This window comes from Anarhichas minor, unplaced genomic scaffold (assembly GCF_050575085.1).
Source record: "Anarhichas minor isolate MPS153535 unplaced genomic scaffold, ASM5057508v1 ptg000063l, whole genome shotgun sequence".
In the NCBI taxonomy this organism is placed as follows: Eukaryota; Metazoa; Chordata; class Actinopteri; order Perciformes; family Anarhichadidae; genus Anarhichas; species Anarhichas minor.
Genome location: NW_027466509.1, coordinates 82,501 through 185,000, shown reverse-complemented (window position 1 = coordinate 185,000; position 102,500 = coordinate 82,501). Strand labels below are relative to the sequence as shown.

Here is a 102,500-nt window from a genome sequence, read left to right as displayed (position 1 = left end):
TGGCGGTACTTGTGGATAAATCCACATAACTCATGATAACCATGTCTACCTTAACCAAACACAACTCCAACACCAGGCAACTAACTGAGCACGAAGCAAAAACATGCTAACTGTGCATGCGCACATAGTGGTGCTAGCAAATATTGCTACCTGCACAAACGTCACTATGAAAGCTGAGACTCCAACAGTAGAAGCCGTGTCACTGAACTAGCAGCCGAAGATCAGAAAAAAAAGAAACCTTTACTTTACTTTACATGATCATAACCATAGATGACGTCTTACCTTTGCTGTTTTCTGACCAAAAGTTGTGTCCAAGGGCGAATCGACGCTGCTGACGACTCGTCCAGTGCCTCTGGATCATTTTTGGGTTAATTCGCAGGGCATGGAGGAGTGTTTTGCACACGGCCTTCTTCCGGCATTGAGCTTCCTATCCTCAGCCTTGCATGTGGAAACGTGGTGTATGTCTCCATCTAGTGGATGAATAGTGGTACTACATACATTCACTGTCCACATAGGGTTATGGTTTAAAAAATATATAAGAACACGAATAGAGGTCTGATTGGCTTTGGCTTTGTTTTGAAAAATCCATCAGTTTATTATTTAGATGGAATTAATACCTATAGTGACACGTAAGTGAAATTAAATGACATTTACAGTTGCTGAAGAACAGTTCTAATGGCACAGATGATGGTACCCAAATGGATCTTAAAACACCTCCACTACAACTTTTCCAACTTCACTTTATTCGCATCATTCCAGATGTCAGATATGGTTTGCCAGAGGTTTTGGGCTGCAACTGCATCCTTCCGAAGGGATATTTGCTGTAAAAGTGTACAGTTCTGTTCGGCCAAAATGACATCTTTCATTTTCGTTGTGTTCTATCTTCACTCACATATACCCAGTTGTATTATTCAACTAGACCTTGCAGTTTGCAGAGATATTGTCTGTTCATATCCCTTTCGAGCAGGGGGCTGATACAATAACACAATATGTAATCTGATCGAGTGTACCGTGACTCTCCCACCTCCACGCAGGTCTCGCCTCGTACCACGGAGTGCCGCTGGAGGCGGGACGAGTGCGACCTGGCGGAGTACTGTGACGGGGAGAGCGCCACCTGTCCCGCGGACGTCTTCGCCGTGAACGGCCTCCGGTGCGGCGGAGACCGGGGATACTGCTACAAAGGCCAGTGTCCACAGAGGGCAGACCAGTGTGTCAAAATGTATGGACCAGGTGAGTGTCCTGTTCGTTAGTGTTGTTGTGTCCCTTTATACAACCCTACTTTGTGAAGGAAAAGAGATCATATTTGAATGGGTTAACTATTTAGAACGATCATACCTAAAGACGTGCATGGTATCCTCTCCTGTCCTCAGCTGCCATAGAGGCCCGTCCATTCTGCTATAAACAGAACACCAGAGCAACCTACTACGCCTTCTGCAGGCGTCCCGCAAACGACAAGTACATCCCCTGCCAGCAAGAGTGAGTTTTTAGTAAAACATTCGGCGGGATGCTCCCCCTGCAATGGGCCCAGACTCATCTGTGGTGGGCTAAATGTTTACTTTGACGTTTCCTTTGTTTTGCAGAGTTAAGTCAGATTTGGCCCGAAGTGAATGGGAGAGCATATTTTTGACCCTCTCTTCCATTGCAGAGACGTGTTTTGCGGGAAGCTCTTCTGCCACGGCGGTAATGACAGCCCCAACTACGGCCGCATGGTGAGGGTCTCCGACTGCAAGGCAGCTTTCTTTGCGGACTACACCAAAGACTACGGCCAGGTGGACACCGGGACGTATTGTGGGGATGGAAAGGTAATGTTGTATTGTTTAAAAAAAAGATTTCATTCATTCTGTGAATGTGTTCACGATCGCGCCACGATCAACCGAGAGAAATCCCCTTAACACGTCCACACTTTTCAACGTTGCAGCACCAAATCTACAACGTTTGTCAAAGTAACGACGTCTTTGACGATGACTTTTATCTTTTTTTCAAGGTGTGCAGCCAGAACGAGTGTGTGGAGCTTGAGACAGCGTACAGAAATGTAAACTGTTCAGCCAAATGCCCAGGCCATGCTGTAAGTACATGCCGACACTGGTCTGAATTATTTATGTTATTTAGGTATCAAAAATAATACTTAAAAAAATGAAAAGTGTTAAAAACCCAAAAGGTCTTAAACAAAACAAAAAAAAGATGAACCCTAAAATTATAAAACATCAGCACGAAGAGAAATAGAAAATTGGAAAAAAATAAGATACAGCTGTTTTGTGTGCTGACAAAAAAATTAAAATCAGGCATCGTGTACAACTGCTGAAGTAGATCAAAGGTGTGAAAGGTCTTGTTCGTCTCACCCAATGAGCTTCAAGCCTTGATTTAAATATGTGAATCCTGTAGGAAGGTGCACATTGTGCTGGATTACTGAATTTAACTGAAAAAATAAATGTTACAGGAATCAAATCAGGCACACACTTGCAGATGTAAAATAAAATAAAATATATATGGTAAATATATATTTATGGTACTGGGTGTTATATGTCTTGTGTTTGTAATAATTGTACATAAAAAAATGAAAGAATAAAAAAAGATAGATAAATAAGGTTGGGTATGGGTAAAGTCAAATTTGAAAAAAGAGTTAATAAACATTGGAGATGAGCCAGACTGCTGGTTAGTTTGGTGCCATGCAATAACAGGGCTGCTGCTGCTGCTGCATGGTGCCATGAAACATGTGATAACGGCGGGATTTCCTTTGTGTTCATTCAGGTGTGCAATCACAGAAGTGAGTGTCAGTGTGAGCCCGGTTGGGTGCCTCCTCACTGCGATTCCAAGGACGGAGATTTTGGATCTCTTTCACCTGGTAAGACCCAGCTGCAGTTGTTCAAAATGCATACAGTGTAGAAAGTGTTCTTCACAACGAACCCAAACAAAACTGATTTCTATTCCAGGAGCAACCGCCGCCATCGTGGTGACGGTTATACTAGTGGCTTTAGGTATCATTGCTGGTGTGGTAGGAATCATCTGGAAAAGGCGGCAAAGTCCCGTGTTGCCAACGTAAGTAATTCCCACCATATTATAGTTCCACGTCACTGTAAACTCACCTCTGCAAAGCACATTAAATCTGTCATTCTAAACTAGAGCACACACCCAGAGGAAGCAGCCAGCAGTGGACAGCTCCGCTCACCGCCTCAACAAAGGGCCATTCCCTAGTCAGCCCGTGCCAGTGCAGGTAATGTGTTGGTGTTGAGCTTGGATACATTGTATTACTGTGAAATCCATTCACTAACGCTACTTGAAATTTTAGGCTGGAAGGCTGAAACCCAAAGGAGCTCCACCTCCACCGCCTCCAGCAGGGAACAGACCGAAACCCCCGGGCCAGAACTACACGGCTGCACGCCAGGTAACCGGTCGAACAAACTCCTTCACTGGTCCTTCCTACAATGGTTTCAATCCGCTACAAAACAATGCCTTTCCAATTGGCGCCCACTGGGATGCCATATGTTCCTTCATGTGTTAGCAGCTTCTATTAGAGCCACAGAAGAAGAGCACTGGCTAGATCAGAAGTTTTAGGTTTCTCCTCTCGTCAAAATCTGATTGAATGACTAATGTCCAATGAACACATGAGTGGTCAGAAGGGACACACCGATCCAACTTTTTCAGTCCCGATACCAAAACCTGGGCTTTGAGTATCGGCCGATACCGAGCACCGATCCGACACCAGTGTTGAATTAATAAGCTGTAAGTCTCGCTGTGTGGAAGAGACATTGGATCCATATCTGCCATCGGTGCATCTCTCGTAATTAGGCAGTGAGATCCTCCATTTTTCAATCACAAACCGCTTGTTAGCTAGCTAACTGGCTAACCTAGCTCAAGACACGTAAACAGCCGGCTCTTTCCAAAGGTAACAAAATCCACCCACCAGCAGCCTATGATGCTCGCTACTGAAAATGATGTCTCGCTTGTTTCATCTGCAGCTGACACCTGCAAAGAAGTAGTCCAGTACATGATCCCCCGTAAAACCACAAACTCACATTTCTATACTAAACAAACAAGATGTGTTAATTAGTGAGGTGTCGTTAGGCAGATTGTGTTACCTTCAGACACAGCAAGGATTGCCGTTTCCCCCTACTTCCAGTCTTTATGCTAAGCTAAGCTAAGCTAACTGGCTGAAGCTTCTTATTCAGCGTACAAACATGTCAGTGGTGTCGATCTTCTCACCCAACTCTCGGCAGGAAAGAGAATGAAAGGTGTTTCAACAGAAAATGTCAACCATCCCTCACAGTTTAGTCAATTAAGGCATTTCTTTGTGGTTTGTCCTCTATAGGCTCTGAGGCCGGTACCTCCACCAAAGGTCTGATGTCCGACACAGTGCCACCTACTAGTAAACCAGAGGAGACGCAGCTCTGTCCATTAACCCCCAACAAGAGGCTGCTGGTAATCCAGACAAGTTTTTATCAAAGGCGTCCTGTCACGGCCGTTCCCTCTGCAGGAGTGTGCAGGAGGGACAGACTGGACTTTAAATTGTTACTTGCATGATATGCACTGAGGTCTCATTACAGGGATGTACTTAAGACACTTTTTTTTATACTATAGGGTTTTGATTCGTGCAACTAGAAACAGCTCCGGCCCTGAATGTGAGCCATATCGTTTTATACATGGTGTGTTATTTTGTCACAATAATGGCAAAGAATACCGACTGGATTTGTTTGTTGAACAGTATTCTGTAGTGGTCTGTTAATATTTTATCTCCAAAATATCCTGATGGTCTAACATTTCTGGCGCTCAGGTGCATTATCGTGCAATCGGATAGAAATACTCACTCAAACAGTGATTGTGAGGACTGCATTTATCCTGCTGTTCTGTAATGTGCTTTCTTTTATTAAAATACTATAAAATAGTAAAAGGCAAAACAGGAACCAATAAATGTTGGAAGATACAGTTTCCAATTAAATCACATGTTTTAACCACTTTTATGATCTACTTTTAGGACATTTACAATCGGCACACTGCTTGAGATTTAACCAAAACCTTTAACAGTGTAGGTTGCACTTTATCATCCTCGCTAATCTGGTTCAGACTTTTGCTACGCACACTTGTGTCTAGTGATATGTAATAGTGCTGCTGCTGGCCTCAAGTGAGTTCACTGTGTGAACAGGTACGTAAAGGGTTAAAGATCTTGTGAGCTTAATATCTACATTTCAAATTCAGTACTGAAGGTGATGGTTTTTTGTTGTAATTTTTTAAACCTTCCATGGCTCAAAAGCGCTGCCTAAATATTTCATACAAACCAAATCCTTGTAACTAGTTAACGGTTAGATTTGAGTTACCATGAGGATTACTGTATACATGTGAAAACACAAAGCACCGTGTTCCTGTGCTGTGTGAAAGAATGCCGTAAGGCCTTTGACTGAATATCACTCCTCTCTGCTTTAACAGCTCTCGAGCAAGGCATTAACCCCCGACTACCCTCGGGGTTGCACTGGGCATCTCCAAGCAAGAATGTCTGATAAAACTAAAATGCTTCATGTAAATTAACGATGGAAAATAAACCAGATTTTGTACAAATTCATTGTGTGCAAAAAAACGAAATGTTAAAGCTTTTTTTTGAGAAAACATTTGTCTTAAAGCTGCATTGATTGTTTTCTGTTCATGCTTTGTCCTGTTGGGAGCAGCAGAACAACGCGACACTGACATCAGTAATGACGTGTTGTTGGAGGTCAACCCTGGAAGTTAGCTCCCACTGGTTCCCTCGAACAAAACGCCAATCGGATCTTTCTGTTGGATCTTTGTAGAAAATTCGTTCTGTGGCAAACAGGTTCAGGCATTTAACCAAAAAACGAATTTAAAAAAAACTAGAGCCCGGAAGTGTAAAAAATGCGAAATCATTTCTGTGTTTTAGGACTCATTCCTGCAGCACCTTTATAAAGAGGCAATCAAAATTCAGAGACCTTTATTTGGAGGCTCTAAAGTTCAAAATAATCTGATGCAGCTTAAATAGAGCTAAATACAAGATTCAGAGCAAATCTTGCGATTCCACACAGCTCTCAACGTGGTGGCGGCTGAGCAGGCGGCTCGCAGCTAGCGGTGCTAAGAGCGCTAACAGTGCAAACGAGGGCAACAGTGCTGACAGTGTTTACCTGAGGGGGAAACCGGAGGGCTGCAACGACAGAACAGGACGTTATCCTCGCCGTATGAGAGCAGTGCAGAGCGGCAACCGCGAGCTAGCCAGTTGGGCGCACGCGCTAACATGCTGGCTACATAAACAAAGCACACAGAAAGTTGTATTACAACACAGGTAGACATTATACTACTACCTTCGCATTACAAACAGTGGTTTGCTGCGATAGTAACACTCTGAACATCATATAGAGAAGCATAAGGTAAAATAATAACAGACATCCAAGACGAGTCAAATAAAACTATTTGAATTTTATTCTTTTGTTTCAAGTGATACATCTACGTAAAAGATTTCATGGCCTCGCATGACAAATACGGTACAGTTGTTTTTTTGTTTCCACCCTTTTTTACAGCTATTATAAGATTCTTAATGAACAATAACGTTTTTTACATTCTGCGAGATATGTAATAGGACCTAACAGGAGGTCAGCATACTGTACGGCTCACCCAATAAAGCCTCAACTTTAAAACAAAACCAAAATACTTCATCTTTAGGGAGCTTTCCCAGAAGCCTACTGAACGTAACGGCAAACAACAAGATTTTGCAAATGTTAAGGATATCAAGATTAATGTTACGGACATTGAATCTTTAAAAATCATGTGTGACTGAAAGTCTCGCCACACACACACACACACACACACACCTTGACGTGTGGCCACGGTGGCATAGCACACGAGCGCAAAAGCCTCATTTGAAAATACAAAAAAAAGGTAAATTCACAAGCGAGTGGCAAATCGTAACGGTTATTTCCCCACCTTTTCTTTTTGAATGACAAAAAGAACAGAATTACAGTCAGGTGTGTCGAAGCACCGGTTGAGTTGGTCGCGTGTCTCAGTGAAAGCACGTCTTAAAGGGTCGGGAGTGCCTGTGAGGAGGAGTGGAGGTGGATGGCTGAACACTTCGGAGCAGAAAAGCGTGCACACCAGCGAGCGTTAATTGTCCCCCATCACGGTGCGACCACGGGTTTCAAAAGTAATATATACTGTATGTATGAGTCAGCTGTGGTTGAGATGATTACAGTAGTCTTTAGGCCTCGACAGACAGCCGTTAGTGTGGCGATACCTTCTATAGATCCCTGACGAGGGAACGACTCAGTCCATTGTGTCCGGGCACAGCGGCGTCATCTCACTGCATGTCAAACATTTCCCTCGTGCGATGCGCACGCTTGTCACAATTCAAGAACACATCTGCATTCTGTATAACCAACAGTAGATGGAGATACTGATACAGCTTCAGAAAAAATAAATAAAAAGCCCCAGAGCACTTTTTCTTTTTTAAGTGTCCGACAATAAAACACGAATCATACTGACAAAATTCTGTTAAATACACTGAAGCAATAATAAGCATCAAGTCTGTTTTCGAGGACAGCGCAGCTCCTCTACTTTCTGAGCAAACATGTCCTCTTTAGTCCAAAAGAAAAGACAACTGAAGAGAAAAACCTTTGTGGGTTTTGGTTTCTCGTGCCGTACTCTTCGTGCGCCGTGCTCGACCCCGGAGAGTCGGGCTCAACTCCAGTGCTTCCGACCGGGACGCGGGAGTATTGGCAGGTCTTGCTTGTTTTGATAGAATAAGTCGTGCTGTACTGTCTATCCCTTTTTTTTGGTTTAGCGGAGCGAGAACATCCCAGTTGCCATCAAAGTGAATACAAGTCATAACCAGCAACTACCATCGCACGGGAAGCAACAAGCCTTCACTTTATAGAAGTATTTCTGTGAACGTTTCATTCATTAGAACACAGAGAGAAAATACTGAACAGAAATACACTCAGCATCTTTGGGGATTCATCAAAGTTTTGTGTAAAATGTATAAATAGAACTACAAGTCTTCATTAAATTCCCTTTTTCAAGTATAAAATATGAATTTGTGATAATTGTCCTGATATCATTTACTTCCCTTATTCTTTTGTCCCCTCTCAACACATGCATCATTAATCCTTCGACTGACGCACATATAAGCGAACACTGCACTGTGTAGAACCTCAAGGGCCAAAAACATCTTGACAAGATCCAAACAAGGCCGTTGAGTCGACAGTATTCCTACTTCAAATGTTCCCCAAACACACGGAGAACAATAAAAGAACAACTTAAAGTGACTAAAACTTCTGGATAACAAAGGCAGCAGCATCTATCTGTACCAACTCAGGTCTATCAAATGATCCTTTTATCTTTTTCATCACTTTGACATGTATAAGTTAGGACTTAATTTGAACTGCAAAATGTCTTCAGTGAATGATTTGTTGCCATTAAACAATATATCTAATATATTTAATACATATTTTCCCCCAGATAACACAAGATATATATAGATATATATATTATTCAGCAGCTGGAAGTGGTTTCCCAGCACAGTCGCTTCCTTTCGTTTGTATCAACCGATTAGTCCGCCTTCTTTCCCGCCGACTGTGGGCGGGCAGAAGATCAGCGGAGGAGACAGAGGGAGGAGGAGACAGAGGGAGGAGGAGACAGAGGGAGGAGGAGACAGAAAGAGAGGGGGAGACAGAAAGAGAGGAGGAGACAGAGGGAGGAGGAGACAGAAAGAGAGGGGGAGACAGAGGGAGGAGGAGACAGAGGGAGGAGGAGACAGAAAGAGAGGGGGAGACAGTGGGAGGAGGAGACAGAAAGAGAGGGGGAGACAGAGGGAGGAGGAGACAGAGGGAGGAGGAGACAGAAAGAGAGGGGGAGACAGTGGGAGGAGGAGACAGAAAGAGAGGGGGAGACAGAGGGAGGAGGAGACAGAAAGAGAGGGGGAGACAGAGGGAGGAGGAGACAGAGGGAGGAGGAGACAGAAAGAGAGGGGGAGACAGTGGGAGGAGGAGACAGAGGGAAGAGGAGACAGAGGGAAGAGGAGACAGAGGGAGGAGGAGACAGAAAGAGAGGGGGAGACAGAGGGAGGAGGAGACAGAGGGAAGAGGAGACAGAAAGAGAGGAGGAGACAGAGGGAGGAGGAGACAGAAAGAGAGGGGGAGACAGTGGGAGGAGGAGACAGAAAGAGAGGGGGAGACAGTGGGAGGAGGAGACAGAGAGAGGGGGAGACAGTGGGAGGAGGAGACAGAAAGAGAGGGGGAGACAGTGGGAGGAGGAGACAGAAAGAGAGGGGGAGACAGTGGGAGGAGGAGACAGAGAGAGGGGGAGACAGTGGGAGGAGGAGACAGAAAGAGAGGGGGAGACAGTGGGAGGAGGAGACAGAAAGAGAGGGGGAGACAGTGGGAGGAGGAGATAGAAAGAGAGGGGGAGACAGTGGGAGGAGGAGACAGGGAGGAGGACACAGAGGGAGGAGGAGACAGAGGGAGGAGGAGACAGAAAGAGAGGGGGAGACAGAGGGAGGAGGAGACAGAAAGAGAGGGGGAGACAGTGGGAGGAGGAGACAGAAAGAGAGGGGGAGACAGTGGGAGGAGGAGACAGGGAGGAGGACACAGAGGGAGGAGGAGACAGAGGGAGGAGGAGACAGAAAGAGAGGGGGAGACAGTGGGAGGAGGAGACAGAAAGAGAGGGGGAGACAGTGGGAGGAGGAGACAGGGAGGAGGACACAGAGGGAGGAGGAGACAGAGGGAGGAGGAGACAGAAAGAGAGGGGGAGACAGTGGGAGGAGGAGACAGGGAGGAGGAGACAGAGGGAGGAGGAGACAGAGGGAGGAGGAGACAGAAAGAGAGGGGGAGACAGTGGGAGGAGGAGACAGAAAGAGAGGGGGAGACAGTGGGAGGAGGAGACAGGGAGGAGGAGACAGAGGGAGGAGGAGACAGAAAGAGAGGGGGAGCGGTGAAGGGGGGATGTGGGTTGCCTATCCGTCAGTGCCGTTCTTGTTGGAGGTGTTGCTGTTGATGGTGGTGCCGTCAGGCTGCTGGCTGTCTTTGCGCGGCGGCATCCGCTCGTTTATCCTGTCCAGGCCGCGCGCCTCCTCGAAGTTACGAATCTTCCTCGTGGGAGAGAAGCCTTGAATGGCTGAAGAGACACCAAATAAGAACAATCAGATCAGAGGCTGAACCTTCAGAAAGTCAAAAGGGATTCCTTGTAGAATTGAATGTAATGAGCACAAAACACAGTGTGAGCCTAGCACAGTACGGACGACCAGTGAACACATGCACAGGTAAACAACGCCTCCTAAGCTAGAACAGTACAACACCTCACACTTGGTAGACTTACGTAAAGTCCGGAAACAGCCGAGGAAACCAGAAAATGTGTGCAAATGAAAAGGAGACGTGTTCAGAAATACCTTCAATCATTTCAATGATCAATCCAAAGGTGAGATGGACACGCCCAGGGGAGGGTCATAGAGGTGGATCAACATTCAGAGGCACATCGAGGGTACTCTTGCACAACCAGAGATGTGGGACATGAACACGTGAGCTCAGTGATTCCCAACAGAGGCTACTTCTGCAGTTGCCATGGGAACATGATAAGATTTTGGAGTAGCTCAAAAATATTCAATTTGATCAAAGAGATATATTTACATATTGGTGTTTGAGAGAAAACTAAACATCCAAATAGAAATAGAGATGTGTGTGATGCTGCCCTTCAGTAAATAGTCCTAATAAGTCAGCTAGCCTGTGAAGCTAGCGTAGCTTCACTGTGTCACAGCTCAGCTGCTTCACCTCTCAGACAAGTGATGACAAGCAGTGAGCAAGAACACAGACTGAGATCTATCGCTAAAATAATAAGATAACAGGTTTAAAGTCAATGGCGTGAAAGCGGTTTGAATAGTTTGAATAATTTGACAAACAGCCTAAAAAAATAAGCTGAAAGTAACGAATGAACAGATCAATTATTAGCCAAAATGTACTTAAATACTTAGTTAAAAGTAAAGAATAAACAGTAAGAATAATAAGCTAAAAGTGACAAGTAAAAAGCAGAGCTAGATAGCTTAAAGTAATGATACACAGTTGAAATGAGTTAAAACTCAGAATGAACTTAAAACCAACCCAATAACTGACAATTCCATAGTGTCATACACAGAGCAGGTTGGGAAGCACTGCTTTAAGTTATTCTGCCTGAACACACTGTGCACTCTGCCTGTGAGCTTATACTGTACTCCCATATCTATTGATAGGACTAAATATTTTACATTTATGTATTTGATACAGTCTCAAGCAGAAGGGGCAGACAGTGTAGCAACAGCCCAACGGTGTAACAGGATTAGCTTCTGAAAATGTCCCCGGCAGGGACGTCCCCGGTCTTATCTTAGTCGGGTCTTAGCGAGCTTTTCTCCGTGTGGGGAGCTACACTTGGCAGGAAAAGTCCCTTGTGACCAAAGCCGGGAAATCCTTGTCAACAAGGAGCAAGCCGCGTCCCAAACCCGATACACATAACCAGCTCTTCTGCAGCATAGACCGACTCCAGACTGGTTCAACTAAGACTGGTGGAAATATGAATAAGCACCTCTTTAAATGCATTCACACCGTCTCATGCAACTGTTGCTCCCAAAACAGTTTGCTGTAGTAGTTTTAGTCGTACACAAGCTTCTTTTCAATTTGTGACATGTTCATATTTTCATATATAATCTATGATTCTTTTATTCTGCCACCGAGTACATAACATGTTACAGTGACAGAACCAGCGCGATCCGACAGACACTGACAATGCAAGAGCAACCGGCGATTAGGTAATCTACAGTGATACAACAGTCAGTGAGAGAGAGACAGTGGGACACTTGTAAACACTTTAAAGGTAAACGGTGAACATCACACACAAAACAAAGTAATGAGATTTGAGCCTGACAGCCATGCGTACCTTGTGCTTTAGCTGCCTCAATCGTAGCTACGTTAAAGAGAGTCGAAGAAAGGGGGGGGGGGGGGGGGGGGGGGGGGTCATCAGAGACAGCAAAGTAGTCAAACAGTAATGTCAAACGGTAAACAGACAGCAGAATACAGGCCAACACAAGTGGCACAGTCATTATGGAGGGAAAGAAATTCACCCTTGATCAACACGTGTTAGTCGGTGGGAAGGTCAGAGAGAAGAAGCCTGCTGGAGGGTTAAGATGGTGTTGGTGTTAAAGGGTCACGAGGACTTAGGAGTGGAGAGCCGGAGGGGGGGGGGATTTGGGTGAGCACTAAGAGTCTAAGGCCGAGGCGACACATGTGTACAGTGCAGCCTCACAGCCTCATTAACAGAATTTGATTAACTTTTCTCCTTTGAAAAGGATGTTTGAAACTTCAGAACTCTTCCTATTTGATGACAAAAACGGACAAATTCACTTCTTATTGGATGTGCGGGTGTATCGTCGAATTCAATATCCAAATGTAGAAAATCATCTGAGTGCATGGAGTGTGATTTCTCAGAGAAATGGCTATGCCTTCAAGATGATTGAGAGCTGTATTGGGATAGCGGCCTGCAGATGTTTACCCCCCCTGCACAATATCAGCAGTAGTACAGTAGCAGCTAACAAAGTGAAGAATCGAGAGGGGTGGACATAAATACACAATCAGTTGCCCTCCCTTTGTTCAAACCGACTGATGTGAAAGCTGTGGCTGGGGGAGCGGACACGGACAATGACATTCTCCCAAAAGGTTAGCGACGTGTGGTTTTCTCCTTCAATTGCTCCGCAACTTCTGTACAGACTCCAGCGCGGCACAGACTCCCCAGCATGTCCTCTCAACGGGCGAGACCAGGCGCCGACCTTTAGATCAGAGGGCCAGTGGCCACTTCCAGGTGACAGGGTGACCTCCCCCCAAACAGCCGGCCCGCAGCTGAGCCCCAAAAGTTTTTTGCTGCATGGGGAGGGCGGGCTCCAGTCAGTCTAGTCTAGTATGCGCTTCCTGTGGCATGCCATCATTGATCGGGGGTACTTCTCAAGTCTCTTAAGTGTCGTTTCCTCGCTCCTCGATCCTCGCTTGAACCGGAAGTTGTTTCTGCGCCGCCATATTGACGGCCGCCCCAAAGCTCTAAAGTAGCTCTGAGGAGAGAGGAGAGAGGATGGAGGAGGGACCTCGGAGGAGCCATGAGCGAGGAACCACGAGAACAGACTTCCAGGAAGTCTTTTAACGGCCGACACGCCCCCTCATTGTTCATCAGTTATGTGATTGGACGCTGCAGCCGATCGGACTGACTGACTGAGTTTAACACCAGAGTGAAGACGGATCACAATAAACTCGAGTTTATATTTGATCAGGTTTCTGATTCAACATCTGGTTTAAATAAATGTTCATTGTAGTCTGAACAACAAAAGGAGCACAAACAACTTTCTACATTTATTATAAAGATTTGTGTTTTCATGATCTGATGTTTCCCTCAATAACTTTATTATGAATACAATTAAAGTCAGAGAGAGGTTTTTACATCATTCCTGAGTGTTTGATGAGTTTTATCATTTAAGAGAAACAATAATCATATTCTGGGTTATTTAATAATGACGTCACAATCTGAATTACAAACCGTACAGACGCAAATAATTCATAAATAAGACGATCGCATTCCGCCGGTAGAAATGGATCCTGTGCTTATAAACAGAACACAGGACACAGTTTGTTAACAGACTACAGAGAGAAACACCTCTACAGTGGTGATTACTGTGTGTCTTTATTAGTTATTAGTGTTATTAGTTACTGTTATTAAGTACAGTGATCATGTGAACAGACAAACTTATCCAAAGTCTCTCCAGCTGTTAAAGCCGACTGACATCCCTGGTGGGAGGGACTAGGACGCGAGTGAGGGAAACGGGGATGACATTAAGAGACTTGAGATGTACCCCTAGAACCCTTTAAAGGGACAAGCAGCACAGGAAGCTCGTCCGCCTAAACAGGATGTTGGGACAGACAGCAGTGTTTCTGCCAATGTTTTTCAAAGATGTGAACATTTTCTGCCATCAAACTGTATGAGAAAAAAAACTCGCTATTTTCGGTTTCACTTGAATAGCGATACCACGTTTGTATAGCAAATATGAGCTGGAGCAATATTCGGAAGGCAGAATTTCGGGTGAAATGCTAATTTTATTTGGTTCTCCCCCTTTCCTTTCCTTATTAATCTATTATATTATGATATTTTACATAAGCATTGTTGTTATTTGTTGTCTGTAAATAGGTGTGCGTGTGTAGGGGCTTGCATGTACTGTTCAATATAACTATATTGATGATAAACAGTTTAAAAAATAATTATATATAAATGAGCTGGAGCTAGCAGGTGGTTAGCTTAGCATAATTACTAGAAACAGGGGCAGATAGCTAGCCAGGCCCTGTTCAAAGGTAAAAACAGTTGCGAGACAACCGGTTACTGTTCCTGCAAAGAAAAAGTACAGAAAATAAAATGGAAGATTGTTGTTTTTACACTCACGGATGGTACAAGCGATATATGAAGTGCTAACTCGTGAGCTTTAGACGTGGTGGCAGGCAGATGTTGTTACCTTTGGACCGAGCCAGGCATCAGTCAATCTAACTCTCGGCATAAAGCAAATAAAGGTATTTTTTCTGCTTTATGAAGCGTTATAATAGTTATACTGCTTTCCCTAGTATTAGGGAATGAAATGAGTACCTGCCAAATACAGGGTACAAGTCTGCTGCGGCAGGGAAAGGTTTCAGGTCGCCAATGTTTTCACGTATATTAAGAAATAGTATTTTTGAACGTCTACGTTGAAAATGGTATGGGATTAAGGTTACATGATATATTCCATATTTCTATTTTCTGGTGCCACTGACGCAGTGTTTAGAATTCTTCAGCATTCTACACAGATATATAAAAATATAGATTTGCTGGCAGCAAAAAACAAAAGAAAACCACATGCTTGGTGACAAGGCGTTTCCTCAGGGGTTAGTGAAGTGACGGACAGTTTTTTTATTTATTTATTAGCCGCACCCCAGTATGAGAACCAATTTGAACAGCCCGACCCTCAAACCGCTGCAGCACTTGGTGTGTGTGTGAGGGCGAGACAGAGGGAGGGGAGTTATTAATAACTCACTCGGATCGCTGCTTTGTCACTTTTTGACCCGCCCGTATCACGACAAGGGGCTGTACAGCGGGTCGTGCTGAACGGCAGCTAGCGAGGAGGAAATCAAACAACAGAGCGACCGAGTATAAAAGACACTTACCGGTCTGCAAGGTCTGCTTTCCCCCCGACAACACTCCCACGGGAAGAGTTCCAGTTGGGGTGAGGCCTTTAAGCGTGAGCACATTCTCGCTTTCCTCCCTGGTCCGAAAACAAAATCAAAAACAGGGCATGCACACACGTTACAAGTCAGCAAGCCGTTAACCGGTAAGCCAGTAACCACGAGGTCACAGGTTCAATCCTCACTAGACGGACCGTCAGCTCTAAAGTGTCCCGGTTCTGTAAGTGGGTCAGTTTTAGCAGCCAAGGCGATGTTTTTAAGGATCGCTTGCAAGTGTTGAGATTCGTGTTGACACATTTTCATGCCGACACACTTGAATTTTCACATCATCCATCTTATTCTCCTCTGAGTCAGAAGAAACTGGGATTAACAACTGAAATAGGACTTTGGAATAACTGTGTGCACATGACATTACATTCCTCTTGCAAAGCACTGTGGTCAAAGTCAGACCTATTAATGATCAGGATCTATTTGTAAATCTTGATTTTGTTTCTGAAACACCCTCTGACTGACCCGTATGCGCCGGTCCGAGCGCCAGGCCGCTCTTGCAGCAGCATTGATCTGGAATAATGTCTAATGTCATTATACGGTCTGCCTGCGTCGTGACTCATCTCGTGCCAGCTCATTAATCCTAACATTGTGTTTTCAATCACAACTTCATTGTGCACTCAGCTGACCTGCGATTCGATTTGCACAGAGCTCACTGTGATCTGAGTGCCACCACGAGTAGATCAAAAGGACGGGGGACAGACCTGAGGACTGCGAAGACCCGGGCCATCTTCCCCACGGCGCGGATCTTGTTCCGGATGACCTCCTTGCGCATCGCCGAGGTTCCACCTGGAACGAGTTTCAGAGCGTTAAAGTTAAGACCACCTTGAGTGTTACATACAGACGTTTACATTCTTTGCTATCGATTTCTTTTCAGCACTTCCTTAAAATGAACAACGCGTTGTACGAAAGCCTTGTGTGAGGAGAACAAAGGATGAAACATTTCAGAGATGAACTGAGGGTTTAATTATGCGTTTCAAAGCGTAGCGGCAGAACTCCCTCGTCAGCATCAGACATGTGGGACCTAGACTGTGCGTATAAATGGCTGTACAGCTCCCAGCATTCTAGGAGTTCTACTCATCCACTCTAACAACTAAACTGAAAATGCAATTTACAGAATAAGAGAACAGAACCAGGGAGGAAATCTACAACCCAGGTGTGCAGTATTCTTAGACTGGAGCCAGTAACATCTTCACCTTCATCATTGTCACCAGCGATGTGATGTCACTTCCTTCTTGGATAAGCTGATGTCACAGGGCTGTGATTTGGTTATTATGAGGTATGTGGTTTTAATATATACAGCATGTATATCTATCATCTGACTGTCGGAGCTTCAAGAGAAGATTGTCGGGTGTTTGTGAAACTTGAAACGAGGGGTTTTGGTTTCCTGTCCCATTTTTAGTTGATTCACAGAGAAACATGAAACCTGATCTGATCTTCTGTTTCCTGCCGCTGCAGAACAAAAACAACCAGATGAGTTTTTATTCCAAAATCTGAGGTCCAATGTTTTTTAGGTTCCCGCTCTCCTCTCATATGCATTGAATGTGTTGTAACTCTGTGATGTTGTTCATTCTGTCCACATGACATCTATCACACTTCTGTCCATCCTGATAGAGGATCCTCCTCTGTTGCTCTCTAAGGATCTTTCTATTTTCTCCCCCTTTTTGGGGAGTTCTTCCTGTTCTGATGTGAGGGTCAAAGGTCAGAGGATGTCGTATGTGTACAGATTGTAAAGCTCTCTGAGGAGAATTTGTATTTGTGATTTTGGACTGTACAAAATAAATTGAATTGAATCAAATTGAATCCTGTTTGGACAACTAGAGCTAAAACATTGCACAATGACATGAACTTTAACCACCATTCAGTGCTGACGTACACCTTTCAATTTCTAAATTATCACAACAACAAATTGTGAAATATTCCTAATTTTCAACATTTTTTTCTTGCCACAATGGTAATGTCTTAGAAAAAGTATTTCTTTACCATCATGGTACAACACTAATATAGACTAAAACCTTGGCAATAATAATAATAACATTTGTCATTTAATGTAACAGGCGTCATATTCAGCGCAACAATGTTTTCTGCTCTCTCAATCTTACCTTCATAGAGGTCATCTCCCTCTGACATGAGCTCATCGTCAGAGCAGATGTTTAGTACATTCACCAGCATCTCCGTCACTGTTGGGGGGGGGGGGGGGTCATGTGATTAGGTGGAAACCAAATCTGAATTATCTAAAGGGATACATTTATGTGAATTACATCTGAATGTCCTGACGTTCTACAGGCAGCTATAGACCATAAATACTTGCATACAACAAAGAACCTTTAGCGGTAACAACAAACAAAATGACAAATGTTTTGATCAATAACGTACATGTTCTGCTTTACAAAGGTTCCCTTTTGGCTAACAAATGATAAAACATCAACTTGAATACCAAACTAAAATGACCGACTCACGGTTGTGTGCTTACGCCAACCAGCCAAGTCACAGTTTACATCCATGTCCGTCCAAAATGTCATCACTCTATTCTCTTTTTTTGACATTTTTGTGAAATTGTCATAATCAGCAAACTTATTCTTGAGTTATGGACAAAAACGTTTTGTGAGGTCACAGTGACATTTGGATCACCAAATTCGTATCAGTTCACGTTTGAGTCCAAGTGGACGTTTGTGCCAAATATTAAGACATTCCTTCAAGGCTTTGCTGAGAACGGGACGGAGAAGCCGAAAACACAATGCCTCTGTCGGGGTCGGTATATTCCACAAAGTCAACTCTACACAGGTTCTATTTTGGGATTTCCACACACATCTGCTTTTAATTAAACAACAAATGTACCTTTCTCCCCAACAAAAGGCAAAGACCATGTGAATACATCCATGAAGTTGGGCAGCCAGTAAGGGTGGGGGGAGCAGTTGAACTGTCGGATGTTCATCACGTTGTTCTCATACTTTAGCACAGCAGCTGGGATTGAAAGAGGGAGAGAGATTCAAGGACTGAAGCCTGGTAAATACGGAAAAAACACAACAGCGAGAGTGAGGGGAAAAAGAAGGCAGAGACCTTTGTTGTTGTAGACGTCGAGGTAATTTGGAGCTGAGAAGATTGTGATTAAAGAAGGGAAGCCTGTGGTCTGGCTTTTTCTGTACATCCGATACCTGTTGAGCCGCAGACCAAAAGGCTCATCCACATATTCTTTATCACAATACGCGGGAAATGAAAAATGGTAACTCTACTTACCCTGCATCCTGTGCTTCATGGGCTCTTATTACTGACAGCAAGTTATTATTTACCAAAAAGTCACAGACGGCCGAGTAACTGCAACAAGAAAGAAAACCAGAGACAGACCGTTAAGAGAAAGCACCGAGTGGAAGCAAAGCTTGTTCCAAAGTGAAACCATTCAAAGGAACAGCATGAGGCCACTCTGGACTTCACTGCCTGTGGAAATACGTTGATATGTACTTTCAGCATGCCACGCCCTCTGGACGGTTTAAAGGTGCTGAGCACTCTGGTGTGTATTGGCCCTGCTGGCCTCTGGAGAAGCTGGACTAAAGCCGGAGTGGACGAGGAGGGTTTTTAACTCCCTTTCTTTACTTCACCGCGCTACTAATCCATCAGGAATGAGCAAGAAAAATGTGTAGACGATCAACATTTCATACATCAACATGACCAGGAAGGGATTTGACTGAACGGCTATTTGTAAATCCATGACTAAGTTTGTGTGTAAAGTTATTCCTCGTACTGCTAGCTAGTTTACACAAGTCATTTACTAAACCAATCACAGCTGGGCTCCAAATACCTGAATCACTCTCACTTTGGCACCATTATAAAAACAACCAGAACAGTAAAAAATGCCTCCTGACATCAACGCGTTGACATGCCTGCATGTGCAGGTGCCAGACTATTGTTTCCTACTCTGATCAAGCGGCTTTAATTTACATAAAGAAACCCCTAATTTGATATAAAAAGAAACAAATAAAGTGCTGCATTTGTATCTGCTCTGTTTGGTGCTAGAGCGATGAAGGCAGCGATGCTGTCTAATACCTGAAAAAGTAAGAGCAGCCTCTGACGGAGTTATGGTTGAAGTGTTCGGTTGACTTTTCGCTGCCGTAGTCCTCGCCGGGGTCCGCCCAAATCAGGTCACACATGGGCCCGAATGCCGGTGGCTCTTTAAACCTGTCTAACTGTTGAGCAAAACAAACACACATTTCAAATAAATAGAATCAGGCCATTTATTGGTTTTCTAGATGACAGAATGATGTTTTTTTCATGTGCTTAGTGATTAGAGTGATCACTTACTTTCCTTATGTCGTCTAGGCAGTTGATCTCTGGTGACAGTCCACCGTGCACACATAGGAACTGTTGGTTGAGCAGGGCGGCGAGGGGCAGACAGTCGAAGGCCTCCATGCAGGCGTCGTACACCCGTTCAGAGTATTTTATTTTACCTGCAGAAAACACAAAGTAGGATTCTTTTTTTTTCTGCAGCTCAACCGACGTTAGAATAATCTGTAATGCCTTGTAGATATCGAGGTGCGTCAGACGTGTTGTGAACGCAGCTCACAGTAGAGTGAGCAGTAGGACTGTCTGGAGGCAGCGTCTGCAGCATCTTTCCCTCACCCTAACCCTAACCCACTGCAGGTCAACTTAAGGGCAGGAGGAAGTGGACTTCCTTATAGGGCGCAGAACAAAGCCAGGTGACACAGTACAGCGTGGGCGGTGGAGACGGAATTGAACGCAATGCTCGAGTACCGAGTGAGTGCTGCATTCAAGTCATAGAGAAAAGTCTGTAGATCAGAGCCTTGTACTTAAAATGAGTACTCTTTAGTTGTGTAAGGCCTGGAAATTGTTGAAGACATTTTTATGTGTTTAAATGAAACTAAACCGTGACAAACAATTCATCTTAAAATGCGTTCTGCCTAATCTTCTCAGGTGCAGAGACAAAGAGACACCCACCTATACTCACTGGTTCCCTCTTATGGGATCTACTGGTCTGCTGTTTATAAGGGCTGCAAGTCGGACAACACACTTTAAAGTGCGATGCATGTGAACGTTGTTGAAATGTAAACACACTACCATCAGTTAAATTCAATTCATTTATCAAATTATTATTTATTTTTTTCCCTTAAAATATGTTGGTAGGCAGCATCTGTTGCTATAATTGTATATAACTGTTGCTATTAAAAAAAGGGTTTTTGAAGCACAAACTCAAAATAACTTAAAGGGGGTTTCAGCTGGGTTCTTACTTAATACCTTTGTAATGCAACATAGAATGAAAGCAGCTTAGAACAATCGTTCCTAATTGGAAATTCATTCTGGTTATTCAGATTAAATCACAACCATAGCAATGAGCTGCATTAAGCCAATCATAGTCATGAGAATACTATGAAATAAGATTGAATCGGAGCTGAATCGCAACGCGTCGAAGTATCGTTATGTATGGTTTTTGAATGGCATCGCAGACCATGTATTGATGTATGCATTGAATCATCTTGAGAGAGAGATGCACAGCCTCTAGTCAGTTAAGCAATGATCCTACTGAAGAATAGCGAGGAGCAGAGCCGCTCCGGTTGTTGGAGGTTCGTCTCGTCTGCTCCCACTACATACATCACACACCACACTGACTGCATTTAGCTGGCAGCCACCGATGGACAACTATAAACTCAAAAAAAACGTTGTCACGCATGCATCGAAGAATCAATTATTTTTTCTCGCTTCATCTGCTCATTTAGTAAACACACATACTCTTGACTGCTTTCATTATGAAACTAAATAGATTTAATTCTATAAGCGTCACGCCTCAAACGACCACCAACCAAAGCGCTGACAGGTGGCACACTGTGTACTGGTGAACAGATGAGGTGGTATGAAGGGAGCTTCATCTGTTTGCAGCTGGCAGGGCTGTCTTTGTTTCTGAGTGTGCATACTAATGCCTCCGCACTGGCCTGCCTCTCTCTCTCACGCACGCACGCCTGGCTGCTCTCCATGCTCCAGCAGTTTACAGTCTGCAACATGAAGACAAAAGGCTTCTCTCACAGTGACGAAGTGCCACGTTTTTGTGACAAAAGCGTCCTGCTTGTGGGAAGCTAGTCCTTTAATTAAGGGGAGTCAGTCACCTTGCAGTTGTTCAAGTCCTTGTTTGTGCATGTTGCGCGTGAAGAGGACGATCAAACCGACCTGCGATAGTGACAGCAAGGGCCAGCCTGCACGATGCCACTCCCTCACGCCCGGGCATCGTCTGAAACCTGAAACCTGATTGATACAGGCCACTCTGAAGCGGCGCAGAGAGCGCACACACACATATTGGACCATTGTATTGGACCGTCCGTCGTGTGGCTCGAGAGAAGCGCCTGCACTTACATTCCTGTTTGAAGGTGAAGTACTCTGTGAGGTGTCGGCACTCGTGGTTCCCCCGCAGGAGGAAGAGGGTGCTGGGGTGGTTGATCTTGAGCGACCAGAGGTAGAGAACACACTGAGGACAGACAGCGGGAGAAAGGATGTTATCTGTTTACTTTTTCTGTCTATAGGGGTTATTTTCATGAAACACACAATTCAGATGATTAGGAAATGAATGATTGTATTTGTATTAGTGCTGGGCAAGTTAACGCGTTATTATCGCGTTAACGCATTAATAAATTAACGCCGACAATTATATTATCTCGCGTTAACGCAGATTTTTATTTATTTATTATTAAGCGACATTTTTAACACAAGAAGCAGGCAGCAAGCAGTGAACAGCTGTGTTCGTGTGGCGTCACTTCCTTCTCTCCCCCCCCCACGGGTCCAGAACCCCTCCTACAGTCTGTCACCGTCCTTCACGCTTGTCTCACAAACACGCGCACACACACGCACACGCACGCACACACAGACACAAGCGAGCGCGATCGTCTCGTTACAGATCAAACGTGACTGTTGTGAAGTGGAGCTTCTCGTGAGGAACAAGACACGTCTTGTTTGAACGGAACACTTTACTGTCTGAACTGCAGTATTACAGTGTTACAGTGACCACAACACGCTCTTGCACCCGACATGTGGTTTTCTACGTTTCATCAACATTGTTAGCGTCAAGAACAAGTACCATTCTACTTCCTGTCTCTTCAAAGTAAAAGCACTTCCGTTCTCATGCTCGTCACAATAAAAGTAAATCATGCAATCAAACAATTTACAGCAGTGACAATATTAAAATACATATTGTCGAGTTTTTAAAGTGTTTTGTGTGTAATATGTATAATAAGCATCATTTAGTTATCGCTACTGAGAATTTAACAAACATAAAAACATGACGTAGATATGTTTGCAGTTTTCAAGGTGTATATTTAAATGTCATCTCTTACACACATGAAGATAAAGTTGTGAACACCGGCTGAATATCTATGATCAGAATCATTATAACTGTGTTATAACTGCTGCTGTGTAAAGGGAACACTGCTGCTAACAACAACCTGATGTGTTTAAAGTGTTTAAACCAAATGTTATTGACCTGTTGTTCATATAGCAGTACTTTAAAATAAAAGTGCACAATACACTACTTTTGAATTAATTATTGAACTTTGCCATAACAATGAGATTAATCGCGATTAATCGCAAAAAATCCATGCGATTAATCGCGATTAAATATTTTAATCGTTGCCCAGCACTACTTTTTATTAAAAGAATCTTAGCACTAGTAGTTTGAATGATGTATAACCAGCTGCAGGGAGCTAGTTAGGTAGTTTAACAGGTTATAATTCCTTCTACAATATCTATTTTATATTACTGAGAAAACATCTTCAAACAACTGGATTTAAGTTTCTCGCCAAAAACGACATTTTACAAGATTACATTTGAACACATCGTGATAGTGTTACAATTTACTTTCACCCAATACTCAATGATCACTGCATGCAGCATAATGCTGCTCAGCTCCGTGCTGTCGGCAGACGAGCCGCTCACTGTGCAGCATGATGGGAATGAATTACAATACAACAAATGTCTGAGTAAGTTAGTTCCTCCAAATGTTTTTCAGGTTGTTCCTCCACGGCTTGTGTTGGACTTTATGTCTCCAAGAAATGAAACAAGGATGATGTGGATGTGTGTGTGACGTTACCGTCTGTGCTGCTGTGTGCAACATAAAAAAGCGTAACGTGAATGTGACCTGCAAAAAAAATACAAGCCAGCCACCAATCGTGGCCGCTCAGCTACAAAAATATGTACTTTTGATTGGCAGACGATTGTTGGCTGCGTCTCTATTCGTACCGTAATGATAGTCCACAGAAACAGAACCAAATGACTTCCTGTCACATGGATCCACTCACACGTATGATCAACTACGACGTGTCGCAGAAAGATCTGTTTTTTCCTTCACAAACTCGTCTAAGAAGAAACATTTTCCTCTTTGCCATATTAATAGGCTCTAGTTAAAAGAACAAAAATAATATATATATATATATATAAATAAACACACACACACACACACGTACACCAAAAGCAGAGCAGCATTTACAAGCCAGGTGAACTTGCTTTCTCTTCAGTCAAGGCGCCGCTCAATTAGCTGCCACTTTGCCGCTCTCAGCCCACTCTGTTGACATGCGCCAACCACGACCCGCTATTAAGTCGCTGGAACGAGGTGCCGAGGTGAGAGAGTCAGCAGGTGTGTCATCACAGAAGTGAAGAAATGGAATGAGGGAGCCACGACTAACTTGTCTTTTTCGCTTTTAATGTTGGGGGGGTAGTAACGTGTAGATAAATGTGACTTGATCTCTCATGTGTGGAGGCAGAGAGACACGGCTGGAGGCTGACGTGGGTTTTAATGAGAGCAGCCCTCTGCCTCTGTGTGTTGGAGAGCCTGGAGCCAGACAAAGGGAAACGGCACAAAGCTTGAACACTGGCTACCGTCAGCTCAAACCCAGACACACTTCCGCCTGTGTCTGGTGTGTGTGTGTGTGTCTATGGACGGACCGGGCAGAAGAAGAGGAGTGTAGAGACTGAAATGGATCGCTCTGCGGTAAAGGTAACGCGCCGCTTCAAGAGGCTACGGCGACTCTTTGTGTTGCCAAGGCGACCACATGCTGATATCCGTTTTCCTACATCTGTCTTATTGGTGACTGAAGGGAGCTCGGTGGCCTTGCTTTGAAATGTAGAGAATGTTTCAAAAGAAAAAACAACAAGAGAGTCTGGTGCTTTTAGGCTCTTTTGCAGCAAGTCAGCAAATGAGGAAAAGCGGCTTCCTCTGATATGTAGAAAAACGTACCCGTATATATATATATATATATATATATATATATATATATATATATATCATACAGACTAGTTATTAGACTATAATCATTTTCTAATGACTCAGCTTGAGCATTGTTTTGTAATGGTTATTTTCACCACTGATTAATCTGACCGTAGTTTTCTGGATTAATCGATGGATCATTTAGTCCGGCCATCATTAGATGGTGAACCACAGTCGGGACCTGGAGCCAGTGATGATTCCATCCGGACCTGTGACCAAATTTATGGTGAACGAATGAGAAGTAAATTGACTTTTTAAGACACTCGGCAGAACCGGAGGTTGCCTCCTGGACACGTCCCTCCACGCTGCCTTGTTTTTAGAATAAAAACTTCTCACGTCAGAATTCAGCGCGTCGTTCCATTACTTTGAATCAGCTGCTCCGTGTTAGTGCTTCACAGTGGGATGTGCACTCTAGACACCTGTGATCACACCAGGGGATGAGGGATGAGCATGGACATGCCAACAAGCTGAACAGTTTCACAAGAGGAGAAGACCACCTCTTCTGGGTTTGGGAGCAGGAAGAGTTTCACTTTTCGTTAGAAATACATGGGGAAATAATCCCAGTGTCAAATTTTGACCCTTAATCGGCATCGGCCCATCATTCCCTATGCTCTTTCAGTCCGCTCCTTTCATCTGTGACATTTCAGCCACCTCTGCTGGCCGGAGCCCATCAAAAGAGTGGTCCAAATGTTAGCAGACTGCCTTATGGACTCTCACGCAGTAGTGTGCCAATGGTAGTTTTCCATCTATTACTTTGACTGTGATGTTCAGTGATCCACACTTACTTTATTTAAGTATTTTTACTTTGACTTTGATGTTCAGTTCGACAGTAATCCAGTTTGTAAAGTTAAAGATTGTCCATTTAAAAAAGAAAAAGCAGCTTTTCCCCGCTCTAAACTATCGTTATTATCGGTCGACCTCTAACAACCCATCTCTGCACCAGTCACACAAACAAAAGAACATCTTTCCCTTTTTCATATCAATTCAATTTAAATTTTCAATATATTTTTTACAGCCCAAAATCACAAATTTGCCTCGGAGGGCTTTACAGTCTGTACACATACAACATCCTCTGACCTTTGACCCTCACATCAGAACAGGAACAACTCGCCCAAAAACCCCTTTAACGGGGAGAAAAGAGGAAGAGACCTGAGGGAGAGCAACAGAGGAGGGTCCTCTCTCAGGACGGACAGAAGTGAGATAGATGTCATGTGTACAGAATGAACAGCAGAACAGAGTTACAACACTGCCAGTTAAAAAACGAAATGGGGCAAAAATCGATGCGGCAGAACAAGACACGTTTTCTTTTATTCCAAGCATCATTCTTCCTTAGCAAAACCTGGCGCCGATACTCCCACAATGCAACTCGACCACCAACAGTCTGGTCAGAGATTTGTGTGTCATGCTAACAGCTAGTGTAGTCTCAAGCTACTGTCATAAAGCCTAACACATAACACAGCATAACAGTTACTCCACACCACCAGATATTTGTTTTTCCAACTTTTTTACGTCGTCAGCCCCAACTAACGCTGCTCACATGCTCCACAATGAGTGTTAAAAAGTCCTCTGAAGTATTCACAGGAACAATTTGAGATTGATGTGTTGAAAAATACAGATGTTGATGCTGATATGGTTGTCCAAATTCAAAAACTCTTGTTTTAGCTAATTACAGCTGACGTTTAACGCTTAAAGCGGTACTCTTTGGCAGAATTTCTTTCCAACTCACGACAAAAAATATTGTGAAAGTAGGGTTGTTAGGTATATACCCATACAGGTGGACAACTGAGGTGAGGGTTACACAGCAGTAGTGTTTTCTGTGGTCATTTTCATACCTTTATTTGTTTTACCCATTTTAACTGCTATGAATCCAAGGCTACTGTAGCCACCGCCCTTGGGCCAGGAGTCTCAATAAGGGAGCTGCAGTTTCACTTTGCACAGCCAGACTGCAGCTCCCTGTTCCATTTTTAACCATCTAATAAGCAAGTACGACCTGTGCCCTTTGAAGTCCTCATCGAAATAGAATTTCAGACAGCAAGACCCAGTTGGTCATTTGGCACTAAAGTGAGATCCTCAAAGCAACACTGCGGTAAGCCTTTAAGATTTTAGTAGCTATTCTGACCCACCATCTTAACCATCCTGAGAATCCAAACGGGACATACCAGCATGCAGTTCAGTTTACCTTTATCTTTTTACATCCTGGGTTTCTGCCAGTGTATCGCAAGACCAGCTAAGTGGACCCGACATGTCGTAAGAGTCAAGTGCAACTGGTCTGCTTTTATCCAAGCCAAACGTTTTTTAATGATGGATTATATATTTTATCATTTTGAAACAATAAATTACACTTCATTAATATGTCGATATTATCCTGTTTTAAGCTGCAATTCTAAATATCGGGTAATACAATTCTAAATGTATTAATATAGCCTAATGACATCCCTATTCATTTAATGCCTATTGATGCTGTTGTACCGCGCCCACCATACAAAGCTAAAAGTATGAGAAAGTCAAGATAAGAACAGCAAAATGTTCCTGCATGCGGTCCAGCGTTCTTTACCTCACGCTTACAACGATCACAAGATAATATCACAGAGCGACCGTAGCAAGCCAAACTCTCAGTGAATCTGTGTTAAAGCTTTCTTTTAACTCTTGTTATCACAGAAACTACGTGGCCCATCCTAAACGCTGTCATCAGTCTGTCTGTGGCTCACGCCGGGCTCCCGTAAATAAAAGACACTTTCACAGGTCTTGGGCTTAGTTTACACTCGCCTAACAACTATTCTGGTGCAAAACACTGTACAACACTGTACAACTCTTTTAATCCAAATTGCAAGCACCGGTCATAATTCCCGTGCACCACACTGGGAGAGCAGCAGCAGAGGTCCGGCTACATGATGACCTAACATCTGGACACAAGCACAGTTCAAACCTGGAGCGAAGGTCAAAATAAAGACATTTCATTCACCCATCACAAACCAACAGTGAGTGGCTGTGACAATACACTGAAACATATCACATTGTTCAATGCACCATGTTCACATTTTGACTTTTATTTCTAAGAAATGAAGAACATTTAAATGTAAGGATCTACAGTAGTTAAGAAACCACGCTGACAAAAGTAAATGAAACCGGTGAATACAAACAGGCGTAAACCGCTATATCTTCACAATACAACCCAAAGGGTTCTTATTTCAAATGTAAAATAAATCATTGCAAACAAATAACCTGGAAGACCCAACAGCTTACCTCAATACTGAAGTATCCTCGATCTACGTAGTCACCGAGGAAGAGATACCGCGTGTTACTGGGTGATCCCCCCACTTCAAACAACTTCATAAGGTCAAAGAACTGTCCATGGACGTCGCCGCATACTGTAAGAAGACAAACACGCTGCTGTTACAGTTGTCACACCAACTAGTAGGGCTACTGATATTCTAAACAGTTGATTGTCTGGACATCCCTTGGTATATGTCGCTTTATTATTATAAAACCAGTCATACTTGCAAATAAACTAAAATGATTTTGATTTATTAAACATGCAGATTCAAAGTAGTTTTCTATTATGTTCAAGGTAGATGGGAGGATTTATGGTTTGGTATGCATTACTAAACAAGTGAACTATGAATACTCGTTCATTCAAAACAATTAGCATCTCAGGAGTTGACTCCAACAGCCTGCGAGGCCCTTGGGTCTGGCTCTGAACAGGGTATACACCAGCAATGTTGCAATGGAATAACGCCTAGGTTGGTGCTGTGTTTACTCTCTGCTCCACCATACTAGCTATGCTGTCCTGACATCTAACTAAAATGGAAGTAGTGTCTGTCTGTCTTGCCATTTCCATCAACATGGCGTCTTTCCCCCGAAGGACTCAAGGAAGTGCAGTGTCGAGTGCGAGCTCCTGAGATCGACAGGACATATTTATTAGTAGTGTGTAATTTACACACTGTGTAGTGTACTGACAGGGAACCCCTATCCACTGTTACACTGCCAAACTGCATGCTGGGTACAGCTCGCTCTCCGTCTATGTTCGTGTGATCTTTTGCCCCCAAATGACACCCATACTATCTAGCATTGCTGGGGGATACAACTATGTCATGGGGGGTGCATTGTTATCTTGCACGGCAGCTGAATTCTCGTTCGATCACATATCGCAAGAAAATCCATCTGGTCGGGCTTCAAAGTAATGCGTTTGCGTCCAGTGAGCCAGAGCACGGACGATCAAATTCCTGGGAGGAGCTCCTGGCAGTTAGAGGCGTGGCTTGGGTGTGTTCGTTCCATGTGACAGGTCATGTCAGGTGTATTGCTCAGGAGACAATCAATAGTTTCTCTACTTAACAAGGCATCACTGGAAGACTGTCTATTGACCCATCTTGTACACTACGTGTGGTGTATACGTTATATAGGTGGTCAGGGGACATAGCTGCCATCACAGCGTCCCCCTCTGGGCTCTCACCGAGCATCTTGCCGGCCTACCTGTTATTGGTGCATCCACTTCCAGCATGCACTTCTCTTGGCGGAGGATGTTGGCCCCGTCGTTGATGATCTTTAGAGCCACGTCCTCTTCCACGCGTCCCTCTTTGACGAGGTGGTTGCGGAGCAGCTCGGCGTTGGGCTTGCCACTTTCAAATAGCTCCTTCACCGTCAGCTTGTGCTGCGGAGGGTACGGCACAGCTGTCGGGAGGAAAAAAGTGTATAGAGTCAATCACAATTAGAGTTATTTTTGCATTTAGAAAGGTTGAACTAGTATAGAACTTTTTCAAATTGAAAATGTATTAAAAAGACAATTAGATGAGGTGCATCTATGCAAGAAAATAAGTACATTTCATGACAGTAATATAGAACATATGACCCCTGAAGAAACCTTCTGCATCTCAGGCTGCACTTTCTAACGTTGTAATCGTGAGAGGTGACATTTGCATCGACTGAGCCGAGATGATGGCATCAGCACAAGAGGAGGGATGCATACGCCTACGCGATAATGCCATGCAGGCGATGGAAAAGGCAAGACAGTAAGAAGCCCCGCACCTCACTTGACCCACCCCCTCTCTCAGTAATCTGCTCTGTACCACCCACACAATCCTTCTACCGTCACCGCTGAAAGTCAACGCTTGTCAGGCTGAGATCCGACGGCTTCTTGATCAAAACACAGTCAAGGGCGCAACATCCAAAACTGCTAAATGTAATTACTGACTAACATCCAGCATTGAGAGAGCAGTGAAGTTAAGACATGACACATTCTCTAAAAGGAATTCTTGATACAAACTCACCAGTATGTGATATATGTAATATGTGCCCATAATTCAATCCAATTCTCCCAAATGGAGCATTAATGCAGTGAACTATACAAAGTGTTAATGTATGAAAACTAGTGGTGTAACTGGGCACGGGACAATAATTTCATGTCCCAACTATCCTGTCCAAAATAAGTCTGATTCATTTGCATAATATTCTTTACCTTACATTTAGTTAAGAAACATAAATTGCATAGGACACAGATATGATAAGCATCTTTATTTTGTGAATGTCTTTTTATATTACAAACGATCTTAAATAAAGTCTTCATTAATCATAACTCGCTCTGCATAAATTATAATGTTGGCATCTCTTCTGTCTTACACTAAGCATGTTTTACTTCTCTATCATGACAAAGAGTTAGACAATCTGTTTCAAGTCACTTGTGACGATATTCACGATTATCCCGGAGGTGGAAATTCACCACAATCAATTTATTGTGACTGTTTTTTAAACCGTTTCGCAATCAAATCTGATATCGTCACATCCGTAGCTGTAACGGACCACAGTTGATCTACGGATCCTCCCCACGGTTCGGCACACATGTGAACCGCGTATTACGCAGTTTAACCATCAGAGTGTGAAATTAAGAATCAGAAAATAATTGACTACTTTCAAGTCCCCGATCCGTGATAATAGCAGGACAGCTAGTAACGTCGGCAGTACCGAAGCTAACAGCTAACGTCCATTGACCTACATATGATGTGTCCAAGGTCTGCTCAGTGAAAGTGTGTACTGGTCGAAGGTACATAAAAAAGTTATCATGATGTGTTAAAATGTTATCTTGTAAAATGTAGTTTTTGGCTAGAAAGAAAGCTACTACAGGGAACTTTCATGTAGTGTTGATTTCGTCGGTCTCTTTGGACAGAAGCGGGAGCGGTTCTGAGCACTAGGGTCTGGCGGTCTGCCCTGCTCAGCACTGGTTCTGGTTCTCCTGTGCCTCCCTTCCCTCCGGTGGGCCCAGCAACACGTGGTGTCTGTCTGGGTCTGTCCGCAGTGGGCTGGTCGCTGTTGGATGCCCGGTTTGAGTCTGAGCTAAAACAGTTTCTGTTAAACTTGCATTATTTCATCTTGTTTCCGAGCAGAATCTGACCCGGTGGCACCGATGACATTAAGCGTTCAGATAAACTATATATAGTTTGGTCTCCTTTGCTTATGTAGGTCATATAGAGGCATCATATTAGATTGAGTTGTATAAAATAGATATTAGAGAGGGAATTATCACGTGTTTAACTTTCTAACACTAGCTCTAAGCAGCTTGTCATTTTTTTGTCAATAAAAATACAGTCTTTTATTTCCTTATTATTTGAACTGTATGTTTTTATGCAAAACAAAAACATGACAGATGACTATAACAAAGTAAACAATCTGCAATCCGTATTGGCTGCCTTAAAAAACGTGACCAGGGCATCTGTAGATGGTATATTTGCTCCGTTGTATTTCCTTTCTTATATATGATCCAAAAAGTGACTCAAATTATGAATAGACCGACTGAGCTGCACATGTTGAAGACAGTAGCAGCTATGATCCAAGGCCTCTCACTTCCAGGGCTTGTGATTACAGCTGGTTTATCTAATAACAGGCCAGGCACAAACCAAATACATTATGGCAGAGGTCTTCAACAGGGGGTCCGCGGAGGTACTGCAGGGGGTCCGCGAAATTTTTGGTTGATTAGACAATTTAAAAAAATATATATTTTTTTTTTCTCTAAACATCAATGTGTCCATTATTTTAATAGTTCAGTATTGTATGCAAGATAACAGGTGTGTTTATAAATGGCAGTGGCACGGCCCCCCTACTCACTGTACCTTGCACATGTTTAAAATAACAACATGAATATATGAACCTGTGTATTATTTGCATAGCTTAGTATTGAATGCACAATAAAGAGGTGTGTTTATACATGGCACTAGGCCCAGTTTAATATAAAACACAATTTTATACAATATATATAGTCGGGGGTCCCTGCTCCATCTCTCTATCAGTTTGGGGGTCCTTGGCCTGAAAAACGTTGAAGACCCCTGCATTATGGTGTACAGCTAGCGAGGTAGGCTCTTCAACAGGGTCTGTAGGGCATGCAGAGAGTTAACACAGAGAAGTGCAAAAATAACAATAGGATTGTCAAAAGCGACTGCCTTTGTACAGCTTTAAAAAAAGAAAAAAAAGAAGTGAGCATTAAAACCAGAGGAAAGACTGGCACAGTACACGCTTCTCATGCCGGATTCCTGATATCATCAAATGCATCCACAGGTCAGTGCACAGGACACCCTGTGCCATCAGATGTGACAGAAATACTTGTAGCGGCTGGTGGAAGTCAGCACTCCCTGTGCGATAAGCCGAGCCAGCGGAGGAGGAGAGGAGAGGCGTTCTGAGAACGTTGTCACACCCACGCAGAGCAAATCAAAGTGCAATGTGAAGGAAGAGAGAGAAAAGAAGCGTTGATGAATTTTTAGTGTGGGTGCGTGTTTGCTAATCAGCGATGCAGCAGAGGTGTATTCTCACTCAGATCAGTCTGGACTTGAGGAACATATAAGAGTACACGGACGGTTTTACTGCTGTTTTTAAAGGAATGTTTGTCACATGGACACCGTTGAATTTATTGCTGGTTCAATAAATCAAGTGAATATGCTGGTAACTGATGTTAGTTAGGACACAGACTATAGCCTGGTCTGCAATAGAGTGCTGCAGGGATGACGGGTTTCTGTAGGCTGACCCCAGAAGGTAGCATCCTACTGGTTCCATTCATTGTTTTGATAAGATTTTGGATTATTGCAGAAAATGAGCTCTGTGGCAAACAAACGTTTATGATACTTGCACGTTTGTTCAGCAAGATAATCTTCACAAGTGAAGACCACTTTTATCATGTTTGTTTGAAGCGTGAAGGCAATGGGCAGAAGTAAAGAGAGGTATGTCGCAAAACAAAACTTTGAAATCTCTTCAGCTTGTGTTAAACACAGACTTTATTTCAGGCATCCGAACAAAAACAACCTATTGACTTCCACACAAAGGGGAACCGGAAGCGCAAAAAAAAATGCTGACTCATTTTTGTTTTTTTTGGGACTCATTCCTGCAGCGCTCTGTGGAGAACCCACAGCTCCAGCTTGGCTAGCCTGTGCCCGAGGACAAGCTGTTATGCGTTGTTGACCGGTGTGGTATAAATAAACAGGTAAGAGCTTCCCGGGCCTATACGAGGCGCGGCCGCGAGGAGGGCTGTAAGCTGAGGTACGAGCCTTAAGAACGGATTAGGTAAAGCTTCTATTAGCAAGGGCTTCCAGATTCAGGGGCTGTTTACTTAAAAGCCTCATCACTCTGAAGCTGCTCCAGAATGAACGAAGCAGACTCTGGGGGGGGGGGGGGGGGGGGACACAATGGGCACGAGATAACCAGGCCCACGAAGCGTTTCGAGCGACAACCCCGCGGGTCAAATTGACGAGCGTTAATTGGCCATGCTGGACGGTAATAGCTGGTCTCATAGCCCCCCCCCCCCCCAATCATCACAATGATAATGAATTCTATGTAGGTTTGCATGTACAATCAAGGCTGGACCAGTCTGCTCAAACACAGATACAAATGAACCTCTGGCAGCCGGCATCACTCACTCCAAACACCGTGCGGTGGCAGAGAACGACGGAGACGCCGATGTGAGGTTGGTTTTTTTCCACCAAACGACCCAATGAAGAAGAGGGGGGGTTTTGTTAAACATATGCCGCCATCCGCCCCGAGACCGGCTTCTTATTAGAAGAACTGCATGGCCTAATTGGCATGAATGTTTGATGAACTCCTCAAAACCGGCAGACACACATCAGGGCCGCCTCTGCCCGACACGTCTGGCGTGACAACAAAGAGCTGAAGAAAACAAAAGACACCCCTGTCCTCCACCCGGCCCACCGGGATAGTGTTTGGGGACAGCTGATACGAGCAGGGCCCGGGATATGTTCGCCCATTGTTTTCTAAACCAACACAATAGAGGGAGGATTGAATTACAAAGATACAGCCGGGTGGAGATGAATGGAGCGGACTGTGGCTGGATGAATCATGAAGTCCACTTCAGATTGCTCTAATTATCAGTGAATGTATTACACCTCGGGCAAAGCTACAGAGCCAGGCCTCGGGGGTTTGTTCCTCATCGCTCGTCAGCCTTCCCCTCTGGCCTGCTCTTTGATTTGATTTCAAACACGGAGCATCAGGTTTAATGCGGTTCGATTTGTAACAAAAGTTCATGTGAATCTTTTGTCACATCAGGCAACGGTGATGTCAAAATGGAGCCCAGCTAAGTATTGTCTTGAGTGAGAAAAATGGGTAAAAAAGCAACTAAAAACAAGTGATTGAGGCACCGGGTCGGCTGCAATACTCTGCAGCAAGTGAGCTTAACTGTTGACTTACACAACCAGAGCAGCATTAGTCTTTAGGTAGCCTACCAGTTAAACCCTCTTACAGCCACCAGTTACACTAGAAACATCACTGCCACTAAAGTGCAACAACTATTATGGATTTTGAGGAGTCCGCAATTTCCAACCGTGCACCCATAGTGATATTTTGCCCTTGAAGCTTGCATTATTTTCATGCATTTTTTATGCATATTTTTACAACCATCAACAACGTATGACGTTGTAATACGGCGACAATTAGCGGTTTTGGGGTCGCAGAGCTGTCTACATTTCGTCTGTCTCTTCCCTGTCACGTTGCTCCTATTCTCTCTCTCTCCACCATGTGGCTGGCCATGTTGGGAACATCACTGGGGAGATTCTTTCCACAATTAACTCACCCTCTCCCCCACTGGCTCACACTTCAGCATTCCACAGTCCCCTGGAAGGACACTCCCAGTGCCCTTGCAGACGGACGGGGGATGTACAGTGGGCTGCGTTGGCATTAAGCGAGCGGTGGCGGGCTTGGTTCTCTCTCCCGGGAGCTACCTCAGACTTGGCGCTGCCTGTCCCGTCCCGGGGCAGACACAACAAACTGTGTCCCGCATGTCCAACGAGCCGGGACAACCTCAGCGTGGAGGAATCCATTTTGTCAAAAAAAGCTCTGTCGGTAACCCGAGCAGACCATGGGTGTTCCACGTTCTTGTGAATTAAGAATTCATCCATCCTAAATGTCAAAGAGGTTGGGCCCCGACGCAGGATGACTTCTCGCCCTTGATTTCCACTATGTGGAGGTGTATTACCTATATTAGTGGACTTATTTATGAAGTACTATCCTCAGCAATTATTGGAAAAAGATGCCCCGATTCACTCCCATTTCTGAGCATCCCCTGGTAAAAAGGAACAGTTTAGAAGCTCCACTAGATATGACTATGATGGATAATTACTCTATACAACGTGACAGTTCTTTGTGTCGTAGCACTATATGCTGTAACAACACATCCTTAGCCACACGCCATCTTCGACAGGAAGGGGTTTGGGACTAAATGATCCCCAAAGCCACAGGTGGTTTTTCAAATCACGCGTTAGCTTTCTAGTCAAATCATTCAGAAATGCGAGTAACATTTGAAGCACTCACCTTTCACCAGCCGCTCCGTGGTGGACTGTTTCTCCGGTTTGTCTTTGTCCTTATCCTTCCCTGACATCTTCGCTTCGGCTGAGGACTACTTTCGGGATCAGATCTTGAGGGGCTCTGCTGCCAGCTGGCCCGGAGACGAGCTAGCACCTCCGCCTGGTGGCCGCCCGCTCCGTCCTGACTGGCGGTGGTGGTCGGAGGCTCTAACGTACCGGTACAGATTAGCTCGCGAACGGAGCTCGAGCTCTTGTTGTGGGTCGACTGGCTAATTACCTAGCTAGTTTGCGGCAACATTAATGCTAGCGAGTAATTACGGGACAAAGTAGTAATTCTGACACAAAAACACTGGAGCAATGTAATACACATGAAAGAACAGAGGCGAGCGTTTGCTGTGTAATAGTTGTCTAGTCCAAATAATACCTGGAGGGAGGCTGCCGCTGTCACATAATCCGATTTAGTTACTCTTTTCTTCAGCTAGTTAGCCAGCTAACATCTTAACGTGTCGGCAAAGACAGCGACGGAAAACTGGCGTTTCATCTTCTACGTGCGGGCCGGTTATTGCAGAAAACAAACAGCCTCCCGTTAAGTCGGTTAAACGTTACTTGGTGTAGATAAACAGCGAGAGTCCCTCCAAGATGCAGACAGCGTCTTCAGTGTATCCTCCCCCTCAGATTAAACTCTAATCTGACAGCAGTGAGGAGACTTCCTACAACATGGTGGAGCCGATGTCACGTGACTATGGAAATGTAACGCGTGCTTCAGGGTGGGTCCCAAAATACAAACCTTTTCTGGTGAGGTGACCTGCTTTTAGTCTTTGCTTCTCGGATCATAAAAAGGGGCAAACGCCTCGAGATACTGCTGCAGTGCCGCTAAAGCGTCAACGCATGCGGTGTGTCCAATGCGCCCATAGTGCCTTAAAACAGAGATCATGTTTGTACGTTTAGCTTTTATTCTTTGAATTGCTATTTTCCCTTCCTGTATTTCTGATCTTTAATACGGCCGATGGGTACCCGATTAGGGTAATAAAACAAGTCACGATTACATACAGTGATTATACACAGTGTTAAACATGCGGGAGTCAGAGACACGCGTTCAGTCGCAGAAGGTGTAGTTGTGTAACGTTTCAGGAGTTTTCCTGATTTCGCCCAAATGTATCTGAAAGTTTTATTGAATAAACACACAAAACCATCATGTTCAACTCCACCAATTCAATTCAATTGTGAGCTGAAAACAAAGACAAGATATTTTGCAAGTGATTCTACGCCACACAAGAAACGCCCACTCACACGAGAGCCCGCTTTTAGTGATTTAGTACCGTTAATATTGGATACAAATAGAGTAGAGAAGCATTATGTAGATATATTTTCATGAAACATTATGTGTCTCAGCACTGTACATCCTGGCACCATTACACTGGATTAAACCCCTCATTCATTATCTCCCCAGGAACACTAGATGGCTATCTCGCTTCATTTTCAAACAACTATTGCTCAGTGCAAAACCGCAGCCTACTCTTTACGAGACATGTAACCGCATGAGCCAACCTAGTGACATTAAAGGGAAAAGTCAGATGTGCAATAATAAAACAACTACATAAAAGCAGATACAAAAATCTGAGATTTATTGAACTTGAAAATAGCATTAAATTCCACTGAAACATTCATGATAAGTAAATACCTACAACATTACACTGAAAATATCACCAACCACATATAAAACCATGGATAGAGGCTCAGTTTGAACGTAAAGAGCAGCTCAACAGCTACACCAACAAACAAGGTGTTAGAGGAGTCATCAGACTGGACTAAGATCAAGGCCATGCACAAACTAATTATACATTGTTAGTTGTTTCTTTTAGAAATGCTGGTTCGTCGCGATTTTGATGTTTTAGCTTCAGCCATTTCTGTACTTCTGTGTGCTTCGTTCGTCCTGCGGTCTACTTCTCGTCATCACCGAGATGCGACACGAAACATTTCAGAGCCCTGTTAATTCACCAATTAAGAAAAAAACAAAACAATAGAAGCGACTGTGTGTCAGTGTGTCGCTCTGTCTCGGTGTTTCTGCTTCTCGTTGGGGAAGCAATGCCCGACAGTCAGAAGCCGCCTCTTCCTACCATCTGGGTGAACATGAAATCGGCAGCAGGAGGAGGAGAGGACCAACTGCTCTGCTGGCTGGGAGGGGGAGGGGGGGGGCTAACCTCAACAGCTGAGCATAGAGAAACAGGCCCGGGTTAGTCAGCAGGACGCCATCGACGTCACTTCAAGTGTAGGCACTCGTGGCTCTTAAACAGTGCACAGCGACAGCGGTTGGGAGGAGAGAAATAAATAAAATGGTTCCTCCAAAACCTGGTTGACCTTTCGAGTCCCTCCGGAAGTAAAATCTTCCTTGCATATTTACAAAAGGAGTGTTTGAGCTCGACTTCACAAATGGATATGTTGGGGAACGGTTTCACGGTTTACTTGCATAAAAAGAAAGAAAGAAAGGTTGAACACGGAGTGGAAGTCTTTGGTGCTCAAGTGTGAAACTCAAAAGAGCGGTTGCCGTAGTCTCCTGGTCTCCGATCGAGGAGGATTAAAGACAAAGGCCATTATTAAAAACCAAAAGGGAGTGTTTCATTACGACGGGAATCCACAGAGGAACAACACACGTCAGAAGTGTACTGTATGGCTATACAAGAAAAATAAATCCTTCATTTCAGGCAACGGGGCCTCGTCATTCGTTACAAAAGTTCAGCCACTAATCCTCTCCTTCAACTCCCTTTTTTCTTCCACCGAGACGGCCCGAGCGCGACAGTCAGCCATCTTGGGACCGAGCAGGTCTGGACTCTCTCTTGATGACGCGTCCGCATATTGGAAAAGTGACGCGCCAACCACAGCCCTTCTTTTTACACACACGAGTTAATCAGTCTATCATTAAAATAACTATTAGCACTATGTATCGTAAAACAGACGCCGACACTCAAATACCTCCATGTACCTTTGTGAATTTTTCAGATTTGAAAAATAAAAGTCACAGCGTGGATGCAGTTTTCGCCTGAATGTGTTCTGGGATAACTGCACAGTAATTAGGGTCTCTCTTAGCTTGCATATACATTACCAGTAAGTTAGTATGCCTGCAGGTGGAAATGACTTATCAAACCCTTTTTTTTTTTATGACTTTACAGTTCCATAAAAGCTTGAGGAATCACTTTTGAAGGGAGGCGAGTGACGGGTGGGCACCGGCAGGAGACAGAGAGAGTCCCAGCTCAGAGACAGCCTGCGTCGGGCCCAGCTAAAGCGAGGACCGATCTCGTCTTCTTTTTGTTTTGTTTGTTGGGAGCGTTAACGGGAGCGAGAGGTGAGAGCGGATCCACAGAGATTATCGGAGATTCAGCTGAACATGACCAGACCGGCCAGCGCGGGTCTGCCCTCTTGCGTTGTGATTGGTCGTATTCCAAGAAAGGCAGACGTCGTAGGAAAAATAAATCATTCTCAGAGGAGTTCCAGTAGTGTAAAGTCTGCGACACGCACTCCTCTTGGAGCGGCAACTGCCTTTATCCATCTACTGCATGATGAAGCCAGGCTGCGGGGCCATACGGGGCGGGGGCCGCTGAGGCACAGCCGGTGGGTACTGAGAGAGGAAGTGGTTTGGGTAGCCGGAAGGGACGTTGGGGAAGGGTTGGCCCGTCCTGGGAGGAATCGGCGGGTACGGCGATGCCGAGTAGAAGGCTGAGGGAGGCTGGGGGGCGGCGGTCGCAGCCGGATTTAGAACCGGGGCCGGCTGGGACGGTGGGAGTGGGGGTTTCCTCCTGGGCTGGGCGACGGGGGAGGAGCCGCTGCCGGCCTCACTGAGGAGGGACGAGGTGGAGGAGGGTTTTGCCGCTGCCGACACATCCTGAGATCGGGAGTTGGGGACGTACGCCTGGGGGAGCCGGTGACCGTTTAGCACCATCTCCTGCAGCTTCTCGATCTTCACCCGTCTCAAGTGGGCCAGCTTTCTGTTGCTCTGGTAGCTGTCGATGAAGGAATCCAGGGTCATGTCGCCATCCAGGAAGGAGTCAGCCATGTTCTGTTGGCAGAAGTAAAGAGATGTGTAACAGTTTTAGGGAGAGAGAATGGAGACATCCCTTTTCACTTGATACGTATAGTTAAAAGAAATAAAGATAAAAGCAGTGCTACACATGCAATGTTGATCTGAGGCAAGATTTAAACCGGGAACATTAACGCTGCGCACCGTGTGACCCATCACCACAACAATGATCTCCAGCGGCAAAAGAAAGAAAAATACAAAACATCCTCACGGTGAGGTCAAGGTGCCGCATTGTCCCAGGAGTGGACATAGGGGAAAGCTTCCCAGGATGCACCGGGGGTGCAAAGGATTCACAGAGTCTCATTTGATGCATCCTCAGTAGTGTTGTTGTTGTTCTTCACATGGCGTTCTAAAAAACATTTCGACTGTTTGTTTCTACACTTGTTGCCGTAGAATTATTATCACACGAGAATTAGTGATTCTACCTTGAGTGACCCGGTGTGTGCAATCAATCAATATATCGCTTCTGCAAATCCTGCTGGTTCGGCCAATATGATGCTAGTCCCTTGGCTGACCTACCAATAGCGTGTGGTGGTAAACTTCAGCATTCGAATGTTAATAAATGACATCACGAAATTGTATAAAAATAAAGGAGTATTACCCCCCCCCCTTACTATCTTCAGCTCCGTAACTATTTATTTATTTTTTAAACCTAAAATAGCCTTAATGTGCAGTCGTGGACAGGTCACTATTGCAGGTATAAAAACTGACCTCTAAGTTAGTCAGTCATTCTGCTGTTTGGATTTGAACAATGACGCGTTTGTAGGGCATCAGCAGGTATATGAATTACTGACGTCAGTCACCGAGGGACACATGAAGTCATCCACTGTGAGCGGTGCAACGCTTACCTCCGTCTCCTCCTCTATTTTGGCTCCCTCCGCCTGCAGCAGGGCCAGCAAGACGTCCAGGGAGGAGCTTCCTGACTTGTGGTCTGTTAAATAAGACAGAGGAACGGCACAAATGTCATTATTCTGACGGACCCCAAGCTGAGCAGCACTTAACACATATTGAACAGATGTAAAACCAGATGGTGACACAATGACTACGATTTGGCCTGCAACTTTTCAACGGTTAGTATTAAAACTAAAGGATTTTCTTTTTATGTGGGTCCAGGGGAATCCATCCATATAAAGGTACGCCCATTTGCATCCAAATCTGTTTTTTCTCTACTCGTGTAAAATTTGGGGGGAGATCTCTGGACCAAACCGGAAAAAAAGTTACTTTGGCACATTTTTGATGTTGCATTCCGTTTAGCTTCAGCTGGGCCATCAAAGTTTGTTCAAATGTTGTGGGAAGGGCTTATACTACACACAAAAAGTATTTTCTCCTCAACGCTTTTGTGCCATGTGATGTCTGTGAGTGGCGATGACCAATTTGGTGCCTTTTGGCCAAAAGGTGGCGCTGTAGCAGCATCATCTATCCTGCTGCACTGGTCACTTTTAATGCTCACTGAATGAGACACTTTCAAAAGAAAAACTTCATTGTGATTATGCATTAACACAATGAACAGAGTTATTTCACTGTTTTGATAGCTTTTGTGACGAAAGCCCTTTTGTCTGTGAAACAGAGCTGCAACAACATCTTTAACATAACAATACAACAATTCATCACCTCTTTCAACACACTCCAGTCACAAGAGACTGGTGTAGCGTTTACACAGATGCAGTCTCGATGAAGTGTGATCAACGGCTCAATTAATGAAATATTTTTGCCAAGCAACCCCCCCCACAAAATAATCCCTCCGTAACTTAAACTGAAATGAACTGAATAATACTAATAATGGGCCTGTCGCAACAAAGCTGAGGCAGGATATGTAAAATGTGGCCATCTCGGTCCTGTGACGAACAGCCACAACGCCTCTCTGTTTGCTGTGGACTTGCAAAGCCCCACAGAGTCAACAGAAACTGGCGTGGTGTCTCTAAAGGAGGGAGTCTGTTTTGTTTTGGTTCCTAAGCAGTGCTGAACGTTAACACCGACTAGGGCGGGTATCACATACGCACAATTAAGACCAATGGCACTGGGTACAGAACTGTCAACTCACCATCAGTCCACCAAGCCTAGACACGATAGAGTGGATCTCTAACTCCAGCAGAGACGACAGTCTAACCTGATGTGCCACCATCGACTCCCCTCTATGTGGGGCCACCTGAACCCTTTTTTCATACGCGTGTGGCGGCTGGGCTTGACTCCGTTTGACTCGGCGTGTAAACCCAGCCCAGGACAGGATTTGCATCTCACTTACAACAGGGCTACCTAGTTGAAGGTGTAACCATGGCTGCGACTGGCAGTCAAAGGAGCAGCTGTAAACACATTTTATTTCCTATATTCCTCACAATAAGAGTCTCCTCTTATTTTGTTATTTAAAAGCTTTCATTATGAAGCAGCAAAAAAACAGGAAATGTTCATCAGCAGCAACTTAACGCCACTCCTACGCAGCTGAAAGCAAACATGAGGGTAAAACAAAACGGATATCTGAAAGTAACAGTGACTAGTAAAAAATAGACAGAGGTCAGTGAGGTCATTAAGTGTTGTTGCAGCTGGCTGGTTAGCTAGGTAGCGCGAGAGTGAGGCGCTCCAACAGAGGTTCTGTTAGACCCAGAGCTACCACTGTCTGGCTCATTTGCTATAACCACTGTAACAAGATAGCTAACGAGCCAGCTGTATGCTAGTTAGCTAGCTCGCTAACTCCACCATGCTTTAGTGCTGCGCTGGTTACAGAAAATTAGCCAATCAAAGTGGTCACTCACCGAGCCGTGGCGGTGTGCTTTCCTACACTGATGACAGTGTGGATGAGGAACAAAGTTGTTCAATTTGACTCATTCGCTCTGGCTCGTTTGTCGTTACTGCTAAAGCTCACCTCAGTGAGTCAGGGACTTGCTGTAAGTCAAACGGACGCCGCTCTGACATCCTGCTACGATTATTTGAATGCGAATGACCCGTTTCCTCGTATTCTATTTCTACAGTGAGCGTTCTAAAATGCTCACAATTACAATGCCAACATTGTTTTAGCAGTTATAATGTAATATAATTGATGTTGTAAAATACCACTCAAAACCACTAATGTCAACGTAATGGTGACATGCTTAAAGTTACTGTGAGGAACTTTTAACTGGTTATGCAACAGTAAATTGATTACTGATGGCTCTATAACACCTACACAAGTAAGCAAGACCATCAGCGGAGAACAATGGCTATTTCTAAACAGTTATTCCTAATGCTCGTCATTGGTGCCACAGAGTGCAGTAAAATGAGTTTTCTAAAGGGACTCTGGTGTTCGGAAACACTACCACTTTCATCCACAGGGACCGCCAAAATCAACATAACATTTTAATTCTTTGTGGTAGCTTTAATTTGAATTTCTAATATGTTTCATGGTTCATTAAGTGTTAATAATGCTAAATGAGTGCTGGCGGTTAAGTGTGTGAAAGGCAGAGGACAATAAGAAAGCCATATGTTAGCAAAAAAGACTGGCCAAGCTACCTCCACACTTTCTTCAAGAGCGGTATTTGCTTTTGAGTACAACAATGAAGTAGCGCTGCAGTTAAAATGTCACGACTTTATCATCTCAGTGTGTCACCTTTGACTTGAGCAATAACATCGACTGGCTCCTTCAAGAAGGGAAAATGGGAAATAAGAGCTTAGAGGTAGCTCATTCACATTTTTATCAGTACGGACTAAAGATCCGGTGATAACTCTGGTAAAATTATCTAATTTTAATGATCTAGCTTTGCAATAAACATCTGCCCTGAAGATGTGGTGCGTGACAACTACACACAAGGAGTATTAGGGGGCGCCAGACCCATTTCCTGCTCCAAGTTTCCTGTATATTTCCAGTGAATATTATCTCTTTCTCTGATAGAAGGCCAGAAAGTAACAATATAACTAAACCTCAAGTGATTTCACTACGTCGCTACTCCAACACTCTTGCAGTTTAACAAGGTTTAATTAAATAACTAGCTAAATGCCTGAATTACATAACAAGCTTGTCAAACCGGCTGCAGTTCGCCCTGTAACGTTTAGCACGTCAGAGTCCATAAGAACAAGATCCCTGATAATGAAAGACTGCATCACACAGAACAGAAACAGTGAGCGGCAAAGCACTAATGATTAACGTTTCACAAGGAGCAGCTCGGCCACTTTTCTTGTTTCATGTGTCAGCAGGCTGACCTGTGAGAGGCAAACGTGAAAAAGATCTTATGCAACGTTGTATAGTTTCCGCCCTGGATGGCCATGACGAATCATGAGCCGAGAAAAATAGTTTTGAGGGATTCCACAAACAAACAACCATTAGCAAGACCGAGATTTCTTGTCAAATTGCCATATTAACTGATGATTAAAAAAATGTATCTGCGCTAGATGCCCCAAAGAAAACCAACTCATGTTGGTGTGCCAAATTTCACTGGCATATTTTGATTGAGGGGAAAAAAGTTCCAAGGCGTAACGAGGCTCCAGCAGCATTCCCCTCACAAAGTTGCGATTCTCTGGCCGAGCGGCGAGCCCCGCCGGGAGACCACGACACAAAGTCTGGGCCTGGAGATCATGAGACAGCTATTTAGTAAATGAATCCACATCGACCTTTGCTGTCATTCTCTCTCTCTCCCGCCCTCCCACCTTCCTTGCCTGCCGGCCCCCGTCATCCACCACCCACCACTCCCTCCCGCTCACTGTGGCTGTTTTACACCAGCTCGCCTGACATCACAAAAGGCCCCACTGTGGGCCGTGGATGCTGGATGGTTGTGGTGATGGGGCTGCCCCTGCCTCCTTCTGGCCTCTGGAGTCCAATGGACAGTGAAGGGTAAGGCAGAAGCCACACATTTCCTGGGAGAAAAAGGTTAGGGAGGGCAGTGGTGCTGGGGTAACTGCATGCAAAAAAAACCCAGCAAGTTACTGTAGGTTGGATCCTTCATCTGGGTCAAACGGCTCCATTTCTCTCGGCTGCGAGCGTCGCGGTCCTTCCCCAGCTGCTCTGCACAGAAAACCCACAACTAGGACGGCTGGTGCATGAGAGGCGGGGCGAAGGAGGGGGGGGGGGGGGCACCGGGTAACCTACATTTGACAAAAGCCATCGCTTTCTGACAACGCACTGCTGCATCGGTGTGTTGAGTCCTGTATGAGGAGGGGCTTTGGATGTTGCGCCGCTTCAGGTCGTGAAGCAAAGACTGTCTCGTTTAACGCCTCGAAGGCTTAAGGGAAAGGTCAACGAGCAAAACGTATGCTACTTCCCAGTGCAAACACTCGAATAGCCGATATTTAAATCATCAGGTAAGAGTTGGAAAAACAAATGCACTAATAGCTGAATGGTTATTTTCCTTCCTCCGGTCATGTGAATGAGACCGAGGGTTGGGAGGGGGGGCTGAAGGAAACGCTAGCGTGCTTTCTTCATGGGCCCCATAATGCAGAAGATGGCCGGGAGATCCAGGTAGCTTCTATACCAGGCATGGGTAAACTACGGCCCGCAGGCCATATGCGGCCTGTTGGGCTTTTTAATCCGGCCCGTTAAATATTAGTACAGAATTGTCCAAACTATAATAGAGACTAGGGCTGGGCGGTATACCGGTTTTAATTTCCCGTATGATATAAATTCTTCACACACCATCATACCGGCGCACAGCCGAAACAACTGCTGTCTGTCTTCAACAGGTAGTTAAATGTATTGTTCGCACTGAAAGCTCTGCAGCCGGAGCTAGTTCTCTTAAGTGTATTGAGAGGGAACCCTAGTCATGGTCATAACACAACAATTAACAACCCACAACTAACGCTCTTTAACAGAGCAAAACACCACGACACAACAGTCTGTGACACAAACAATTTGTAACACTAATAATTGTACATTTATAAAATTTCACCGCCGAACTGCATGCTGGGTACAGCTCGCTCGCGAGCGTGCTAGCACAACAGTCTGCTAACAGCTGGGAGAGGCTCCGTGGCTCCAGTTACGTTGCATTAAAGAACAGAACAGAGCGATGCAGGATGAACAAAGACAGACCGGAGATGCACCGATAGAGTTTGACACATATGCAACGCTGATTACCGTGTAATATGTGTGGTATTTGTTATAAATGTACGTTGGTACATATAAGCTGTACTTGGAGGGGCTTAGGACCCAGGGGAATGTAGGTGAAGGAAACAAGAAGAGACGGAAGACACGCCACACAAACAGCTGTCAGCTCGTCACGATCCTGCAGACCAGTGATTCTCAACTGGTGGTTCGTCGCGGACCCGTTTTCAGTGGGTCGCGGGACTTTGCTTTATGCAGCGGAGTTATTCACGCTCCTTTCCAGCATTTATGGCACTTGTACAGCGGTGCAGGAAAAACACCGACCAATGCGTTGTAAATCAGGTCACGTGATGCAGTTTAGCCAATAAAATAAAGGTATTCTGATACGTTTCCTGACGCCAGTGAGATGTACCCACACAGGGGGGAGAGACAAGGAAAGACATTACAGAGCAGAACTCTAATAATGTTAGATGTGAAAGTCAAAATATCTGTATGATCCCTTCAAAAAAAGCAAGTTCCTAAAAAGACCACAGACATTCACTGATGAACACCTGAGATCGGTTCTGAGACTTGCCACAACCAAACTGACACCAAACGTTGATGCACTGACAAAAAAGGGTGACCACCAACACTGTACCCACTGAAATTAAATGTTAAAAGTTCTCTTTACTTTTTGGGTCATGGCTTTTACTTGTAATCTATATTAGTTCACACAAACACTCCATTCATCTGCTACTGGCCCGGCTGTCAAATTTTAAAACTCAATGTGGCCCCTGAGCCAAAAAGTTTGCCCACCACTGTTCTATACTCATGCACCACTGCAACGTATCGTCATAAAACAGTTTGTATGATATCTTATGGAAAGTTACTCCTCATTTTTCCTGCGTTTTCCTACGAAAGCCAGCAACTCATGTCAATTTCCGCTTGTTACATGCAAACGGCCTTTTAATGGACGGAGATCTCAATTTTGATGTGGTGTCATAATTGAACTCAATGTTTCTCCAAAAAAAAAAAAATAAATAAAAAAAAAAAACTGGAACTTTATACCAAAAAGGCTGCAGACCCCTGTTACACATACTGGAAGCAGGCTTTTCAGAGTCTGCATGCCTCGCAGGGAAGAAGGCAAAGTCAAACTTTTATCAGCGTGGCAGAGCAGTCGGCATACTATTTTGAGCTGGCTGCTTGGCAACCGCTGCATGCGTCACCAAGGTCACAAGAACTGTCCCTCCCTCTTCTTCACACACTAGGAGGTACTGTGAAGGTGCGCCTATTAAGGGTTCTTACAGCCCTACAAGCGCTTATGAGATCTTGCAGCGGAGGTGCAAATCAGATCTGGAAACTGCTCAACCCCCAAACAGTGAGTTCAATCGCAGAAACGCGACAGCTGGGCTTCTGGTGGGGAAAAAAGGGAAGCTTACGGCGTCTGACGGGAAACACGAGAGACCGGAGAAACCGGTCTGTTCAGTGTGTGTTCATGCAGAAGAACAAACAAAAAAACATAACAGCACAGCTTCCTATGAGGATGACTGAGGTTAACTCTAAAACTAGAGGCAGATCATTTAAGTGACCTGAAAGTGGTGAAGTTGCACCGTATTTACATCCCAGAACCCTCGTCACACCTCTCCCTCTGTCCCCGGGTTGCCAGTTCGTATCTCAGCAGTCACTATCAAATAATCAAAAGAATAATCCTTTTTAGGTTTCAGCGACTGTTCCGTTTCCTGATTAAGACACCGAAGAACTGTAAATGATTTGATTTCATTCCATGTCTGAATAAATGTGGACGTGTGCTGACATTGTCTTCCATCTTTGAAAATATTCGGACTTAAAAATATGAGTTTTGGTAAAATAGATATTTATCACAATGTATTGCAGTACAAAAAATATGTTGAGACCGGAGTTGGTCTTGATTTCCGGTTTAGCCAGTCCGGTAAACGAGCTCAAACCAGTTTGATTTTGTGCAAACAGGCTGAACCTGTGCCGATGGCGCCTAAATCAGACTTGTGTTGCATTATAAATAAGCAATATAACAACTATTAACATCATATTCCTAATGAACTAACGGAGCCACTAGCTGTGATATAGTACCCTGCTGTGCTCTGTTTTCTAGCGGCGGCGTGATGGAGAGTACGTTTCAGTGGAGGTGGAACTTGTTTCTTTACAGGGCTTGCAAAGGCAATAAAGTAGTCTATGACTGAGGTATGAGTTTACAGTTAGTTACCTCCTCTGTGTTGTGGAGGTTGGTTTATGACGTTATGCTGGTAACACTCCTCGCCTTTGTGCTTCTTCACAGTTAATTTTGTTCACACGTCCTCTGGCATTTTAGAGTATCTCGCAACAAACAAAACGCCTTAGTGCGTGCGTCTACACACACACACACACACACACACACACACACACACACACACACACACACACACACACACACACACACACACACACACACACACACACACACACACACACACACACACACACACACACACACACACACACACACTATATAGTATATAGTCGAGGATCGAACCGTTGACCTCGCAGTTGCCAGACAACCCTCTTAACCCAGTGAGCCACGGTCGCCCCAAAATATGTATATAATAGATTGAGCATACCGGTCCAGTGTGGGGGGTGTGAGCAAATGAACGGCGCTCGGAGCTGCAAAGCTTCCCTGTAATATCAATCGTGTTTGAACCCAACGCTAGCAGAGACCTACATTTAAAGTAAAATGTATATATTGTGTATATTGTGTCAGATTTCCTGTCTGAAGCTTGTCGTTTGAAGCCGCATGCATTTTGTCTATGTATCGGTTTTCCAATGACTTCATGAACAAGAGTGCTGAAATTTGGTAAGGGCTGGAAAACATTAAAGATTCAAGCCGCTGTGAGGAACTAATCAATAGCTTTCTTTTCCTTCTCTCTCTTTCATGCGACAGCTGTACTGCTGCTGTACCTAGGGTGGATTTGCGGAGCTGGTAGGACTCGAAGCTGTCCTGGAGACAGTTGTAGCGCTTGGTGAGCTCCTCCTTCTTGTGATCCAGTCTGGGCTGCAGGGCCAGGTTTTGCTCCGCCAGGGTCCGGTTGCTGACCAGCGTCGTCTCCTTGCTCTGCTGGACTTCCTGCATCTACAAGGGAGACGACAAAAACAACACCATGTGAGAAAAATATGCAAAGCTAGTAGTATTTGTTTTTCTTTCATGCTGGATTTAAACTGAACCCGGGTGAGGGGAAGACGTCCTTCTCTGCAAATAATATTGATTCATTGCTAAGAAACATCCGAGAAATAAAAAAGAAAGTTATTGTAGTGAATATTAATCATCGCACTGAATCCGCCAGGTTTTTCACACAGCTCCCATGAGCCTCTTCCCATATTTTTAGAAAGACAAACCGGGAGGACAAATGTGTCATCGAGCTGCTCAAAATCAGCAGCCTCTCTTTACGACGAGAAGAGGAAACTTGAGTCTTAATTTTGCAGCATTATACAATGAGGGGCCAGAGGGAACAGACAACCGCAATGGCTGCCCCGTTACTAAACAATGAACAGACCATCCGACTTGTTACAGCAGGAAAACCACAGGTGTATCCAATAATAATCATGGCTGCATTTCATTCAGGCGTGCAGGTAAAGAACTACAGCAGTGAAATGCCTGGAAAAGCCTCTGCCACTCACCGCCGGCTGCTCCTCAATAAAATCAAATATGAACACAAACACAATTAAGGCTGCAACTAACGATTTGTTTCATTATCGATTCATCTTTAAAATGTCAAAAAAGAAAATGTGTAAAATTGCCAGTTTGCAGAGAACTTCAAATGTCATGTTTTATTAAACCTAAAAGGTGTTCACTTTGGCATTATTTACAATTAGGCGGAAACCTCCAGGTCTGAAAGTGAAGCCGATGCAGAAGTGCCTTAAAGCTGCATTCTCTCTAGTGTCCACCAGGGGGCGACTCCTCTGGTTGTATAGAAGTCTATGAGAAAATTACTACTTCTCTCTTGATTTATTACCTCAGTAAACATTGTAAACATGAGTTTATGGTCTCAATCTCTAGTTTCAAGTATTCTTCAATACAGCATGATGTTCATTTAGTACATTATGGTCCATTTAGAGTCAAACAGACCATAAAGCAGGGGATGCTTTAGGGCGGGGCTACACGGTGATTGACAGGTCTCTACCACAGCGTTGTCCAGTCTGAAACTAGTCCGTGTAACAAGTATTGTAACAAGTATTTTGTTCAGCATTCAGTTGAACTCAGCTCCACACTCTCATTTCACTTCTGGTTGCAAAAAACAAAGATGGCGACGGCCAAAAAGACGAACTCGAGCCTTCAAAACGGCAGTCAACAAACCAACGGGTGACGTCACGGTGATTACGTCCACTTCTTATATACAGTTTATTAGTGGTGTAACGGACCACTGTTGATCCGCGATCCATACGGATCCCCTCTCGGTTCATCACGCATGTGAACCGTGGATTAATGACATCAGTGTGAAATAAAGTTTTATTGACGATCGTTATCCGCCAATATTCAGTAAAATATGAATCAGGACATCTGTATTTATGCTTTTCTAGTCGCTGATCTCTGATAATGTTACATTGTAAACAACCAATTATTGTTTTACGTAATCATGTGTTCACATGTAATCTGTAAAATGTAGTGTTGGTGAGAAACTTGAATAAATCCAGCAGTTTGAAGGAGATGTTTTCACAGCAACATAAATAGATATTAGAGATGACGTATAACCTGTTTACATGAACTATCAACAGATTATAATACATCAATAAAACTACTTATGACAATTTTTATTTTATTTAATAAGATAGAATTTTTTATTTACATATTCGAATTATGCGTTTTTATGAAGAAAAAAACAATACATTTCTATGACAAAGTAAAAGGATAACTTCAAATTTTTGGTTTGCACTGACTTGAGCGGTTCAAATGATTCTGGATCCTTCTAGACCAGCTGTTTCATCAAACAACAATATGGATCATCAATGATCAGCAAAACAACATGATCAGGGATCTCTAAAAGTTTTATTTGCTCCTTTTTTTCCTTTTGTGCTGATCCGATCCGAACCCGTTGCACCACTACTGTCTATGTATACAACAGAGAAGCAACAAATCCTGCCACTTAAGAAGCAGGAAGCTGAGAACGTGTAGCTTGTAAAAAAGAAAAACAATGTCTCCTGCTACTTCTCAAATGACTCATTTCACACATCCAGCCAACATGTTATATGTGCAAATATAACCAGGATTGGGCAGCGAGAACATGTAGGAAAACTCCAAAAATACCCAGCAGAAGGGTTTCTAAAAGGGACCGAGCAGGTCTTGTTTGGCGGTTGGACTGACAGAAAACAACAGTTCATGCAGGGAACGCGGCTAAATGTGCCCATTACACCGCTGCACTATCGTATCCCGAGGTGACCGGCCTCCCTTTCAGAAAGAGCCGATTCACTCATTCGCTGTGGCCCGCGGGAGAAGCAGACCTTTAAATAGCATCCATACTGCAGGCTTGTTCTATCAAACCGAGCACGTGGGGGGGGTGAATGCTCCACTCCCTCCGTAAAAAAAAGGCTGAAATATAGGAAATGTAGGTTAAGAGCTCGTCTGGATGGACCACAGACCTGAATTTTGGCGAGCTGGTGGAACAGCTCAACCACAAAGACTCGGGTCGCCGTAGTAATACACCTCTAAAATTAGAAGCACATTTTGCTTCAGCAATTCTTATGATCAAACTCATTTCAGTTTCACTTCCTCCTTCCTTTCTCTTGTGTGACCACTAGTTAAAAGCCACATGAAATCTCACAGGATGTCGTTACATAAGTGTGAAACAGGATGAGTCTGACACCAAGCTTTGGCTCCAGAACTCTGACCTACAAACGTGAATGATGTTCTGTGGAGTCCCCACTCTTGGCCAAAACCATCAAATTTGCTACTAGAAAAGTATAGAAATATTAGTATTAGAGTTGGACTGATAACAGCTTACTGCAGATGTGTCGGTATTAGGGCTGGGCGATGCGTTAAAAATGTCAATCTCAGCCCAACAACTGCCGATTGATGATTTGTTTGCGCCAATAAATTTGCGAAATAGAACAACAAACATCGCCTGAAACAAAAAAGTTAACCAGCGACGTACTCAGCCATTCGCCGAATCGTCCAACTCTAAATCGGTAGATATGCAACAAGAGATTGCACAACAGAAATGCCAACCTGGCTTCGGCGTCATTCAGAAAGTGTTTCCATCACATACTTTGTCACCCAGAGAGCACTCGCGAGTTGATGTTACATGTAAAATGTCCCGCTCAGTGTGCATCTTGCTCCAAAATCCAACGGATCCCATCAAGATTTATGATATATGTATGTTATAATAAATAACTATCAGCTGACATATGGTGATCATATCATTTTGAATTCCTACGTATCTATATCAGCATGAGCCTCTAAAGAACCCATTAAAACAGCCGCTCATCGAGGCACTTATTTAAACTGCTGCGATCACGCTCTGGATTAGCAAAGCCCCCCAAACATAAGAAGCGAGAGATGATCCTCGGCTTAATCTCAACTCGCTTCAAAATGCAACGTAAAGTGGAAAGCTTAAAACGAGCCGTAAACATCGTGCGTTTGACGTCGGAGAACTGGGTCACCTGCAAATCGAGATCATGCTGGCTTTCAACGCAGTGGACGCTCACAGGGTGTCGCTGGAGAGATCCAACAATTTTTTTAAATATGTGCTGCTGCCTGAGCAAAGAAACAACTACTATTACACACGCATGTTGCCTTCTTGGGTATAAAAAGCGACGCACGGCATCTACAGGTACGACAAATTCAAGTTCAACTCACGTGAAAACAGGATCCACTGAATCTAAACAAATTCACGACAGAAGGATTTTGCATTATTCAAAAGGGCGACGCATGCTGCCTTCAGTGCAATTTTTTTGCAAAACGGGGAGATTATGTCCTCCAGCGGAGCATGCGTCTGTACACCTCTGGCAAGAAGGGTACGTGTCTGCATACTCCAGCTGTGTAGTTCTCAGCACTCTCTGGTTTCACTCCACGTCCCATGACACCGCCTTTTGTTCCCGTACAGTTACAAAGAGAGGACTTCCCCCGGGCCGCTCCACCTCTGGCATGTCTTCACTTGTCTGCTTCATCTCTCCAGTAGAGTCTCATGACTTAACTCAAGTCAACAACTGCGGCATCCTTTGAGGTACACGAGTCTCCTCCCTCTAAGTAAGCTACGGGGAACTGCAAAAAAAAAAAAAAGAAACCACTGGGGACACAAGGGGTGTGGATCACAACAACAGAGCTGGCAACACGAAAAGGCCCAGTTCACTGCACAACGTGCGTCCAAATGGAGAAATATAACTTGTGTGTGTTCTTTCGTGCTTTTTGTGAGGTGAAATGGATCCAAAAGCACTTGAGCTGACGTACAGCAGCTTTAGTTTCTCACGTTTGAGAAGAGCGGCTTTTGTTTTTTGTTTTTTTTAAATCAGGTATTAGCCAGAAGGAAAACACAGCGCCATGACAATGGGCAAGAAGTCCCATTTCCTGACTATGTTTCTAATTATCGATTACTAAAAATAAAGTGTTCACACACACTACAGTGACAATGAGCACAGTGGGAAAAAGTCCCCCAACACCGGGGATCTGCCGGGAGCTGATTCAGCCCCACACTGCTGGAACTGACTATTTTGGAAACAGAGTGGGAAATAATCTGGAGGGCAAATCCTGTATAAAAAAAAGAAGGGGGAAATAAAATGAAAAAACCTTTCCAGGAGCTATGGTTTATTATCGGTGTGTGTGTGGAAACACTGAGGCTTATCATCAGACTGGTGAAATGATAAGACTGCAAAGCAGGTACACCTTCATTGGAAAGTGCTGACTCCTTGTGCTGCTGGATCGAGGCCACAAAGAAAAAGAAACGGCCCAACGAACTCTGAAAGTGTCAATTAATGGTGCTTTTGCTAACTGCCTCACGTGCCTTCGTCGTGTGAAACCACTTTAGACATATTCTGAATGAACAAAGTAATCTGGTGAATTCGGCATAGCTTTATTCAACGACACGGCAACTAATAGCTAAGAACATCTCTGTTGTTGTGTTAGGACTAGTCATTGTTCCGGCGTCCACCGAGCTCAGTCGTGTTGTAGATGCGGCTGTTCAGTCATGTGCTCCTCGGTATCGGTCTACCTGCGCCGTCACTCAGAAATTGGCAGTTTCGTGAGAGGAGTTTGGCGCGACGACCTGTCTGACAAGTGTGAGGAAGCTAGGCCATAGCTTCAATACTTACTGAGAATGACTCAGCCTTCATTAAAAAGTCTTCTTGTCCACATACTACTGAACGTAAACGAGCTTCGACACGTCGTAAACTGGTCCCCTCTGAGGGTTCAACTTGAGACAATGCTCCGCTCCCAAGGTTAACGACTTGTGCCTCATTTTGTTTTCCAGAACAATGAAGTTCAGTTGACAACACATATTAGTGATAAGAATCCTCAACGTGATTCGAAGCAGCCATTACTGAACGTAGGAGACGCTGTGAAAGCACAACAAAGGGTTGAGGGGAAAGAAAGAAAAAAACAGTGACCGAGAAAAGGGAGTCAGTAGCTAACGCTGGACTACAAAGCCGATCGCTTCACGTACCTCGTCCATCTCCTGGACCATTTGTGTGAGTTTTTCGTCGTCCTCTAGAATTTCGTTGAGTTGAGTCATCGAGTAGGCGCTGAACTTGTTGTTAAAACTCGACATTGTAGCTCTGGTTGTGTGCTTCTCTCCGCCTGAGATCCTCTTCTCGCTGCTCAGATTGTGACAGCTGACTGAGCTTCTCTTACAGGAAGTAGAGTCAGGCCCAGTGCTGCCTTCACGTGCTGTCGGACATATGGCGTCCACCGGTAAACCTCACAACGAGCGTCGATTGCGGAAAAAAAAATCACGGTGTATCTAAATATTTTACCAAATTCGACCGTGTCAGCTAATTAAGATTATAATGACATAAATAAAACATACCAATCTTTTTTTAATAATTCGAATATTATTTAAAGATATAATAAATATCTTATTTGTAAATTAAAGTCATCACAGAGGAGACATTAAATGCAGCATTTGGTATTATTAGGGCCCGAGCACCGACAACGTCGGGCCGCGAGATCCCAATTGAAACTGAAGGAATTACTATTATTATTTGTCTGTCCACGGAATCGCCTTTTTGGGGACTTTATCATATCCCGAAACTCCCCATATTTGGCTAGCATATCAGGATTGCGGTAAAATTTGATATTTTATGGGTCTCGTGCTCGAGTCTGACAAAATTGCTCGCTAGCGCCCCCTATAAGTTTGACCGGCGGCGCCTCTCACCCAGTAGTATGTCCGATTTACTTGAAATTTGACACACATGTCCAGCTCCGCCTACTCTACATATACACATTTTTGCCACCTCCTCCTACACGCTGGGTGTGATTGGTACCAAATTTGCTGTGGATCATTATTGGATCTATATCATCAAAAGTTACAAAAAGCTTGTTGATATCTCATTGCACTAAGAATATATGAACCAATGGCCGTGGCCTTCTACAGCAATATATATAACTTCAAAACCATGTGGCCTATCATCACGAAATCTGCAGCATATGTCCACATTGTGTTCTGTAACATACCCTCAAATTTCCATTCCATACAACAACTAGGGGGCAATACAGTAATACAACCATTTTTATTCATTTTTCATTGTTTTCAGGAGTTGTACTTTAACAAATTCCTCCCACAGAATTTATGCGATCGACTTCAAATTTGGTCAAGATGATCTAAAGACATGTCTCTTGGAACCATGCTAAAAAACTAACAGGAAGTTGGCCATTTTGATTTTTGTGTGAATTTTCCCTTGACTTCTAGTCGCTATACAGTACTGTGTGCCATCTTCATTTACTATTAACCTGTAACATATACACAATATTTCCACATCTGAACAAATCTCACAAGTGTTACCTTTATTATAACATAACAACTATTAAAATAGACCTTGTAGTTACAGATTTACAGTCTTTTTAGTATGGGTATGCAATTTTCGAGCAGAGGCCTAAAAATAGGGCGAGGGCCCAACGGGTTAACAAACTCCTCCTCGAGACTCCCTTTCAAATTTGGTCATTACAATCTAAAGACCTTTGCTATTAAAAGTTACTCAAAGCTTTATGTTTGATGGAATGGTGTAGCGGCCATTTTATGTGATTCGCCACAACAAGCTGATGTAACTCCACTGGACTTGCCCAAATCTGTCCCAAACTTGCCATACTTGATAACAGTCAAGGCCTGAGGATGTCTACGAGCCAATTTTCACTCATCGTCATAGCGCCACCTACTGGCAACAGGAAGTCAGCGATATGTGACAAACGGCATGCGATTTATATGACATTTACATGATGTGGTCTGCACTTGATATAGAGCAACATAATGCATGTTTGCACATGTTCTCTAGCACCACATAGTGGATACAGGAACTATTGGAATATGTGCACTACATGATTTCCAACATCACATACTCCAAGCATTAAAAATACGTCTAACTTTTGGGCGCGCTGTCTGATGGTCGCAGATATTTATGGCCGCATCTGCCGGCGTCCCACCAGTACCCCCGACGTGCGGGAGGATGCGAGGGCCCGTACATCGCTGCTTGCAGCTTTAATTTATGTTTGTTTCTATAAAGGCCAACATGCCGTTTATTTACATATAGTTTATATTTAGTGATTTATACAATTTCATTATTTATCTCTGGTCATTGATTTATCCCCATGACAGACAATCATATATCTCTGTAGTGAATTCTATTCAACAGACAAAGGCACCCGTCTTTTCTTTGTAGTCATTACAGCACTTGTTGAATTACCAATGATGCAATTGAACAACACATTTCCACACGTGCCACTGTGAAATCCTTATAAAAGCAAAAAGAATCCTGAGGAAGACGTAAGTAAAACAATAATTTATCTGTCTGGATTGTAATGACGATTCAAAAGAATTAACACAACCAGTACTACAGTACATTAACTGCAACATTTTGCCTATCATTGAAGCTGATGTATCAGTTAGTGATAGTGGACATTCATTCATTTCCAGTGGTAATACCAACCCTCTGTGATGTGTCATCATACATTCAAATATATTTTTTGTATTTTTCAGGAGTGTTTTGAGTGTTCTGTAGTGTAAATTTAGTCTGAGGATCCACTGTACATATGGAATTCATACACATAAATCCCGGAGTATCCAAAACAAAATAATTCTATTAAACCCTCAAAAACATCCAGCAGTCCATTCCCACACACTGCAGTTCAATCTCAGTAGTGCACAATGCACTCTGGCTCGCTGCTGCTGCTGCTGCTTTGTCTCCTCCGCTGCCGTCCGCCGCCAGACTTCCGGTTGACTCCTTCGGCCGGGTTGAGGACCTCCTCCCCCGTCTCGATGCCCAGAACCTGCCTCTGCACCAGCTTGCAGTAGAGCCCCCTGCCGGCCATCAGCTGAGCGTGAGACCCCTGCTCGGCCACACGGCCCCTGTCGATCACGACGATGTTGTCCGCCCTCTCCACCGTGCTGAGCCGGTGGGCGATCACCAGCACCGTGTGCTCCCGCATGATGTCGTTCAGAGCCGTCTGGACCTGCGGCAGAGAGACGCCGGCGGTCAAACAAAGTGGTCCCTGAGACAGCTCAAAGTTCACCAGCGCAGCCTTTTTACTTACGATGTGTTCGCTCTCCGCATCCAAGGCGCTGGTCGCCTCGTCCAGGATGAGAACTCGAGGGTTGCGGATGAGAGCTCTCGCGATGGCCACCCGTTGTTTCTGCCCCCCGGACAACTGGGTGCCTTTCTCACCAACATCTGGGGAACGACATGGAGCGATAACTCAGCTGCATGACTTCATCTTTACTAGGCACTTCCTTTTTGTTAATAAAACAATAACATGTACGTAGGTACCCATAGTGCTTTTCAATACTAAGTAATATTTGAGATGTTATTGGGGACAAGATCCCGCTGAGCCTAAAGGTGAACGAGACCAGTGTAGGGAGGCTATTGTGAGGGCGATAGTTTAAATTCTAACCCTAAAATAGTATTTGACTCGGGTAAGTATTGCCAGCAGTGTGCGAGATTCGGGCCCTTCTCGACGCTTGAGACCCCTGAAAAGCATCAACAGCAACATTTTGAGGGGGTCTCTGGAAAGAACGTCACTAAAATGTACTTTTAAAGCTTACTATATCCAGCAGTAGTTGTTAACCATCGTTGATATAAATTTCTGTTCCAACCACATCTACCGCCATCAAAACAGGAAGTCAGTCGAGAAGTAGTAAAGTTGCTTAATTTGATTGGCTGCCTCGGTCATTTGTGACATTGACGAGCGGTGCTGAAAAGTTGAGAATATTTAAACTTTTATACGCGTCTCAAAAACCCCAGAAAAAGGTGTTGCACGAAGGAAGAGCGCAGCGCACACTAGGTGCTCCATACCGTAGGAAAACAATGGTTTAGCGGGCGACACGTTTCTAGTCTTTTTTGTTGAGGAAAAATATGAATCAGCCCCTCTTTATCAACAATACTGCCGATTGTCTCCTGTAATGATGACCTGTCTCGTAGCCTGTAGGCAGGGCCTTGATAAAATCGTGAGCATTAGCCTTGGTGGCAGCCTGCACCACATCCTCCATGGGGATGTCAGTCAGGCCGTAGGTGATGTTCTCCTCCACCGTCCGGGCAAACAGCACAGGTTCTTGGCCCACAAGGCCTACCTGCAGAAACACAGAAACAAACAGATGGTTTATGTGTGAAAGACACTTAAAATAGCTCCCGACTAAAGTTTGAAATCCCTAGAAAACCCTGACTTACAATAAGCTAAGTTGCAAAGTACTGAGGGACAGACTAACGCATTATTAGTCGTGGTCTTTTTATTCGTTTGATCTGATGACAATACGTCTCATCATTAACAGGGACATGTATCAATCACACTGCTATAGACTGACCTTGGAATGGAGGTAGTCGTGGCGCAAGGCGTGAACGGGCTTTCCGTCTAGCAGCACCTGGCCCTTCTGGGGAAGGTAGAAGTTTTCCAGCAGACTCACACAGGAGCTCTTCCCGCTGCCTGAAGGTCCCACGAGGGCGGTGACCTCCCCGGGCCTCAGCGTGAAGGACACCCCCTGCAAAACACATCCATTCAGGAAGTAAACTTGAGAAAGTTGATAAGCAGTATCAAAAAAACAAAAGAAAGGAAGTGGGGTGGGTGTGGTGCTCGATTCAAGGCTATAGGACAGGGGTCCCCAACTGGCGGACCGCGGTCCGGATCCGGACCCAGACGCAGTTGCATCCGGACCCAGGACCTAAAATCGATAGTTCGGAATCATACATATTAGGCAGCGAATTTGTACTTTAACCGGCGCATCTTATTTAGCCTTTACGGTACTTGTTCAGCAGTGCAGGACACACCGACCAATGCGTTGTGAATCACATCACGTGATGCAGCTCAGCCAATCAAATATGGATATTCTGACAAGTTTCCTGACTCGAGAGCGGTTTACACACACCGTGACACACGGGGAGAGACGAGGAAATAGAAACAAGAGCAGGAGAATTGTGCTAATCAGAGAAGTTATCTCACATGACGTTCTCCAAAAAGAGAAACGAGTTCAGAGAGAACAGCATTTATAAGCAAGAATGAACAGAATCTTATATGTTAATTCTTCCCACAGGCAGTTAAAACCAGCATGTCTCATATGTTCAGAAACCGTAACTATTGATAAAAGCAGTAAATGAAGCGCACTACGAGGCAAAGCACAACTCTTTTGAACAAACGTATCCTCTCACATCTAAATGAAGACACAGAAAATAAACCTGAGAGCCCAAAATGACCAGAATCCTAACACAGTAATTCACTGACCAACGATGATGTTAACATAGAGAATATAACCACAGATAAAGTCCTGCTCACTGATTTCTCTTTTTAAATGACAAAAATATAATATTGTGGCTTTTTATTGACATCACTTCACGCCTGAATGAAGTGAATTTAAAGCTGCAGACAATTCAGTGAAATGAATTTTTCTAAAATGAATTACTTTTTAATTCATCTTTTATTAAGATGCACATTCTTGAAAAGCTTTCTGTTATGTCAGTTATTCTTTAATCAGACATTATTGTACTTGAAAAGAGAAGAACATTTATGTATTTCTATGTATTATTTATAATCCATCCAGTTAAATTTGAAAACTGAGAATAATAATTTGTTAAAATATAATTGATGTGTACTTTCTTTGTTACTACTAATAGACTTCTTGAATATATATATATATATATATATATATATATATATATATATATATATATATATATATATATATATATGGCACTAAATAGCACGAGTTAGATATTATTGTAATGTTTCGGACCTTTGCCCAAAGAGATTTTCTCAATCTGGACCTTTTGGAATTTTAGTTGAAGACCCCTGCAATAGGACAACTGATATTTTTGGTGTAATCGATTGCTGACATTGTTTGCATATAGAGTGATTTTATTATCTTCAAATTTAAATGTTACCACATATATTATTCAAATATAGTAATACAATTTAAAAAATGATGATTCCTCCACAACTGCATCCCTGACATGGTACAAAACCTTGTATAGTAGCTTTAAGATAAAAAATACTTAAAAAAGGGACAGAATCAAAAATACATATTTTTCCTCACACCTGTAGTGCTATTTATTAATCTAGATTGTTTAAGTGTGAGTCGTCTAGTTATGGACACACCACTGAACAAGCTAACGTCAAGCCAAGGAGGACACCTATTATGTCCACCAAGCTGGACTTTGAAGCAATTTTCATGAAAAAAAAAGCCAAACGGTGGAATTAAAACTGCCGGGTCACATGATTCCATTGGGACGATATTTTTGAAGGTAAATTTTACTTCCCAATACGAATCAGAATCATTAGGTCCTAAAAGTTGTAAAATGCACCAATTGCCAAGTTATTCTCCTTCCTCCGTTCACGTGAATGAGGCTGGACCGGGAGGCAGCGCTTAAATGAAACGCCAGTGTGCCTGCTCGCAACAAGGTCTGATGATTATCTTGAGTAACCAGGTGATGATTTCTGGAACGAATCGTTGCTGTTGAGTTTTTAAAATATATTTTTTTGTCGCTTTGAGCCCCACAAACCAAGTGCCTTATAATCCCAATATATTGGAGAGAAGCCGATATCTCCAGAGCTAGGCAACTTACAACAAAACTATCTAAATTGATAAATAGCACTAAAGGTAAGAGAACAAATGTGTATTTTTGATTAATTTGGGGTGGACTGTCCCTTTAATGCAGATTTGAAATAAATGGCTCGCACTCATTTGTGCAAACACATGCGACATAACAGTCTAACCCTGGTATCGTCTAATACTGATCTGAGTGAATTAGAAACACTTGACCCCGCCTGGAGCCAAACCGATCGGTTTTGAACAGTGTGAAGAGTTATACAGAGTTTATCAACGCACGGCGGCGCACGATCCCTCGGAACGCACCTTGAGAATATCAATGTCGGGACGCGTCGGGTAGGCAAACGTGATGTCTTTAAATTCAACCACACCGGCGCACGTGTCTGGAGCCTCTGTGCCCTCTGCCAGGTGTTCGGGTTTCCTGTCCAGGTACTCGAAAACTTTCTCGGCAGCCCCAACTCCCTGCATGAGGCCCGTGTACACCGATGCAATGCTCTGGAAGATGAAACCGCACACACCGTCAGTTAGAGGGGATTTGTGGCTTCAGACACGCGTGAAAGAAATGAATAAAACGGATGAAATACCTCCAGACATTCCCCCAGTTCGAGCATGTATATGAAAAAAGATATCAAGGCACCGCCACTCATCTGACCGGTTACTACAAGATGGCCGCCGTAGTAGAGGATAGCAACCTCTAAAGCAAGCTCAGAGATCTGAAAAAAAAAAAAAAAACACAAGCCCACACTGTGACACGCAGGTATGAATGAATCACTAGTATTTGTACAGATTTGGAGCTCTACGTCTTCGTCCAAAGGGGCCGACCGCCGATACCTACCGAACTGGACCACATGTAGCCAGCGTAGGCCAGGGCTTGTTTTTTGTTGAGCTGGAACATGACCAACAGCTTGCCGTAGTAGGAGTCGGCCTCCTCGCCCTCGTTGGCGAAGCTCCGCACCGTCCTCATGGCCGATATGGTCTCCTCCGCCACCTTATTGGCCTCCGCGAGGACCGTTTGCACCTCTTTTGTCAATTTCTGAAAAAAAAAAAAAGAAGTCACAAATAGAACTTTGAATTTGATTTTATCTGCCAATGAAACGCAGACGTAAAAAAATCTCCTTCACCTTATAGTAATCGCCATACAATTTGGAGACGAGGCTGAGGAAAGGGAAGCCCATGACGGCCACCAGCGTGAGCTTCCAGGAAATCCCGAACATGAAGATAGAGAAGCCGGCGCCCTTGACCACGCTCCGCAGGAAGATGTTGATATTCACGGAGATGAGGTCGCTCACTTGGGTGGTGTCGGCCGACAGGCGTGAAATTATGTCACCTGCAGGGTGATGCGGGCAGGTAACAACATTAAAAGAGCATCCCTTTTGTCGGAGAAGCCCCGCCCCCTGCGGCATACAGGGGGAGAAATCAATAATACAGGAGGGGTGGATGTATAGTGTTCCTATATCACCTGTATGGTTTTCATCGAAAAAGGCAATTTCCTGCCTCATCAGAGTTCTAAAGAGATGGTTCCTGAGCCGGAGGTTTAACTTGCCGAACATCAGGGTGAAGACTCCTCCGCGTACCCCCATCGCGAGAGAACTGAGGAGAGGGTGAAGGTGTCGTAAGGCATTGCAGTCTGGTTTGGCATAAGGGACGTCGCGGCTATCAATCTAGTGGAGCGGCTTAGCCACATGTCATTATATATCATCACGCTCTCCTTCCTGACCCCCCCTCCTCTGTGTGCTACCCAACGATGTCAAAATGCCAAAGCAATTATAAATTCTGTTACGATAAAGAAAACAGTAGAATCCTAGTTTGCGATACTTTGGTGTAAACAAATACCCGTGTCACCTTTTGTTGATCTGTAAGTGTCTCTCTCAGGCAACTTGTTTTAGTTTGAAAATGCACACAATGCTCAACATCAAAAGTCGGGATGTTCCGATATCAGGTTTTCACTACACGATTATTGCGATATCTATAGAAAATGTGCAAAATAAAAATATTATAAAGCTATCAGTCAAATTAATTCGATTAAAAATAAAAGTGCAGGGAGGTGGAGAAAGTCTGTAACTGTATGTATAAAATGATTTAAAGGGCCAGTGTGTCAGATTTGGCACCATCTAGTGGCGAGGTTGCAGATTGCAACCAAACTGAAACTTCTCTCGTGTGCCAAGCGCATTGGAGAACTACGGTGGCCGACACAAAAAACGCATTTGTTTTGTCTGTTCTGGGCTTCCGTAGGACACGGTGGTGCAACATGGAGGACTCTGCGAAGAGGACTCGCTCCCTATGTAGTCATAAATGGCTCATTCTAAAAGGTAACAAAAACACAATGATTATTATTTCCCGGCAATTAATCACCAAAGTAAACATCATTATATTATTATATTTCTGTCAACAAATTCCCCCCCGAAATGCTGCACACTGGGCCTTTAAGAGAAAAAGCGCCGATTATGGGCACAATATTATCAAATGTGAGTTACTAACATGATATCAATATTTGATTTCTTAAACAACCTTCGGATACTCACCTGGCTAAGGCCAGCATTGCCAGTATGATCACAGGCTTAGCTAAGTACTCCATGCTCTGGTGAACCACGATGCCGTCTATTGCTTCCCCATAGTAGTAAGGTATGAAGGCCTCACCTGCAGGTTCAAAGAGAGAGGGGCCCAAATGTAATGGAAGGGCCGTCCACACACAGGTGTTTTGGGGTCTTTGTGGAACTGACTATTCGTACGTGGAATGAGCTTTCCTACGGGTCATCAATTATTAAGATGCTTCAGGACAACTTAGACAATCATAACCTCTGATGTTCAATACAATTAGGCTGAAACAACAAGTCACTTAATCAATTACTTAATTGACAAAAAAATGAATTTTGTTTTTTTGGTCGTTTTATGTGATATATATATATATATATATATATATATATATATATCTTGAAAAGAAAAAAAACTAATTCTGAAAAAAAGCCCCCTTGGGATCTAGGAGAATGTCCCTTACATTGACATTTATTCTATTTTTCTTTATCCAAATGATTAATTGATAAAATAACGCAGACTAAGAATAATAAACGTTAAAAAGTAATGAAAGTAAGTTGCAGATATTGTTAAAAGGCTCATAATTTACTCTGTTAGGGAGTCGCATTGAGGGCGAGGTGACATTTTATGGAGCACCGAAATAAGGAGGGAAAATAAAAGCAGTTGAATGCTTTAATTTTGACATTGAACTCCTGATGAGAGCAGGAGCTAAGTGTTGTGTAATCTGGAATGAGTAACTGTCATTACGTGTGGGCTCAGTACTCCGCTGTTGAGCTATTGCACATCCTGAGATCGGACGGGTTAATGCTCCTACGTCGAGGACACTCACACACGGCAGAGATGAGGAGGAAGAGGACGGCTACAGACAGCAGCCTACCATCCTTCCTGCAGTAGGTCAGCAGACGTCCGAGTGTCGCCCCAGAGCCGATCTTCTCCTGGCTTGTCCCCTTCTCCTCTTCCTCCTTCTTCATCTTCCTCTCACAGCCAACCTCCTGCTCCTCCTCACCAGCTGCCCCCAGCAGCCTTTCAGTGTCCTTACAGCCCCGTCCTCCCCTACCGCTGCTGCTGCCACCGTTGGGACTAAACTGGGACTCCTTCCCCAGCAGTCTCCAGAGCAGCACGACACACAGAGAGGAGGCGCAAGTCCAACATATCAGGCTCAGGGACCAGGGCTGGTGGGTGAGAGGCTCCAGCTCAGTCAGCATCAGCAACTTAGTCAGGGCGTAGGTGATGAGGATCAGGGAGATGAAGACGACGGGGGTGGAGAGTTTGGCGACCCTCTGCGGGCCGTCCCGTCTATTCCACGAGACCCCTATGGAGGCTCCCAGCAGGAGGGAGGCTCTGAGCAGCACAGTCCCCCAGAGGTCCAATGCCGACTGGAGAATGTGTAAATTCAGGACCTCCTTTTTGAACACGCCCAAGTGTGATCCGTGTGTGTACAGGACCGTGGTGACAATCACGTCCAGTAGGACGTACAACACGGTGCAGCTCACAGCTACTTTGACGCCCATGCTGATAATCAGGACAGAGTTACACACAAAGTTATCACAAGCACTACAGGTGTTCAACTAGTCCAGGTAATAACAACTCCACTTCAAGTGGACACAATGAAAAACACTGCCCGAAATAATTTATTGTAAAATCCCACGGAAGAAGCTGAAATGACAAAACCAAATAGTAATATTTTGATTATTAATTTACACTTACTTTTATTCTGAAGGGTGCACTTCCGGTCTTGACTGGCTCTTTAAAGGGGGGCAAAATACGAGGTAGTCCTACAATAAGAAGTTAAACGTGAGACGTCACTGAGCTGTCAATGATTGTCCAGTAAATGTTGCACTAGCTTACATCATTAGCTACCTAGCTACGTAAGTAACGTTACAAACGTTCTTAAAGCCCTTACTGTCCAGCCAGGTGTTCACGTGAACATAAAATCAATATAGTCTTTCTCTATTCACTACAGATACACAGCAACGTACACGGGGTTCCCCCTAAGAGACGGCATCCACCTGTAAAACTGCGTCAAGTTAGGTTTGACAGAGAGGGAGCCGACATTGGAGTCAAGAAGTGGACACCGGTATCAAAGATCGTCTCTGCTACAAGAGGTTTACGACTTGGCAGCGCTGACAGCCACGTGTGTCTGTGCAGAGGCAGCATAGAAGTACATTACAAATATATCCGCATTAGATGTAAATACAAAGTTGCTCGTGGAATCAGGGAATTCAGTGACAGTAAAAAAAGAGTTCATACTCTCACATTTTCAGCCAGCGTCCCGATGTGTTTAAAACTGGACTTGACGTTTCACACTTATCCTATAATTTGGAATTCCGCATCCGCTCCGCAAATTTTTTATTGTAATCTGTGTAAAGTGTTCCCGGGCACATTCATACAAGTCCCATAAATTAAGAGACGCACTCCAACGAGGTTTAAGTGCATGTAAAACGAGGCAGGAGGAAACATCTTTTGTGTTTTACCTCTCTGACCTCAGTTGTTGCGGAAGTAAACGTGTGTAGCCCCTCCCACCAGATATGTTAGTGAGTGTTCAAGAGCACAAATTATGTTAAAATTTCCGCAATAGGAGAGGAAAGTGAGGTTCCGTTAAACTCCAGTTAAATACAACAAATGTAATACTGTTATGATATTGGTGTCCAAATGATAGTTTGTCACTATAAACTCATAACAGGGTACTAAAAATAGTACTTTAAGTTCCTGTAGGAGCAATGGAGATTCATAGCATTAATACTAATTGATTAAATGTGAGATTGGATTTCTCAGAAACTACAGGTAAAAGCAGATAATAGTATTTGTGCAAGTGGTCTAACAAGTACTTAGTCCAAAAATGTAAGGTTAATAAATCACTTATGTAAAAAATGTTTTTTTTATCCCTTGTCAAAGTTTTTATGAAAAGGTTTATTTATATTCTCCAAAAGGAACTTTGACATTGGCTAATTCCAGAGGTACACAGTGAAAGAAGTTCGTAGTATTTGTGCATGTAGTCTAAGTAGTACTAAATCCAAATACTCTGATCCTTAATCGCAACTAATGGAAGTGAAACCACACGCCATTCCCTTACTTTGAAATCCACATTTCCTTGGTAGTATTTGCGGTAGCTTTAAATTGGCTGAATATATAAAACTGTACAGACGAATCTTCGGTTTGAATAATTAAAGTACCTCTGTTACATTTACTTGTGAGACTGTACTCAAAAGTCACTTCGGTCATATCCAACAGTGTTGCAGGAGTGAGTCCTAAGGAACAGTGTGTGGGATGTAGGTGGATTTATTAGCAAAAATGTATATTATATTAATAAGTATGTTTTCATTGTGTGTAATCTATGGAGCCAAATCGAGGCCAATAGTTTTGATCATTTAAAAAAAAAAATTGAAACTGAAATGCCGTCACTCATGATTACACCCCTCTCAGATCAAGGCCAAAAGTCTGAAAGTGAAAAAAAGATTTAAAACTGTAAAGAAATAAGATATGAATCTGAAAACATAAAATCTGCAACTGAAAAATACAAGACTCTAAACTTGACTCTAAATGGACCATAATGTACTAAATGAACATCATGCTGTATTGAAGAAGACTTGAAACTAGAGACTGAGACCATAAACTCATGTTTACAATGTTTACTGAGGTAATAAATCAAGAGAGAAGTAGAGTCATTTTCTCATAGACTTCTGCACAGTCTGACTTAGTTTTGCAACCAGAGGAGTCGCCTCCTGATTCTTGACTCGCACAACTTTTAAACTGGCATCTTATGTGTAATTCATGGCACAATTCAAACAGGATAGAAAAATATATATTTGTCTCTAACGATCATGGATATCTTTTCTGAAAAGGGGCGTGACTTTGACTTCCTATTCGGACTGTTAGGGCTTTCCGTCCACATTGCACCTTTAAAAAGGGTGAACTAAACATTTTGTGACACAAAAAGCGCAGCTGTCCCATTCCAAGCTACTATAAGTAATCTATAAGTACTATAAGTAGTATAGTATAAGTACTATAAGTAATCCAGCCCTCTCTGACGAGACGTTTATCTCCTCCAGCCCCCCACATTTCCTGTTCCTTGCTGAAAATGAGCTAGAGTCTGGTGGATTCAAATGTCAGCTAAACATTCTTTCTGAGAACTCCACTCAGAAAGGAAAACAGTAACATCAGACTCTTTTTAGGTGGCAGGAGTGAAAATTAGTCGTCTTTAACATTTGTTGTGGTCTGGTTTTAGAACGATGAAGACAGTCGGAGAACAATTAGATACAAAATAGGATGTAGGCTCTACAGGATAATTGAGTCCTACTTAATAATACCATTACAGAGCTAACAATGACTTTGAAAACATCTTTTATTTTTATTTTCTGACTGTAAACAATTAAATACAAAACATGATACTGTTGACTGAGTCCTTTCTCCAGATATTTCCCAGCTGTTGGGGGGGGGGGGGGGGGGGGGCGGAGGGTAAGCTGATTGTTAACTTCTGACGAAGTTCACTTTTTTCTGTGCCTGGATGAGTAGTTTTATTTTATTCTTAGACTGAAATGATGACATGACAGTGATCTGGTGTCTCCCTGCAATGGACCAATTACGGGACTTTGAAAACCAAAAACCTTTCCTCTCTACTCTCCTCTCTCCTCCCCTCTTCATAAAAATACATACACACAAGAGGAAGTGGAGTTATAATCTTAAGATAATAAAGGTGAACACATAAATTATCCATTCGTATCAGAAAAAAAATTGAAATGAACATTTACCTTTTATATGGGAGCATTTACACTTGCCCTCCTTCTCTCCTCCCCCCGTTTCCGGTGAGTGTGTGGTGGTGCATGTGTGAGTGGCGCAGAGTTTTGAATTGGTTTCTGTCCCTGTTCTTCAGGTTTTCTACTGTGTTTTATCATCTGTCTTATGTGCATGATCAGGTAAGTCTCTAACTGTTTTAATGAGTTGTGGTCGAGTGATCGGTGCGTTTGTCGATGTGTTTTGGGAGGAATGGCGTCCTCCGAGACGCCACCTCCGTCTATCCGGCAGGGAGTGAGGATAGTCCCGCCGGATAGTAGTGTCACCGTGTAGGAGGTTTTGTTGGATAAACTCTCCTTTGCATCAAGAATGAACAAAGCAGTGGTTGTGTTCTTGAAAGAACAGCCTTGTCTCTATCAGCTGATCGAGAGCGGTGTGTTTATCAGGGACACATTTGTGCAGGTCTCCCCGCTGTCAGCTCCCTCTGCACGGATCACCATATCCGGTGTTCTGCCGTTTATCCCTAACAAATTGTTGGAGAACGAGCTCTGGAGGTTTATGAAATTTGCCAGTGGATTAAAAACAGTGAGTTCGGGATGTAAAGATCCCAAACTGAAGCATGTTCAACCTACGGCTGGTGGCCTTTCGGCTGAGCCTGCTGCTGGCGGACCTGTGGCCGGGCTCGCAGCCGTGGGTGTGGTGGCAGATTGCAGTATTGCGGGCTCGGCGGCTGGTGCCACTGGCTCACAGTTCGAGAATAAGGACAAGGTTGAGGAGGAGCTGAGCCCAGCTGAGGAGCGACAGGCTTCTCTTGCTGCAGAGAACAGCAGCTCTCAAACTGTAGAATCTGAACTACAACCCCAACCAGCAGAAAATGTGGAGGAAGCAGCTTCCTGAAGTGTTAGAGGCAGAGATCTTACTGTGATCACAAATGAAGAACAGGGTGTTTCTAATAGTCATGTGTCATGTGGAGAATACACGGACTATGACTCTGAGTCCGACACAGTATCTGTAAGCAGAACTTCCAATAGAAACACAGATCTATACCCGTGAGAAGAAATAAACATGTTCACTCTGCATTGACATTGAGAGGCAAGGCCTATCCTACAGCCGGAACCTCGAGCGCTACAGGGAGTATGGCATGCCGTGGCTGGGACCAGTTATGGCCCGACTCCCACCTCACATGGGGAAGGATCAGAAGTTCAAGGTGCTCACCTTCGTCAGTTGTGTGGGCATGCTAATGAACTGGGATTTCATCGCCTTTAAAGAGCTCGGCTCGCTGATCCGAGCAATGGGTGTGCCACAGAGTGACCTGCAAAGGCTGCAGGTGCAGTCGCGCTTCCTGATGCCCCAAGTCTTCGGCCTGAGTGTGTGGCGTCTTCACGGTGACATACCACACCGGATGGCGCCACTGCCCCGAGACCTGGTCCTACGGTGGCCAGACCTGAGGACAGTGTTCAGGAGCAGCCGTTCGAGGATGTACAAGCACGCGAGGACGAAGGCACGTGCCAGGCGGTGCGGCGCACCAAAGCAACATGTCTGCCTGTGACATCGAAATCGGCTTGGACCTCACTTGAGCTAGACCTCATCAACACCGCAGAAGAGGTCAAACTCGCCAAGGCGTACCAGCTCTACTTGGTGGCATGCAAAGACAAGGGCATTCCTGTGAGAACCCACAAAGCCTTCAAGTCGATGCGTTGCAGGATGATGCAGCAGTAGACTTCTGATTTTCTGTTTTGTTCATCATTGTTCTGTTTGAGTGAGAGTTAGAGTGTTTGTTTTTGTTCAGTTTGAGTGTTTAATATTGTTAATAAGGGTGTGTTTAAATCCTCCTGAAGAAGAGGCATTGTTCAGTTCGTTCCACGATTGTTTGGATTTGTTAATGTCCTCCAGAAGAAGAGGCAGTGGAAATACTTTGTTTCACAGTATAAAAAAATATATAAAAGAAATAACAACAAAAAAAACCTCCGCAAAAAACCTCCGCATGGACTCTGCCTTGACGTGGCGTGGGGGCTTTTAGAACTAGAGAGTCTGAATAGATAGAGAAAAAAAATAGTGCACTGTCCATCACTACCTCACACCATGAAGCTCCTGCCTGTCATAAAGGCCTTTGGGATCCAGATCCTGTCTGCCCGCTGTCTTTGGGGAGTGCTCCATCTAGGATTACACTGTATAACTGTTGTTGGAACAGATTTCCTGCCATGTTGGAGGAAATGTTTGGCAAAGGGAGTCAGTAGCTTTTTCCTATTCAATATATTATATTTGAGTTGGGTAAATGGAATTGAAATGGTGTCGCCAGTTCCACCCACATATTGCAAACCACACTGTTTACATTTAATCTAATAAATTCAGTTTCTACATTTCAGACTGCCACGGGTCCTGCATGGAAGACCTTCGTATATCGATTAGTAAACCAGTTGCGGTGTTGAAAATATTCACCCTGTCCCCTGGGTTTAGGATTAGTAAGGTGTTTTAATTTTGTCCTGTAAGTTCTTATTCCTCCTGAATGCTGCAATGATACTGTGGTCCTGTAATGATGAGGTACCTGTAATATACGTGTGAAAGTTTGTCCTAATCACTCTTGACAAGTTTAACAGTAGACGGGGAATATGTGGTTACAAGTGAGAGGTTAGAGTTCACCAATGTAGGTTTAGTTTGCTGAAATGTCCTGTGACATTTCTAAGAGAGGTCCTAGAGTTCCCTTTGCTGGCCAAAGCTGGGAATAGCACTTTACTTGCAGAATCAAAGTCTTACTGCAGATGCTATGAAATCTTAAGAACTGTGACTTAATCAAGCCCGTATAAGTTGGCTCTCGGGGGGTGTTAGTGAAGGGGAGCCTGACATGCGTGAATACAAAATCCCAGGTCAATTGGAGCAAGCAGCGCAGAGTTGTGGACTTTACAAGTCCATGGTATAGGTACTTGACCTCCCGACCTTGGCCCACAGGTCAATACTGAGCAACCTTTGATTCGTCCTAGAGCCTCCATTAAATTCAAAGTGTTTTTTGGTCAATTTGATCTCTAATAGCTGTAGTAACTCTTTGTCTGGTCTTTGTTTTGTTTGGGTGTTTCTGAAAGACTTTTTACGGCTTGTATGCCCTCTTTGATGTCAATATTAGTATAGGGGCTGTCTCTATCAATTGTAAACAGGATTGAGTTGTCAGGAATGTGAATTTTTTTTCCACTATATCGACAAAATGGTACGTGTCCTTGATGTAACTATAGGGTGTGTGGTTGAGAGAGTATTGAGGGAGAAGTCCAGGCATGCTCCAGTGCTGGATAGCTGCTACAAGGCCCTGCATGCCTTCTTCCAGGGTCCCACCAGCCCCACACATGCCTCTCACAGAGTCCGATCAGCACCATGGAAAGCATCCATCCATCCATCCAGCATGCTCCAGTGCTGGATAGATGCTACCAGGCCCTGCGTGCCTCCAGCCCAACACATGCCTCTCACAGAGTAAGAAAAAAAGGCACTTACCATGTATAACTTACCTCATCTTGTAGAAAGGATTTTCTCTCTCAATAATTACAAAGAGCTCAACACCTCCACAGACACCAAAGCTTCTCTGAGGAGTCCACAGTATATATATATATTAGTGCTGGGCAACGATTAAAATATTTAATCACGATTAATCTCATTGTTATGGCAAAGTTCAATAATGAATTCAAAAGTAGTGTATTGCGCACTTTTATTTTAAAAGTACTGCTATATGAACAAAAGTGCAATAACATTTGGTTCACGAGATGCAGGTAGCATGTTTTATACATGTTTTATACTTAATGTGAATATAATTCATACTTTGTTGGCATCTTATTCTGAAAACCGGATGTTCGTCTGAAGAAACCGGATGTTGTCTCACGTTAATCTTTCCGCTAACTTTCAAAGTCCTTCGCTCGCTCCCGATCTGTGCCGTTTGAATGCGTTTACCGTAAATTTCAGCATATAGGTGCACTAACATGTAAGTGTCTGCTGAGTTGACCACGGAGATCTGAGTGTCTGCTGACTTTACCGCAGCAATGTCCAGTAGTCTCCAGGGAGAGCAACAGCTGGTGCACCTTGTAACGCCGATCCTAAGAACGTTCCTCAGACATCTTCCACAACACTAACCGGCTGCAGTTTGTATCCACTTCTCTGTAGCATTTGTTAGCTTGTGTTGCTTTAGTTTATCTATACTTCTCCCACACGCTGCATCAACGTAGTCTGCCGAAGACTTCCTCCACCGCTGCCAATGAGCAATGCACTTTCAAAATAAAGTAACAGACTGTCTCACCCAGCCGAGGAAACTCTGGAAACGGAGCAGGCAGGTCCACATCCCTGCTGGCCGACCGTCTGCCGAACAGCCCTGAGCTGGGCTTCAACGGGTCTTCATCTCCAATCCCCATCCTGTACTTGAACCAGCAGCGCTTTTCTCTCTGAAGTGCCGTGGAGTTAGCCTGCTAGCTAAACTGAGACAGCTAAGCTAAGCTAAGAAAGCGCACACTCACAGTCACCGACGCGTAAAATAGTCGTAGCGGTCCGTAGTCGGTGCATAAGAAACACCGCTGCCACCGATGTGACAGAGCGTCCTGGGTTCGTGTATGAGGTGCATTTATAAGACGGTAATAAGCGGAGTCAGGAGACCAGACATCTGGTTCAGCCCACGGCTTCTGTTTATTTCTGTCCCCCCCCTCGACCAGAAGCGGAAGTCGCCTTTTCTCTATTGCAACCCTGAAGGGACATATCATCTCCAATACAAAATGATAAACATGAGACAGTCTGTTACAATAATAATAATAATATATATATATATATATATATATATATATATATATATATATATATATATATATATATTATAATAATAATAAATAAATTTAAAAAATGCGTTAACGCGCGATCAAATAATTGTCGGCGTTATATATATATATTAGTGCTGGGCAAGTTAATTATCGCGTTAACGCATTAATTAATTAATTAACGCCGACAATTATTTTATAGCGCGTTAAAGCATTTGTTTTATTTTGAAAGTCCGTTGCTGACTGGCAGCGGTGGAGGAATGGAGACTACTGGACATCGCTGCGGTAAAGTCAGCAGACACTCAGATCTCCGTGGTCAACTCAGCAGACACTTACATTTTAGTGCACCTATATGCTGAAATTCACGGTAAACGCATTCAAATGGCACAGATCGGGAGCGAGCGAAGGACTTTGAAAGTTAGCTGAAAGATTAACGTGAGAAAACATCCGGTTTCTTCAGACAAACATCCGGTTTTCAGAATAAGATGCCAACAAAGTATGAATTATATTCACATTAAGTATAAAACATGCTACCTGCATCTCGTGAGTTAAAGGGAAAATATACCTAAATTGTGCGTAAAGTGTCTTTATTCTGTGATCGCTGGGTCACCTTCATCACCTCTGAGTTACAGCATCATAGTGATGAACAGTAGAGCTGCATTCACATGCTCTGACTGTCATGAAGACACACATGTAGATGAAACATGTTGTTCCTGTTGCACAGCAGTGGAACATTTCACACACAGTCACACACTGAGCACAGATAGTGAAGAGATAGAACTGCTGCTGTGTGAAGAGAACACTGCTGCTAACAACAACCTGATGTGTTTAAAGTGTTTACACACAATGTTATTCACCTTTAGTTCATAGAGCAGCACTTTAAAATAAAAGTGAGCAATACACTACTTTTGAATTCATTATTGAACTTTGCCATAACAATGAGATTAATCGCAAAAAATCCATGTGATTAATTGCGATTAAAAAATGTAATCGTCCAGCACTAATATATATATATATATATATATATACATACACACAATCCTGACCAGCAACCTGGACAGTGTTATGGCCATAACTTCTGGACACAGGGAGAATTTGCCCCCCCCCCTTGCAGCCATGTGCTCTCAATCGCCTCCAAAACACAACAGCAGGTTAAAGTAAAAATCAAATGGATTTATTATCCAAGAAGCATAAAAACAGATACAGACAGTTACAAACTGAATCACACCACTAATAACAAAACAAACATAAATTCCATTACATGTGAGATCCAATCCGAGCCACCCAGAAGGCTGGTCTGCCTCCTCGGTGGCCAGCAGAAGATCTGAAAAACCCCCCGAGCTTCAAAACATTTGTCTCCCCAAAGTTGCATTCCTCAGCTCATCGATCAGCTCATTGATTGGCTGAAGTCCAACAAGCCCCACCTGGGCCGATGCCCCATTGTCCTAAACCTCACACCTCTCCCAGCCACTTTCACACAACCCCCGCTCCAGCACATTCCTCAAACCCCCTCTCACAGACACTTAATGCATGAAATGACCAGACTCCTACAAGTAAATATACTGTATCACATTATATCCATAATTAGGAGCGCTTTAAAACTTAAATTCCTCACAACAGTGATTGGTCCATTGCTACCTACTCCATCTAATTAACCCTCCCCGCCAACACAGAGCTGCTCTCCTGCAGCAAACTGTGGGGATGATCAGACGATATCACTACCTGCTCCGACCTGGTGCTGGTTACAGTTTGCACAGCCATGAGGAACAGAGGGTAGGAGAAAGATAATACAAAAAAACACAGTTGTTAGTCAGACCAATATGAATGTGCCACACCAGAAAATTTGCCTAGCGATAGCAGCCACTGCTGGGGGAGAAGTGACAGAGAGAGGGCATGTCTACACAAGGTTAACAAGTCCAGACACATAACTGTCATTAAATGTCAACATTACCTTACTTATGTTTTCAGGATGTCTTCAGATAGTGGGATGGAGTCCCCTGGCCAAGACAGCAGCGCCAGTTAACCATCCACCCTTTGGCTTAGTCGCACTGTTAGTTGCATATAGTTTTCTATTAGATGTGCATATGTTTTAGATTGTGATTATTATATGTGACAGCTATTGTACCAGACGCCGTTGTATCCGGACCCAGGACCTAAAATCGATTTTATTTTGACAGAGCGCTTCTATTTTAACCGGCGCAGCTCAGCCAATCAAATATGAGTATTCTGACAAGTTTCCTGACTCGAGTGAGATGTTCACACACCGGGGGAGAGACGAGGAAAGAGAAGGAAGAGCAGGAGAATAATACGTGAGTCAGAGAAGTTATTTCACATGACGTTCTCCAAAGAGAGAGAAGTGGTGAAAGAGACCAGAGTCTTTAACAAAGAATGAACAGACTCTTATAGGTTAATTCTTCACACGGACAGTTTAAACCAGTGTGTCTCACATGTTTAGAGACCGTGACTATTAAAAGCGGTAAATGAAGCGCCATTATGAGACAAAGCACAACTCTTTTGAGCAAACTACCCTCTCACATCTAAATGAAGACAGAAAATAAAGCTAAGAGCCCAATATGATCAGAATCCTAATGCATGAATTCACTGACCAACAATGATGTTAACAGAGAGAATAGAGCTGAAACAAGTGGATTAATAACCACAGATAAAGATCATGCTCAAACATTTCTCTTTTTAGATGATGAGAAAAATATAATATTGTGGCTTTTTTGATTGACATCACTTCACACCTGAATGAACTGAATTTAAAGCTGCAGGACAATTCAGTGAAATAGATTTTTCTAAAATTAAGTACTTTATTTTAAGATGCACATTTTTCAAAAGCTTTCTGTTATGTCAGTTATTATTTATTCCAGCCCTTATTTTACTTGAAATGAGAGAACATGTATTTATGTATTTCTATGTATTATTTATAATCCATCCAGTTCAATTTGAAAAGTGAGAATAATAATTGTTAAAATATAATTGATGTGATTTGATTTGACAGTTGTTGACTACACAGAGACGTTACTACTACTAGGCTTCTTGAATATATATATATATATATATATATATATATATATATATATATATATGGCACGAAATACCGCAAGTTAGATATTATTGTAATGTTCCGGACCTTTGTCCGAGGACATTTTCTCAATCTGGACCTTTTGGAATTTTAATTGAATACCCCTGCCCTATAACATCATCTATTTTATTCAGAAATGTATATGCAGTGTTTTTGTTAATGTTTTTTCTTCTATATTATTTTGCTGATGACGAGGAAGAAGAGGAAAATGTATAAAGTTATTTTTTAAATGAAGTTATTGTTTGTTTTGAAAACAATGAAGTCATGTTTTATCCTGTTCTGATATGTTCAAGTATCTGTGAAGTTATTTTTTAAATGAAGTAAAGCAATATAGCTCTTTCATTTGCTCGGCAATAATTTCAAATAGTTGCAATTTCTCCAGTCCTTTTTATTTTCATACCAATGGATCTATCCTTTGAGAAGATATATATATATATATATATATTCCAAATTTCAGCTTCCTAGCCCAAAGGACTCTAGAGATTTTCCAGGTCAAACTTCAGCTTCCTTCCAACTCAAAAACTGCCAATTCGACTACATTATTATGGAATCTCATGTGGCCCAATCATACTGACCCAAATGGCAAAATGTGTCCCAAAACATCGATTCCATACAATTAAGCGTTGGTCCAAGATTTCTACGTTTCAAAGCGGGATATCGAACGGTTGAGAAGATATCGCAGTTTAAAATATCAATCCAGGATCCCACCGAGCTGGCCCTGAATTGGCCCAAATGTTCCCATTCCTCCCGGATTGACCCCAGCGTCCCTAGGGCTGGATAAGGACTGTCTTCGGCGAGATCTCTATGGGTATCACAGACGTTTAAAACTATTAAATTATTATGAATATACTTTGGGCTCTGTCCTGATTTTGTTTATCGAACCCTTCAAATGGGAACCTGAGTGGAATTCAGTTTCTGAACCTCTTAAAAAGTTGATTAGGCGTGACATTCGAGAGCTCGAGAACATCTCGTTCAGAACCATAGTAGAGGACAATCTGTCAATAGAGGAACAACAAGCATTAAATAGAATTAAAGCTGCGAGCAGCATTGATCGGGCCCTCGCAACTTCACGCACGTCGAGGGTACTGGCAGGACTCTGGCCATGCATTTCTGTGACCGTCATACACTGCGTGCACGAGTTAAACGGTATTTCCTGGTACTAGCAGGACTCTGGGTGATGCGGCCATGAATTTCTGTGACCATCACACTCTGCGTGCACGAGTTAGATGATATTTCCTGCGTCGACCAGCAGCGTAGCAAGATCATGTTGCCAGGTCTTAAGCCTCAAATGTTTTGAGTGTACCTCCGATACAATCATAAATGTAAGCCTGTTAAGATCATTAAGAAAATAAATGTGTGTGAATGCGCTTCAGTGTTTGTAACATAAAAGACTGTCAGTTTACTGGGATGGGGTTCTACTTTCTGCAGTGTCCTGCTGATTGTATTTGGACTTACATGAAAGTTAACAAAATAGTAGTGCCATTTGCTTTTACTTGAACACTTTAATTTAACACTGTTTTCATTTTAAGTTCTTCTGCAACTTTAGATTGTAGTGTGAAGCATTCATTATAACGTTTAACCTGATTCTCATGGAGAAGCTCTGGACAGATCATTTATGCTAATGCCCACCGACAGTGGCTTGACAACCACTTTTATCTAATTTCTGCTCTCCAAGCATCTTACTATCCACATATTTAGATCAGAGAAGTCATTCTTTTCTCATGGTGTGCCCACAAACCCTTTCAATAAGGTCAGTGTTTGGGCCGCTGTAATTATAGAATCCTGCTTACGTCCGTGCTTATCAGTAGGTGGTGCTATGACTATGAGTTAATATTGGCATGCAGAAGTCCTAAAGCCATGACAGTCAACAAGCATGTCAAGTTTGGGACAGTTTTGACAAAGTACAGTCGAGTTACAACAGCTTGATGGATGATGGCGAACCATGTAAAATGGCCATCACACCATATCCACGTCGATCGATGAAACCTAAAGCTTTTAGTAACTTTTAATCGCTACGGTCTTTAGATTGTTCTGACCAAATTCTAAGGTGATCGGATTAATTCCCTAGGAGGAGTTCGTAGTACAGCACCTGGAAATGGAAAAAAACATGAGAAATTCATAAAAAATTCAAAATGGCTGACTTCCGGTTGGGTTTAGAGCATGGCCCCAAGAGACTTTTATTTAAGTCCATATGTGATACATGTTCCTACCAAATTTCATACATCTAGGTCAAACATACTGTGAGGGCTGCTTCGTCGAAATTTTGTAGGGGCGCTATTGAGCCGATTTGCCACTCTGAACCAATAAAATCATATTCTATAACTACATTTCGGGCTTGTAATCTGCTTGCCAAGTTTTCTTATGTTTCGAGCATTTTTAGCCTCTCAAAATGACCTTCGTTGTTAACGGCGAAGACTGCATCGCCACGGCAACGGCGTTCGATGAAACATCAAAAGCTTCATGAACTGGCATTATGAACTTATGGAAGTAATTTGATGTTGATCTGATTTACCTACTAAGAGAAACAAGCCAAAGTATAAAGACTTTAATTGACTGTTACCAGTAGGTGGCGCTATGACTATGATTCAAAATTGGCCTGCAAATGTCTTCAGGACTGGAGTCTAATCAAACATGTGAAATCTAGTAAAGATCTGATGATGTGGAGTCGAGTTACATCAGTTTATTTCTTCATGGCGAAGGATCGAAACTCGCCGAGTCGCCACGTCGCCGCCCTTGGACAACTTCTTACAATCTTCACAATGAAGCATTATCAAGGTCTTAAGGCTTGTCTGACAACATTTGAGAGGGATCTGATTAATCTGTGAGGAGCAGAATGTCAAAGTACAAAACGTAAAAATCCCAGTTGCCACTAGGTGGCGCTATTACTATGATTCTAAATTATCATATAGATGTGTTCCGGGTCAGGATATTATGACATATGAGAGAATTGGAGCAGATTAGACACTGTATGGCCAAGTTACAACAACTTCCTGTTTCGCGGCGAATGGTGTTTTTTTGACGCCGCGCCATGGACACATAGTTCGATAACTTTTTGATCTTTGAGTAACTTTTCACTGCCAAGGTCTCAAGAGCATACTGACCGAATCTGAAGTCAATCGGGTCAAATCTCTGGGAAGAGTTTGTTAAAGTATGACGCCTTGAAATGGTCAAAAAACGTCATAAAAGTCAAAATGGCCGACTTCCTGTTTGGTTTAATGAAAAACTCCAAGAGGATTTTTTGTGCGTCTCATCACGGTCCACATACCAACCAAATTTCATACAGCTAGGTGAAACCTAATGTTGGGGCTACTCAATAGGGGGCGCTATCGAGCCAATATTTCATACCGCAGTTGGACACCCCAATCAGACTGCAATTTTCGCAAATTCTGGCTTGCGTGCCAAATTTCACAAAATTCCCAGTATCCCAAGCACCTCCTTTTTGCGACGAAACACCAAAAATAAGAATAAGAATAAGAAAAAACATTCGAAAAACAATAGGTCCTCCACTCCGACTACGTCGGTGCTCGGGCCCTAATAATAATAATAATAATAAACAATCGAATAACAATAGGTCCTCCGCTCCGACTACGTCGGTGCTCGGGCCCTAATAATAATAAACAATCGAAAAACAATAGGTCCTCCGCTCCGACTACGTCGGTGCTCGGGCCCTAATAATAATAAACAATCGAAAAACAATAGGTCCTCCGCTCCGACTACGTCGGTGCTCGGGCCCTAATAAAACGGAACCAGGACATAGTTATAAAATCTGCGGATAAGGGATCGAAAATAGTTATTATAGACAAAACCCAATACCTCAGAGGCTAACAGACAACTAAATAATGCTAGACCTTATGTACCTCTGACTTGCTCTCTTCAAATGGAGAGTAGGATTCGGGAGATTGTTGTAAAACTATATGAAAATAAATATATCTCTGCGAAACAAAAATACTACCTGTTTGGTTCAGATCCTCCAAGCACACGGAAATTCTATCTTCTTCCAAAGATACACAAGGATCTTAGAACGTGGACTGTTCCTCACAAGATTCCCCCCGGTCGACCGATTGTCTCCAACTGTGGTAGCGAATCATATAGAGTAGCAGAGTATATTGAACATTTCTTAAATCCCTTATCTCAGAAAAATCCCAGCTATGTGAAGTACACATATGACTTAAGATCAAAACAATTGATGTACCTCCTGGAGCAATGCTCTTCACTATTGACATAGATGCTCTATATACCAATATAGATACTCAACTAGGCCTAAGAGCAGTGAGACAGATTTTTAATAAATATCCTGACCCGGCTAGACCTGATGAAGCCCTTCTCTCTCTTTTAGAACTGGGTCTGACACGGAACGACTTTGAATTAGACTCCAGACACTTTCTCTAGGTACATGGGACAGCCATGGGAAAGAAGTTTGCTCCGGCACATGCCAATATATATATGGCGGATTGGGAGCATACTGTCTTACCCAAATGCTGGAAGATCCCATTATTGTACATCCGGTACTTGGATGATATTTTGGAGTCTGGAGCCACTCGGAGTCGGATTTTAAACATTTTATTAGCATACTGAATGGACACCATAATTCGATCACTGTAAAGTACAATTTACAAACTGAGAACATCAAATTTTTGGATGCCGGGTTTTTTAGGATGAGGGGGGATGATGGGGGGGGGGGGGGAGGGTGTTCTGGGGACCAGAGTATACTTTAAACCAACCGACACCCATGCCTTGTTGCATAAAACAAGTTACCATCCTAAACACACTTATAGGGGGATTGTAAAATCCCAACTGATAAGGTTTAGTAGAATATGTACGAGGCTGGGTGATGTCGAGGTGGCAACAAGAGTGCTCTTTAAAGCCCTCAGAACAAGGGGCTACAGTAGGACATTTCTTCGCTCTATTAAAGCCGAAGTACAACAGAGCTTTCAACAGGTCCAAATACCTAATAGAGCGGATCAAAATGATAATATTGTCCCATTTGTGACCACATTCTCTCCTGTCTCATTAAAATTGAATTTCAGTGTTAAAACACAACTTAAAAAGCTACAGAATGTTATTGAGCCCCTGTCAGATTTTAAAATTATATCAGCCTTTAAGAGGAATATAAATCTAAAGGATCTGTTGGTTCGTGCCTCATTAAATAGGAGAAAACAACAAAATAATGATGCACATTTTAGATTGATAAAATATATTACAATAGGCATACGGGTCTCAGTGCTCCAGTCTGGCAAACCTTCCAACTGGGTTCGTCAAATCTGGTTTATGGATCGAATGTAAGGTTTGTAATAAGTTGTATGTTGGACAGACGAAGAACACACTTCAACAACGTCTTAAACAACATATATATTGAATCGATCGCCTGGAGAAGACAACAGAATTATATGTGCACTTCCGGAGACATGGCAAAGACAATCTAATGATCTCGGGACTCGAGTCTGGGGTGGGGTAGTCCAGAGCTCAAAGATGGGCCGCAGAAAGACGCTGGATTAAAAAATTTTAAACTGTTGCCCAGCGGCTTAAACGAAGTGGAATAAAAACATTTTAAAATTGGGTTGGGGATCGTGGGAGGCAACTGGAGTAGGAGCATACGCCAATGATATGTATAAAGTGTGTGTTTTTGTACTTGTATAAATATGTATTTCAGATTTTATGGGCAATATATGAACCCGTGCCCACCTTTGATGTTTTGCACTTATGGAGCGCTTTATCGATTTGGCATTGGTCCATTCCAGAGAATCCTATTTCACTTAAACATTTGTGGGCCTCCAGATTTAACCTTTTATTTTGATCAGCCCAACCCCGGAAACTCTTGTTGTAGAAGGTGATGTATTTTTTGTCCTGTACACCATCGATAGTGTACGGGACTATCGAACAGAATCATTGTGAGAAAGAAGATGGATCAAGATAAATCTTATGTGCCCGTGCTCTCTGCTTACCTTTGCGGTAAGCAGAAAACTAATTCCCCTTACCTAACCTGCCTGTGCCATAAGTACATCTTCCTTCTTGCTTTTATAGAACTCAGAAAACACAGAGACAATAGTCGAGAATTTTATTTTTTCTGGGGACTACGATCCTTTATTGTGGTTGAACATAGGATTGTGGATCAAACCGCTAATAAATTCCAGAAAACTACACTTCATAGGGGAAGTAAATTGGTGTAGAAAAATTATTTAAGATTGTATCTGTGTGATATAGTGATTCTTTGTACACCCTTTTTTCTTAAAATGTATTTTGTACAAACTTTTGAACGTTTTTCGATGTGAGATTGGTTGCTAATCCTTGTTGGGAAATCATTAGTCCTTGTTGCTCTCCCTCTAATTTGAGAAGATAACATGCAGGTGTGATGAGTATGTACAGGTGTGATGAGTGTTCAGCGAATCAGGAGCTCTCGTTTTAGCTCCTCCCTCTAGTTTTTCTTATATATTGTGTGTTAGTGTCAGTATTCCTCTGAAGAAGCCACAGAGTGGTGAAACGTCAGCTCTTATATTGCACTTAACTCTTAGCCTTGCTGACTTTTAACATATGGATTTTTGATCCATGTTTTCTTTACTATTTGATCCTTACCTATGAAAGTTATTTGCACTAAATTGCACCTAATCGCACTTTAGCATCTTCTGGCTTTCTCGCCAAAGGCGTGTTTTAACACCTTAAGCACATTGTGCCTTGTGAAATAAACTGGCAATTTTTCGAGTCCTTTGGGCCTACCAATGATTTATAATTGTGCTGAAGTGTTCTAGAAACGTGCTGGTATACTTTAAAATCTCAGGTCGTTTATGAGAAGGACCTCCAAGTCAGACTCAAGTTAGAGGTGGGGGAGGGGAGAACTAACACTGCCTCAGTGCAGGTGCAGAGGGGGGAGCCGCTCCTCTTGATGGGCCATCAATTAAGCTCAGAGCGAAGCAGCAGAGACACCTCAGTATTCTCGGTTTATACTCTCTGACTAACAGGCCTGATTTACAGCCTTAAATGTTGAAAATTTCACATTTATCAGCACAATTAGTAATTATACAGTTTAATCCTCTGTCACAAGTAAAAGTTCTGCATTAAATATTACAAAAGTAAAAGATATACTTATGGTGTAAATATGCAGAATGGCTCATTTCATAAAATATTATATTTTATTGTAATTATTGATGCATTGTGTTCATAAATTGTATGGATCAGCTGGTTGAGCTTATATAAAATACTTTATATACTGCTGGGTATTTTAATCTATCCCAACGCATCATCATTTCTAAATTGATTATATTTAGTTTTAATAATCTAGTCAAGTAAAAAAAAATGAATTACTACTACTACTAAATTGTAGCAATAATGCTTTAATAAATGTACATAGTTTCTTCCAGTAGTAGGTTTGTATATCACAAATGAGGAGCCAAAGATTAGAAGCATGTTAATATAATGCAGTCCAGCTCACTGGATGCTGTACATGCAAAATAATTGATTGTATTGTATTCAATGTATTGGTTATTTTATAAGTCCTTTAGCAACACCTAGTGGCGATTGTGAATAGCTGCACTGAACAGGAAGTGAGCGAAGTGTAAATAGTCAGAGTAACAGGAAGTGATGTTCAAGAAGTGCCGTGTGCCCATGGACTCATTGACTGAGCATCTCAGTGTTCAATCCACATAATCCTGTGCCTTGAAGGCCACAAAATCGGCTTCATCTTTTTACAAAATTATTACATATTTTCCACCATTAAACCTTGCAAATACAACAACCTGTCTGTTCCTTGGAGGATACGGTGCTGGGAAATATATTGTCAAGCTGGCTGTATAGCTGAAAACTACGTTTTACTAAAACAACTTTTAGTGAGGACAGCACATTGATGAACAGCTTTATTTGACCCAAAACATTGTTTGTGTGTCTAACGGGTTTAATCCTAACCTTTTTAAATTAAAGTGTTAAGATTATCTGTTATGTTTGCTTCTCTTTTTGACATTTAACCCACATTATTGGATCTTAGAGAACTCTTTCTTTAATTTCCACACCATTCTTTACTGACCCCCAGTTCGGCAGGTTTGGATTATGGAATATGCAGTGACAGCAGCATATGTGATAATTTTTCTAGTGTTTGCTAATCTAGCTTTGAATTGTATAGAAATGAATGTGTCCTAGGTAAGGATCTAAGGTCCATTACCTGAGCTCACTGAGTTAGTGTATTGGCTAATGTAAGGCCAGCTCAATAGCAAAGCAATAGGGATGTAATTTTACTGGTGAGGTATTGTGAAGGCATATACAGGTGCTGGTCATATAATTAGAATATCATCAAAAAGTTGATTTATTTCACTAATTCCATTCAAAAAGTGAAACTTGTCTATTATATTCATTCATTACACACAGACTGATATATTTCAAATGTTTATTTCTTTTAATTTTGATTATAACTGACAACTAAGGAAAATCCCAAATTCAGTATCTCAGAAAATTAGAATATTTTGAAAAGGTTCAATATTGAAGACACCTGGTGCCACACTCTAATCAGCTAATTAACTCTAAACACCTGCAAAGGCCTTTAAATGGTCTCTCAGTCTAGTTCTGTAGGCTACACAATCATGGGGAAGACTGCTGACTTGACAGTTGTCCAAAAGACGACCATTGACACCTTGCACAAGGAGGGCAAGACACAAAAGGTCATTGCAAAAGAGGCTGGCTGTTCACAGAGCTCTGTGTCCAAGCATATTAATAGAGAGGCGAAGGGAAGGAAAAGATGTGGTAGAAAAAAGTGTACAAGCAATAGGGATAACCGTACCCTGGAGAGGATTGTGAAACAAAACCGATTCAAAAATGTGGGGGAGATTCAGAAAGAGTGGACTGCAGCTGGAGTCAGTGCTTCAAGAACCACTACGCACAGACGTATGCAAGACATGGGTTTCAGCTGTCGCATTCCTTGTGTCAAGCCACTCTTGAACAACAGACGGCGTCAGAAGTGTCTCGCCTGGGCTAAAGACAAAAAGGACTGGACTGCTGCTGAGTGGTCCAAAGTTATGTTCTCTGATGAAAGTAAATTTTGCATTTCCTTTGGAAATCAGGGTCCCAGAGTCTGGAGGAAGAGAGGAGAGACACACAATCCACGTTGCTTGAGGTCCAGTGTAAAGTTTCCACAGTCAGTGATGGTTTGGAGTGCCATGTCATCTGCTGGTGTTGGTCCACTGTGTTTTCTGAGGTCCAAGGTCAACGCAGCCGTATACCAGGAAGTTTTAGAGCACTTCATGCTTCCTGCTGCTGACCAACTTTATGGAGATGCAGATTTCATTTTCCAACAGGACTTGGCACCTGCACACAGTGCCAAAGCAACCAGTACCTGGTTTAAGGACCATGGTATCCCTGTTCTTAATTGGCCAGCAAACTCGCCTGACCTTAACCCCATAGAAAATCTATGGGGTATTGTGAAGAGGATGATGCGAAATGCCAGACCCAACAATGCAGAAGAGCTGAAGGCCACTATCGGAGCAACCTGGGCTCTCATAACACCTGAGCAGTGCCACAGACTGATCGACTCCATGCCACGCCGCATTGCTGCAGTAATTCAGGCAAAAGGAGCCCCAACTAAGTATTGAGTGCTGTACATGCTCATAGTTTTCATGTTCATACTTTTCAGTTGGCCAAGATTTCTAAAAATCCTTTCTTTGTATTGGTCTTAAGTAATACTCAAATTTTCTGAGATACTGAATTTGGGATTTTCCTTAGTTGTCAGTTATAATCATCAAAATTAAAAGAAATATATCAGTCTGTGTGTAATGAATGAATATAATAGACAAGTTTCACTTTTTGAATGGAATTAGTGAAATAAATCAACTTTTTGATGATATTCTAATTATATGACCAGCACCTGTATATTCTGCTGTGATTGCAGTCTGCCTTTTAATTCTTGGACAATTTGATGTTTTTCTTGGAGGCTAAATTTAGCTCCGTGTTTGGTGTCAAAATGCCGACGTGAATTGTATCCTTCATCACCGACACTGCCTCATAACACAGAAGACAGACCCGTTTTTCTCCTTGAAGCACAAACATGTATTCGCTTTCCCATCCTTCATTACATTTTCTTCCCTCCATCAATTTTTCTCTTCGTGTACATTTTGGGATTATTTGTCGATCTTTTTCAACTCAATCACTTGTTGGAAAACCTCTTTATGGGCTGTTGCCTCTCCTGTCCACCTGTTGTGATGGTTTTAATGTCGGTACACAGACAACTTTCTATCTCATAATTTCGACCATGGGGATACTTTTATTTTCAAGTCTAACTTTTAATTATTTTTCCAAAATAAAAAGAAAAAATGTTTTTGTTTTTTTTTGCTGGTGGATTCGCGGGCCACATAAAATGACGTGGCGGGCCGGATTCGGCCCGCGGGCCTTGAGTTTGACACGTGTGCCATAGAGGATAAGGAGATGGAAGAGGGCCCACAGACTCACACTAACTTTAATGAACACTCAACTACAGGATGACTCTTCCGAAAAGTTTCCAACCTCAATATGGCTGGAAGAAAGTTTCCATGTCCAGTTCACCAAGCTATACGGAGCCACATTACATGATACAGTTGTGCAGGGGACTAGACAGTTTATGACAGGCTGAGGCCTGTTAACCTGTACCATTTAGGTCACACCAGGCAGAACACTGAGAATTATTCCTAGAAGCCAACAGGTAACGGCTTTCATGCCAGATGAAAAGTCGGGGGGGAAAACCAGTTATCACAATGCATTCTGATGAAAATGTCTGAATAAAAATTCATGACAATCCGTCATTTAATTCAAATATATAAGTCACGAACAGACAGTCACTACCTTTCTAAGGCCAAAAATATCTCTCCTTAAATACAGAGCAGAAGGCAGAAAGTTGTGTTAGCTCAGTTGTGTGACAGCAGCTAGCACTGATGTTAACTTGCATACCTTATTATATTAACTTATATATTTGTAATCTTTATGAATGATACAGCTATGGAAGGGGCTCGGTGGTTACCATAGTTTGATAGAGGCTGAGACCTGCTAGCCTTATTGATTTACACCATGCAGGACACAGTTAGCTGTTCAAATACTGAGGATACCACTCATTGAAGTGCCCCTCTAAGCAGCAGACCCATCAAGATATTAAACTGTACCAATGTACTATGAACCCTGCCCTGTAGGTGATAAGAGAAGTAGCATTTTATGTATGAATTTTTAAGTCATCCAAGCTCAGTTAGTTCAGTTGTGTGAGAGCAGCTAGCACTGATTTTAATTTAGCTACTGTGTGGAGGCTTAAAACAAAGGATGAGAGCCTGCTAGGCCGCAGGAACTTTTCTGCTGCGAACTTCTTACTGCGCACGCGCACCAGAAAAATGAGCTGGATCCGGTTCAAAAACAATATTTAATGTACTACACAAAGTTCACTTACAAACTGAATTAACTATCAATAGTAATGTTCTCGAGAGCAGAGACCACATGCACGCATTACCTCACAGTCCGACCCAGGCCAGTTAGCTGAAAAAGCAAGCTGCAGTGATCTGAGGAATGCTCTCTAGAACGTTGTCTTTTATATCCCCTGACAGTTGGAAAGTGTCCGAAACTCTCCTAAAACGTCTGAATGATCCTCCGTCGATCAGTGATTGGCTCCATTTGAATTCTGTCCCCTCCCAATATCGATCCTTTGTGGCAAACATCCTGAACTCCTCCTCTCTGTGACCTGCTGGTCAGTTGTCCACCTCTGTAAAGCCTCACTCAAAATGATCCCTTTCTGACCCTCAAAACTATTCATACAGTGTTTTAATACCTTTAGTGACTATTGTTTAATTAATACATTCAATGAGTAAAATACTGTAACATATAATATCCTCTATAAATAAGAATATTGTAAACATATAATGCATTCCATAAGTAAACATATTGTGACATTCTTATTATTGTGACACTTCTACTCACCACTTGGGGCGTTATTAATCCTACTAATGTTTTTAATACTGAAATCCTTCACACTACACTAGATATCTTTGTAATCTCTAACCCACTGATTCCCACTGCAAGTCATGAAACTTCGTTGCATCATGAAATAAGTTGTTTATTGTGTTCTGTGATGAATAAAGCCATTGTAGCATGAACGGATCCCGCTCAGGTTTTGATACATTACCTCCTGTCTTGGTTTTAGTGCGGGCCTTCTTTAATCTAGTGCCGATAACAGGTCTAGACTGTTTCAGGCTTTTCTCTTGGCTTTTTGTCGTCCTCTCGAGGCTCGAGTTTTATTTGACTATCACTGCATAGAAAGACATAAGTAAAATAGTTATTATAGGTTCTCCCAATGCATGAGCTATAAAACAAGCTGTTAACTATATTAATTGTAAACCTAGTTTACATATTTTCTTTGTCCTTATATTATTTACCCTTTTTGGTGATGTATCTAAATAATAATTTAGTGTAAAAGCCCTCCCTTTTTTATTTTTCTCAGATACAGCTTAGGTTTGCAAGGTCACAGCTATAATAGTTTTAGTCTGATTCAAGCAGTTATTAGAAAATTACAAGTACTATACACACATAATTCTGTATTGTAATAATTACAAAGAGGCTCATGAAACTGGTTATAGACGATTTGAGGATAGTGGTCGAAACCCCCTTACCTAACCCTGTTGACACTGAGAACGTCATTGAAAATTAAAGTTAAAAAGTTCAAATTAATATTACATATAATAATATTACCCATTCTCTTCTTCTCTTTGCTCCTGGAAAAGAATCACCTCTAGATAGGGGGGACTTCTTTGCTTGTGAAGTCTTTGTAACGGGTTTAGTAGCTACAAATAATATTCAGACGTGCAAGTAATTTGTCACACTAAATTAATTGCTGGTTCTGAGGGATTGTTTGGAGTATTTATAGATTGTATTACACAGCAGATATTGCTCTTGCTCGGCATACTGTTTGGCCTCCCACTGGTGGCAAAACATCAGGTCTCCTAGAAAGCCGGCATCGATCATTTCTGTCTTTGTTGGGGGCTGGCCGTCACGACTTATTGGAAACGCGCTGACGAAGTCATCCAAGGTCTTCTCCGACAGGGTGTCTTCCTGATGTTTGCCATTGCCAGCTCCCCCTGGAGAAGAACTGTAAAATGAGGGGAAATACGTGTTTAAGTGCCTACCCAACTGTCAAAACCTCCTGGCACTCTTTAACGCCTCGTGAGCCTCTGTTTGAAATGTAACACACTCAAGATTGTAGGATTGTCTTATAATAAAAAGAGCATCGTTTGTAGCCCATAACGTGTGATTTAGTGTGCTTACTTTTGGTGTTTAGGGTCACTGGGCCCTGCATCTTGATCTGAAAAGGAGGTAAAGAATGGGTTAGTGGAATATGGCCCAGAGGCAGCAGCTAGAGGGGCAGTTGCTGACGATGGAGTGGCGTCACCTACAGAGTTGATGCCCATGTCCGGCTCAGGTGGCTTGTTGGCGACCAGAAACCCACGCCGAAGCATCTCAGTCATGAGCTTACAGCGGCTTGGCACAATGTCAGAGGTCTCTGCAGTCCCATCGCCTTCCTTCCCATCGCCACTTGCGGTTGGACGCCTTCATCCGCTCAATCTCGGTTGCCCTTTCGGCCAGCGTGTTGCCCTTCATACACACCATCGTCGGGTGTACAGAGAGGTTCTCTTGTAGTGTGTCGCATCGGAGGCAGTACACAATGTGGCGATCTGACGACCTTCAAGATGATGACAAAAGGTTAGACATTAAATTATTATTGCTATGAAATTAACATTTCATTAACATTGAAATAAGGAATTGTTAAACTCAAAATGCAGAGAAATCCACTGAAGGGAACATTAAGGGAAAAGGGAAAGTAAGAGGAAGAAAAGGGGTGTTTTGTCGTGTATATGTCTTGGCTCTTTTTTATAATTACATTATTTTCATTATATACATTATTATATTTGCCGTACATATTTGTGTCCTTGCATTATGGGCTCTGTGTTCAATATTTACTGTCCCTGGTGTCTTTAATAAATTTCATTCACTAATGTTTACATGTCTCATTAATAAGTGTCATTATAGTGAACAGTAAAGACTGCAATATAATAGGTTAATAGCCATAAATAAGTCAAGTACTTAATAATCTGTCTGCCACTACAATCAAGTGATGATCAGTAAACGGCAAAGGTGGATACACATTTCTTGAATTATAAATAGCTCTTTATCAATGAGTGGCTTCCAACCGAAACTCGAACCTGCGTGCGTGTGTGTGAGAGAGTGAGTTTTGTGTTTCTGCCCCTGCCGTTCCCGCACAAGGTTGCAACATTGTTGCAAAGTCAAGCACCAACACCTGTCTGCTATCACGTTCCCGCACATTTTACCCTCTGTCTTGCGGGAACCAATCTTACAGGTCTGCTGAGACCCCCAGCTCCTGTAAATCAAGATCGAAGGCTTTTCTATTTGCGGCTGCCTTTAATTGAACCAGATTCAAGGATATCAATCATTTTCCTGCATTTCACTACTGTATTTTTTTTCTTACACGGCTTTTTATGTTTCAATGAATGTTCTTCATTGTTTTTAAATCTCCTTTTCCTTTGGCTCATGTTTTGATGCTTTTAATCGTTTTATGTGAAGCACTGTGAAACTGTACAGGCCATGTTTGTGTGTATTCTTTGATGAGACAGTGGTGACAGAGTTCAAGGGGGACCTCGACACTGTCACGGGGTTCATAACATTGTAAAGGTACCTGATTTCGGTAACTGACATGGCAGCAAGATTTAGTGTGCAACAGGCCCTCGATCTGATCTTCCAAAATGAGGATGTATCAGAGCAGGGGGAGACAACATGGAAGAAAACTCTGATTACAGCCCCTCTGCAGAGACTTTATTATAATAAGCATTTTTATTATGTAATGTTGTGTTCTAAGTGGTAAGTGTTGAATTAATGTTGACAATTATGATTTATTATGATACAGCAGTGAGGACAGCGTTTAATGGTTGCAATGATTAAACATGGTTGTATTATAAATTCCAACAGTTCCACAATGTTCATGCCATTTTCTAATTCAATAATATATTCAAATCATTATGGCTTTTATGTTTTTAAAACAGGACATGATGATGTGTAGTAGTAGATGTTTTTCTCCAAAAACGAATGTTGTAAAACTACATTTGAGGATTAAATCGTACATTTATTTACTAGACATAGGTTATCTAGACATGTTGAATAACTGGGGTTTCAAATTTGGTTTAGGGACTTACTATGAGGGAATTATTGGCCTGGGTCAAAATTGGCTCAGCTGAGGGTGTGTGAATAGGTCATGCTTTGGTCCTAGGCACTCGGGCCTGGTACCAGTCGGACCGCAATGGCCAAATTAGTGGGGCTAGAACCCACTTCCAAGGCTCTAGGACCTTCCTATCAAAAGTCTTTCCAAAAGGGCCCGTGAGCCAATGAGCACTTTTGCCGCTTCGACCCCTTCCCAAGGTCGCAGAGACCCGCCACCGTTCCATCCGGAGTGGTCCAATTAGTACTGAAGGAGCCAACTTCCAAGTCTCTAGGACCTTCCTATCAAAAGCTATCCAAAAGGGCCCATAAATCTGGTTATCATCCTTATCCTAACCCCAATCCCAGCCCCAATCCCCCTTCTCCCATCTTGGTTGGAATTAGCCCTAGCTATGCTACAGCAGTGAGAGTGAACTCTGGAATGATGGTGCAGGCTATGGTACATCTTAGGCAGGAACAAAACTGTAAGGAGAGGGTACAGCCTATTCCATCCAAACCACCTAATCCTGAGGTTGACTGGGCTGCACTTGATTACCATCCTACCTTTGACCTGGGGTCAGTGGAAGACCTATCGAGCCCACCCGATGAAGTGAGTGGGTTGGCAACTGAGGACATTTTCGATCTGGGTATGGAGATGTCGGTGATTGGACAGGCGCCTCTTACTAATGTTTGCAATAGAGGGGTCTGACTTTCTCCTCATCCCCGTTTGGGGACAGTGGGGTTGCCTGGACCCCCTGAAGGGACACTGGCTGATAGGGATCTGGGAGTGGATCACCCTTTGGAGGAATCCACTTCGGCAGAGGACGTTCCATCTAGCCACCCAGTTAGACCCCCTTGATGCTGCTACTCCTCCTTTACAAAGGCCAATCCGGCATATTAATGCCTACCAAAAAATTGCGAACTGGTCTCTGGAGGTAGAAAAACCTGTACTTGTGTTGGGGGATTCTAATTTGGCGAGTATTCTAAAATACAATTATCCACTGGTGCAGGTGGACAGCTTTCCTGGGGCCCAAATACATCACATAAAGGGGATACTTGGGAAGTTGGACCCTCACTACCCAGAAAATTGTACTCTATTGGCCTCAATAACTGCTTGAGAGAGAATTTGCTGAGTACAATCAAAAAGCAATTGGTGGCATTGATAGGAAGAGTCTTTCCCCAGGCGGAAATCTTTGTGCCATTAATTCAATTCTCGACACAGCTCCCACCGAGAGCGTAACCCCTAATAAAACAATCATCTTCCTTGAAGAATCTTATAGGGTGTGGAAGAACATCTTTTTAGGGTACAGCCTCGTGACCCAGTGCATTGGACCACAATGACTGCTTCAGATATTTTTAATTGTTTGAAACAATTGAACTAGAGGTTAGGAGACCGAGATTACTCACCCCCCATGCACTCTAACATACTTAACCTGTCACTCATTTATTCTTTGCAGGAGCCAGAACAAATGTTAGAGAAGGGCATCTTTTTCATTCCGACACCATTAGGGCCGGTTAGGGGGGTTAGGGTTAGGTAAGGGAATTAGTTTTCTGCTTACCTTGTGGTAAGCAGAGAGCACGGGCACCTACGATTTAGGGTTAGGGGTTAGGTTTGGGTGGGGATGTGGCCTCCTGGTGGAGGTCACGGGAGGCACGGGCACATTTATCTAAAAGAGATCTTCGAGTGTTCTTTTACTGGGAGCATAGGTTTGCTAAAAAATCACCCCATAATAAACAACCTTCTAAAGGAATAAAAGTTTAAAATGGGATAAAACTAAAAAATTAAAAAGATTAAAATATCATAAAATAATAAGTGAATTATCAGAAGGGTTTAAAAAGAACATCAGAGCAGACGCAAGACAGGCAAATGGAGTCGACCCTTAAAAGAAACCCCAGGATCTCCAAGGTCCGTCCCTCGGTGGGGGTTCCTGTAAAAGTCAGGTAAGTTAAAGGCACCGTCCAAAATAAATTATGATAAATAAAAATACGTTTTTTTGGCAGAAGGGATTTATTTGTAGGATAATGGCTGAGATTATGGGGTTGAGTTTAAGATAAAACAGTCTAAAAGCACACTAATACAAAGGGTGTTTCCTTAATATCAATCAATTAAAATGCAAAGAACTTGAAATATATACAACATAAATAATATATATACACACACATTCACACAAAATATATAAGTGCTGTATAGGGGAAGTGCTTGCGTCTAAAAATGTAAAACAAGTGCTTAAAAGAAGATGCATGCAAAATTTAAAAACTAAGGAAACACCAGGTTAACATGTAAAAGTGTGCTCTGTTGCCATCCCTCACACATCAGTTTAGAAGGGGAGGTAAATTAAAAATAGTTAAAATGGACGGTCCTTCATTTAAATTTAAATAAAAATTAAAATTAAATTAGTTTCCCGCCTGCGTGCGATAATTAAGAATATTTTTGTTAAATATGTGGCAACCCCCCCACCGTATATGTCGAAAGGAATATATAGAATAAAGGAATATAAATGAGTTAAAACATGCAAATATGTATAAAGTTTAAAAGCACACAGAGGGGTTAGGGTTGGGTTAGGGTAATAGCAAGGATACCAGACTTTTGGCGTGATGATCGTATATAGCTGTTGGCCACTTGGTGCTAGCCTCATGAAACCTGGTGTGTGCATTCCTAGCACACCAGAGCACCTTTGTATTAAGTCTGGCATCTGTAGCTGCTTCCTTTGGTATGGCTGCCATAGAGCCCCATTGGATTATTTTGGTGATGATTGTATATAGCTGTTGGCCACTTGGTGCTAGCCTCCTGAAACTTGCTGTGTGTGTTGGTATTAAGCCAGAGCATGTGTGTGTCAAGTTCGGTGGCTGTAGCTTGTTCCTTTGGTATAGCTGTCATAGACTCCCATCGCTTTGAGCTGGAGGCCTTAGAGGTCCTAGAGCCTGGGCTCTTCTGGGATAACTTAGGAAGGTCCTAGAGCCTTGGAAGTTGCCTCTACCCCCCTTAATGTGGCCATTGCGGTTCGATTGGTACCAAGTGAGGTTCTAGGCCCTTGGGAAGGGGTAATGCATCCCCTTCACCATATATGGTGAAGGGGATCCTGTGTCCCATACAACGCATGACCCCAGGAAAAGTCCACTCATCAACATCTTCTGCCATCATACATACCTTTTGAATGTTCCTTGGATTCGATTCAATTCTGCCCAGGATGGAAACCCCTGAAGTCTTTCCTGGAATGTTCCCCTCTACTCGTGTTCCTAAAAATTATTTTATTTTATTTTTTTGGTTAGGGTTAGGGTTAGGGTTAGGTTAGGTAAGGAGCGTGGCCCTCCTAAGAGGGCCACGAGGGGCACTGGCACAAGGGGGCTGTCCTTTAAAAAGGCTTTAATAAAACACCTAAAAAATAAAAAACAATCAAGACAATTTTATTAAAAACAGCCCGGCAGTAGAGCAACCAACAGCGGAACCGGCAGAGAGGAAATGTTAAAAAGGGAAGGGGAATTAAAAAACGGACAAACATGGGGACAAAGGAATAAAAACCACAATCATACACAACAAATCCCCAATGAATATATAAATAAAATGTATAAATTAATTACTTTTATATAAAAAGATAAATTAACATATAAAGTGTATATACACAAACACCACCTCTAAAACTTTAAAAGGATAAATAGATAAATAAGTGCTTTTTAAAAAAGAGAAAAAAGATAAATTAACATATAATAAATGTATATACACACACACACACACCACCTCTAAAACTATAAAAACATAAATAAATACATAAGTACTTAAAAAGTGCATAAAAGTGAGATAATGTGTACAATTATGCCTAATACCCCCATCCCACGTCCGCCGTTGGATAAAAGAGTGGGCCTCGTCTGCCTGTGGGGAGAGGGGAGGACAAAGGGTGTGTCTCCACCAGGGGAAAGTTAAAATAGATAAATAAATTAAAAGATAAGATAAATAAACAGATAAATAAATAATTTAACAATAATATACAATTTAAAAAAGTTTAAAAGGGTGAATAAAACCATGCATAATATATTAAAACCACACGTGAGATAAATATAAATATATTAATAAATAAATAAATAAATACACACACACGTATATAAGGAAATACCATGGTGGAGATATAATAGGGGGGGGGGAGAAAGTTTTTGAGAAAAGGCAAGGCAGGCGAGGCTCCAATAAAAACAGACTGGGAGTTAATATTTTTCATTAAGCCCATGCGGGTCTATAGTTCCCAGTCTGTGGATCCATTTCCTCTCCGCTGCTTGCCGCTGCGCCCTGCTCCACTGCCCGCTGCTCTCCAGGCCCACACTCTGGAGACCGTGTGAGCCATGGAGTTTAAAATGTGCATATAGGACGCTCGTGCCATTCCCACTATTGATCATGTACAAGTGCTGTTTGACTCTGAGGTGCAACTCGTTCTTTGTCTCCCCCACGTATAGTTTGTGGCAGGCCCTGCATCTGAGAGCATAAACTACATTAGAGGCTGTGGATGGCAGGGCCTGCCCCAAGTTAAAACCGAGTCTGCTCTGGGGGTTAAAAACGTGGGGGAGACGCATAAAACCGATCTCCGAACCTCGAAGCGCCTCCCTCCTGGTCCCTTGCTTGTTAAGGTCAGTGTGGACCAGGATGTCTTTAAGATTTTTATTTCTACGAAAGGCGGAGATCACACGGCTATCCCCGAGGGCGGCACAATGTTCCCTCGTCCCCTGAAAATTGCTCTTGATAGTCCTCAGAAGGTTATGAGTAGCCTCTGAGAATGTTAAAATCAAGGGGACGAGGGACTGGGCAGGTGGTTGTGGGGTGGCAGTGCCACCTCTGAAGGTGTCGGCGACCTCCGCCTTAATCGTTCTCAGGAAGCGCTTCGAGTAACCCCTGAGTCTCAACGCGCCAAAAAGGGTGCTGGTTGCCTCCTCCACGTGGCCCGGGAGGGTACAGATCCTGTGGAACCGGATCAGCTGAGACTTGATGAGACCTCTGTAGGTGTGTTTGGGGTGATAGCTGGATTCATAGAGGAGGGCGTGGCGGTCTGTTTCCTTAAAATGGACTTTGGTGGCCAGGGTTTTGTTCTGGTCGCTGGATTCTTGGAAGAAGACCCTGGTGTCCAGGAACTCGACCGAAAGATGTTGAAGGTTATGTTTGAGTTTTATTTTCGGGTGATGTGCATTTAAAGTGTCCAAAAATGTGTGGAAGTGCTGTTCGGTGTGGTCCCAGAGGCCGAAGATGTCATCCAGGTACCGGAAGTAGAGGAGGGGTTTGTGCTGAAGTTTGAGAAAAGCCGTTCTCTCCCAATGGGCCAGGTAGATGTTAGCATACGCTGGAGAGTATTTCCGGCCCATTGCACACCCGCACAACTGGAGATAGTGTTTATTGTTAAATGTAAAGTCGTTCCGAGTCAAAGTGATGTTAAGGAGTTGAATAATTTCTTTGTCTGGTCTGTCTGGATCGGGGTATTTATTAAAAATGTCTTGAATGGCAATGAGGCCGAGTGGAGTTTCAATGTTGGTATACAGAGATTCAATGTCAATGGTAAAAAGAAAGGTATGACCGGGTACCTGGAAGTTTTTAATTTTATTGATGAAGTGATAAGTGTCCTGAAGATAACCGGGGTGAAGTTGAGAAAGCGGATTAATAAAGTGGTCAATATATTCTGTGATGTTGTAGGACTCGGAACCGCAATCGCTGACTATAGGACGGCCGACCGGAACCACAGAAGGGACCGTCCAGGTCTCCGGAGGCTTGTGTATCTTGGGGAGCAGGTAAAAGAGGCGAGGCCTGGGCTCATCAGGACCGTCCAGGTACTGTTTTTGTTTTGAATTGATGTATTGTTTGTCATGAAGGCTATGTGTGATGTCCCTAATAAGTTGTTGTGTTTCTAACTGTAATGATTGCGTGAGTGGTGCATAATATGTGTTGTTATTTAATTGTCTGTCTGCTTCTAATATGTAGTTGTGTCTGTCCTGTAAAACAATCTGGCCCCCTTTGTCGGCTGGTTTAATGACTATGTGTTTGTTATTACCCAATGTTTTAAGAATGTGTTTGTGTTGCTGACTAATGTTAGGCTGCGTGTGTGCAAGGGGGCGCCATCGTGTCAGTGCTGCTAGATTTTTCTGAATGAGTTGGGTGATCTGAGGTGAGAGGGTGTTTAAGCGTGGTTCCCAGCAGGACGGTCCAGTGAACGGGACAGGCTCTCGCCCCGGTGCTCCCCAGAAGTGGTCTAACAGTTTTAGCCTCCTGTGAAAGTTGTGGAGATCCCCTCTGAGCTCCGGTCGGGTGGGGGGTTTGGGTGTGGGGATGAAAGTGAGTCCTTTTTCCAGTATCTCCAGCTGTGTAGGCGTAAGGGAGAGAACGGAGCAGAGGTTAGTTATGTTAGATGAAGGGGGAGATGTGTGATCACATTCCTCCCCCGTTACAAGTTTAACTGCTGTTTCCAGTACCCGAACAACATCTCCGCCGTCCGGGGTGTCCAGTGAATTTTGTCCTTAGTGACCTGAAAAAGAAGAGGGCTGATTTCGGGTAGAAAATGAAATTTACTGGAAATGGTGGTGTTGAGAAAGTTAAGGAGTGACTGTTTCCGAGAGTTTAAGGAGGGGGAGAAATTAATGATGGGGATGTAGATGGTGGTGTTTGGAAAGGTGCGGTGAGCCGTTTTCCAGAGTGTATTTAACTGTTTACTGATGGTGGTGGGTTCGTGCTCTGAAAGGCAATTGTTCAGGCCTACTGATAAAATAACGTGAAGTGGTTGTGAGTGAGGAGTGAGTTTACTTAAAATTGCGTTTATGTGATGGAAGTTTGCACCGGGGTAACTGTCTACTTGAATGTGTGGGTCGATGAATGATGGGATGCGGGACAGGTTCGAGTCCCCAATCACCAGGGTCGTCTTCAGCACCTTCAGCGACCAGTCCTGGATCTTACGGTAAGTGTGGGGGTGAGAATGTGGTTCCGGGCGTCCTGGGGAGCCAGGTGGGGCCGCGGAGTTGCTGCTGGCCGCAGAAACGGGCAAATCAGATGGTGGGGGTAAAGTCAGCGTAACGCTTTTAATGTCCCCTGTTCTCCTCATGTTTTTATTGCCCGCCTCCGTGACTGCTGGGGTGTTAGCAGACTCCGTGGCCACCCGCTCTGGCTCCCTCTGCTGGTGGGGTGTGTCTATGGGGAAAGAGGAGGAGATGGTGTTACTACACGGGAGAGCAACATTACTGTAGTGCGTTTGTGGTGGGTGTGTTGCATCCGTGTGTGAGGGAGAGGGGGAAGAAGGCGCAGGGGAGACGACGGGCTGCTCCGCCCGACGGGCCCGCAACCGGTTACTTTCTCGGGGAGGAAGGGGATGGATCTCCGCCTTTATTGTAATTTCCGGGTTGCTTTCGGGCAGATGGATCGTGGGCGGAGCCGCCACGTCGGAAGCCCCCGCGCCCTCAATGGGGGTACAGAGGTCTCTATGGGGGGGAAGAAGAGGAACAGAAGAAGGGTTAAGAGGGGGAGGAGATGAAGAAGTAGGATGAGTTTGAATATTAAGGACAGGAGTGGGAGAAGTAAGGAGCGGAGGAAAAGAGGAAGTGGTGGATGGGGTGGTAGTGAGAGGAGGAGAGATAGGACGGTGAGAGGGGTCCAACTGTTGAAACCGGGGGGGATTTACTGGGTTGGGGAGTGGGGGATAGTCAAGGGGGGAGAGTCGAGACGTGGAGGCCCCCTCCTCCGTCGGCGGGCTCTTAGACGTGATGTCCCGCAGTGTGTTGATGGAGGAGGAGGTGAGCTTCCTCCCATATCTCGATCTCCCCCACTGGGTCGCCTTATCAAATGGAATCTGGCTAAAGGTAGGGATGGTCTCCAATCCCACAGCGATAACCGAGTCGTAGTGCTCACGGAGGATGTGCATATTGTTAAGCATCCAGGTGTCAGTGTTTTGTTGTACTTTGAGTTGAGTTGTTTCATTGGGTGAGGAGGGCTTGATGAAGGAGGTGAGGCGAGTCACCTTCCTCATCATGCCCTGTGGGAATGTATGGTTGTTGAATGTAGTGTTGAGAATTTCTGAGTGGTGAATGGCCTGTAGTAATTTGAAATATGATTTGGCTTGTAGATAGATATGTGTGGGTAGACTATGTGGGTGTGGAGGTAGACTATGTGAGTGTGGAGGTTGTGTAATTCTCCCCGTGGGGAGGGGGGGACGAGAACGATGTGATACATTCCTGCCCCTCACCTCCCCAGGAGGAGAAGCCAGTGCTGAAAAACGGTTATTAAGTGGTATGGGCATGTTGGATCGCTGTGGGATCGGAGAGTCCATGAAGGAGTTGGAAAAGAGTAAAGAGAGAAGAGAAGGAGGAAGAGAGGAGTGAAAGTTCAGCTGATACCGGTGTTGGCCACAGGATGGTCTTTGTTCCTGCAATGCCGGGGCCGGGCCGGGCAACCAGCCCCACCCTTGAGTAAAAAACAATTGTTGGTTAAAAATAAAAGAACAAAATGAAAAAGCAGGGTTTAAAAAAAGTTAAAAGATAAAAGGAAGAAAAGGGCAATTCCTTTCAGAGGCTTTCGTAGTATATAAAAAAAGAAGTTTTTAAAAACAAGGAAGTGACTGCAACCATATAAAAAATTCAACCACCGGGCACTCACGTTTTAGGGATCAGAGTGTTTGTAGTAGATCCCCTTGTATTCCAAAACATGCACAGCAGGGTGTAATGTTCAGCAGTTAAGGGTCCGAGTTTAGTGAATCCTGATAGATGTCTTCAGTGTGCACACTCTTGCTGTTAAAACTCAGGTGACTCACCCTCGGCCTTGTCCTGCTCCAAGCCTTCTTAGTTGCGACTTCCAAGCCGTGCAGCCATCATGTGGGTTTTAAGTTTAGGTGGCTAAAAAAGGCAATCACTGTCCCAGCTTTAAAAAGTACATACTTTAACGATAAAAGGTTTAAAATCTTGCCATAAAAAAATGTTTAAAAAGAGAGAGAGAGCGGTCTCCAGTCTCGACGTTTCGCCGTTGAGGCTTCTTCAGGAGAGTAGAGGCGGCCACATGCTCATCAGTGACTTTTAAAAGAAATGTTTGGGGCTGGACCAAACCCTGTTGGTCTGTAATTGGTCGAGCCCGTCACCTGTTGTTCAAACGAGCATGTGACCTAGTGGAGTTAAAGGTATAGTACCAAATTAAAAATTTAAGAAAAAGAAAGCCTGACAGATAATAACAAGAGAAAAAGGAGGGGGGGGCCCCGAGGTTTCCGGAGGCCCGCCCTCTAGCCGTACCATGGGAGGTTATGGTTAGGGCCAGGGGGTCAAAGGGTTAAGTTTAGGGCCAACCGGATGGGGTTGGGGTTTCTAACAGGGCTGTAAAAGAAAAAGAAATAAGTTCCGGAGGCCCGCCCTCTAGCCGTACCATGAAAGGTTATGGTTAGGGCCCCGGGGTCAAGGGGTTAAGTTCAAGGCTAGAGGGTTGGGGTCTCTAGGGTTAGGGTTAGGGTTAGGGTTAGGTGCAAGGGGAACAAAGAAATCTGGCTGCACTTAGGCAGCCAGAATGCACGGGCTCACACATTTCCAGCCTTAACACATTTGTTTCTCAAGAAGGGTTTGTATTGTATCTTTTGTTTTGTATTTGACAGGTGCCCTGGAAGAGATCTCCCCACCCTCATCCGAGGGGGTAAGTTTATTATTTAGGCGACTGGCTTTAATTAATTTGATTCAGACCATATGGATAAACTGTGTTAAGTTTGTTAATCCACTGTCTTTCTTTTGCCAGTCGCTGTCTGTCTGACCACCAGGATCCTGACTCCAACCCCATGATGAGGAGATTTTCCCTCCCATGTTGTCTGAAGTGTTCGTACAGGTGAGTAACTTTATGAGTCTTATCAATCAAGTTTAAGTGTTGCTTCAGTCTTAGAATTAGACTGTTCTTGGTTTGCCCAATATACAGTTTTTTACAAACCACGCACTCGATACAATACACCAAATTCATTGACCCTGGCTTGGTCATATGCCACACAGGTGCACTCAGGTAAGTATGTTGATTCACCATGAATTTAATATTTTTAAAGTGTGTGTTGTACTTGTCTTTTTTATGTTTTCCGCCCAAGGAGGCATGTACTAGGAGATCTTTAATGTTTTTATTTCTTCTAAACGCTGCTATAATTTTGAAATCCGAAAGGGATTCCACGTGGTCCTGTACCCTCTTAAAATTACTTTTAACCTTGGTATTCAAGGTCCTGGAGGCAGGAGAAAAGGTGGAGACAAAGGGGACCAGATGATGGTTGTTGTCCTCCCCCCTGGGTTTCAGGCCTAGTTGGTAGTCCCGCTGGACGTCCACCTTGATCCCCCGGAGGAAGGTCCTACTGTACCCCCGACGTCTCAGAGCCCGGAATAGGGTTCTTGTAGCCGACTCGACATCCCCCGCTACCGTACAGATCCTACGAAACCTTATTAATTGCGATTTCACAATTCCCCGGTAGGTGTGCTTCGGGTGGTAACTAGACTTGTGTAACAGTGCGTGTGTGTCGGTCGGCTTAAAATACACCCTCGTTCCCAGGCTCCCCTCTCCATTTTCCCTCCTAACCAAAAAAACCTCGGTATCCAAGAATTCAATTTTCTCTTGTTGTAAATTATATTTAACTGAGATAGAGGGATGATGGTTATTAAGGATTGCAATGAAATCAAAAAACTCAGCCTTGGAATGGTTCCAAATACCGAAAATATCATCCAGGTATCTTACATAGAAACTTGGGAGTTTGCTGCATTTAGGGAAGACGGTCCGCTCCCAGTCCGCCATATAAATATTAGCGTAGGCCGGGGCGAACTTCTTCCCCATCGCAGTTCCATGGACCTGGAGATACCATTCGGAATTAAATTCAAAATCATTTTTCACAAGGCCTAATTCCAAGAGTGTGAGGAGGGCCTCATCCGGCCTAGTGGGGTCAGGATACTTCCTAAAGATGTCTCGCACCGCTTTTAGACCCAATTGAGTCTCTATATTAGTGTACAGGGAATCAATATCCACAGAGAAAAGCATTCCACCAGGGGGCACCATGATCTGTCTAAGTTTTGTCACAAACTCATAGGTGTCCTTGATATAGCTCTCATGTTTTTGCGACAAGGGGTTAATATAATGATCAATAAATTCAGCTATCCTGTACGATTCACTCCCACAATCAGACACAATGGGTCTGCCGGGAGGGACCTGATGTGGGACCGTCCAGGTCTCTGGATCCTTATGGATCTTGGGCAAGAGGTAGAATTTGCGTGGACGTGGAGGATCCTCACCAGACAGGTAATACTTTTGTTTAGCCGTAATGATCTTTTTCTCATACAGGCATCCCACAATCTCCCGAATTTTTGTCTGAGTTTCCAGTTGCAGGGAGCAGGTTAAAGGTAAGTAGTGTGTTGTGTTCTTTAGTTGTCTGTACGCTTCAGTTAAATATTGATGTTTATCCATTATAACAATTTTTGACCCCTTGTCTGCAGGTTTAATCACTATTTCCTGGTTTGATTTTAGTTGGTCAAGTGCTTCTCTTTCTCCTGTAGATAAATTATTTTCCCTCTCCCTATTACAGTGGATCCTGTCAAGATCCCGGACATCTCGCCTGATCAGTTTTTTCAAAAGTTCTGTGGTCGAAGCCCACTCAGGTTCCCAAGTGGAGGGGTTGATGAATGGCACTCGACAGAAATCCATA

General features: G+C 43.4%; 4 protein-coding genes across 17 annotated transcripts in view; 1 reads left to right on the top strand and 3 right to left on the bottom strand.

Moving 5' to 3' along the window:
* Positions 1-4,339, top strand: part of LOC142933895 (zinc metalloproteinase-disintegrin-like MTP4) — an 18,099-nt gene extending 13,760 nt beyond the window's left edge. The window contains exons 14-22 of the mRNA XM_076078183.1: positions 1,035-1,230; positions 1,371-1,476; positions 1,646-1,802; positions 1,985-2,065; positions 2,749-2,842; positions 2,931-3,036; positions 3,121-3,211; positions 3,287-3,382; positions 4,307-4,339. Of these exons, the coding sequence (XP_075934298.1) occupies positions 1,035-1,230; positions 1,371-1,476; positions 1,646-1,802; positions 1,985-2,065; positions 2,749-2,842; positions 2,931-3,036; positions 3,121-3,211; positions 3,287-3,382; positions 4,307-4,339 (960 nt within the window). The remainder of the gene's footprint in view (positions 1-1,034; positions 1,231-1,370; positions 1,477-1,645; positions 1,803-1,984; positions 2,066-2,748; positions 2,843-2,930; positions 3,037-3,120; positions 3,212-3,286; positions 3,383-4,306) is intronic.
* Positions 4,340-6,391: 2,052 nt separating this feature from the next.
* Positions 6,392-35,958, bottom strand: ppp3cca (protein phosphatase 3, catalytic subunit, gamma isozyme, a). 8 transcript variants are annotated; one of them, XM_076078138.1, is made up of 14 exons: positions 35,281-35,958; positions 28,960-29,157; positions 27,733-27,857; positions 21,591-21,702; positions 19,533-19,678; positions 19,278-19,417; positions 18,474-18,551; positions 18,297-18,391; positions 18,075-18,200; positions 17,339-17,416; positions 15,941-16,025; positions 15,171-15,268; positions 11,884-11,910; positions 6,392-10,098 (listed from the first exon to the last, which is right to left on the bottom strand). In XM_076078138.1, exons 1-14 carry the CDS (start codon positions 35,345-35,347, stop codon positions 9,938-9,940), a joined length of 1,536 nt encoding a protein of 511 aa, XP_075934253.1. In that variant the 5' UTR covers positions 35,348-35,958; the 3' UTR covers positions 6,392-9,937. The 8 variants fall into 8 exon arrangements, 5 of the variants coding, with proteins under 5 accessions (XP_075934253.1, XP_075934256.1, XP_075934254.1 ...); XM_076078141.1 differs by lacking the exon at positions 35,281-35,958 and adding an exon at positions 34,709-35,177; XR_012947630.1 differs by having other exon boundaries at positions 9,961-10,098; positions 10,370-11,910.
* Positions 35,959-36,881: 923 nt separating this feature from the next.
* Positions 36,882-54,169, bottom strand: vps37ba (VPS37B subunit of ESCRT-I a). The gene is made up of 4 exons (XM_076078131.1): positions 53,977-54,169; positions 48,290-48,461; positions 40,194-40,276; positions 36,882-39,324 (listed from the first exon to the last, which is right to left on the bottom strand). Exons 1-4 carry the CDS (start codon positions 54,079-54,081, stop codon positions 38,818-38,820), a joined length of 867 nt encoding a protein of 288 aa, XP_075934246.1. The 5' UTR covers positions 54,082-54,169; the 3' UTR covers positions 36,882-38,817.
* Positions 54,170-55,021: 852 nt separating this feature from the next.
* abcb9 (ATP-binding cassette, sub-family B (MDR/TAP), member 9) lies at positions 55,022-65,572 on the bottom strand. 7 transcript variants are annotated; one of them, XM_076078129.1, is made up of 13 exons: positions 65,064-65,572; positions 64,792-64,859; positions 63,914-64,596; positions 63,075-63,189; positions 62,012-62,142; positions 61,674-61,879; positions 61,388-61,585; positions 61,137-61,265; positions 60,859-61,047; positions 58,321-58,494; positions 57,930-58,089; positions 57,057-57,193; positions 55,022-56,975 (listed from the first exon to the last, which is right to left on the bottom strand). In XM_076078129.1, the coding sequence occupies exons 3-13, from the start codon at positions 64,593-64,595 to the stop codon at positions 56,658-56,660; spliced, it is 2,439 nt and encodes an 812-aa protein (XP_075934244.1). In that variant the 5' UTR covers position 64,596; positions 64,792-64,859; positions 65,064-65,572; the 3' UTR covers positions 55,022-56,657. The 7 variants fall into 7 exon arrangements, with proteins under 7 accessions (XP_075934244.1, XP_075934243.1, XP_075934241.1 ...); XM_076078128.1 differs by having other exon boundaries at positions 65,094-65,572; XM_076078126.1 differs by having other exon boundaries at positions 64,792-65,224; positions 65,335-65,572.
* Between the last annotated feature and the right edge of the window lie 36,928 nt (positions 65,573-102,500).

What these genes read in the sequence shown, in the direction of transcription:
- abcb9 (XM_076078125.1), bottom strand. Translation starts at nt 64,595, where the DNA reads ATGGGCGTCAAAGTAGCTGTGAGCTGCACCGTGTTGTACGTCCTACTG. An exon ending in TTTCGATGAAAACCATACAG is followed by an intron (nt 61,880 to 62,011) that starts GTGATATAGGAA and finishes ATCACCCTGCAG; the next exon opens with GTGACATAATTTCACGCCTG. An exon ending in ATGCGGAGAGCGAACACATC is followed by an intron (nt 56,976 to 57,056) that starts GTAAGTAAAAAG and finishes TCTCTGCCGCAG; the next exon opens with GTCCAGACGGCTCTGAACGA.
- vps37ba (XM_076078131.1), bottom strand. Translation starts at nt 54,081, where the DNA reads ATGTCGAGTTTTAACAACAAGTTCAGCGCCTACTCGATGACTCAACTC. An exon ending in TGGTCCAGGAGATGGACGAG is followed by an intron (nt 48,462 to 53,976) that starts GTACGTGAAGCG and finishes TCTCCCTTGTAG; the next exon opens with ATGCAGGAAGTCCAGCAGAG. An exon ending in GCTCCGCAAATCCACCCTAG is followed by an intron (nt 40,277 to 48,289) that starts GTACAGCAGCAG and finishes CTTATTTAACAG; the next exon opens with ACCACAAGTCAGGAAGCTCC.
- ppp3cca (XM_076078141.1), bottom strand. Translation starts at nt 34,868, where the DNA reads ATGGATGAATTCTTAATTCACAAGAACGTGGAACACCCATGGTCTGCT. An exon ending in GAGGATACTTCAGTATTGAG is followed by an intron (nt 21,703 to 27,732) that starts GTAAGCTGTTGG and finishes GTCTGTCCTCAG; the next exon opens with TGTGTTCTCTACCTCTGGTC. An exon ending in CGACGTCTACAACAACAAAG is followed by an intron (nt 18,201 to 18,296) that starts GTCTCTGCCTTC and finishes TTTCAATCCCAG; the next exon opens with CTGCTGTGCTAAAGTATGAG.